We start from the raw sequence: 144179 nt of genomic DNA, 5'->3' as shown, positions 1-144179 counted from the left end.
AGATTATGCAATCCTAAATTGTATATTCCTTTATTAATATTACAATGTGAATTTGTGGTCAGACTTTTAGAAATGGCTTAGAGGCAATAGAATGGTCCAAATACAAAGTGTCTCTTGAAAAACATGCAGTTGTGATGCAGTTCATGAAGGCTGGGAAAATTTATTAAAACATGTCTTTTGTCTGCAGGGATATGATAAGGTAATGGTTCAGTTATCAGGTAATTGTACAGTAACATTGGCATACATTGCCACGTAATTACCATGTACTATTTTACATTAGCCCATGGCACCATTTTATTCTATTATTCAGTATGGGGAAACCTCATAAGTAAGAGCTTGGCCCTGAGCAAGCTTTGAGTTGTGATGGAGAACTTACTCTTCTCATGTTCTTTTGGTGTAAATAGGATTTCATTTCAATTAGCTATTGTATTATCAATATCTGTCACAATCAGAAGAACAATGCAGGCCTACAAAAGTCCTGCAGACCGTAAATTAAAAAACAGGATAGTAATAGTGACAAATTTAGCAACTGGGTGTCCCATTTAGCCAGGATGGTCAGACAATAGCGTAGATCCCTTTTGACAGGGTTAATGCTTGGATGAAACCACCAAAGGCCAGATGTAATACCTGCAACATGCCTGTGTACGTGCATTAATGTTTTGGTATCTTCTTCCAAATGCTCAGTCACATCCTTCTACCAAAACAATTGGCTCAGGCTCTTGGAATGTGCTTAAACTTGCATGCTATACCTAGTGTACATACTACATACATATACAAGCAAAAATCTTCCATTCTTACTGTTGTGTAGTGCTATGGAAGAGTTGAATGCAAAGAATAAAAATAAAATTCCACTTCAGCAGAAATGCATCCTAATTTACTATTTTCATAGCACCTGGGTCAGCTGTGTGCATTATATCACTCACAGGTAAAGGTCAATAATTTTACGATATCCAAAAATGATCTACCATGCTTGTCAAATACTGGATCAGTCCTTACACATCCTGATTGCTGTAATGTTTCTTAAATTACATTTTTCTGCAAACTGTTTAACAAAAGAGAAATAAATGTTCTAATCATTCATCTTTGTATGTTCTTTCAGGCATACCTAGTGGTATACCTGGCAGACCATCTGGTTTCTTTTTTAAGTGTGTCTGAAATATTTTCCTATTTCTTTGGTAAGCCTACAGAGTAGGGTTACTGGGCTCTGACAAATTTTTACACTTGAAAATCTATCCTTTCTATTGAATATCTTGTATTTTTCTAAGCCATTTGTGTACAGGTATGCTTGATATATTCATGTAAGACCTCTAACATATGTGGAAGTAAATAACCTTTGAATGCTAACTTTTATTTCAACATAGTCATTTTACTTTTCTACAGATCAATTAAACAACCTACGTGAGCAGGGACCTGGAAAGGATGCATTAGGTTATTTTTCATTTTTCTTTTACAGATTTCATGATACTGACAAGTCACCCTCATATGTTTTGCACAGTCTGTCTACAAAGTAATTATATAGTTGATTGCTTTTTTGTTTGTTTGTTTTTGTTGTTTTTTTTTTTTTTTTAAATGAAAGGATATGATGTTTGTTGTACATTCAGTTTGGTTCTAATACAATTCAAAATGTGAAACCACATAGACATACAGCTGATACCCCCACAGCCATACAAAGCTATGTACAACTACATACAATTGTGTGTAAAAAAACAGTGAATGTGTTTATTAATGGGACAATACCAGCATAATTTTTTGTCAAGAAGACTGACTACTAATTTTATAGTTGCAAAAAAATTGGCCTGAAATGATTTGGTTAAAATGCTGAACAGTTGAAATTATTTGGTTGATTTGCAATAGTGTTATTGTATATTCTCTGTATTTCTCAAAGTATAAAGGGGTACCTCCAACTGCTAATTAAAAAGCTTAGTTTTTCCATCTAATCATGTGGTTGTTACCTATATAGCATCTGTCACTTTCTTCCTTCTCCCAAATATTAACATAGACATCTTCACTATGCCTCTGTCATTTAAAAATCATAATTTCTAAATTTTGTAAAAGAAAACAAGTAGGCATCTAGTTATGGTATTTTTTAAACAGCCCAGTATGTCATAGAATATGCAAAACTTAGTCACCTGAAAAGCTTTTCCTTATGTTTCCGTAGTACCACCTATGCTCCAGCTTACACCCATTACCCCTTGTGCTGTTATTGGACATCACTGAGAAGAGTCTGGCTCCACCTTCCTGACACTCACCCTTTATATATTTGTAAACATCATTCTCCTCCAAACTGAAAAGACCCAGTTCCCTCAGCCTTTCCTCATAAGGTAGATGCTTAGTCATCAGTCATCTTTGTAGCTCTGTGCTGGACTTCTTCAAGCAGTTTCCTGTCCTTCTAGAACTGAAGGGCACATATAATTCTCCCAAGTGACTAGTCCCTTTTTCCACATATTACATTTCAAAATGCAGTTGCCCAGTGTTTGGAGAATATAAGCTCAAGCCTGTCCTTAGGAGGGTCTTGTTTGTTCTTGCAGCATCAAATAGCTGGATTGGCTAGCCAACATTTGCTTGTCAAAGGAAAAAAAATATACAGCAAAGATTTAAACACAGGCATAAGTACAGCCATAGAAAAGCAAAAAATTGAGTGAGGTCAACTCTAAGTACTGGTTATTTGTCACTACTTAATGGGATTTCAGCAGGCAATTTAAGATGCACTTGTATGTGTTTGGAATCATTGGAATGTAAATCCGTGGGACCTGTATATAACTTAAGAGTTTTGTGGGAGAGGATAGGCTGCTGAGTGAGACATCCATTACATGTTCTAACTTCCTGAACATGCTGAGTCTTAAATTTAGTCACAGAAAAATTTAAAGCACAATAATTATAAAGCACATCTCCTCCCCCTCTTTCTTTTAATTCCTTAACTTGTAGCAGAAGACTTAATCTGACAAAGAAAAATGATTTCATTGTTTTCTTGTAAGTGTTAGAGTAGATGATTGTTTATAGGTCATTTAAAAGACACTCTGACATTAACGGTTTTCCATTATGTAGTATTTTCTCTTTCAAGAAATCAGAACAAAGGCATGTAACTTAACTTTACATCAGTTGATTACTTCATTTTAAAACACAGGTTTAATCCTGAACAGATTGTGAAGTATCATATTATGCAAGGAGAGATGCTTAAGAGCTTTACGTAAATGAAATTAGTTTCAAAAGATCACATTTTATTGAGTATTAATAAAAAGGGATCATGTGAATTTCTAATTCTTTCAGAGAAGAACACTAATATACTTCTTTCTGGAGTCTGTAAAACCATATGCAGAGAGGTCTTCTTAGTTTTCTCTACCACTTTCAACAGTTAAGAGAATAAAATTATGGCAATTACCCAAACAGTATGACCTGATTCATCTCCTAAAATGGACTGCATTTATGAATTTACATGGTTTTGGGAAGCAACAGGAGTTAAAATCATTTTGGAACACATAAAATTCCAGCTATTAGTGATCTTCAGCTCTTCACTTTTTGCAGACAAACAGCTCATTTTTGTACGCCATGTGTTATGCACAAGCATGAATGTAGGAAAATATATATTTATGCAGCTGTAGAATAACAAGACACCAGCATCATTAACCAAAATAAATTCTTAAGCTATTTCTTCACTAAACATTTACCACTGTAAAGCAAAAGTGTTTTCCTGTAAAGATTTAGGTTGAGAAGAACTGAATGCTAGCAACAAAGTGACTGTGGACTAAGAGCAATGGCAACTAAGAGCAAAAGTATCTTTCCCCACTTAGGCTATTCTGGAAATATAACCACTGTGAATTAGATTTTTTTTTTCTTTTCTCTAAAACTGCAGAAAGAAAAAAAAAATCCTTAAATAACTGCTGTTAAAAACGATGGTGATCCTGGTAAAATCTTCCCAGTTGTGTCTTTTTTTATCTAAAGCAAGAGTTGTGTGCTATTTTGTGGGAAGGAAGGGAGGTGCACCCACACCCTGGTGTATAGCAGGCGCTTGGGAACACAGAAGAGATTCTACTTTGTTTTCCAGTCAGGAAGGGGAGGCAGAACTGCTTTGTCTCCTCACTGACCCATGGCAGTGTGTTTCTTCTCTGAGAGTCATGGAAGATAGTGTGTCTCTCATTTGTGATGGCCATATTCTTCCCTTTGTGTTCTTCCTGTCAAGGTAGAGGAAGAAAACATTGAAAGCGCAGAATTTGCATGGAATCTCTTACACATACAATGGCTCTTTTTCCCCTTATAGCACCTTAATTAATACCTTTCATAGACTGTATTCTTTCTGGAAATTCATTACTATGTAGTATTTTTACTTTAGAGTAAAATGTGTTTGTTGAACAAAGGCTCTTTCTCTTTTCTGTAAATTTATGATAGGGCAATTAGACTTCACCAGAAGCTTCTCTAATAATTACAAAGAGCAAAGAGAAAACCTTAATTAAATTTTAAAGATGAGAGCAATTGTGCTGATTAGGACAATAGTAGTCATTATACACCATTGCAAGACTTCATGTATATATTGTATGTTGCTAGTACCGTGAGGCATCTTTCAAAGTTTCTATTTATCTTAATTTGGTAATCTCTGCTGCTATTAATTGCAAGTCCCATTTACTCTCTTCACTTCACCACTACTATATATTTTGTTAAATGTTCCTCAAATAGCCACATTTATATGAATGACAACAATCAGTCTGTAATATACCTAATTTTTTTCTAATTAAGATTCTAGGAGATAGGAGACCTGAAGTAGATTAGACTATAGTTTTGAGTAAATTAAGTTCCAAAAATGTTGGCAGGGACTTTGTCTAAAAGTTTTGTTTGGTCTCTTTTAGGAAATGGAGCAGATATCTTGTAAGGTGAGCTGCAAGACTTGTAATTGGCCTCTTTCTGTGATTGTGATTGTCATTGTAATATCTTTGAGGCTAGCAGAAATAATTGTAGCATAGGGTCCTGTGTGGAGTCACATTTAAACACTTACAGATATGCCTCAGCCTACAGAGTTTTAGTGCAACAGCACATCTGGTGTATTGTTGAGTCCTACTAACTGGGCACCTGGGCCACATGAGTTAAACCTGAGGTGCTGCAAGAGAGATGCTGCAAGTCTAGATGCAGTCAATAGGAAAAGCTAAATGCAGGACTGTTTGGAAAGGTGCCCTGTAAGTTTGGTCTCTTCATACTCTTTCAGACAGATAGATACAGGCTTTCTGGAATACCAACAGCAGCCTCATAAATGAGAAACAGGATGAGTCATATCCCATGAGATACTAGGCTACTTTCCTCTGAGAAAGTTGTGTTCTTATATACGCAAGATCTGATATATAAGGTAAAAAAGGAGAAAAAACAAAGCAAGGATAATTCAAAAACGTCCAGTGACAGCACATCCTGTGGAGAAGTTTGTAACCTGAAGGTAACATCTCTCTGGAAGCACAACTACTGGGAAAAAAGAAAAAAAAAAAAAAAGAAAAGAAAAGAAAAAAAAAAAGTTAAATCTGGGACTTAAGCCTCTTCTATGAGGTCATGAACCTCTGATATTAGCTGTAACCTTGACCTACAGACTAACAAATAGAATACAGTGTCTCCTTTTATTACAAGTCTTTGTCTGATGCCTTGATATTCTGGGAGCCCAAGCACTTTGTGCAGTTACTTTGTTGTGCTCAGGTTTCCACTCAGGCACCAAAAACGCAGAGATTTATAAACTAAGCATTTAAATGTAAGACAGCAATGCATGTTGGTTATTTTCACACATCGGTGGAAAAAACTGAATCCAGGAAAACACCACAACGTTACAGGTGGCATGGGAAAATAAGTATGGAGTTCTGTAGGATACCCAGGGGGCAGTGAGTCTTAACTTATGCAACAATATCAGGGCAGAACACTATCTCCTTTGCCCTCCCTTTCCCTTATAGGCCTCCCATTTGCACTGACAGGTGGCTTGGACAGTATTTTCTGTGTACCCAAATAAAAATGATCACTGATAACCTCATTGTTGCTTTGTCTTAATTCACAGGGTGGGCAATGCCACAAGTTATGGCATCATGGCATCCACCCAGACAAAATGTTTGGTTCCTTCTCCTGCTGTGTCATCAGAATTTTAGTCAGTCTCAATGGCTTCCATCTTCACTGCAATTACCTTTGTGATGGGCACCCTGCAAACTGCTGCTTCCTGGCTTACATACAAGTGGTGTCCCTCTTGGGAATAAAGGCATATAATTTTGTATCAATGTGAGTGTATATTGCAAAGATTGAATTTGCTGATGAACATGTTCACTCTCTACAGTGGCTGAAGCCAAATAGCTCTTCAGGGCCAATGACTAGCTGCAGCTCTCAATGCCACATGTAGCATGCCATCCTCCCAAGGAAGGAAGTGTAAGTTAGCAGAAACATAAACAAATGGTTTGCAATGAACAAAGGGCTCAGCCTTTGTAATTTAGTATTTCAGATTTCAGTGACAGGGGTACAGAGGACCACTTGGGGGCTTTATTAAAGGATGTTTAAAGAAATAATGAACCGTGACAAAGTGACATGATCAATAGATTAGCTCCAGATTACATTTATTATAATTCTCACCTAATTGCTTGCTGGGGTCTGCTCATGGCCTTAATTGCATACTGGTATGTCACCTTTGAACTCTGCTCTGTTAATTTTAATTGTAAACAATGGACTGTCTTTCAAATATTTCCTCCAGTTTTTTTTCTGTTCTGTCACAACTGAACCTGTGCCTCCCTGATGTGTTATAAAAAGGAAATGTTTTCTCCCTGCTGTGCCTGAAGACCAACTCTAAGTCAAAATTCAAGAGTTTCCAATGGTTGAAACCTAACAGCAGCCCCAAAAGCACCACTACTATTCACAGTAAGAAAGCTGACTCCCGAAGTATGACAATTCTTTAGTCTGCCAGTATACCTGTGAGAACATGCTCATTCTGTATTCAAAATAATTCAGAATGCCATAGCTGATTCAACCGTACAACAAATGTTGCAGAAGCTGCATGTTACTTTTTTTTTAATTGCCTGCAGGTCTTAAAGAGCAATGTTGAACCAGTAAGTTCTTTCTGTCCACAGAGTAGCATTTACATTTATTCGTTCATATGTCATACAGAGCCATTAATCATTCTAGCAGCCTCTCTAGCTCATGGAAGATGTAGGGCAATGATAATGTTTTATGTGTGTAATTAATCCTGTGGCAGATGTGTAGTTTCCAAGACTACTGCCATTAGAGTATTGACAAGATTCAGAACAAATATTCAGGCACTGATTTAGTAATGATCTTAATATTATAATACCCGGCTAGTCATAAAACCAGAATATTTAGATCTTAGGTTTTACATAAGTGTTATTATTTGTAAAGGCTTCCAGAGAATTACTGAGGAGTTTTTATATTCCTAACGTTGCTGTTGAACAAACAGCACACAATTAACATAGCAGCTGGGTGTGCATAATTCCTCAATTCCCCTCCGCTCTGCGATAGTCACAATTTGTGAAGTGAGGAAGGTAATTTATAGAGAAAATAAAGGTTATCCAGGGAAAACAAATGATGCCAAACAATCTGCATCTACCTTTTAAGGTTTATTTTTAAAATTACATTCCCTTTACTCTTACTAAATTATATTCTTAGCCAGATTTTTTAGGTGAAGGGACAAAATCAATTGCATAAAACAGAGGAAGTAAAAATCCCCTTATTTTCTTTCACATAGGAACCTGTTTGTAATGCATAGGGGCCTTCAGTTGAGGATAGGAAGCACTACTACTTTTCCATGTTCTGTTGCTTTCTCCTCTACTGACTGTCACTATGTTAATCCTAACTCTGCTGGGAGACGGGTGCTCTGCTGGGCCCCACAAATTTCATAGAATCATAGAATTGGCTGGGTTGGAAGGGACCTCAGAGATCATCAAGTCCAACCCTTGAACCACCATCGCGGTTGCTAGACTATGGCACTGAGTGCCACATCCAGTCTCTTTTTAAATATCTCCAGAGACGGAGAATCCACTACTTCCCTGGGCAGCCCATTCCAATGCTGGATCACTCTCTCCGTAAAGAAATTCTTTCTAATATCTAACCTAAATTTCCCCTGGCACAACTTAAGACCATGCCCTCTTGTCTTGTTGAAAGTCATCTGGCAAAAGAGACCAACGTCCAGCCGGTTACAACCTCCTTTCAGGTAGTTGTAGACAGCGATGAGGTCTCCCCTGAGCCTCCTCTTCTCCAGGCTGAACAGCCCCAGCTCTCTCAGCCTCTCCTCATAGGGTCTGTGCTCGAGTCCCTTCACCAGCCTGGCTGCCCTCCTTTGCACCTGCTCCAGGACCTTGATATCCTTCCTGAACTAGGGGGCCCAGAACTGGACACAGTACTCGAGGTGTGGCCTCACCAGCGCTGAGTACAGGGGCAAAATCACTTCCTTGGACCTGCTGGTGACGCTGTTCCGGATACAGGCCAGGATGCCATTGGCTCTCTTGGCCACCTGGGCACACTGCTGGCTCATGTTCAGCTTCCTGTCAATCCAGACTCCCAGGTCCCTTTCTGCCTGGCTGCTCTCCAGCCACTCTGTCCCCAGCCTGGAGCTCCGCATGGGGTTGTTGTGGCCAAAGTGCAGGACCCGGCACTTGGCCGTGTTAAACCTCATCCCATTGGAATCAACCCAACTCTCCAGTCTGTCCAGGTCCCTCTGCAGAGCCCTCCTGCCTTCCAGTTGATCAACACTCCCCCCCAGCTTAGTGTCGTCTGCGAATTTGCTGATGATGGACTCAACCCCCTCATCTAGATCATCAATGAAGATATTGAACAGAACCGCGCCCAACACTGATCCCTGGGGGACACCACTAGTGACCGGCCGCCAACTGGATGCAGCCCCATTCAGCACCACTCTCTGGGCCTGGCCCTCCAGCCAGTTCTTAACCCAGCACAGGGTGCTCCTGTCCAAGCCACGGGCTGATAGTTTTTTCAGGAGGATGCTGTGGGAGACGGTGTCAAAGGCTTTGCTGAAGTCCAGGTAGACCACATCCACAGCCTTCCCCTCATCCACCAGTCGGGTCACCTGATCATAAAAGGAGATCAGGTTGGTCAGGCATGACCTGCCCTTCAAACCCGTGCTGGCTGGGTCTGATCCCTTGCCCATCCTGCAGCTGCTGTGTGATTGCACCGAAGATGATCTGTTCCATGACCCTGCCAGGCACTGAGGTCAGGCTGACAGGCCTGTAGTTTCCTGGGTCCTCTTTCCCGCCCTTTTTCCGGCCTTTTCAAGGCAACATATTATACAGATGTGATTTTTTTAGAGTATTTTAAAACAGTATATGATTCCTAAAATGCATAAATTTTGGACTGGTGGCAGAACCTCCTAATTTCAGGTCATATCACATATATGGAGATGATGTGTCTCGTTATGAGAAGAAAGTAGATAGTGAAAACCATTTTGATTCTCCAGGTTGGTGGGAATAATGAATGTATGAATCCACTAGTCCTCAGTATGGTGGCTCTCTGTCAGACTTTCTGCTCGGAAATAAATATGGACCAATGTGAGGTAGAATTTTCCTGCAATGGCTCCACAGTATGGTTATAAAACCGGTAAATAGCTATAAATCCTGTGTTCTCCATTTCAGCAGAGGTTTTGTTGGAACTGCTGCAGCGTGGAGGATAAAGTATTTGATTCCCAATTGGGAAGCAGTATTTGCTTCCCAGTTTTCTAGGCCAGATGAACAAAAAATAGATTAAGGGAATCAGCAACTTGTGTTCAGGAGATGACTTGGGAAATAGGATCATTCACTGGAGAAAGATTCCTGAAGCTCTTGTAGGTAATGAACAATGTCTCCCCTCAAGTTTCACCTGTGCACCATTGTGTATCTTTTTCAATCCTGAGACTGAAAACATCAAGATGTGTATAGGGCTTGGCAGATCAGCTGTCATATGCCACTTGAGGCAAAGATGAGTGAAAAGGAATTTCAACCTTGCTTTGATATACCTCTGTGTACTTCTTTCTGCAGTACAACCACTATTGACTTCTGACTCCATGCTTCTTGGCTTTTTTGTGGTCCTGGAAGACCCTGTCCATATTATGCTGTTGCCACTGGGACGTTTTCGTCTCCTGCTCAGTCTCAGTATCACTAACTCACAGGTAGAGACAGGGAAAGTGTATACACCTCTCCATTAGCCTCAATCTCATACATATTGACTATGCCAAAAAGAATGCATGTGACTGGTGACTGAGTGCTTTGAGTCTGCTTAGGAAATGCAGATTAGATAGGGTTTGTATTAATTTTAATCCTCTTTGCTACTGCTTTGTGTGAGGACATTTTTATCTATTTCCTTGTAACAGTCTCTAAGCTATTTCGCAGGGCAATGAACCAGATTGTCAGTAATATTCAGACTGTACTCAGGATGAAGGTGAGTAGTTCAGTAGTAGTAGTTCAGTAGAACTCAGTAGTTCTCTCAGAAGCAGGATGTTCATCTTGGAAACAGAGAATATATAGCCAGTTTCATCATCTGTGTTAGATGTGGTTATCTGCTCTTTGACTTTTACCTCACCTGATGCATTTACTGAGGAAGGATTTTCCCTTTTACACTTCCTTCTGCAAAAGCAGTAGTTACAACTTGCTATGTGATTTCCCATATGCTGAAGTAGAAAAAATGTTCTCATCAGCTAAATTATTATTACTGGAGAATTTAGTTTAGCAAAATATTATATGCATGGAAGTGTATGTACACTTTATTACTGTTTGATTACCTTTAATTCATACAAAAGGTGTTTGACTCTACATTTCCATTTTTGCACCCAATCCATAGCAATATATGAGTTCTGCATATAATATTGACTTGCTGTTAACAGCATAGTTAACTCAGGGGATTTTTTGTTTGTTCGTTTGGTTTTTTTTTTAATATTAAAATCCTGAAAGAAAAGATAATAAATATGTTGTCAGAAATGTTTGGAATGCCTTAATTCTGTGATTAATATCTGTGGATCTGTGAGTAGCTCCTTTCCTATTTGTTCCAATTAAAATACGAAAAAAAAAGCTACTCATTATATATAAAAAACACAATTCACAATTATTATGTACATTGCTCCTTTGTGGTTTTTGGGTTAGAATGAAGCTAGTTTATTACAGAAACAGTATCTAGCAAGGTTGAAGTTGGTGCTAGAATTTACGCTATAAAAGTAATTTTGTTTAAAAACAGATTATCTCCATATAAAGAAAGAAAAAGGACTGTAACAGGTCAACTAAAGAGTCAATCCAGTCCAGTAACTAGCAGGAGTTAGTAAAACCTGCTTCAGACTGGGATAACAGCACAGCATACACTATGGACCTACAGCATACCGTGGTTTCTGGCAGTCTTTGGATTAGAGACTCTGAGTTGGAAGCCACACCAAGAGCCTCATTTTCACTAGCCACTGAGTAGCCTAATTCAGTGAATTTGTCAAAACTCTTCTTGAATCCACTTAAACTTGATGGCTTCACCATATTCTGTAGCAAATAGTAGTATACTGTTATTTATATGTGGAATAGTGAAAGTTATTATTGTTTCTTTTAAAGTTATTGCCTGGGATTTCCATTGAGTGCTTCCTGCTCTCAGTTTTACAAGAAAGAATGGGGAATGTTTCTTTTCCTTTTGGTATTGCTTCTTATCTTACAGTTGTCTCTCCATCAAGTTTGTTTGGGATAACCCTTATCCTTCTGAACTTTAAAAGACAACTTAGTTTCACTGAAAATTATTCCATATGTCTTGAGCACTCCTGGTTTCCTTTCCTCTATTTTCCTGCAAAACATCCTCAGGTAAGGTGACCAGATCTATATTTATGAATAACGATTATGGGGTTTAAGTGTAGCCAAGGATTTATATAATAGCACAATGATATCATTTGCTCTCAGTTCTTCATTTGCTATTTTCCCTTTTGCCTGATTGATGGTTCATTACATTAAGGTCTGATTTCTTTTGTAAGTCTTGAGTTAATGCCGGCAACAAGGATACAGCAAGGGGAAAAAATTGCGTGAATGTTCACCTTCCCAATCCTTCAGAGACGCCTAATGGAGCATCTGAGAAACTAAGTTCCATCAGCTGCTGGCAGCACTCCCCACATGACAGTGTCAATAAAGTCTTTTTTTAGAAAAATCCACAAAGGGGTTGCAAGCCTGTAATCACAGGATAAATGGAAGCAAGTGGAAAGAGCCATAAGAGTGAAAACAAGGTGCAGAAACTAAGCACTACCCTTGATTGTTCAAGGCAGTTCAGCTTAGTAATTTGCTCCTGTTTTCCCTGTTGATTTGCTAAAAGCAGGTTTTATCGACAATTCAACCTAACAAATTCCTGAGACTTATGTCATGCAGAATGGACCTGACCAGTGAACTCTTAGGATTTTCTCCTGAGAAAAAGAATGAAAATAAACTGGTTTGCTTATCTATGTTTTTTATTTTGGTTTTATACCAGAATCTCTTACTAGTTGTACCAGTTCTTTAGCCAGGTTCTTGTTTCTGACACACTCAAATATATTTTATTGCAACCTTTTTTGCTTTCAACCAGTGCCTCTTCAAAATGTTCTAGACTTTTTTATTCCAGTTTCAATTTACCTTGTCAGAGCTACTATTACTGTCTATTTTTTTTTCCTGGATATTGGCTCTCTATTCTTTTTAGAAGGACAGCTTTTTAACTGCCTCTTTTTCAGTTTGTGAAAAAATATAAAATATAATATAAATGTAATTTCTTTTTACAAGGAGGAGGGTGAGTTTTGGTATTTGTTGTCTTAGTGTCACCCCTTCAATTTTTTCCCCTCAAGTTTAGGAATCAGGATACTGTAACATATTCCTCTTCTCCCTAGCCCAAACCTCTAATTCAGTTCTCTTAGTTTTAAGACTAATTCATGCTTTCACTTGACATGAAAGCATACAGGTAGCTAACTTCAAGACACAATCTGTAAAGGAAAAGGAGAAATTAAAAAGCCATATGAAAATCAAATTGCACTCAGGTAGAACCCTTTGACAAAGAGCCTAAATAAGAAAGTAGATAAATATAACAGTTTGAAGGCAGACTATTCATAATTTTGTGCTTAATTTTAGCACAGAAGGAATTTTAAAATGTAATAGTGTACTTGTTCATCACTTCAGCCAAAGAAATTGCTGACATTAGATTTTCTGTATTCCTCTAGCAAATTCAGGCATATCTTTATTTTAAGTAGTTTACTTCCATACACTGAAAACAGGGTTATACCCAATTACATGACATGGTTTATTTAGAACCTATCCTCAGATTTTTGACATACACCTTTTCCACTCCTATCAGTCATTTCCAACACAAAAGACAAATTGTTTAACTACTGACCAGATGTGCAGGTTTTCCCTTTACTAATCTGAGTTATGCTCAGTGTATGGGGTTACCCTAAGAACAATGCAATGCAGTATATTGTTTCCTTTTGGCAGTGTTTATATCTGTAAGAGAGAAACTCTGTCATTTTGCAAATGGACATAGTATCTGTTTGTGATCTCTCATTATCACATGATTAACTCATTTGTACTATCATTTGTACTATCACTTAGATATTTGAAACTTTGGAAATTGTTGGCTATTGCAGCATGTCAAGATATAATACACCTTGATGCATCCTATCTTCAAAGTGTGTTGTGCCAGAGAGAAATACCTAAGAAATTCCAGGCTGTTAAGCAGTTTTTAGATTTGCTTTTTGAAAATCCATGTCATGCAATAAACCATGCACCAAATAGACTGTGAGTAAAACTAGCTTCGTTATGCTTCTAAACTTCTGACATATCATTCCAAAATATGTGGAGCTAAGGCAAAATGAGTCTCCTGTTTTAGGAATATCTCCTGTTGCTGACCAAGTAGCAGTGGCAAAAGTAGTGCTGTCTCACAGATTTCATTTTAATCACTGTATTTTCCACAATTACTTAGAACAGATGCTTCTTGATTTATGCCAAAATGCACTTATTTCAAGCCAGTGATGTCCACATGAAACAGTTCCATCTAGTATACTGTGTGGTCCCATTTTTGGTTTTGTTTGTTTGTTTGTTTTTTGTTTGGTTTGGCTTGGTTTTGTATTTAGTTGTGGGGTTTTTGGGGGGTTTTTTTTGGCAGCAGCAGTAGCATATTAGGTAATTCTACTTCAACAACAAAAAATCTATTAAAACCTTATAAGAATGATAATCCACACAAAAAAAAAAATTATGGGAGGGACACAAGGGAGTACAGACTTTTTTTTTTATGGCAAAAACTGCTGTGGGATTAATGCCAGTGATACTCATAGTGTTACAACACAGAATAGCCTTTGCTCAGTTAATATGTACTGACCAATATTAATGTAGATTAATTTACAGGGATTTACTGTCTCTGTTTAAACCTGAACAAAGCCTACAGAAAATACCTTCAAATGTTTTATTTTTCTTCATCACACATCTTATTCTTTCAGCAAATGCCTGATTCCTTTTTGTTTAGAAAATAATTTTGTCCAGGAAAAAAAATCATTATGTAACAGTAATGAAAATAAGTCATCTGGGGGTTGAGCCAAAGCCCTTTGAAGTCAATGAGAGGTTGCCATTGTCATCAGTAGTTTTTGAATCAGATCCTCTAAGGTGCAGGTATAATAAAAGCTGATGATAGAGAAGTTTAAAGCTAAAAGGTATATAAACATGGATGAAAGGAGGAAAAATTGCTACACTCACTCTGCTTTATACCACTTGCAGTGAATCAATCAGGATATTTAACTACTTAATAAGAGCTTCTCTTTCTCATGATCTATTAAAAGACAGAGCAAATACATAGAATCATAGAATCATAGAATTAGCCGGGTTGGAAGGGACCTCAGAGATCATCGAGTCCAACCCTTGACCCACCGGAGCGGTTGCTAGACCATGGCACTGAGTGCCACATCCAGTCTTTTTTTAAATGTCTCCAGGGACGGAGAATCTACCACCTCTCCGGGCAGTCCATTCCATAGCCTAATCACCCTCTCCGTGAAGAAATTCTTCCTAAACCTCCCCTGGCACAACTTAAGACCATGCCCTCTTGTCTTGTTGAAGGTCGTCTGTGAAAAGAGTCCAGTTCCCACCTCGCTACAGCCTCCTTTCAGGTAGTTGTAGACAGCAATGAGGTCTCCCCTGAGCCTCCTCTTCTTCAGGCCGAACAGCCCCAGCTCTCTCAGCCTCTCCTCATAGGGCCTGTGCTCGAGTCCCTTCACCAGCCTGGTTGCCCTCCTTTGGACCTGTTCCAGGACCTCTACATCCTTCTTAAACTGAGGGGCCCAGAACTGGACACAGTACTCGAGGTGTGGCCTCACCAGCGCTGAGTACAGGGGAAGAATCACCTCCCTGGACCTGCTGGTGACGCTGTTTTTGATACAGGCCAGGATGCCATTGGCCTTCTTGGCCACCTGGGCACACTGCTGGCTCATGTTCAGTTTCTTGTCGATGCAGACTCCCAGGTCCCTTTCTGCCTGGCTGCTCTCCAGCCACTCTGTGCCCAGCCTGTAGCGCTGCATGGGTTTGTTGTGGCCAAAGTGCAGGATCCGGAGCTTGGCCTTGTTGAACCTCATCCCGTTGGAACTGGCCCAGCTCTCTAGTCTGTCCAGGTCCCTCTGCAGAGCCCTCCTGCCTTCGAGTTGGTCCACACTTCCTCCCAGCTTGGTGTCATCTGCGAATTTGCTGATGATGGACTCAATCCCTTCGTCTAGGTCGTCGATAAAGATATTGAACAGAACTGGGCCCAACACTGATCCCTAGTGTCCCTATTTTTCAGTGAAGGTAGGCTCTGAAATCAGGCTGTGTGATGTTCAAAACTGCTATGCCTACAGATGCTGTCATTGATTTCTGAGAAAGCAAAGGCTTAATTTAAAGACATATGAAATGTCTTCTGTCTTTCATTTGTGGGTCTTTTTCTTGATGATCTCTGTTTAGCCAAGAAATGTGATGCCAAAGAGCTATAATGTCATGACTGAAAAGATAACTTCAATGTCCCTCCAAATACTATTATGTTTTCCTGGCTAGGTCATTTCATCTTGAAAGATACTCCTTGAAGGATACATATGGGTTGTGTGCTTTTAATAGAAACATTTTTTCTAATTCTTCAGCCTGGTATTCTAGCTGTGCATTTTTCACCTGAAAGAAGCTGAAGTTTAAGCAAACAATAAAGAAAAGAAACTCCAGATAGCTACTATTTTTAATTATTCATACACATTCATGGCAATACATGCTGGTAGAAGGAATCTCATTAGTGTTATGACAACCTTTGTCAAGGTAATATTGAGACATTATTTTCTGAGCTAAGTGATTGTAATACAAGAACACTTTCTACAAGCTTGTCAGTATTCTCCTGAAATACATAGACAGTCCAGCTGGGAAGTTATATGACACCCTTTATCTTTAGGTCAGGTCAAATGCTGAGTCTATATGGACCTCTGAATTTATACTAAAAAATCCCACATGGGTAGTGTTAGTGTGGTCAAGTACATGCAGTTAACTTTGATTATTGGGTTCATTCAAATGTTCATAATTTTAATATTTGTGTCAATACAAAGTTTATGTTCAAGAATACTTTTCTTTTTATGCCTGAATTCTTTTCTGCTGAGCCCACAGATATGTAAGAGTTATGTCTTTCCTCATATTTTTCTAATAGTTATTTCAGAATTTTCAGATCTGAGTACAAAAAACAAAATACACTTATTTGTGTATAGTATGCTATGATCTGAGAAATTTGAGGTCAGAGGTTTTTTGAAATCTCACAATCAAGTCTTTACTTTCATAATTTATATCAAAGCAGGAAAAATTTGCACTAAGTAGAGCTGGTATTAGAAATACTGTGCCAGTCTGCTGTGGACGTGTATCTGAAATAAATGAAATGTTAAACTGGTTAAGATTTAGAGAGCGAAATTATTGACTGGTTTAGCATTGTGTGCAGGAGAACTGGGCATGCTTCCATCCCTTCATCTTTACTAAAATACAAAAAAAACATTTGATAGTGTAGTACTGAAGTATTTATTATTTCAAAATATTTTCAAAATATCCATTCTTTACTAACAACCAAGCTCTAAGACAAAGGGAATAGGGGTAATTCAATCCACCCTTTATTTCCAAGGATCCAGTTCCAGAGGAATTAGTTAATGTTCACTACATTTGTCAGTAAGGGTCAAGAAATGCCTGGTGATAAATTTGACACAAGTATAGGACTATCACTTCTTCTTGTATAATAATCACAGAGCCGCTATCTTTTGTAATAACACTTAATTGATTTATAGAGGGAACTCACATAAGTAGAGAGGAACATATATTAATGAGATTAAATACTTCTGCTAATGAAGAATCTTGGGCATTTTTCCAAAGATTTCATTAACATTCTCGGAGATTTTGCTCCATTCTAAAGGTGTAAAAGTGGGTTTGTTTTTTTTTTTCCTGACTGAGTTTTGGTTTCTTGCAAAGAACGTTCATCTAACTATAAAGCCAGTTAAATGGATTTTTTTTAATTTCTTGCAATTTTTCCTGGGATTCAGTTACCAAAACTATAAATTACAATGCATAATCATATTTTGGAAATACTAAATATTCTGACAGAAATTAATACTAATAAAAGTTAAATACTATATTGATTTATTTAAAATTAATAAACAGGATTTTTCATTCTATAACAAATACGTATGTGTTTACACATACCTATTTGCTGAAAATATGAATTGTCAGCAACATGTATAGGATACATTTTAAGGGTAAATTGAAATGAGCAGAAATCAAATCATATTTGGGCATTCTTTTCTCTCTTGTGGTATTATCTGCAAGGGCTTCAACAGATTAAAACTTTTTATTGTGCTAAAAGTCAACTTGGATCAACATCACAAGCTGAGCGCTGTGCTCAGTGTTCTTTTGAGATGCATGTTTAGCGATTTTTCGAATCTTTAAAGTTTTGCCATTGATGATAAAGGCTCCTTATTATTGGTTTGATTGGGTTTTATCACATGAATTGCTTTGGTTTTCTGAAGTTGGTGAAGTACATGACATAAGCTTACTGTAGTGGAACAAAGCAATCAGACGCCTCTGATTACCGAGAAGTGGGTGTGAGCTGGTATCAAATCCACCTGTGCCCAGTTAGGCCAGGCCCCCTATTGAGCATGTGCAAGACCAGGGGGCCAATAAAAGGTGAGGCTCACACCCACAGACTAGCTCAATGTTGGGCTAGTCACAAGAGAGGCTGGTAGCTCTTTGAGCCACGGTCCGATCTTGCTAGTTCCACTATGTGAGTGCTAGACTTAGTTGTGCTAGAGTACAACTCACAAGTCTATACTGCTACACCTAATTAAACCTTGAGGCATCAATCCCTACAGAAAGGTTCGTCTCACAACAGCTTACTATACTGAAGTTGTTGCATTGTCTGCTATTTGCCGCTTTTTTTCTGCTGTGCATGACTTCCTTCATGGGAGAAATATTATAGAGTTTTCATCATATCCTAGTACATTTCAGACACCTTAAGATGTAGGCAGTGTTCTGAACACCTAAGAGGTAAGACTATTCAGAACAGCAATAGGAATAGCAGCTGAACTAAAATTATTATAAGGTATTTCCATCATTCACATGACAGCTGCTAGATAAGAAATGGTCCAAGTGATAGAGGCAACTCTTTCCACCCCTGCAAATATTTAGCATCTTAACTACTAAGGAATTAGAGAGATGGTTCTTAGATTTCCTTGCTCTTGCATGAAAAACCAAGATCTTTTGGTGTCAAGTTTGAGGAAAAGATTGTTCTGCAGGCGGTAAAATTCTGTGTCTTGAGTCACCATAAATCTGTAATCTCAGGACAGTGAAATATTTTCCATGGCAGAGGCCAAGCGGCAGTATGAACTGAGAGCCCAGAGGCCACATGACTGCAATGAGAAGCATTCAGCAGCAAGCACATAAGGCTCTGACACTCTTCATGGCCCCCAACCTTCTGCCTGTTCTTCTGACCTACATGAAGGGAATGGGTTCAGCTTGGGTGTGCCTTGGCTCTTGAACCACTGACTTGCTAATGGAGAAGGGATGTGGAGAGGTCATCTGGGCTTTCTTCATGTTCAGAGGTGATTCTGTTAGATCACATTTCCCAGAGCTCCCATCAGTTAAGTTTTGACTCAGTTTCCTCAGCCTCTGTTGGCATGTTAAGTGCTCCTGCCCCCTGACAGCCTTGGTGTACCTCCTTTGAACTTGCTCCAGTGTGCTCAGTGTCAACATGGAAGCCTGTGGCTTTCTGGAGTGGCTGCTGGAAATCCGTTCAAAGCTACTTCAAATTATTCCATCTATGGTCAGTTTGTGAGCAGTGGAATCCCTCCTTCAGTACCTGATAGTACAGAGCCACTGCAGGAGATCCTCAGGTGCTGTCTGTCAGAGGCTGCCCTAACAAATTTCCTTCTCTTTCTCAAGGCAAAGGTGATAGTCTCAAAAAACTCATTCTGTAGCACATGTGTGGCCACCCACCTTGGTTTACAAAGTCAGTCAGTGTATCTGAAACACTGCTCATCTCCACAGGCTTCAGTGTTTGCTCGTTCTTTATTTGTCTGATGGATACTCCATTCCTCCTGGTCAACAACAGCAAAAGGGTGTGACTGGGAGCTTTGGGTTACATGATGAGCCAAATAGTTGTATTTAGTATAAGGTATGTGTGTGGTGTACATTGAGCTTTCCTTCATGTATTTCTGACATAAAGCTCCCAGGTGGGAACTTGAGGAAGGAAATTTGCAGTCAGAGTAATAATGAGAAGACATTTACTGTAATTCTGTAGTTCTGACAATTCCATTGTATTTAAAAGCAGACTAGAAATCTAGGATAATAAATTTCCTAGAACTTGTGTGAAAACTTTTCAGCTAGTTAGAGGACAGAAATATTCCCAGTGTCCCTGCAAAGGGACAGAGTGGCTCAGCCATAACAAGCTCTAACAAGCCACTGCATAACAAGCAGTGGCTATGCAAGGGGCTCCAGCTCAGCCTCTCCCTGTCTGCAGTTAGGTCACAAGGAGCACAGAGATGCAAAACAGGAGTGATGTTGCTGTGTTGGATAAAGCACGTTGTTCTGTAGAAAACCTGGTTTCATTTAATTTTCTGTTCATGGAAAACCACTTATTTTTAAACAGCAATAGCAACCCACCAGCAAACTCATGGTACTGACAATAATGTGGGACTTAATTACTCTTATTTATCTGAATGCCTTCCCCCCTAGCCCTTTCATTTTCCCCTTTTCCTACCAATTTACATTGATATTTTTTAGGGGCAGCACATGCTGAAGCAAATGTTCTTAACAAATGTGTAGGTCCCACAGCATGACACAGAAATTATGACTACTTTTTAGTACAATGTTTCTGATTGGGAGCCCAAATTAACACAGATGAGCAGGACAACTGGATTTGGTAGCTGATTTGGAGCTATCAAAACTGCCTCAGCTCTATAGATACGAAGTATCTCAAATTGAATAACCACTGGCAAGAGAGACCAACATGGTATCAGCAGAGGGGCAGATAGCAGGTGTTAGACCCCAGAATTTGCCACAGCTCTGGAAAAAAAAATGGAGACTAATTTCATGTTTGGTGGTAGGCCCCACCCAATTTTATTTTTTTTTTCCTGCAGGATTAGCTCCTCAGTCCAGAGGCATCTTGCACCCTCATGATCTCCTGTGCTGGCACCAAACTGAGAGACAGAAAAACAGAGAAAACTCAACCTTCTATGCCCTCACTGCTAGTGAAGACATTGCTGTAAGATAATAGCAAAGATAATAATTTCCACTATTTGACCATTTTACATAACCCAGAGGTCATCACCCTTATGAAATGTTTTGTAATTAGCAGGAATGTCTTCAAACAGCATAAGGGGGTTATGCAGACTACTACCAAATCAGAAGTACTTTTTCAAATAATCTCAAAACAGTTTTCACCCATTTCTTCTAAAGTTCAAGTACAATCCATTGAACCCAGTGTATCTTAGGGCTAAGGAGAGGTACCCCTTGCCATTTATTCCCCAACCTGGCTTTAGAAAAATCTTCCCATAGCACACAGAGCAGAGATATCACACCATGCTTGTTCAGCTTTCTGACAACACCAAAACAGTCCCAGACACCTGTTTTCCTGATCAGTACCTCCAAATAAGATGTAATGGACTATGATTTGGTCTCTGACATAAAAATACAGCGACAATGTATATAAATACATATACATACATTCATGTATATTCTTATTTCAGAGAAATAATTCTGCACCATGTACATTTTTTTGGCTCTTAAGGTGCACTATTGCTGTGCAAGCAAAACAGTGGATCTTCCATTTGCCAGTGACATTGCACAAAGTGCTTATAATTCAGTGTTAGCTTATCAGCCTTCCAATCTCCCACTCCAGGGAATGTGTCAACCATCAAACAGAGTGGAGGAGGTGTACTGAATCTTAATGACTTCTGTTTCATCAGGCTCACTTTCTTAAGGGCATTTAATCAATGAGGACAAGTAGTAGGCAGATTTTTAAATAAATGTGTCACTTTAGGTTAATCTACAGTATGGCTGAATGTATTTGTTTATGCAATTCCCAAATATGTTCTTCTGCTGCTCAGCTGAATTGATAATCTGTAAATCAAAACAAGTTACAAGTTGTTTTAAACTAGCCCTTGAGCAATAACTTCGTTTGACCTACTAGTACCCAAACCTTCCAGAAGTATCAGACACAAGGCTATTTAATGTCAGTGTATCATTTTCAGCAGAGTTTTAAATAAGCCCTTGGTTCAGTGAATTGAATTGGGTTTTGGTGATTGCCAGCTTATAGGAATATTTTTGTTGCTTCTTTTTATTTCATTGTGTCTTTTTTTGTTTGTTTTTTAATTATTCTTTTTTGAAGCAGTCTTTTGGGAAAAAGAAAAATTGAATGAGAAGACAAAACCATAAGCATTTGCAATATTTAAATATTGCCTTAATATTGCTTAGCATTGATCAGTTTACTAATGCAACCATATGATATGACCTATAAAACTTTTAAAACCCTATTTTCTTTTAAAACCTAAAATAGATAAAAGGGGTTGTATAGATATGCAGAGACACTTACTTGTGCTTGTGCAGGTGATAATTTTTCCTGGGCCTACAGGAAGGTTGAGAAGGGACTTTTTACAAGGGAGTATAGTCATAGGACAAGGGTAATGGCTTTAAGGTGGAAGAGGGTAGATTAAGGTTAGACATAAGAAAGGAATTGGATGATCTTTAAAGTCCCTTCCAACCCAAAACATTCCATGATTCTGTGATAAACAGCTACCCATGAGTTCTGGTTTACAACAGCAAGTCCTTCCTAATTAAAACTTGGAAACTCTTTATCCTTCTTCCTCACACATGAAAGAGAAATTATCAGAAATTTCACGAAGGAAAAAGGGTCGTGCATTAATGTACATTAATCATGTTTAGTCTATTGTAAAAAAACAACTAAATTAGCCCCTGTTAGAATTATACCAATAAATATTGGTGTTCAGAGAGAAGAAAACTGACAAGGTACTGGAAAAAATGGCTATCTGATCTGTAGTTGAGACCTTCATTGATGCTACATATGGGCAAAACTGCTTTGGTTTACACAGATATAAAGAAGATTACAATCAAGACTAACAGCTCGATTGAATGCTATTTGTGTTACTCAACTATGAGAACATATAAGGTCTGTGTAGTTAAAAACCCCTTGGAGACCAATGTTATTTTTACCTGTGCAATGACCACAGAGCTGGGCTGTAATAGTGTAGAAATTATTCTGTGCTATAATAAAAAACTTTTACCTACAGCCATTTATTGAGGTCTTCTCTGAAAAACTCTGCAGATCGAAACGTGACATTGAAAAGGACATCTGTGATTACAAGAGACCGCTTGTGTTATGTAATATAAATCACTTGAGTATGGGCATCCAACCTGAATGTGACTTTTCCAGTTTATATAAGAAGTAATTAGATCAGTGAGAGCACAGCACATGCAGAGTTGCAAAATAAAGTAAAATGCATCGACCAATCTTATACCGAAAACAGAAAATAGAACTGAGGAGGTGCAGTGATTTTCTTTATATTTTAAGAGTGATTTTCACATGACCTTAGCCTTCCACTCCATTTCCAAGCTATGCAGCAATGGCATTGTAAGTGCTCTTACAGACATAAAAAAATGGGTATATTCAAATATATATTCTTGTGCCAATTTGTCTCACAATTTCACTCTTTGCCATTAAAGAAAAATTAAATTTATTCTTGTGCATCCTACTGGTGATGGACAATTAGATCCTCTAGACTGCAAGCTGTTTTTCTTGCCTACCTTGCAGGAAGCTTTGAAGAAACCAAGTGAAAAATACCTCATTGCTTTAAGAAGTATGTTCATTGTGGATCTGAATGCCATGTAAGTCAAACCTTTCCATAAACTGTGCCTCCACCTCTTTAAATATATCTCCATGTTAGCTTTAACATCATTATATCCCATTGTGATGAAAATGGACTTTCTGTATCCTGTGATAATGAAAATAGCCACTTTATGCAGCTTCTGTCTGCAATTATCTAGGCTTTTCTCAGACTCTGGAGAAATCTAAGCTAATTGCTTTGGGACTTCAACTACATTTCCATAAATTCTTTGTTAATTTTTCATGAGAAACTGTTATTGCAGTTGGCCCTAAAGTTCCCATAGTATTCAATAATGTAAAGAAGTCATTATGAAAACATAACCAATTCACTAGTGCCTCCATCAAAGCTACACTCTTTTATCTACATGTATTCTCAGGTGAGACTGAATGACTCATCCAAACCCTTCAATGTCTCTTTTTTTTATATATATTTTGATACATGCATTTCTTCATCTGAGATTATTCAAAGCAAATCTGAAAGTGGTTCTATGTGGTGCATGACCTTGTCATTACAGGACATGAATTGAGTTTGCTTTATCTGACAGTTGGCTGTGAAATTGCTTTTATACCTACTCATCAAGCCAAAGACAAAGAATTCTGTTTTAAGTGACACTGTAGTAATAAAAATGAGGCACATTTCCAAGGGAACACTTCTCAACTTGTGATGCTGTATTTGATTTATTGATTATTTTGAACTTGAAGTCATGAATTCTGTAGACTAGAAACAACAATAAATTATTAATCTAGATTCACTGTAGTGTACTTTGTGCACATATTCAGTGATACAAGCACAGGCTCTACACTGATTGGTGTTGAGTATCTCAGATGGATAATTTCTTTCTTTTCTTACCCAACTGATGTACTTGTGTATTATGATGTCTGTATTTTATGTACTGTATTTACTGGTGATTCAGTAGGTTGATGCAGATTTTCCTCTGCAAAATTCTCTTAAAATCCAGTGACCACGAATGTTAACTGTTATGAATTAGATAATACACTAAATACAGTGTAGAGAAATCTGATTTTGTATGAGTGGTTCTGTAGCAACTGCATTTCTTTGCAGGGTCTTGAAATAAAAGCAATTCTGTGCAGCTGGCTACAGCTGGTCAAGCATTTTGTGAAAGGAATAGTACTCAAATTAGAAGCCAAGAACTGTCAAAAGCTTGGCTGAAGTTGCATTATTGACTGTGAAAATGTATGTCACTATCTTATACTGCAAGCTATAATGTAAAAGCTTTGACTGCATTTTGAGGATCAGCTTCTCAACACAAAAAAATTCGCAGCTTTGCATTCATTTTGGTGGTGCAGTGCCAATTTACATGTGCTACACCACCAGCCTCGATGAGGTTTGTACTTGAACAAAAATATCAGTGCAGGCCACCAAGATGCCACTTTAAAAGGCTCTGAACCATACAAGACCTCCTTGGCTCGCCAGGCCCCTGAAAAGCACTAGCAACAATGAGAGCACCTACCCCATTTTCAGAGCTTATTGTACATTACAGATTTTCACCAATTAGCTCTTTCTGTTTTGACCATAAAATACTGATGTCTTTGTAATCAGACACATAACACTTTCAGCTCTGAATCAGCTAATGTAATTTGCAATGCAAGACAGAACTCTTCAATGGTTTTCCCTTGAATGTTGCAACAGAAGAAAACACACCACTGAGGAACAAAAGATTAAAAGGATCAGCATGAAAAAATCATCCTGAATAAATAGGAAAAGTCAGTATTTTTCTAACTAGAGAATATTGCTTTGTGATATGATTTATAGAAAGCATAGGTTTTGCAGATATCTATACCAACTGTTATAGATTAGAAATTAATAATTTCATGACCCATCTTTCTCTAAAGTCCTCTAACATCTGGTTGCTGAAAAAGGCAAGGGATTTTAAGTCTCAGAAATCTCTAAGGTTAGACTCAGAAGCATGTTCACAAATCCCATTGCTTATCCTAAGCTTTTCTAAACCTCTTTTGTGTGGTAATGAAACAGAGGATTGTTGTATGATTGAATCTTTTATTCTTTTTCACGTAGGTGGTCTAAAATAAAAGATAACCAATACCACTTGAGATGTTTATCTTAATTTTAAATAAGAAAAAAAGCAAACATTTTAAATAAGTGAAATGTTAGCCATACTTTTTGCTTCCTCACCAGAAAGAGGCTTCAATCTTGTGTGTAGATTCAATTTTTTTCATGTTTGTTAGTGATTCGCCAGGCCTGCAGATTACATATTCAAGGCCTATACCTTTTCCATACTTCTCAGGAGCTGCAACACTTTATTCTGTAAAAAAGTGGCTGACATGAATGGGAATATTAGCAGCATATGGCACCACTCAGACATCTGAAGGGGAAGGTGCATTGTACTGGAGGGAGATTTACTCTGTTTTAGTTCTCATTGTGTGCCCTCCCAAGCAGCACATGTTCACAGCCTCTGAGTTGGCAGTTTTACTACCTTTTCAAGGATTTGCTACCAAGAATGCTAATGGTGAGACAAATTAAAAAAGCAGTATGGTGGATAGCAGGCTGGTATTTTTAATGCTGAGAGTCTTAATTACTGGGTTTTTCCTTACTACAGTGGAAGCACAAATAGTGAGTGGCATGAGGAAGCTAAGCACTCCAAAAGTGCTGGAGCACAATGTACCTCTACACGGTGCAAAACACTGGATGCATATTTTTTCCTCAAGAGGCACAGCCATGCTCTCCACATTGGTTTTCTCTGTACAGAACCTGGTTTACTTTGAAAGAGAGGGATCACTAAAAGGTCTTCCCTCATCCCCAAAGTTTACACCTGTTGGAAAACCAATGGTCTTAACAGTTGGTCTGATTTCCTTTTCACCATCTTCCCTCCAGCATCTGCTTTAACCAGCAAATCCAGCTGCATTTTTTCAGAGTAATCCAGGAAGGAAAAATGGATTCACTGGCAGAGGTGGAGGGGTCTCTCAATTCATTGGGAATGCAAAAGGCATCAAAGTGCAATTATGTTTTCCACTGTACTTGCCAAGTGTATCTAAACAGACAGGATTGGGATTGGGCTAAACAAGGTATTACCTGAGAGGAGTGGAACAAAGACTAGTAGAAGAGGTGATGTAGGACACAAAATGCTTGAAACTAAGAGATCCAAAATGGAAAGAAGATATAAACACTCATGTTTGCCTTAATGTGTAAGGCACAAGTATCTGCTCACATGGTATTGAGGAAGGAACCAAAGGAAAGAAATGAAAGAGGAGAGGAAAGGTGCAAATGCATGGAGTACTTCCAGGTCTTTCTGCCAAAGAGAACAGCAACAGCCAATGTTTCTTGCAAAAACACTGCTGCAGTAATGTAGGAAAACGTACTCTGAACTTCTGGGAACTAGTTGAGTGGTTTGTCTGTGCTTCCCTGAGCAATTCATTTTGCAGTTTTGTACGGGATAATTGCAACAGATTTTACAGCTAGTAGTCTCTTTACTGGTAAAGAAAATTTCATTTGGGATAAATTCAGTACAGCAGGCCAAATTTATTGTGTCTTGAATATATTCGTAAGTTCATACACAGGCTAAGTAATTCCTTCTTTTGTGTCTGGGTCTTAATGTTTTCTTTTACATGTCAGTTACTTTCTAACTCTTTGGCATCTTCTTTCTCTGATAATACCTGAATCATGATAGCAAACAAAGTGATTACACCAGCTAGTGAGCTAGCTTGATTCTTTACCCTTTTCTTTGCTTCATTGTCTGGTAGGTAAGTGAGAGAAAGACAGCTGCCTGAACTAAGAAGAAAGAACATAAGGGAAAGAAAAAAAAGAACATAAACAAGAGCAAACGCATACAGTAAAGTAGCCTTGGATTTTTCCAGAGCCCTTAGTGTTTAGTTTCAGTCTACCAGACAATAAAGAAGATTATTTAGGGAATATATGCACAAGGCATGCATAAAATTTTCTTTGAATCATTAGTTGGCTATGAGAATGATTCCTATAACAATAACTCTGTTTCTATTAGCTGAGTGTATGGAAAAATCCCTTGACATACATAAAATATAGTACTGATTTCCATACAAGTAAGTGTATACCCATACAAGATAGTGCTATTCAGCACTATCACAATCCAGCTAGCTCTGCTCTGAAGACAATTGTTCATTGTGGGAAGATAAAGTTCACATGCTTTCACAAGAAAACTAAAAAAACCAACCAATCAACCAAAAAAGAAAAAATAAATTAAAAAAAAAAAAGCCAAACAAACAACCCCCCTGCAAACTTCTGACTGTTAAAGCCCATTATATATTATGTTGTTCTTTACTTCAATGAAGGATCTCTTAGAAATGCTGTTACAATAACAATGAAAGCCACATTGCTTTACATGATGCCTCATTTGCTAATTCCCTGTGGCTAGTGCATTTCTTCCCCAAACTGAAAGAAATGATGTGTCATGTGTATCAGCTTGTTCTTCACTGCACACATTTCTCTTTGTGTTGACAAGATTTTTTTTCAGTACAAGAATGAAAGAATGGTAATTTACTTAAAGATACTGCACTATGTTAAACAGACAGTACTGTCATTATTTAGCAGCTATGGTAGACTGTGGATGCAGTCCTGTTGATTTTATTAAAGAGGCTGTCAGGATCTGTAATTCACACATCATTAACTGCTTCATTAAGACCACAGAAGCTCTGTGAGCCCTAAACTTGTAGAAGTTTGAAGACAACACAAGTAAATACTGGCTGAGACATGCAGAAATCTCTAGTGGCTTGTTCACTGTATAGTTAAAAACCAGTACTGTTTTTCAGAAAACACTTTTTTTTTCATAACTATAAGCATAAATGCATAAAACACTTTCACTTAGAATTGATATAAGTTAAAAGCATTATTTTGCAATGAGGTGTGCACTCTCACATTGTCAATCAAAGAGAAAAAAAGCAATAACATACCAAAATGTACAGTCATTTAAGTATTTTCATATGGTTTAGTTTTTTCTTTGCTGGAATGTGAAGCAGCCTGTGTGCTAAAACTATGGGAAACAGAATTCCAACAGATATGAGAAATGTGAATCATATTTGTTTAAGAATTTAGATTCAATGAAGCATTAATTATACTGAGAATTTTTTTTCATTTTCCTATTATTTTCCCCAGGTTCTTCCTGTTTCCATTCTACTATACCCAGGCCCTTGCATTTCCTTTCCCTTCCTCCCTTTTGGTGGACATCTCTTTCCCTTTCTCCCTGCTTCTTTTCTTAGAGCTACCAATTCAAACAAATGCATAGCTTAGATTTTGAGTTGCACTTTGGAGCCTGATAGGGATATGGAAACAAGCAAAAAGATTTGCACTTCCACCAATACTGCAGAGCTGGCTTTCAAGCCTCCTGGGTGGGATGCACGTGTAGCCCTTAGAGTACTGCCCAGCTCTTTCCCTCTCTTTTACCTTTTTGCCTTTATCCATTGCCCCCCTGTTGCATGGTTGCAACAGGGAATGGATCTATAGGCCAGGCACAGCTGGTATTGGCCCAACCAACACTGATTCCTCCTTCCACAGCAGAGCTCTTTAATACCAGAGCACTGCTCGTATTCTTCAACACATGGCATGTCCACTGACGGGGAAGGAGCTTTCCTTCTGTTGCCAGTGACCACAAATTTCCAGCCTGGCCCAACTTAGGAGCTGCAAGCACAGCCTGCTGGAACAGACCCACCCTCCTGGCGTCCAAGAGGGCTTTGGGCACTTTTCTTCATGACGTCCCTATGAAGGTCCTGCTACCTGCCCCAGAAGCTGCCAGCCTCCTTCCACAGCTCATTCACCCCAGCCCCTTGAGATACGCTGGGGGATCACCCCCTCAGACACTCCTGGCAACTACCCTGGCACAAGGCCACAAGGCTGGCACTCATCTGGAATATTTGGCTGCTCACCACCATTGATTTTCCAAGCAGAGGTTTTCCAGAAGGTCTGCAGCAGCATTTTTGGGGGCCAGTATCTTGTACTGGGGCTCCCCAAAAATAGTAGTCTGGCACCTCAAACCCATGTTTAGCCCAACCTACACATACTCTCTAATAGATAGGAAACCAAAATCTACTTCCTTTGCAAAAACCAAGCAGAAGTTATGCTCAGTGCTTTGAAGGGCTGGCAGCCCTGTTGGGCATAGCCTACTGCTAGCATTAGAATTAGGATCAAGAGAAGAGCAAGCCCAAATCTACAGTAAGAGTGGAGCTGCAAAGGGGCTGCCAAAAGAAACCAAAGGCTGCCTGGCAGTCACACTTTTCACAGGTTTTTATCATGGACTTTTTGAAGGCTGCTAAGTAAAACACATTACATTATATTATTTCAGTTCTTATCAGTCAAGGAGCGCTATGCAAAGCATAATTGATTGATGTTACCCCAACAGCCCATTTGAATTTTGCTAACTTAATTCCTTGAAGCTTTACTGACAACTTAAAAAGCACTGTTGTTGTGATAAAGTAAATTTCTAGGTAAATGTACTGTCAGCAAACATATTTTACCTTTCTTGGAGCCAGTATGTGAGTATTTGTATTGACATTTTTGTAGGGAATCAAGTAAAATCTTTATTTTCAGATTTTTTTTTTTTTCTCCTCAGAATTTACCTAGAGAGACACCCAGACAGATTTCTGCTCTTTCACAGTAGATTCTTTCAAGGTAAAGTCCCACGTCTCCAGAGGAAAGCAGTATTCTCTCTGAGATGTTGCTGTTTTTAAGAATGGTCTAACCACACACAGAAAAATAAAGATCTTTTACTAACAGTACAATGTAGACGACTGTTTCTGCTGAGCTAGAGTGGTTGCATAATGGTCTTCATTTCCAACATGTTTATCATTTATTGGGATATCTGGGCTGTAAAATTCTGGCTGGGGTTCAGATTATTCTTTCTATGTTTTGGTGTACCGGTGTTACTGAGAGAGAAGAACAGCTGTTGTTTTCCAGCCTTTGTCTTGAGTGCCATCCAAACTGTCAAACACTATAGGACAAAGCTGGCTTTTTTAAAAGGGAACTGAATGAGGAGATCCATGTTTTTTTCCTGTAATTATTGCTGGTGAGTATTTGTGCTCTCTACAGCAAAATGCTGGCTGTGTTGGGAGATGGTGAATTTGTACAAACCACAAGGGTGGTCACTGAGTAAACAATTAAAGGCCAAGATTTTTAACCATGACCTTACACTGACCTCAGCATTGAGATATAAACTTTTTTGTGAGAGGTAAAACATGAATGTCTTCCTGTTTGTCCAGAATAAATGGCCTGAGACGTGAGCAAATTCAGTGTGCCCAAGGCCATTCTCTAGCAATGTGACCAACCTACACAGAACAGCACACATCCTTTCCTTTAAATTAGTCTGGTGTTCAAAGCAACACAGCTGAATGCAAGCTTCCAACTTGGGAATAGTCATATCCCAGGCCCAGCAGGTGGCAAGGGCCAAAACTGGGCAGGGGCAGCCCTGGTATTGTGTCAGGATGGATGGGTGAGCCCAGCACTGCTTCCCCACTCTCCTTAGTTAATAGAATAGAAAATAGAAATTGTAGGGGGGATTCTTCTGGTGTTCCTCAACAGAATAGTAATAATAATAGGTGGGGAGATAAATCTACTCGTTTCATGTTAATTTTGCTTAGAAAACTTGAAGGAAATAGAAGCAATTGCTTCTTAAAGAAAGGTCAATGGCCACCACAGAAGTAGCTGAGCAAGTCAAGACGTACTCATACATTTTCCCAGTTCAGCTAGCATATTCCTTTCACAGTCTTATCCTTTCCCAGCAACCTGCATTTATTCTCAATCTGAATAAAAGATGAGAAAAAAACCAATGATCTCAAATATTCTTAGATGACCTGGTTGTGTGGAGGGTTGTTTGTGTCCAGATCCAGGATGTCAAGAGGCTTGTATCTATGGTTAATCAATGAGCACTAAATGCTACAGAAATTTAGCAAGGTTTAATTAATTAGTCCTGTAAGATACCTTTGGACAAGTAAACAGTAAAATATTTTTCCTAAGAGATCATCCATCTTTGCTAGAGCTGAAAAACCCAGCGATCTGTGAATATGCACTGTAAACAAAACCCCATGGAACTGAGCATGAGAAAATATCTGTGACATATAACTGGATAAAAACAAAACAAACAAACAAAAAAGACAGAAAATAACAACAAAAAACAAAGCCAAAAAAATCTCCAAACCAAAACAAGAAGAACAGAAGAGTTTTGCAATAAGTGCATAAAAAGCATAAAAAGCTGAAGGGGAATTTTTCTTATACATCCCATGTAGTTTCAGAGACCTGCAGACATAACAAAAAGATACTGTGAAAGCAGCAATTATATCTGTAACATTCTCATGTTCTCATGTACACTTCTCACTGTGATGGAGGGTAACCATCACTTAATATAATAAAGAAACTAAAGCCTGTGTTTAAGCCATGCAAAACTAAAAAATCCTTGTTAGGAGTATTCAGATATGACAATAATGGTTTTAATTTAAAAAAATATAATAATAAAAAAATTTAATAAGATTAAGTAGATACTGGATGTTGACTAGATCTCTGCTTGAAATGTTAGCCTCCAATTATAGCTTACTAAAGCTTTAAAAATGAGGTATAGATGATGAACTAGATGGCTAGTATTTTGAGTTACAATAACTTTTAGTAGGATCCTGTAGGACAGTCTTTAAGAACCAAATTCTTTTACTTCTTCATCTCTCCAAAATAGCCAGGAAGTAGTTACTTTTCCATCTATACTGTTGTAAGACTCTGACCAGATTCTTGTCAAAACTGACACCTTTCATTTGGTGAGTATGCTCCTTTGGACTCCCTTCACTCAGTCCACATCTTGAAGCGTGATGGCCAAAAGAGAGACAGGGCATGAAGCTAAGTTCTTCCTATATCTCTGTAGAGAGGCATCATTAGTTCATATGTTGCAGACTATGGTGGTTCATGTCCCAGCAGGATGTGTTGATGCTTTCACAATAGCATGACATTGTTGACATTGTTCATTTTGATCCATTATAAATCCCCACAGAGGGATTTGCAAAGTTTATTTTCCTTACCTTTGTATCAATTGTTGTATATCTTTTGCACTGCACTTTTCCAGATTATGAAGATTATTCGGCACTCCTGTCCCATCTTTTAATGCATTTCTGGCCTTTTTCAGTTTGGTGGGAAACATGTATCTTAAAATAATATATACTCTATTTCATTATGTAAGTTACTGGTTAATATACTGGATGACAAGTGGCCTCAGAGCAGCTGAATGGGAATCCCCTCTCAGTGCACATTCTTAAGTGTAACCAAGAAGTGTTATTCTCCAAACACCGTCTACCAGTCACATTTGTTCATAATTCACAATAGCTAAATTGCTAATTTGTATTTGGGAATGTTGTGTAATACAGAGTCAACGTAATACCAAAGTTAAGATATGTAACATCTGGTGTTATTCTTTTAATGTCTTATCAAGGAGGGAAACTCGTTTATTTTGTCTTGAATTGTTCTTGTTTTGTTGACAGTTACTCAGCTCCTTGTTCCACCTGATTATAAAGATTTTATCATTTGTTGCAGTATTATTCTCTGACCTTGTAGGCAAGTTACGCTCCTAGCCTCAGCTAACACCTCAGCTAACAAGCTGTCCTAACCCTAGCATCCAATTTTCTCCTCCCTGAAATCTGGTGGAATTATTTCTGCATTGTGACACACAAAACAAATCCAACAGGTCCAGCTATTTAGCAATCACTTTTTGCATATTACAAACACACTCTTTAAGAAAGATAATTTTAAGCCCACTATGGCAGTCATCAGTTTGAAGCCAATGATTTCAACCAGAAGCAGCTTACTCATTTCTGCTCTTACAGCAAGTTTTGTGTATAATCTCTGAAACAATCAGCAACCAAAGATAAAAGAAAAAAAAAAAAGACCAACAAGTACTTTCTCACATAAGGTCCTTAACCTTCTCACGTACGACTTACTGTTCAAACAGCTCCCCAGCAAAAAAAGTTAATACACATGCTAAATTTCAAGGTGGAGCTTGACTATAGTTTTAATTTCATTACTGCTTCAAATGGTGTTGTGGTACTCAGCAGAGACCAATGTAAGTTAAACTGTTAGCTAAGTAGGTATTAAACTATCTCACCAAAGCCTTAGAAAAACTGCAAGTTATAAAAATTCAATTTCTTATAAGATAATTTTGGCTGTGTGGAACCTGAGTCCCAAAGTAGTGTCATTTTCATATTTACCAGGTATTTCACATTTATTGTATCTCATGTCTGTATCCGGTAACTGGATAACTACTGGCTAACTATTTCTGGTAGTTATATAACTTTAACTTTGGTAAAACAGTACTTGAACTCCAGTTCAACCTGAAAAAAGACAGAAGACCTGCTATAACTGTGCAGCCCAAGTACTTTATAGAATACCCATCCAGCACCAGTGTGATATAGGAAATCAGATGATTAGTCAATGTATTCTCCACCATTTCTCTGAAAAAGAGCTTTCTGGCAAATGTATAATTGCCATTAATAGTTACAACAAACTGTTGTAATCACAAAGGCATATATAGATTAAATTTCTCAGAATGCTTGTGAAGGTTGAGATTAAAAACAATCACGATAAAAGTATTATCAGATACCACACACTGCTGTTTTTCTAGGATCTTGCCCAGATTTCTGGCCTATTTCTGGAGCCCTACAGTGTACATTAAATTTGAGCACACAGCTGGGATGTGTGTAATACAGAGAATACACATGTCAAGCAAAGCATTTCCCGAATGTGTCACTCTGCAAACTGAAGCCCTTACATGCAGGCAAGGCTGAATGGTGTAATGGCTTCTTCTTCTTGCAGGCTGGTAGCCTTACCTTTCAAATCCTTGTTTTATTTACAGGGAAAATGGCAGTGGCTTTAAAAGTGCCTTTCTGATCATGGAAGCAATGTGAGGGAACCTAAATCAAGGTGATGATGTTAACGGAAGTTGATAAAGTATCTGAGTAGACATTTTTATGTATTTATCAAGTAAAGCATGCATCTTAAATGTATTAGAAAATTTTCATCTCACACTGTTTTAAGTATGTAGCTTTAGTTTCCATTGAGATGCACTTTACATCTGTGAGGCTGTAGTATGCCTTGCAAATGGCTCCAGTATTTCACAGGCAAATTATGCTTATCACTTCCATATATCGTCACACTAGAAACTAGTTAAACACTAGAAAATTCAGTTTTAAAAAAAGTTAACTAATTTTGCATCCAAAACTGTTTTTTCATTAACAACTTTTTTTTTCAAGGGCTTTAATCCATTTTGAGATATTTCTCTTGTGTTTCCTTAGCAAGCTATGACACAGTTAGGCAGACATGAGGAAACCTCAGCCCTGTGAACACTTGCCCATGAGAGACATGTAATCCCTGGCAGCAGTGCTTAATCACATTCCTCAGTCAGGTGTCAAACAGAGCAAAGGCATAAACACACAAGCAGGTTTTGTTTAGAGGACCTCAAAAAACCAGCCAAGTGGCAAATTTGGACATCTGTGCTAGACTGAGGCTGTCCTGTTTTTTCAGTCTAATCTGTCAAGATAACCATTTCCCCATTCTCTTAAACAAACACAGACTTCCTTGTTTAAACACTGCAACAGTTCTAACAGAGCACAGGTTTTAATCATTCTCTACTAAGTACACTAGCAAGAGACTCAGAAAAGAAGCAAAACATCTTTAACACAAGCTGCTGACTTTGCTGTGCAAAAGAGCAAGGCATGTGACCCTTGGATTTCAGATGGACTGTAAACAGTGGTCTGGTAAGAAAAGTGAGACTTGAAAAGAGACTAACTCTTCTTTGGTCTCTTAATTAAAAGAGACCAAATTAAATTCAATTTCACTCTGAAAGAATAATTACAATAATTAAGCAGGGGGGGCACTTTTTCTACAGATTCCCTCTCCTACTCAAATTATATCAAGGTGGTAGCACTAGTAAAAGCTCTTCCATGAGCAATGTAATCATAAAATGTGACAAATGTTTAACAATAGTCTAAATGTAGGCACTGCTTTTGATGCCCAAATCTAGGAAGATATTCCTCTCACAGAGTCTATTAAATACAGAAAAACAAATCCAGTTAAAACCACTCATTTAATTTTTCCTAATATTGATTTATCTTTTTATTCTCTTCAGGCTTCATTCATCCTCCCCTCCTTATCTATTAGTTCTGATTCATTCCATCCACATCTGTACTATTTATCTCAAATTTTTTATTGTCCTGAATTTTGTTCTCTTTCGTATTTTTTTCTGTAACTATTTACTTTTTTTCTCTATGAAAGAAGCATTCATTTTCTTATGATCTTTCTCTTAATTTCTTTTGTCTATTTCTTTTAATTTAATTTTATTCTTGTTTCCTTGCTTTTCCCTAGTAGATTCCCCCTTTTTGCTATTGAATTCCTCCCTTTATCTCTTTCTCACTATGGTATTTCCCCACATCCTAACCTTCCACCTTTTCCTATCCAACATATGGAATCTCCTACCCTCTCATTCCTCATGGGGTCCTTCCTCCTGTCCTCCAAAGGATACATTTCCATGACAGAAATGCTACTTCTTCATTCTGCTCTGTCACCTCTTGCTTTACTTAAACTGCAGAACTCACCAAATCTTACCACATGCTTAGAAACAGCATTTGGATCTTGTGATTTCCCACACAAATGATCCCAATTATTTTCTATCTGCACTGGGAGTCTCCTTCTCCCTTGGAATAAAGGTCTTGGTCAGGTCACTGCAGAAGCTTCCTATCACAGTTTACTTGGTAGTTCATATCGATTTCCAAGATCTTCCTTTGAGCTTCCAAGAGTTCCTCTTATGTGACATTCTGGTAAAAAATGTTTCTCCTTGGAAATTATCATGAAGGAAAGCACTCACAAGGTCTGGAGAGGAATTTTTAAAACACTTTTTTCTTGCATAATACAGAAACCAGAGATGCATGCATGAACTAGAACACTTTTATGTCTCTCAGCTAGAGTCTATCCTCACCTCCTCAGTGATTCTGCAGGTTCAGTTTATGACTGAGGGAGTTATACTTACCTCTTCCTTATTACTCTCCCATTTTCCAAGGCCAGTTCATCAGTGAAGTACAGAGAGAGAGCAGGTAGATCTGGAGAATGTGTCCATCTTCTAGTAAACCTTCATTCACCCCTGTCAGCTTACTCACCACTTTGATACCCTTGTCAAGTGGCTCATTCTCAACTCTCAGAGAAAGACTAAGATAACTAACAAAGCCAGCTAACAAAATATCTCCTTTCACCCCTTACATTCAGGATAAAAATAATTAGGCACCTAGTTTTATAGCACAAGTGGGATGAAACAATCCAGAGAAAAGTGTCATGGACAGCGAGTGTGCTTTTGCAAAATTCGATGGAAATAAAACATCATGTTCTTGTACACTACAGCAGTAATATATAGACACTGGAAATAACATGTCATACACATGAAAATATTTCTTCTACCCAAAAGCTGCATTGATGTCCTCAGACCAATACTTCAGATTGAATAAAACAGTAACTATTAAGTGCTCAAGAGATACAGACACTCTTTTTCTTATTGCTGAGTAATGTCAACACCCAAACTAGCATTCAGAAAGAAGCTGCAGCCGAGGATCATAGGCAGCTCAGATCTACAAAGAGCCAGAAAAAATGCTTGGGAACTGGAAATAAAAGACTGCAAATTAATGTAGGAGGTATCCCAGGACCAGGGAAATACTTTTCATAGCCACATGAAGCAGAAGCAAAAAAAAAAAGCCCTCTGAACTGACTAATTGGGGAAAACCAAACCAAACCAAACCAAACCAAACCAAACCAACAAAACCAAAATGAAGGGGAGAAAAAAAAAAAAAAAAGGAAAAAAAAAGACATAGAAGCAAAACCTGGGCAGTGCCTATGACCCAGGTTCTGACTGTCTCCAGCATTCAGTTCCCCTCATACTATGCTCACCAATCCCGAACTGCAGTTTGCTATGGAAGGTTACTTAAGTGCCAAGTGCAGACCAGCTGGTCTGAGGGTTTTTATGTTCATGCAACATTATAATGCTTTTCATCCATTCTGATAAGGTGGCTAACAAATTCATGGAAGGATCATGAACTAGAGATTTAATGTTCAGATTTCCTTTAATATGTTTTTTCAAGTTGAGCCCTACAGGAGGGTCAGCTAAACAGTTTCATAATCCATCAAACACTTAAACATTCTGCTGTTATTATTCACCTGGAGAAATTTACAGCTTGGCTAAAAGGGCACAGTTCCAACATGAATCCAAATATTAGTGAAGGCTGAGGTTATAGAGCTAAAGGATTTTCTCACAAAGACAATATTTTCCTGATGATTTAAATGTCAGAAGTTTATGTAGGAAAATACCATCTCACACAGTGAAAAAAAAAAATGTGTTTTTTCATAGAACTAGATGCAAAGAGCATGAAGTAAGGAACCTGAAGAAAACAAGATGGATGCTGCAGGAGTCCAGTATTGGAATAGAAACATCAGAGGCACTGGAATGGAAGAAGTAACTGGAATGGAGAAATCTGAGAATGAGGAAATAGGGGTCTCAGTCGTGGTATATAAACCTTCTCTCCAGATTTCAGTTTGGTATCAAGGCTAGTGTAAAATTTGGCCTATTGTGGCACCCCAGAACCCTTCCAGTCAGTTCACAGTCTGTGCTTTTGCTTTTGGTTACTATGTCCCTGGAGTAGGAATTTCCCATTGCTAAATTTACATTGTGCAATTCTTTACGACCCGATCTTTCAGCCTGTCAATGTCTCTCAATAAAGAGGCTGTTCTTTCCTGTGTACTTGGAGCAGGTGCACTCAGTCCTGTCATCTGAATCAATTGTAATGATATTCAGTACCACTGATCCCAATATTAACCCCTAGGATCAATCCCTGTGACTGGCACAGTTTGGCTTTGAGCCATTAGCCACCAGCAGTAGGTTCAGTTTTCCAGACATCTTGTTGTCCATATGTCCAGTACATATCCTAATAGCTTGTGAGTGAGGATGCTGTGGAAGGCTATGTCAAACACCCTGTTAAAATCAAGGTAAGTGATGTCCTCATCTGTCTGCTCACCACTGAGCAAATTGTTCCATCACAGAAGGTGACCAGACTGGTCATTCACCATTTATCCTTAGTAAATCTGTGTTGGCTTTTCACAGTCACATTCTTGTCTAGCTTACAAGAGGACCAATATCACAGTTTTCCTAGGGACAGTAGTAAATCTTGTAACAGCCTGGAGCTATATCTACTGGCTTTGGTTTACTTGTGATTTCCTGTTACTCTTTTCAGTTTTAGACATCATGTGCTGGAAGAACACAAAGGACATGCCTCCAAAGTGTGTCTATCTGCACGACCTGGGGACAGGTCATGCAAAATGGCACAGTAGAGGTAGATTCTCCTGTAATTCATTTAGAAAATCTTTATTTCATTTGGGTCTCGGATATTATGTAGAATAGTTCAAGGAACAAATGGAAGAGCTATAGAGGAAAAAGAGAAAACTCTGAAGAATGGCTTCAGTACATGTGTCAGGGTAACCTCTCCCCTTTCCCAGTAATCCAATATGTGTTCAATACTGTGTTGCCCATGCACACAAGCATGCAGAATCTGGGCATGGTGATATCTTATGTGTGTATGAGGTTGGTACCGTCAACAATCAGACCTCAAAGAAGAACATTCACATAAACTTTGGGGACTTTATCTGTGATTAGCTAAGCTATGTGTGAGCGTTTGTTTAAGAACAAGGATGTTTTGACTTGCACCTCAAAATGTCTGTGGAGGAGATGAATGTCTTGTCTGAACACCCTAAAAACCTAGAAGATATGATGAATATTTGTCTGGCAAATTGAATAGAACAGATATCTGAAACCACTTCTTTCAAGGAAACACAAAGAGGTCCAAGGAAATAATAAAATCTTACTTTGAATGCTTTCTAAGAGAAGAAATAGGTTTTGTAAAATAATCTAATACTGAAGGAATAAAGTCATCATTAATACATTGCTTTTGTAGCATATCCCTGCCTTTACTTTTAAGCAAGATAATTTCATCTGTTACACTATACAGATAGCACATAAAGTCACAGAGAAATGAGAGTACTAGTTCGTCAACAGTGAGGCAGATTCAAGACCCATGTTGGCACAATCAATACAGTTTTATGAATACTTAGTTTATTAGTGTCATAAATAATTAATTCAATCCAGGTATACTCATTTAAAAAGAAATTTACTACACTGTCCAGCAATACAGCAACAAAACACCAGGAATACTCTTTGCTAAGAGGCATTCATTTAAATAATTATTGTTTATTAGATTTAAAATGACACTTCTGAACCTACATTTCAATTGCAGTATTGTTTGCACAAAAACTCACTACTATGTAAGGCAGAATGACGAAGCAGAGATATTATTTTAGATAATAAAGATTTTTAAATGTAACATACTGTGAGAGATTTCCCATCTAAAGTTGGTGGTAAATGAATGAATGAAACTTCAGAAACTTTAGAATGTCTTAAAAGTTGCTCAGTAATTAATGATGTGCTAGCATGGTTTTATAGAAAAGAACTAATTCAAAGGCAATTAGGAGTATTAGATGAAAATATTGCTTTAAGGACTTTTATTATTTAGAAGCTATTTTTTATTATTATTTTAAACTCAATAGCTTACACTGAGGCTCAGGCAGCTGTGGCAGCCTGCACCATACAGACTCTGGCTGAGACACATGCTCTCAAGCCAGTCAGTCCTTGACGCTCATAACAGCAATGCCAGAACAGCTCCATGCATTCAAGCTGTTCCATGGGTGTGCAAACATTTTTAACCCTGCACCTCCTTGCTATTGTAGCTAAGATATAAGGGAAGAATGCAGTGTCCTGGCTTTGTCTTGCACTTCAGTCCCACGGAGAGGCAAAGGTTAAGAATGAGGAAAATTAGGCAGACAGCCCTGTGTGGCCCAAAGAAAAACATGCTATTCTGCTGGAGCCAACTCCCCTTACATAAATGGGAGAAAGCTCTATGAATGAGATCATTTTGACTTCCTTTGCTCACATGCTAATGTGGGCTTTCTCTCCTTTAGTCAAAGCAGGTCAGCCGTGCAGCAAGGTTCAGGGACACATTGTGAGCTGTTTCCGAACCCCCAGTGTCTGCGCTGCCACTCGCCCCTGAAGGACACAGCTCGCCAGGGCTCTTCCTGCAAAGCAGCCTTCCTGCAAGGGTCCTGCCTCCCCAGGGCCCACAGCCCTGCTCCAGGAGAGGCCCCTGAAGCAAAGCCCTTAGCAGCCTGCATGCCCCAAGGAGTCAGGGAAAATGGGATGGATCCCCTTTCAGGGGATTATTAAAACTTGATTTGTGTGGCCCGGCCCTCATCGGTATCACGTTAAACTCTAATGGGCAGCAGCTCGCTAGCGTTTAGGAGTAGCCCTGATAACAGAAATAAGCTACCAGACAGACACTCTTTCTGCTCCTGTTTGCTCAGTGGATTTTTTTAATCCTTGGATTATTCTGCCTTCAAATTCTTTTATAGTTTGCTCACTGAATTATGTTCACTCCAGAGAAGTGAATCCAGTTTCTTCTGTTCCCACAGTAATCATCAATTCAAGCTGAAGTGAAAGGGTCAAATTTAGAGGCACATAAATGGTGGTGTAAATTTCTCATTAGCAAATCAAAGGAAATCTGTGAAATTCAGTGTCAGTGAAACATAGTCAGCCCAGCTTTAAGTGAAAACAAGTTCCATTAATTCCTGTGAGAATAACACGTTTTTACTCCGCTTGATCCACAGGGCCAAATTACCTCTACAGTCTTGACATCACTGTGATTTTGAATTAATTAGGGAGGTCAGCATCTGTGACATGGTGAATATAAATCTGTGCAATTCACCTGCTAAGAGGGGAACAGAGCTGAAGTAGCAAAAAAAGAATCAGAACAACAAAATAACTTGGCCACCATAACATTTTAATCATACCCCTGAAACTTGCTGGTAGTGTCAGCTTCTACCTTCTCAAAATGTGTACTACATTCACAGGTTTGTACATTCACTAGCCTTAAGCAGATGGCTGGGATGTGGGAGACAAAATTTTTAAAAGGAGGCTGCCATGCATAGACAGAAAATCCCACCCCTGCTGCCTCAAAGCCCACCATTTGCTGGCACTGTCCCAGAACAAGTTATGCTGCTGGGGGAAGGAACATGGCAGGACTTCTCTGGAATACATGCTAAATACATGCTGAAATGCACACTGTAAAATATTTTAAAACAAATCAGAGATAGTGATGAATGAGGAGAAACCAGCATATATCCCAAAACCTGTGAGATGTCCTTCAGCCAACTGAAGCCACCCAATAGGTCTCCATTAGTACATGTTGTCTGCACTCCTGCACTCCTTCTCAGTGGCTCATGGGGCCTTATGTGCCAGGGAGGGTGATTTGTCTCATTGCACTGGCACAACAAGAAGAAAGACCTGTCACAGATATCAGCCAGTGCTGGGCTGCACTCTGCACCTTAGGTCAACAGTGGCTCACCACTTCTCCACCCACAGTTGGTGCACATGCTGATGAGAATCCTTAATCTCCACTGGTTTATATTAAAAAATGGTCTTTAATTAGGCAGCTGCACTTGCAGAGAATTAACAAATTATTTAACTTGTGCTTTTGAATATATAACATGTATTTAACTTTTTAGAAATCTGTAATGTAGTTTTACATATATATATGTGCATGTATATATACTTATATATACATATTTATAGGAATACCTATAAAAATTTAAAAGTAGATTTATCTATAATATGTCATATATTAGAAGTTAAAAAGACAGAGGGAAAGAAATACACTTTACTGCAAAAGTATGTCTAACTGTTAGCTTTTTAATGACTCTCTATTCCAACAAAGGCACAAGTGAAGTGTAAGCAGTTTGGGGAAAAAATATATTTGATATTGGAAATATTTAATGAAAAAGATTCTATGTGGTCCCTTTATGTATAGTTGTGTTTTCCACACACATGCAATTAATACTAATACAGTTTCAAATGAGACTCGTGGACACTTAGTTCTGTGTACTTTCTTGCATAAGAGCCTTCAAACCTCCTATAGAAGCTAAAATGCATTTGTAAACAAGCAAGAACAAATGATAGCAGCTATCTGTCACCTGAAAACCACTGAACTGTATACCAAACACATGAAGACCTGTCCACTTCTCCTGCAATAGCTATCAGTGGATGTTCAGGCAGATCGTGTTGTTAGCACTGGGGGCTGAGCTGCTGTTGTGTATTTGTCTGCAAGAAAAGCTGGGCCTTGGCTTGTAGGCTGCAACACTCTTCCTCCTCTTACAATCACTAAACATGCTTTTTTGACATGGTAGAGAGTTGCAATAAATTTCAGAACTGTAGATTTGAGGACACACATCTAAATTTCTTGGCTCTGAATGTTTTACATTTCAGATCTGGATTGTGATCTAAGGCAGGCAGTAAATGTTGGATTTGCTGTGGTTAGAATCTCATGTGAGCTGCCAGTTGTGTTTTCTATCAAAATACCAGGCATTTTATGAAAGCAACTGTTCAGGAGAGAAGTTTTGCTGTTCCCCAGACTGGTTTCAGCTGACTTGCCTTTATCTACCTTGCACTGTACACACACATTGGGAAATGTAGTTCAGTGTGTTTTGTGGAGTGACTGAGAGATGAATCTGGGAGCCACCTGACTGAAAAGACTCATCTCACTCACTTTACTCATTAATAGGCTTATATATGTGAAACAGTGAAATTGCAGAGAAGTATGAGGTGTAGCATCTAACATGCTCTCAGGCAGAGTGACAAACACCCTGCACTGTGGTGAAGGCTCTCTCTGCACCCCTGATTTGAAGCCCCATCCTTTCTGCTGGGAACTACAGGAATGTCAAGAGCAACACACAGCTGTGTTACAGTTTAGAAAATAAGAGGTATAGGGGAAAGATGAGTAGGGAAAAAATTGTTTGTCATTCACTGCAAGAATTCTGGGTCACCATATAAAGGTAAGAAGGACTGCATCCAGGACACATAGAGGATCTCTGTGCTACAGACAATGCATGCAGGAAACTCCTTGGCAAAGGAGGAGACTGGATACAGAAACTTTGTACTGAATTCAAGATAAGAGTGAACAAGCACTTTGGAAAAAAATAACTAGCAAATTTTGCATATAAAAAACACAATAGACAATCCCCTGGCTAAAAATTGTCAGAAAATGAATGAGTATTAGCACAGTTACATTCCCTCCTCTTGCTCTATTCCAGGTATTTGCTTGTGGCCACCACTGATGACTGATGGAAAGTGTCTGAATTCATGTTCTTTGACCTTCCTTTGCCCAGAGCACAGAGAAGAGTGTTGAGTGAGTAGATCTCCATGCCATGCCTGAGTGCAGCTGGCTCACCTATGGCCATCAGCTTTCCTGCCTCCTGATCAATTTCCCAGGGCTATGAGTTCCTGGGAGGGCTGATGAACATGTGTCTTCCTAAGCAATGTAAGAAGGTCCAGAGACTACTACGTGCTTGGCCAAGAAGCTAAATTTCAGCAGACCTGAGATGGCAGGACTGGGAAAATGAGCTTCTGGTGCACTGGTGGCTTCTGCTACATGGCCTGAACCATCCTTCTGACAAGAGCAGCTGGATTTCCAAGAGCTCTTTGCAGGAATCTCAAACTGTGTTCCACAAGATAGCTGCCAGATGCTAGCTCCCCTTGATTGCAGTGCCATAGCACTTCTGAAAAATACATAAGACACCTATCTACATCTTTAGGTGCTTAAATCTCTCTAGCATGCTGATTCTGTGCCCTCCGGAACTTAAGAATAACTTTGCCTAATTGGACTCCTACTTGACCTCATGTGGTTTGAGGCCTGCTCCATCTGCACAGGCTGACAGGGCAAGAGAAAATATATTAATCAGAAGTGAAAAGCATTTAGTGCAGATGGAGTAGGATCCCTTGAGGTACATTTCTGATCCCGAAGTTATGAACAGGCACAGCAATTTTAAAATTAATTCTATGTTTTAAAGAATATAAAAAATAAAAAAATAAATATAAATCACACTATTTATAGCCCAACAAAATATAAATCACACTCTTATATGCCAGATTAAAGGGCAGCAGTCTCTAATTTTTCATTATTCTCTATTACAACAGTACCATAGTGGTAACTACTACTAATTAGGACATTGGTATGTGCGGGTTTTTTTCTTCAACATGACAAAAGAGAAAGACTGGAAGAAGGCGAATGACAGAGGCAGGTCTCTGTAAGTGCATTTATACAGCCCCAAGCTGAGCTGGGCAGAAGCTTTGGTGAGCAGGGTAAAATATTTTAAACTCCAAGCAAAATTGCTCAGAAAGGCAAAAGAGAGATCAGGGGGCAGGTCAGACAACAACACCATTATACTCACTATGTATGCACAAGTGCTGAAGATGTATGTGATCACCAGACATATGCATATTTATCTAAGTGTTCTGCTATTTTTTTCTCTCAGAGAGCAGTTTTGTTATCAGACATGGGCATTCTCATGTTTGGCACATTTGGGATTCATTCCCATGTCTTTGCTATTTTTTGTTTGTTTTTTCCATTGCAGTTTGAGGCACAGTAAGCACATTTTTTTTTGATCCTGATTAGGCAGAGAGATCTTCTTGTCCAATTCAAGAACGCATTTGTTCACATTTTCAAAACAGATGATTAGCTGTCCAGGCTTTGCCAAGACTGTGGGAGTTGCACAGCTATATCCTTGTGCTGGTCTTTGAAATTATTCTCTCTTGAAAACTAGTTGCAGCAGTTGACCTTCCCAGTTTCACATCCATCCACAGTTACTGAGCAAACGTGCAATGCACCACCTACCATGGCAGTTATCCAGTGGCTGGTATTTGCAAAACTGCACAAAAAATGTTGTTTTGTTCTGTTGTGGGTTTTTTTTGTTTGTTTGTTTTTTGGTTTTTTTTTTGTCTTAGTACACTGCTTGAAACACAAAAGTGGGTAAATTGATAATATTGTTATCCCAGATCTGATCATGCCCATCTGACCTCAGCCGTAGCTCAGAGCCTTAGTGTGTTGCCACCCACAGCTGCCCTCCTAACCTTGTTTTCGGTTTGGTTTTCTTTTTGAAATGTCATGCCCATGAGAGAAGGAGCCAGACAGATAATGCATCTGTGTCTCCAGCTTTCCTCTTTGGGGTTGGTGCAGCCCAGGCCAGGCAGGGTAAAGCTCTGAGCCATGCTGCAGTGCCTGATCCCAACACAATGGGCACACTCAGCCATGGGGCAGGCAGGGCACACATTGTAACAGCATCCTAAAGCCTTGGAGCTAGAACTGTCACATTTCTTCCCCCAGTGTCCTGAGGACACAGGTTGTGAGGGGCAGGAAATACAGAGGAAACTCCTGTTTCTCTCCCCACCTGGGCAGAGGCAGTCTGCAGAGCATTTGAAGGGCTCCTTTGGAGTACAATAATTATTAGGAGAATGTCTACTGGATTGCTTCAAATGGAAATAGAATATCTTCAGCAACACTACAAAAGTAATTTGCTTAGCAGTAAAAATAAGACTGTACCAAAACCTTGGTTTCAGAAACTTTGTGTTCAGCTTTTGTGGCTGCAACTAACTCTGCTCAAGTAAGGATGTACTCTCCTCCCAGCTATTTATTTAGCTGAAACACATAAAATTCATTTTAGTGCAACTAGGTTTGGGTACTTCCTTTCTCTGTTCCAAGAGAAGCATTATTCTACATGAAGAAATGGCTTGTGTCCAAACCCAAACAGGTTAGCAAAATAACTGGTGCCAATGGGCAACAGGAGCACACTCCCCATAGAGAACAGCTCATGCATTTGAGTGGCTAAAGTAGAGAAAATATGAATCTGACTTTATGTGTCCAACTTGGAAAAGTATTGAGCTATGTTCCCCAACTGAGTCCTCTCATGCCCTAATTCAATTCATATCAACGTATCTGTCCATCAGACTGGTATATCCTAGATCTGGATGTTTGTTGTAAACCAATCCACAGAAAAAATGCCTACTGTAACCTCAGAATAGTTATCTGTGCTCAGCACTGTGGTGCAGGTATCTTCTTTGCCTGATATTTCCTAACACTAAATGTACATGTGTGTGAAAGGGAAAAAAGATCCCCAGCAGCTGCACCAGCCGCATTTGAACATTAGATTATTCACTTTCCCAACTAATCAATAATTGTTATAATTAAAATTGATAGCTGCAAATAACATGACCGAGTGCTGCTGCCAGAATACTGATTGTGTATTTGGCTCAGAAAGATAGGCAGTAGTGTGGAACACTTATTTTCCAATTTGCTTTTAGCTGTGTGCAAATTGCTTCAGCTGTATCCAGCTGATTTAGACCTTGCCTGGAGGTACACTAGATTAATTGGGAGCCACACATTCATTGCTTACAGAATGGACTCTGTAATTGGTGAAATTTGTTAGTGCCAGTTATAAAATAACTATATAGTTCTAATTTTTAGGTGTCCTTTCATTACTCTTTCAGGGAAGGGGAAAAACAATTAGAACCTTTCAGATTATCAAGATTGCTTTTAAGACTTTATGTAAAACTGCCAGTGTGACTACACTCAATATTTTATGCAAGCGAACATTAGTGTGAACAAAGTATTGATTTTTTTTTTCAAAACTGAAAAGCTCTTCAGCATAAAAAAGGATTTCTTTTTGTTTTAGTTCTTTTTGTGACTGTACGTTAGATAATGAATCCATTAAGCTGCTACTACTCAGAGCTTTAAAAAATAATCTTGTTCTTTTCTTCTATCTTAACTAACTAGTTATTAAACAGTAAAAAAATTCCTCAATGCTTGTTGGCACCCAAAAGCATTTTTAAAAGTCTATGGCTATAGCTTTTCTTAAATCCAGACTCCTTTTTTGCCAATGTATGCATAAAAAGGACATATAAAGCCTACAGCTAAATACATAGACAGAATGGGCTTCTTCCAAAATACACATGTTTGTGTCTGTTGATAGATTTAGGAGACAAGACCCTAGGCTTATTTCATGTTCACTTGTCCATAAGCCTACACTAAAAATGAACAAATTAAAAGCTAGTTAATTTTCCTTTCAACAGTAATGATTCTGGAAATGTTCTTCATCTTACTTGTGGTGCAGAAAATGGTGCAAGAGACTGGAGTAATCTCACAGAGAGGGTCCATGCCTCGCCCTGAATATGCCCATATCTGATGGGAGAAAAAGTGTTGTTATACCCATTGACACCTTCAAGGTTTTTAACTACTCAACTGGCCAGCTGTTGATTCAAAGTTGAATTCCTGGAAGCTTCTTTTTCCCTTTAAAAAAAATTTAAAAACTCCCAACCAACTAACAAAAATAAAACCTACAAACAACAAAGCATAAAAACATATATGTGGCATTTAATACAAAAGTCTAATATCAATTTTGATCTTAGGAACATATGAAGTACTGCATCCTGAAGATTCATCTGAGACTTCATCTAAACTGCATGCTGAAGTCCTAATGTCTAAAAATATAAAAAAATATCCAGTAAAGACAAAATAATCATTTCCTATAATTGAAATATCTTTACAGAGAAGAATTCTCAAGATAGCTCAACCAAATGCATATCAGCCAATTAATTATGAGATATGGGCCCTTAGTATTAGCAGGCAGTAAGCTAATACTTAGGAGCCTGAGCGAATGGAAGAATGTACTTAATGGCAACAGTGAAAGAGAACAGGAGCAAAGCTTTCAACTCACTACCATGAGAAGAAGTGTAAATGGAGACAAACACTTCTGGTTTGCCACATATGGTCTCCTTGCTAGTAGTTTTCTACTCTAATAAATTTCTCTATAAAACTGGGACTCCTCATTACCTGTGTCTTCACATGGCAGACAGAAAAGACTGCTTCTTGGTGTACAGCAGCTGGAAGCAAGTGAAATTATGTTCCTTTGGGGGTAGTGGCACTACATGTGTGTAATCAGACAGGTGTAGTGCCTTCTACAGACAAAGCTTTTAAGGCCATGCTTGACCTTTAAGACTGCCTCATACTTATCCTGTCTCATCTTCTTCTAGAAAATGCTCAGTCATAATAATGTAACTCTCAGTGCTCTTTGAATTGTAAGCACTCTGTCTTTTGATGCTGCAGATCTGTGCCACTGAAGAAAGCAGAGCACACAGAGAGAGGGCAGCTCATAAACCATAGCAGCATGTGAGCTGGTGGCGAACTTCCAGACAGTCAGATGTGCTCTGAGGGCATTTGCTCCACATTAGCTGCTCAAAGATCTGCCTTCCAGGGACAGAGCTTCCTTTACTAGGAGTGATTGCAGTCCCCAGTTTGGAGACTCCCCTGTGCTTGCTCAGTGACTTACATGACAGCACTTTCCATTTTGCTGACCTTGCTGAACCCATGACTCTCCAAATCCCTGTATTTCAGTACAGAGCTCACTACTAGAATCTTTAGAGCAGATTCAGATTTTTTCAGCCAGGCCGCTCAAACCCTCCTGTCCTCTCTATTCATCAGGGTGAGTTTTAATCACTCTCCTCTTTTTGTATAAAACTCAAATGATTTGCCAGGCCCATGCACTGACACATACATACTGCTCTTCTTTAACAAAGCACAGTTTTAGTGTATCCACAGTTTAAGAGAATTAACCCTTTTACAAGCAGGACAGCTTTTAAAAGCTTGTGACCTTGTGTCAGGTGCAAAGATAAAATTCCAAAGCTGAGCAGTCATTAGTACCCTGAAGAGCTATTTTATTGACAGTGGGCAACAAAAGAACCCTTTAGGTAAATTAATATCAAATCAAACCTACAGCATTTATGTGCAACCCTCTAACAAAGGGGGGAGTGAGGACATGAGCATCTGAGAGAGACTTAGATGTGCACATACTCAAGGAAGCAGTAAAGAGCTGTATTGAAAAGCAATTACTGCTCTGCCTCGAGGGATAAAATCCATATCTGAGTGGCAGAAGCAGAGCCCACTTAAGCCTTATGAGAGGTTGCTCTAGCATTAAAAACCAGAGGACCTTGTCTTGCTGTTTTTATTGTTTTCTTTCTGCAGCGGTTTCTTCTGCACCTTGGTTCTTTGGAGAAGTATCTCCAAAAGTAAGGAGAAACTTTTGACAGATAAAAAGGGAAAATGGTCTGCTGGTTTCAACAAAGCCTAAAGCCATTTACAGAGGCTGAGGATTTGGCAAATTCTCTATTATGGGAAGCCAGTTTCTTTCCAATTAGGAAGATCATGGATTAGCATGGCAGATACTTGTGGCAAGGCTTTGTATTAAATTGCTCTGTTCCAGTGTATGGGCATGGGAAGACATACTGTGTGTGTCACTGACATTTTAATGACCTTTTCTGTCTGGAGCTCTTCTTAAAAATCAGTGGCTTGATAAGGCTCTGCAAACGCTTGCAATCGACTTAGTGACAGAGCAGGGGGAAGGTGTGTTGTGTAAGCAATGGAAATGCAGAAAATTCAGCTGTCCCTGAGGTCTGCCTAGGCCTTGATACCCTCTCTCCTGAGGAACACAGATCCCCAAAGGAAGCAGAGTCATGTTTCTTAAGCAGCCATCACAGCTGACCACTGCTGCACAAGAAGGGAGCTTAAGAAGTAAAAACCTGTTCTGTGTAAGAAGGTATCTAGTTTGAGCGCCGGCATTAAGGGCCATTTCCTCTTAAAGCTAAACGCAAATCTTGCCTCTTTCAGTCACTCATATTGGATGGGAAGAGGCAAAAACTTCCGCTTTCCCCTCAAGCTATATCGAGTGTCACTTGAACCCTCAAATACAAGTTTACCCTACTGAGGAAGGAGGTGAGAAAAAAGAGTTTTTTTGTTTGGTTTTGGTTTGCTTTTGCTGTTGTTTTTTGTGTTTGCTGTTCTTTTTTTTCATAGCAGCCTCTTAACTATGCAGGAGTTCTTCAGTCGGCTAGCAAGTCCCATTCCACTGACCCCAGCCTGGGAGCAAGGCAACTGGGGTACAGCCCCAGCCTAGGACACCTGGCAGCCCTGTGCCAGGGATAGACAGGATGAAATGAGATATGAGATGAGATGAGATGAGATGAGATGAGATGAGATGAGATGAGATGAGATGAGATGAGATGAGTCCTGGGTTCCTGAACAGAGGGTTGGGGGAAGCTCCACGGGGGGCTGGGCTGGGCCTGCAATTCTTGGTAGTGCCCTCAGGGCCCTGAAAACAATTAAGGGAAGTGTAGTCATAAAGGAAGTGTAGTAATTTACTCTACCTGTCAAGATGTATGCTTCAAAATTAGTCTCCGGTATTAAGGGCTTAAGGGTTTAAACAGGCTTTCAGCGAATTTTGCTTCCTGATTTAGGGCTTTTTTTTTTTTTTTTTTTTTATCAGGCACTGCTGCACCTTTCACCTTTGTTAAGAAATCCTGTGGGCATTATGCTTAAAGCAGTCAGTAAACTCTATTCTATCATCAGCAAACGCAAATGAGCAAAATTTTCTCATTAAAATACACCACTATACAATCCAAAATGACTGGAGAATGCTGCTGAAGCAACTATGAGGCTACTGGACTAAACTGCAGGTACCAGCTTGGTCTGCAGGCTGCTCTCAAAATCCCCAGAGCAACTGTCTATAATTTTATAGTGAAGCATAACAATTCTCTGCATGATAAATATTGTCATGCTGCAAGTTATAATAAGCTTTGATAAATCCCAAAGTTTGCTAATTATCAGATTAGACAAGAAATTTTAGAGTTGCTACTGAGGTTTAAAGTATGATTTAGTATATTCTGCACAAAAATTACTAGCAGCCAGTGTGAGTATTTTAAGGGTGTCTACCTTCCTACCACTGCAATACATGTAACTTCAGCTGGTGTCTCCTCTCCTGAATGAAAACCTCTTGCATTTCTTGGTAAAACTAAGATTCCCTCCCACCATCTCACAGAAAGGGTTGAACCTCCAAGAACTTTGGAAATATGGATCTACGAAAAATCTACATCATGGAGAACTGTATTTCACAATAATGCTACAGAGTATTAAGAACAGAAAGATAGGTAAAGGGCTAAAACCAAGATAAAGAAAACAGATCTCTTTCTATAGTGTTCCATTAAGTAACAACTGTATGTCTCCAGTCTGCCTGAGACAAGGAGATACAGCTTCACACTACCTATGTGGACTTGGTATCATTACTAATTTTTGAGATATGGTTTCAAATTTCATTTAACATGGATTTTGTGAGTTATCTTAAGCTCCTTGTTAATAATGGTTTTCATGGTACCTTGTGGTGTCATCTACAGGAGGCTGTAGCTATTATTCAAAGGCAACTATAAATACAAACAATGTTGTATGATTTTGAAGTGGGGCATGTTCTCTATCCGAAATGCTTTAGGCTGAAGAGAGACAAGGTACATTAACATGGAGTAAGATGCAAGAAAAACACACAGGTCAAAAGAGGGAATATGAAAAAAGGAAAGAGAACTAATCAAGGGCTGAGATCACAAATGTGAGCAGAAGGTTTTTTGCTGTTTTAATGATATCAAATGGATACAAGAGGGCATAGTAAGCGGGAGAGAGGGGAGAGGAGGGAAGAAAAGAAGAGTGAGACACAGTGGCAAGCAAACAGCAAGAGTGAGATGCTGAGGCAAAGACGATAAATTTGGTAGTTGTGATAAAGATATTTACAAGACTGTGACTCCAGAAGGAAATAAATTCCCAGCTTGACTTTCACTGGTTTCCTGAGAAAAGCCAAGGTGTAGAGTTGCAGAAGAGCACTGTGATGTTCTTTATGCCAGTTTTTGTCCTATCAACAACCACAGGTGTGTTTCAGGATGGATTCAGGCGTTCTCTGACTTTATGTCCTTTAGAGGTCACTTGTCCTGCCAGCACTTGTCAGAGTGAAAAGTGAGACTAATGACCCAATGGTTAAGCCCAACCAATGTACCCTTCAGAAGCAAGTTTGGCATGGTAAGGCAAAGAATTTCCTTCATGAGTTCTCATGTTTTTCCGAAGACAATCAGAGAATATAAAATGAAGAGGTGTTACCATTTTCACCAGCTCTAGTCTAGCCTTGGTAACCAGATTAGTCAGTTAAACCACTGTCCTACTTCAGCCTATAGAGCAACACAATGGCTTAAAGAACTCTGAACTTTCTCTGTTCACATCCATTTTTTTTCCCAGTGAACACCACAGGCCGTAGCTTTCTGGTTGTTTTTCTGGGGGGGTCTGTATGATGGCCTCTCATTGATAGACCTTTCATTTCTCGAGCTGTATTCCACAGACAAGACAGAAACACAAAGAAGTGCAATGCAGAAGCCCTGCTTCACCTTTGCAAGACATCCAGCAAAACCTGGATCAAAGATAGGAGCAGGGTCACTGATTGCTGCAGCTAGAAGAGCAGGATGGCAGAGGTGTCAGTTGGAGGTAACAAAAAGTACAGACCGTTCCCATGGAAAAGGGTGCAATTGTATGGGTGTGATACTGCTTCAGCTTCCCCTTTCCAGTGATCTGCCTCTGCAGCTCTTAGCTCTCAGGTTTGTAAACTGTCCTTTAGTTTGCTCATCCTTTGGATGCTCATTGTCTGGTGCAATGACCACAGCAGCTGCATGTCAGTGCTCAGACCTGTGGGTGGGTACTCTGACAAAGGGAAGTGTTGAATCAGGGAGCCATGCTTAACTGTTGCACAGCCTTTAAGGAGGTCATCATGACAAGTGTTAAACCAAAAGGAAAGATACAAGCACGATAATAATTCTAAGTGGAGGAAGACAATAAATGGCAATGGATGCAAGTCTCTCTTACAGGCTTTGAGGACATAATAAAGCTATAACATTAATTATCATTTTAACCATTGCTTACCCTATATCAATAAGAGTAATTTATTCCAGCTATTTATGACACTCAGTCCTAAGCACACTAAATCAAAATCAGCAATAGAGTGAATTTATAAGATCTGTTTTGCTGCAGAAGCAAATTAATGGTCTCAGCTGAAAAAAAAAATCAATGATACATTTCAATACAAAAGTCATCCGAGCCTTTACTATAGAAGTAATAAGGCATTTTATTATTTCAAGAGCCCTGCATTCACAATATCCCCTTTAGAAAGAAAACACCCCTTCCTTCCCATTTTTATGAGGCTAATTTGTAGTACGTCACCACTGTGAGACTTCTGAATGTGTTCAGAACAAGACAGTAAGAGTAAGCCACAGATGAATGATGTGTAGTAAAAATCAATAAACCTTATAACTAGTCACTAGAGGAACTGATTTTATGCCTATAAAAATAAAACAATTATAGCAATATTAATGGCAGATTCATCATAGTAATATAAAAAGTCCAAGTGTGCTTGTCTGTTGGGAATCTTTAATTCAGCCTTCTGTATTAAGAATTCACAAGGTAGGAGAAATGGAACCGACTTCAAGAACAAGCTTTAACTTGCAGTAATTCACCCTGTCAAAAAAAACCCAAACCAAAACAACAAACACAAACCCAAGAAAAACAGTAAAACTTAAAAAAACAGTGCTGACAATCAATATAGGGGGGATATACAGGAAAGGACAGAAGTTTAAGCCTCAAAAACTTGACCACTAAATTTGATTCTTTTTCATGTAATGATTAGTGATTTCATATTACTGCGTACTGTGTTAACTGCAGTGTAACAAAGCAGGTGGTATTGCCACATAAGATATTTGTTTTGTGGTAATGCAGGTTAAGCACAGTAAGTGCCTTTTTTTTTTTCTGACTTTTTTTTTTTACTTTTTTTTTTTTTTTTTTTACTTTTTTTCTTTTTTTTATTCAACAGGTCCTCTGTTTTTAGGCATCTATTCATTGGGAGGAGGGCAACACAGATATAATAGAAAAAAACTGCCAATAATTTATAGCACACAGAGCTGCTCTAAAACAGGTATTAGAGATTTAAGTTCCACTAATACCATCCCAGGTGTTTCGATGGGCCTTTTTCAAGCCTATCAGGTTCAACTGAAAGAGGTCCACTGCTATCTGCCTTGGGCCCTGCATCACCCACTGGGAAAGGAGAAGACCACAGGCCCAGGGAGGAGGCATGGGATGGTTGAAGGTGCACAGCAGTAACCGAGTCCCAGGGAGAACCTCTAGGGACACACAGCTGTGTGGCAGCTGCAGCCTCTGCTATCTGCCCATGACACATCTTTCAAAGTGGCCCATAGACACCAAGAAAGTACAAATCCAACTTCTTCATTCTGATTGCCGAATTTTTTAAGGCAGGTATAAAAATGAAAGCATTTGATATACATTTTACATAAAATAAACTAGATTACAGCATAAACAAGTAAACAGGCAATGGCATTAAAGTCTCTCTTCTAAAACTGGGTAATTGTAAACATTAAAAAAAAGACTGCAGGACTATTCAAGTAATAGAACAATCACAAATGTCTTCTGGTATGCAGGCTATTAGGTTATCTGCCATTCAAGATTATCAAAAAAAGACATTTCATTATTCACAGATGCTCAATATCTCCATTTAAAATCTATACATTATATACAACACAGTTTTTGTGGTACTAGAATCCCCATGCCTTCCAAAGGTATATTTTGCACAATACACAATTACAATGAAACAGTGAATACAGTAACATTTTACACTGATGCATCTTAATAGGAGTCACCAAATAGACATCTACATTGTACCAAAGTGTCATCACAGTTAGCCTCTCTGAGAGCTTGTGGGAAATATCAGAAGGGTATGCAAGGTTCAGGCACACTGATACATAACATTATTTATTTACAATTGGAAAGAAAAGTAAAGAAAAAAAAGGAAGGAAAAGATAAAAGAAACAAACATCCTTTTGTGGTTAACGCTTTCTAAACATGACAAATACATATCTCCTTTTACTGGGTGGTTCGCAACTTAGCAGCAGACCCTGTGTGCGAGCCTTGGTACTGATACAAAAAAAGTAAAGAATATATATATTTTTATATATATATGTATATATATATATATACGCATATATATATATATAAAAACAGAAGTCTAATTACAGCAACATTTGTTACTCTGTGATAAAATCTGCAATTTACAAAAATGAAATGACTGGTTTTTGCCTGCCATTAAGGCATTTCAAATTAACACCATGGAACTGATGTCTGTAATAAAGCGCTTCCTCATGTGATCCAGTCACATGACAATGTATATCTCCAATATCTCCAAATTCATCATTCTCTGAAAAGAGAAAGAAGAATGTTTTAGTATGCAGTAACCCTTCCTCCTAGGTTTTTTGGGTTTTTTTCCCATACACCATGAAATAAATTCCCTTCCCTGCCAAGAACAACATACTAATAAGTAACCTGTGCTGCGATTTCTCTTCTGGCATGTGAACACCCTAGCATCCATCAGCTCTTTAAGGGTTACAAACATTTCTCACTCAAATAATTCCAGCTAAGAGCCTTACATTGTCACCTGTTTTCAGAGTCAGCTCTCAGAAAGACATAACTATGGAATGTTACAGTACTATATTATACATTGAACTCTGAGGCTTAGCATGGCAGCGATGAAAGAAACCCTAATCTTAAGGGTGCTTTGGGCTTTTCACTTGAGATGGCATCATTCTAATACAGAACCCTCTTTCCTCTTGAAGAGTAGGCAGACTTGCAGAATAGATAAAATCTTAGGTGTTCCTGCTAGTACATGGATCTAACTGAATATGAGCTTTAAGCCTGCTTTATAAAAAATATGGATCTTAAACTATATTTTACAATCACTTGGTTTCATCTTAAAATCAATCCTTAAAATATAAGTCCATGGAAAATCTCAGAGGACAGACTACTCATCCCTTCTTAAAGATGTAGGTTACAGTTAAAGGACCCAACTATGGACAAAATGTCACCTTAAGTGAAACTATAAATAACCCTAGGTTTTTTTCTTCACCCTTAAAAACTGTGTCATGCAAGGAACTGCAGACCATCAGGCTATAAAATCTATGATTTGCTTTCTCCTCTTTATAGTAAAATACGTAATTTGAGATTTACTGGCTATTTACCTTCTTTGTGCAGGAAACATACCAGATGCAGATGCCTGTGCAGCCACCTGCTGAGTGGCAACAAGGGCAGCAGAGGTCAAACCTGAGAGAAAGAAGAAACAAAGGCATACTGATGTACTTCTGGTTTTAATGAAATTTTTTCTCACAGAAATGTTACAAAGCATCACTAAGGCAAACAGACAAAAAGCCCCAACATCAGAAAATGCTAGGGTTTTATTGTATTTCTTTCCAAGTACTGTACTGCATGGTGCTAAGTGGTTTGTACAAGTTCCTGAGTAGGAAGCCTAATAGAAATAATAGGTACCAGGAAACAACAAGAATCAAAAGTCACAGTGAATTACAGAGGCGATATGCCAGCTGCTCAGACTACAATACTTTCATAATAACTAATAATTTTTACAGTTTTCCTATTGAACAAACATAATGCATCCCAAAAGGCATATATAATCACCGAATCAAACCGAGAAAAGTCAAGACTTTTACACAGGAAAAATAATTACCAAGTCACCAAATTAACGTAATGAATTAATGTCATTTAGCCACCAATTGTGATAGCGAGTACTTTGCTGCATGGGAAGAAATCTCCTTTTAATTCACCTGGAGTCCAGGGTTAGAGTAAAACAGTCAAAGACTGGTATAAAATGTAGGGACAATGAATCGTATCTTACTGTGCTGTTTTTTCCCCAACTGCAACTTTGTGTATAGCATTTGCCAACATACAAAGAGGCCCTTTACAGATGGTTAAATTATAACAAGCTGAAACCCTTGTGACTGCAATGACTTGTATGTAAAATATGTTCAGTATAAAAAGCTTTTGTCTTAGCTATACTTCTTCCATTGCTTACACAACCCTAATTATACAAAAAGAAAGTAGCTTTGTTTGGGTTTTTTACTGCTTTTCTGATAGTTAATGTCAGTTTGTAGTAGTAATAAAAACATTCAAATGAATGTCCACCTGGTCCATCTTTAACAACTCTCTAACACCCAGTTTTGGAAACAAACCTAGTATATCTCAGGCATGAAGCTGAGATTCATGGTTAGTCCAAGCTGTAAATAGTCAAGACTTCTTCCTACATATAAAGCACTTGATTTCACAAGATTTAACAACTCTTCAAAATGCTTCATGAAGGCATGAATTCTAATGTCAAGGTAATAAGCTAATGCCCCTGTTGGAAATCTCCTGCTCACCTTGAAATGGGTCGTACTGTCCAGGTATAAGTGGGTACCCCATTCCAACATGTGTGTGATGGTGTGTATGGAGATGCCTCTGGCTAAAAGGAGAGTGACGATCTCGTTCCCTTTCCGCTTCCCGTTCACGCTCAGCTGCTGATTTTTCCACAGGCTAGTAACAGAAAGTGGGACAAAACTGGTGTGAGAAGGAACAAAACACACTTAATATTACCTAGCAACAGCCTTTTGAGTACAAATTACGAAGCTTACGCTTTCTGAGGAGAAAGTACCTCTGCTGGACTGTCTGCACTTGATTCTAACCTAAAGCCTGTTTATCTGGTGAGTGGAATATTTACCAAATCACACAGATTTTGAGGCAACATACTACAGCTTGAAGCCACCATGATGACTTCTAGTTTTAGGCTCCCTTAAGCTTGGCTGACTTGTCAATGCCTGAACAACCTAGCTGAGCTGCTGAAAGCTGACTTAAGTGAATCCTCAGTCCTCTTTAATGCACTCTGGAGATCAAGCCTGCCTGAATAGCAAGAAAGCCCCAGAAGAAAGAGAATTAGAGTCAGTGACTTGCTCACAATTATAACTAGCACCAGCTTACCAGAAAGTAAAATGACATTATTTGCTTCAATGTGGAAATCTTCAGAAAACTGGGCTAGTAATACGCTGTATGGAATATGTGACTTCTTGCCAGATACAGAAAGGGGATATTACCAATCCCACAGCTCTACTTGCTATTTCATTATCTGTTTCCACAAGCAGGGGTTCACTATTTAACTGCAATAAACTGTGCATATCTGAACCTGTGCTTCTAAATGAGTTCATTCATTTAAGACAGGAAGACTTTGAGTGAAGAACTGTGTTATATGTGTCATTTCCAGTTTATGACATGGAAGCACCCTGACTATAAATTGCTTCTATTTTAGGCAGTGCTAGGAAGAAAAAACATGCAACTGGAGCTTGATGCCAGACTGTGTGCTTCTTACAATTATGTCCTCTACCCCTCCCCACATGTACCACTTTTCACTAAGAACAGATAAGGCCTTACAGCAGGAGACTTGCTGCGATACTGGTTGGCATGCTGCTGGAGCAAATCCAGTGCTTTGGACTCAGTGGTTGATTTCGTATTGATGCTTGGGCTGGTATTGACCTTCTCTGCCTCTTCTCTCCCTGACATCTTCCCATAAACTGGATAATGAAATCCTGGAGAGAGGTAGGCCCCTGCAGGTAAACAATAAATATCATATCAAGTTAGTGTTTTTAACTTTGGCTATACCAAGGTAGGAGGAGGGGATGCCAGCATAGAAGATAACTCAAAAATAGATCACATGATTATCAATTGGCAACTTTGCTCTTCCATTTTTTCACCTAATTTACCCTGATGAATGGTGGTTATAAAGAAGGTTGAACTGATAGCCATTTCAGACATTTATGGGTTCTCTTTAAGTGAAAGGAATAGTAACCATAATGGCTCTGACAGTAACTGCTTAGACTATTTTTATAGGCAATAAACTATCTGTCAGTCTAACAGCAATAGCAGATTGTCAAGGGTTTAGAAAACCGTAGCTGGGAACTGTGACAGTTCATAAAAGGAACATCTTGTATTAAATCAGTTTCATCTACAGAAATTTTCCTAGTGAAAGCATGAGCAAAACAAATGTCACCCATGAAGCTTCTAAGTTACCCTAGCTACTAACAGAAATATTAAAATGCAGCCTTTACTGCACTTTGAGGATGTAATTATTAACTGACATGCAAGGCAAGTTTCAGAATACATACCAGGATAGCTGTGCATTAGGACAGGAGAGACTGCACGATAGGCTGGATGGTTGGGATCATACATCTGTGGATAAGGATAAGCATGCAAGTACTGGATGTATGACTGATGCTGACTCATTGGTGAGGAAACTGCTACTCTAGCACCCCGAGAGTCCTTCCAATTGACAGGAGTCTTTCGATCATCGTTTTTTATCTTGCTCTCATCCACTGATTGAGAATCAGAACGCTTGACCTCTTTAGGCTCCTCTTTAATGCTTGCTAATGAGACAGGAAGGTTAGGCAGGGAACTTTCCTTGTTAGGTGTTTTTCTAGGGCTGTCTTCTTTTAACTTTTTCTCACGATCGAGTTCTTCTGATTTTTGCTGATCAAGGTATTTTGGCTGATAGACATAATGATGCCATGTTCGTGAATCTGGATCCTAAGAGGAAGGAATAAAAAAATTGCTCTGAACTTAGATGCTGAATTAAAATTGTTATTGGTATTTCCCATACTCTGGTTAATGTATTTTTAATAGCTGTTTTAATAGCATATCCCTGTGATACAGAGGAGAGGTTTGCTTGCTATGGAGTGCCTTAAACACAAAGTCAAACCAATATTCCCATGAAGGAGCAAGAGACTATTACCAAAATTTAATTCAATTGCTTCATCTTGTATATTCCTTCATGCTTTAAACTAGTTTAATCATGAAATAATATGCATGTGTAAAGGTTCTGAGACCATGCTACTCATAAAACATTTTAATTAAAGCCCACAGAGAGGTTTTTCACTAGAGAGCAAAAAGTATCCATGAACCACAAAATTAAAGCTGGTTAACGGTATGCCAGGGACTATAGATTACCTGGAACAATGAACCTGAAAAACTGATCTATCTGGAAAGATCTAGCTCATGCTGCCTCTGATATTACAAACATCCAGGAATCACTGGAAGACAGACATTAAAGACGATTTCTTCAGCTGTCAGTCTTATTTCAAGTTTGTTAAATTACACACAGATATGTACTTACAGGATCAGGACCACACTGTGTAAATGACCTGCTACAGGATAAACACATTTTTGCGTAATATGTTATGTAGACCAGTTTATAAATACATTATGAAATTACATAGGTGACTTCTTTACAAGGCTACACCAAATCAGTACCACACAGTAAGAGGAAGATTTTTTTCATAATACACAATACACAAGAGCTAACTGTAAATGTGGTCTCCAATTGCTATACATTTATGGCACATGCAACAGAAATATAAGCACACAACTAGACACTTGGACAGTTTGGTTCAAATACTCATTTGAATCAGAAGAAATCTTCTTCTACTCAGGGCTGTACCATGACACTTCCTTTAGAGCTCCCTAATTCCCACTTGCCTGACCCCACTGCATCTTGAAAGACAGACCGTAAGGGTGAAGTCTGGGATGTACCATACAGCAGAACATGAAAGCACCAAGCATTGAGGCTCAGTTCAGAGCAGAGAGACAGTTGCATTGCCTCAAATGAAGCCAATGTGACATCTAGGAAGGTCAGCATGAAGCCACTGGATGAAATTCTGGTTCCACTGAAGTCAGTGGTAAAACTATCACTGACTTCAATGGAGAGAGGATTTCATCCATTGTGTAGGTCTGTAGGGGCCTGAGGTTGGTTGAGGAGAGAAGGGGAACTTAACTGCTTCAAAAAGGTCACCTTGGGTTAAGATAAAGAGCTGAGCTTCAAGCCAACTCTTCAAAGAACCAGCTCACCCATCTTTAGTAAATGCCAACTGTCATTTAACAAAAAAAGAAACACTTCAAACCATGTTTCAAATCTACTTTAAGTCCTCTCACAATGAAAGCTGCTTATTTTGCTTGAAATTTTTCATTTCTGAGCTAAGCAAATTGCTTGGAATTTACATCTAAAAGAGAAATCTATTTTATTCATGCATGTAATTTAAAATAGTCTATCCAGGTCTTAAGCCTGGGTTCTGTCATTGCCTTACTACATTTTTTTTCTTTCTTTTTTTTTTTTTTTCAAACAGCTCAACTGTAAGGTCTAGTGGTCTGTTCACAGACTACAGTACTATCCAGCATAAGAAAAGCATGGTGGATGCAAAGATAGAAGAGCATAGCCCAATCAAGAGCAAAAATCTCAGATGACTTAAGGATAAATCAACACACATGTATTCCATTTCCTGTGATCTCACCTGTTTAAATCTTGTCATTGGATCTACTCCTGTTTGCTTCATGGAGTCCATAACAGATTTCATTTCCACAGCCTCCTTTATGAGCTGGTGGTTTTCCATTTGTTTGGCTTTGAAACTGTCAGACTGAAGCTGCTGCTGGTGATTGGAAAGGATCTGAGATTTGCCTGTTTCCTCTCCTTTGTTAGGGACTGATGACGTTATTTTAGCATTATTTTTGCTAGACTCTGGAGTTGAAGGGGCCTTTGAAATAGTGGCAGATGGAATATTCTTCTGCTTGTTGTCATCCTTCCCTATCTCCTTCAAGGAAGGGTCATTTTTCCATTCACAGTCCCTCCCAGTTTGTGCCATTTTCTGTTCTGCTAATCTCTGGTCCTCATAGTATTTTTCATACTGCTGCCTGTAAGCTGGGTTAGAGGCCATTAAGGACTTTTGGTCCATATAGAGCCCATAGGCATACTGTCCATAATAAAGTGACTGAGCAAGTGCAGGGTGTCTTTGCGTTATTACTGACTGATGTTGTGGCTGCAGATTAGAGGAAGTGCTTTCACTTTTCTTGGCATCTGGCAGTTCCACCTTCTCTTTCTTTTCAGCCTCTTCCTCAGCCTCTTTTTTGATCTTCAGTCCCTGTGGGGTGCTGCTGTTCCCAGCTGCTGGGGCACTGACCTGTCCAGAGTGCATGTAGCTTGGGGAATAATAAGGATCGTAGCCATGGTAATAGGGAGAATGGGACTCTTTTGCTTGGGCCGATTGTGCTGTGGTTGAAGAATGTCCTTTTACAACACCATCCTTATTAGAAATAATATCCGATGGAGAGCTGGCCTTTGACCTCATGCCCTCTGACCTGCTGTCAGAGCCACCATCATCAGCCGCATCAGAAATATCCGAGTAAGCAGGGCTGTTGGTTTTAGTGGCTGTGCTATCTGCACCGTTTTGTGTCAACATGTGCAGTGGCGCCATGGCAGATTGTCCATTCACCAAAGTGCTGCATTCCATCCTGGAGGCACTCCCTATGGAAGGGCTGGGTGCATTGTCTGTGAATGTGTAAACCTTATCAGCTTCGGCCTTAATACTTGCCATCCTGCTCTCTTGAGACTCTGACAGTCCATTAGCTAGCACTTCATTCTTGTTGAGATGGTCCTTTAAAAAATGTCCAGATAAGTCTTTCCCAGACCCTTTTGAGTCCTCCAGCTTTCCCAGCTTAGAATCCATCTTGGGGCTTCCTGTCTCTTTGCTTTCTTTGTCCTTCAGCTTTCGCTTCTCCTTTTTCTTTTTGTCTTTGAGTGATGTGAGAGCTGGGTTTACAGTGCTTGGCTCTCCCATAATTGTGGGCTTTGGTTGAATAGGTTTTAGTGGAGGGCTCTTTGGTGTAGCCTGAACAATAGTAGTTGTTAGAGAGGGAAGTCCTGGTATTGTCCCAGTAGTGGTGGTTGTAAAGGCTGTAGTAGGTATCGCTATTAATTGGGGAGGAGTCGGTGCTGGAGCTGGGGCAATGGGCCTGGCTGTTTTCAGTTTGGACAGGTTTTTATCCACTTTGCAGCTGTTTGATTTCTTGCCTTTATCACTCAAACTCTTCTTGTCAATTAACCCTTCAGCTTCCAGTTTTGGCATTTCGGTTTGCAAACTGCCATCAGCTACTGAACAACTCTCTAATGTGGCTGCCATATTTGAAATTACTGGAAGGCTGTTCAATTCGCTGCTCAGACCCTTCTTTTTGCCAGAATTCTTGCCAGTTTTGGAACTGATAGCTAAACCAGGGCCATTGCTGGTCAGTTCCCTTTTTCCTTTGGGGGTTCCTGGGGTAGTGATAGAGGATGGAGATGTTGGTGCTTTCAGTGGATCAAAGCCTGGCAAATTTGTGCTTGGCTCACTGCATTCAAGTGCTACGTTACTCAGTGCCTCCTCACAGTCTGAGATTTTGTCTTCACTGTCAGGCTCAAACTCCAGTTTGTTTTCTGGGTCTAAATGTGCATGAGCCTGATGGTATCGTAGTCCATTAATGTGCTTGTACTTTTTGTTGCAGTTAGGGTGAGGACAGTCAATCAGCACTGGAGAAGAGCAGCCTTGGTCCAAAAAAGTAGTCTCAGGTTTCCCCTGTGGGGTGGTGGGAGTGCTTCTAGAGTTACTACGAACACGTTTTCCAGATTTGTTGTCCTCCGAACTGGAGTTCAAATCTAGTTCCATTTGTGGTTTAGCTTTCCTCTTGTTTGTGGAAGAGGGACTAGCTTTGACTTCATCCATGGCACAGTTTGGGGGTGTCCTGCGCCCACTTGTGTTAAGGCTGCCCCTCCTCCCCTTCCCATTGGCACCACCTCGATTCTTATTCTGAAGTCCTCTGGACTCTGCAAAACTTGCATCACTCCCAGGTACAGCTGCAGCTGCAGCAGACCTTGCTCGCTTTCCCCTGCCCCGTCCTCCACGCATTTCCAGGTCACTTGTTGGCGATTCACAAAATCTATATAAGCAAAAGCAGATTTCATCAGCAGGAGCTGTGAAATTAATAAATACCAAAACAATACCACTTCCCATAACAGAACCTTCATCCATGTTGAAGGAAAGATGTCCTTCTTCCAAATGAGACAGTTAGTCCCAAAGGAAAAGGCATTAAAAAGGGCCAAAAATGGTAACTAGAAGACCAACTAATTACAATAAAAGAGAAAATAGAATTTCCAAACTTACAGAAACTTATGTTTGAAGTAACTTTCCTGCAACTGTATTTCCCCTTCCCTCTCAAAAACATAAAACAAGAAGAAATTCTATGATTCTATGATTCTATGAAATAAAAGCTTCCCCCCACCTCATTTCAGCCGGAAACAGCAAATTACTGATGTTAGTGGTACATGTTTTCAGTTATAACCAGTTGGTTTTTATTAATCTTTGTACAGTCTCCTGACAGAGATTGAGGGTGAAAATACAGTAGAGCAAAACCAGACTTGGAATGATTGCCTACCTAGGAGGGGCCCAGTCGTGCTTTGTGCAGTCCAGCAGTGTTCCCACATAAGTCTTATTCCTCCATGTAACGTTTACCACTAGGACACCTGCCAGTGAGAGAAAAGCAAAGTATTAGCACAGTGAGGACAACAACTGGAGTAGGCTTTTTGTTTTGCTCTTTTTTCATATTTTTTCTCTCCTTCCCCACAAAGTGAGAGCTTTATTCTCACTTGCTTTCAAACACTGTGGTCTATGCTTCCTCTTTTCTGGTTTCAGTGACCTCAAGCTAAAACCCACATGAGAGACAGCAAATGACAAAGAGTGTGTGCGCGCCTGTGCATGCGAGCAAGAGAGAGCATGTGCCTGTGTGACTGTGTGTGTAATCAAGATACAGCTGACAGAAGGAAATGGGTTTTGCCATGTCCTGCTGTAAAGCAGCAACACTCACCTCTTAATTTTGCTATTATTGCACATAATTGCTTTCACTTGGCAGCCAGCCAGCACAAACCAAGCACCAGCTACAGTGTTTAAATCCGTAGGTGACTGAGAACAATCTGCTTTGCTTGGAACAATATGATAATGATGCTTCTATTTATTTGAAAGTGCATATGACCAAACACACAAACATAGGTATGCATTGCAAGTTTCATTAAGTAGATATAGATGGAAATGTATATTATTAGTCCTGCTTTCTCTTCAGTGGAAAGTGAAAGATTAGACATTAAGTTGAAACCACACTGAAAAACTAAGAGGAATCACAATATAAGTACATAGAAAGACGTATCCTTTCAAAAATGTACTGCAATTTAACTGTTTTTCCATTTAAGACATATTAAATGTAAATTTGTCTGCCCACCTAAAGCAGACATTTAATTTTGGTTTATTCAACTTGTTCCTGTAATACATGCACATGGTAAGGATTTCCTAACAATAAATAAATGTGGGGGATGTCACTCAAATGTTTTTGGGTTGCCCTTAAACCCTTCCTCACATAATTTATCATCATGTTTATGGACTAGCCAGCATAATGACCTCTTTAATTCATTAAGTTACACAGATGAAGACGAGGGAGTAATACTGAGCCAGCCATCTCCTCTTATCAGAACGCACACTGAAATAATAATCTACCTAGCAAGGAAAGACATGATGCAGAATGCTTCCGATTTATGAGAGGTGCGAAGACTCTAAATCGCAGCTGCCAGACTTGTGGCTTGGTTTTCCTCCACACTTTCCTTGTTCTAGCTGTAGCGATTCTGAAACGGACATAATAATGGCAACGTGCCAGAATATTTCCAGCAGTCTTCTTGCTTTGTTTTACCAGAGCCATTTCTGATTTTGCACTAAAACAATCCATCTCTTCTGCACCAAGGTAAACATGCAACCAGCCACTTATTTCCTTGGGGGCCTTTTAACAGCTGGGAAGTATTTGAAGAGTTGTTAGCAGAGGTATTGGGGAAGAAGGGACTTCCTTGAAAATTCTCTGCAGCAGATTTGAAAAATTTTCCCCGTATGGTTTTAAGTTGCTGTTATGATAAGATGACTAGAATGTACTATGGGGGGACTTTGCCTGAAGGACGAAAACCAAACCTAGCCAGGGTCAGAGCCAGGACCTGAACACCCACAAAGATTAAGGTGAAATTGCTATGCAGAATTTTCACGACCTGTGCAAAACTGGCAGCCTGAAAACCAAGCAGCACGTTGCTGCTCGCACCCTTCGCGCAGTCCCGGGTAAGGTCGGGTGGCAGGGATGGGCCCTGCTCCCCGCTTCCCGCTCCCGAGCCTCGCCGCCATTGGCCCACGCCAGACACCGGCTCTGGCTCCGTGGCACCCGCCACCGCCAGCCCATTGGTGGCCGAGGCCTGGGGGGGGTGGGGAGGCGCCTGCGGGCCGCCAGCTGTGGGCAGATGCAGCAGCGCCCTCTGCCCTCCCCCAGGCCTGAGGGCACCCGTGAGGGGTGAGGTCGGCAATGGCGAGCGGGTCCTGCAGCCAATGGGCCCCCCCATCCCCTCTTTGGGAGGACAACAGGCACTTTCACAGCACCTCTCCCACTGGCGCCAAAGCAAAGGGGAGTGTGCGGGCCCTGGAACAGGCAGGTGCCATGTCATTTTCCTCCAGTGGCGAGATTGTGCCACACCTGGAAACCCCTATGTCTGCTCACGCGGCTGGGTGAAAAAGGTGGAGAAAATGTCAGTAGATCCACAGGAGATACTCATCAATGGAAACGGGGTTATCATAACAAGCAGCTCTGAGCTACGTTCCCATCTGCCATTAGAACGCTGAAGAGAGACACTGAAAAGGTGTTTCTCTGGTAACCTGGCTGCCTTTCTTCCACCTTTGTAGTTCATCACCTGTGACTCCATTATGCTCTGACTGAAAACCACGGGTATTTTTCATCGCTATGATCTACAATTTCATGCAGCCTATCTCCCTGCAGCAGCACAATTGCTCCCTCTTGTCCATTCAACCAGCTTTTGCCCAGTCCCCTAGAAATACAAAGCAATGAGGGCTTTCTGGCTTCACACAGAGCTTTAGGGGAGAATTAACTCTGCCAGTCATTTTCCCCCAGCTACTTCACCTTTATTCTTTTGTTAAAATGTAATTCTTAAATTTTGTGGTGTGGTTGGTGATTCTTTAGGTGATTTTTTTTTTATTATTATGTATTCCCTGAATAAGCCTCTGTCTTCTTCAGTATTTGTAGCCTTTACTATCTCTACATGTTTTATTTATTCATTCGTATGTATTACAGACCTAGTGATAGTTTGTTGCCTATTAGCAGAAAAGAGGGCAAAGTAGAAGGTGTGGAGTAGGCATAATAATAAAAATCCCTGAAATCAATACACATTTCAGTAATTCTTAGAAGGCATTCAACTGACCTTCCTGCATAAGAAAGTCAATACTTCAAAAGCAAACACAAGTAAGTTCCTCCCTTAAAGTCAGTTACACTTAGCATCTCATTAAGCTTGTTAGTCTTAGCAAAGGCTTCAGCATGTAAGTAGGCGGGAAGATTAATCTCCATGCTGCGTTAGAACAACTGTGGCAAGGAATAAATTTCCTTTCTCTAATGAACAGCACATTACTCTGTCACAGGTAAAATTCCAGAGCACTAGCAGTAAAACTAGCTCATTTAAGCTTCTAAGATTACCATAGAAATGGGTCAAGAGAATGTAACTAACATTGGTAGTAGGACTGACCCCTAAGAAAATGTACAGCTGGAGGCTTATTGCACCACAACACTAAAAACAGAAACAGAGATGAGAAAAATACATTGTCCATACTATATACCAGATGCCCTGCTAAGGAGAAAGGATTATTCATGCTACTATAACCAAGTCAGTATGTACTGACCAAGTTTCTTTGACCCAGAATACTTGTCCTGGCAGGGAGCTCCTGCTCAAAACAAGAACCTCTGATGGGACTTCCCAGCACTGTCCCAGAGGCAATATACAAATACTACTACAGCAGCCTTCAGTTCGCCTTCAAGTATTGCACCTGAGTACACTGGACAGGGGCCATACAGGCAATAACCCTTCTTGTTAGTTGTTCCACCACCTCTATTGAGTATGTGTTTGCTGGCTCTCTATACATTGTCTCCTTTTTACAAATTAAGTAACATGCCACATAGAGGATCAAACCTCACTGGGGCTGTGTAAGTAATAAGAAATTCTTGTAAAGAGACTTCATTAGACTACAGCTTAGCCTACACATCATGTAACAATCAGTTATTTAGCATTGCTTGAACAAGAAAGAAAATGTGAGGACAATTTGAGCAACCCTCACACAGGTTTCACACAATCTGAATATGTATTTTCATATTAGAAAGAAGCTCAAGAGGCTAAACTGTGTAAGGTTTATTAGTGAAGAATGGAGGAAAAAATCAGGTGCTTGTAATGCAGCATACCTATGGGTACTGGTACTTTTAAATATTCCAGTTCAGGAAACCTGGCCAAATACCTAATCCTGTTCTTGTGACGTTGTTCAAATAATAGTGAATATAGTTAGATTATATGCAAATATTTCTTCCACCAAGTAAGGGTACCAGCTCAAGAGTTTCACCAATTAGTAGAGCACAGTACACAAGATTTGGATGTAACACGAACAAACATCCCAAAACAAGGATTTACATTTCTTGATTTGATTTGGTATATCACTCCATTTGCAAACTACTTAACTGTTCATAGTTATATATGAAATTAGCAATATCCTCCACAGTCTTCAATGTCAAATATCCTAAATTGAAGTAGACAAGAACAAGAAAATTTAAATTTCAAAAAAAGCTACTATGCATGCTTTTTATCATTAAGGAGTAGACACAATAAGTGGTGAAAGTGTGTGTAGGAATTAGCAAGTGGTGTCTAACACAAGAAAATGGAGTCATGTTACCTGAAAGTTTTAGTTTTTCTACACTAGTAGTACTATTTCAGCCAAAATCCATTATTAGCCAAGGCAGGAACATAAACTTCAATGTATGGCAAAGGTGCACAGAGGATGTTACCTAGTGCCCACCACTCCTTTAACATCAAAGGGAACTTCATTAGCCTGTTAGGAGCAAGAAAAGCTTGAGTACCTTGGGGTTTTTTTCTTCACAGTGCATGTACCATTATGACTTTTTTTCTTTTCTCATCACATTTCATAAGCACAATATTTATGGCAAAAAATTAATCAACAGACAGGAAAAACAAACACATGCCTAGAATCACAAAATAATTTTATGTTAGCAGGTCTAATAGGTATAATAATATGTGCAAAGTAACTGTGACAATCTGTACTTGGATTTTATTATGGAATGAAAGGTCACATGTCATAACAGTGAGTTGTAATAAAATCCTTCTCAGAAATCTACAGAAAGGACTTTTTATGAGTTCTCTAGATGTGAGGGATCTGTTTTGTTTTCTTTCCTCTCCCTTCTTTTTATTGACTGCATAACAAAGACCAGGGCTGAAATTGTCTACTAGCTATTAACTAAATTTATATAAACATGTCATCACAAATTGGAAATGGACTATCTAAATTTGTGATTCAGTATTTGGGAAAAAGAAAAGTTTTTTCAAGTCTGCTTAACAAATGCACATGTACTGTTTTAATGTAAAAACATCACAATTGTAAGGCATCTTTAGTACCAAGTCAGTGTACCATTCATGTTGACTATTAATACACAGAACTTCCAGCAACCACATCAATCTTGAAAGGATCTACTCAAATCTAATACACTCTTGCAGATGGTCCTTCATCTAAACAACGAAAGACTGAAAGACTTAGTCTAAACCACATACAAATCCCTTTGCTTTCTTGACATTGTTTTCTGCAACGAATATAAGCCAATGATTGTTATGCTTTGTATTCAAAACTTTGAAAATGAGATCACATGCCTAGGTATTCAAATTATCACATTAATCTCTTAAATGCAGGCCCTAGTTTTTTTAAGTACTGGCTTTGGTAAACAAATAAATTTAATTTGCAATATAAGTAGACATTACTCAATTAATCAGACTGGAAAGTCTGACTTAATCTTTTACAATATAGGCTGCTTTTGTGTTCAGATCACAGCAACTGGCACAAAATTCTGGTTTAGTCCAAGCTGATTATTCTCCCAGAAAACTCAAAAGACCAGTTATCTTAATGGGTGAATGGTATTCTCTCACTATTGTAAAATGAGCAGTTCCCTCTGTTCTTAGCAGAGATCTGTCCAAAACATCAGTAAAATTGTGGAGAAAGCAATCTGTGCAAAGTCTTTCTGAATACTTCCGTAGCTAATTTGTTGAAGAATATTTAATGAACTTCCTTTTCAAACACCAAAAGTCATTTATGTTTAAAAAGTCACAAAAGTCACTTATGTGTAGTCCTGTACTGTCCTAAATGTAAATACAATACTAATTACTCAAAATTCCCCTTCAGTTAACATTTCTGCCTACTGTCTTTACTGTTCTGAGTAGCACTTTAAAATTATTTTGAGGAAGTCCTATGAAGGTACACTATGCTTCATAGTATTTTTTATGAGAGTACATCTTAAAAAGCCTAATATTAGTGCCTTGTAGCAATAATCCTGTGGCATAGCAGCTCTTCCAGGTTGAAATGGAATTCTCAGAATTGATCAACACTTGATCTAACATTACAGCAAAATCAATTTCTCTTATCTTTATGATGAGTGAATCCACAAATTTGTTTGCAACCCAAATTCCATTTGCCTTTTGTCCCAGACATGCCTGGGGGAGCCAAACCATGGCATGTCTGTCTTCAATGAGTGCACTGCCACCACATTTGATTCTGCATTTGTTGTAATGAATTTTTTAGTCCCACATATTTGACAGTTCTAACAGTAACTAAATTACACAAACTGCAAAAAAGATGCAAGATTAAAATCAATAATCTTAGAATTATCTCCATCTTTTTCATTGCAACTAGTTTAGTAAGAGCAGTATAACTCATTTGCCTCACAACATCCACCACTTCATCAATCCCATATCCACATATACACCTGCAATTCGTCCAGACATAAAAAACACAGAACAATGTTTATACTTGCAATGCAAATAGCTTATTTCTCCAATTGCTTCCATCAAGAAAGAAAATAATCTAAAATTAACACTAAACATTGTATGTATGAAGTCAGATCTTCTACACTGAATACTACTCTGGTAGCAATACAATTTATTTACTGCTCTAATCACACTATGTCTAGCATAGCACAAGAACTTAACTACATCTACAGCAGATGCACATAGAGCAGACATCAAAAGCAGCAAGCCTGAGAGTTTAATGACTGTAACGTAGCCTGGAAATGCAAAACTGGTGGGTTTCCTTTTCCTTTTCCCTTTCCTTTTCCTTTACTCTTTCCTTTTCCTTTTTCTTTCTCCTTCTCTTTCTCTTTTTCTTCTCTTTTTCTTTCCCTTTTGTTTCCTTTTTCTTTTTCTTCCATTTTCTTTTTTCTTTCTCTTTTTCTTTTACTTTCCTTTCTCTTTTTCTTTCATTTTCTCTTTCTTTTTCTTTTTCTTCTTTTTCTTTTTCTTTTCTCTCTTCTCTCTTCTCTCTTCTCTCTTCTCTCTTCTCTCTTCTCTCTTCTCTCTTCTCTCTTCTCTCTTCTCTCTTCTCTCTCTCTTTTGTTTTTCTATTCTGGGTTTTTATTTGGTTGTGTGAAGTTTTTGTGTTTTGTTTTGTTTTTTAAGTACTGAATGTTTGAAAAGTCACTTTAACCACATCCTGTTATCAAACCATCTGGAGCACAGATCTGCAATTAGTCCTTCTGGACACTGGACTGGATAGCAATGAAGCTGAGAAGACTGGATAGCATTAAGAAGTATAATGAAATACTGCTGGTACAGTCATAAACCTTTGAGATATTTAGCTCTGGTGTGAATTTAGTGCTTTATGAAAACACAGTAAGTTTCAAGGTTAAATCCTGAGAGGCTAAAATCTGCTATATTAGACAATACTGCCTTGCTGGTGGCTAAAGCAGGTTGGCATTACTCTACCCACTACAGCAGATTCTTCGACAGCATAGTGAACCTAGTGACTTTCAGGAAGTTCTTAGTAATGTCAACCCAAATTTCTCAAATAATTTATTCAAATGCCATGCACTTTCTTACTTCATTATGAAGTCATCAGTACAAATAGATTTAGACTAGCAACGACCACCCTAGTTTGAAGAAGCTGTACTACACCTTTAATGACATACACACAATTCATGTATTCTCTGGACCTGTATTACATATTTGCACTTGCACTCAGAAAAGAAGGAAAAATTATACAGTAAGGTGAACTTCTAGAAGCCACAGAGTTAGGCCATTGAAAACTTTTCTACCCCAGCTAGGAATAACTGTAATATATTTTCCTAATCTAGAGGTTTATCCCATAACACAGAGAAGAATAAACACTGAAATAACTGAAGAAGGCCTGTTTCCCCATGAGCCCATGTGTTTAATAACAAAAGAACACACAGCCACTTCCATCTCTGTCATGTCTCTTGCAGCCTTTGTTCTGAAGCCTGATGAGCTTTATTGATTTGGGAAAATCATTGAACTTCTTGGAAAACTAGACTCTTGCTTATTCACCACCATCTATTTCTCTCTCATGAAGACAGCTGGTCAATATTCAGTTGAACAGTCAGGTAAAAGAAGCTCTGGTTTATTTTCTCTTTCTTGCATCCCTAGTAACATTATTCTTTTCCAGCTTTAGTATAAAACAAAACAGCATATTGTAAAGACTTGTTGCTGAGGGTGAACTGAAATGGAATTGAAATGCCTTTGCACAGAACTATGACTGAAATGCTAAAGGCATATTGGCTCTGGAAAACAGCAGCATCTAATCCAAGTTATCTTGTATATTTTATCAGTTATACTATCTTTTATAGTTATGATACCATTGCGAATGTTTTTCAGTGTTTATTTCTTCTAAAGACAGTCTGCCTAAGAAATAACCATTCAGTAAGTTCTAAATGCAAATGGAGAGATGAAGGAAAAACAAACGGTCCTAATCAAATAGAAGACTAAACATTTCATTCATTAAAAGAGCAGTAAATCTCAATGAAAACTGGGGAACACCCCTGAAAATACATCAGATTGGGTCCCTAATGGCTTGTATGTTATCCACAACTGAACAGTTCTGCTAAAATACAAGCTACTCAAAATGACGATTCTGAAAACTATGAAATAATTTTAAAAAATTGATTTACTGTGAAATAAAATGCAGTTACTAGGGTGACAGCAACATAATTTCCCCACATCAGATTTTTTTCAAAGTGATTAGATTTTGGCAGATATAGGAAAACTTCTGGATAAATTGCTGTTACACCTCTTGAATGTCAGACCACATGTTAGCAGTGTTTACAGGATAATGTGCAGTTAATGTTATAAACTAACCATAGGTTTCTGACTTCTAGAGTACAACTGAAGATTTGTTCTTGCACAAACCTTACCATTTCTTTGGCCAGAGTAACTGAACCACTTCATTATTCTCCTGAAGCTTAAAAGTAAAACTGTAGTATTATTTTATTTCAGCTGACACTAAAAATGCAGGTTGACAATCCTTTAGCATTTGTGTGCTCTGAAGAAAACCAAATTCATTTCAGAAATAAAATATTTTGTGTGTAGATTTCTCTTTTACTTAAGTAATTGTGATTCACCTGACAATGAAAAATGTCACATAGTCTCAATTTTAGAAGAAGGAAGTGCTGTTCTATAAAACCCTGAATTTCCCACTCACTTCTCAGGGAGTGTGATTTCAGCTTCTATACTGCTTCCCTGTAGAACACAGTCTTCTGCCGTCTGCTAATGTAAAAGAAAAGCCTCATGATACACTGCCTTTGCTTGTACTCTAGGACCATATGTCACCTGAGATAAGCAACAGAACATAGGGCTTTTCAACTCATCTGTCACACTTGCTTCCTGCAGTTTATATTAATTACAAGATCTCTTAAGCTAGCTACATCTCTCCCAAGCTCTTTCACCTTTTAAAGCAAGTAAATAGCAAAACAAGACTGTAGGGAAAAGCACAATTCTTTATATACAAGAGGCAAGACCAACAAGGGAAAACCTAAACCATTTTTTCTCACCCTGACAAGTACTCAAGAATTCCTTTAATAATTATCAGCCTCATTTCTGTTGTTCGTCAGAGACACCAGACCACAGAAATACTGTTTTCACCAGTAGGCTTGAGAAACAGCTGCAGAACTAGGGAAGCTGGTGTAAGTTTATATGTGTGTATCTGTCAAGTAATAAATAAATAAATCCACAACCCAACAGCCTTGTGGGGAGTTCACACATTTGTACTTTCCTTCCTAATGTGACTAGCAGGACAGTTCAACAGAAGTCTGTGATCCTGTCTTGGTTTAAGAGAACCAGGATGGAAAAAACCAAACCTGCCTGGGACATTCCAGCAGCTGCCAGCCCACTGATGGGGCAGCTACAATGGGGAGCAGCTGAGCCTATGGGGAGGAGAGAATGGGTCAGGTCACCCAAATGGACCAATCACAGTATCCCTTCTTATGGTGATCAATATAAAATGGTTCCCAAGAGAGCCCTCTGGTGGCTTCTCTTAGTAGTGTGCTGCCTAGGATGGGGCACTGCTCCTGCTCCTGCTCCTGCTCCTGCTCCTGCTCCTGCTCCTGCTCCTGCTCCTGCTCCTGCTCCTGCTCCTGCTCCTGCTCCTGCTCCTGCTCCTGCGCCTCTCACCAAAGAACATAATTCATCGAGATAGGTTCTCAGGTAGAACCAACTTGTTTTCTCTAAGGCTGTTGCAGAGTGTCACTGGGACCCTGGATTTGGGCACCCACATCTGCTGCCAAGTCCAGTGTGGGACTTTTCTGGTTGGGAAATAATTACCAACCGAGGAGGGCAAGTTCCACATTTGCATATTTTATGTATATTTGTAATTCACTATCACTATGACTTTTTTAATCTATCCTAGGTTTTTTTCCCAACCTTAAAAGTCTCTCTCCCTTATTCCCTTCTTAGTTTTCCCCTGGGAGGGCGCTTGGGTAGTAACAGAGAGCATCTGTCACCTAGTTACTGTCTAAAACTGTGACAGTTCCAGCGCTGAACTCTGCTACTGTATGAACAATTCATTTGGAGAGTAAAAAACAAGCAAATAAGAGATGACAAAATGTGCTTATAAACCTTCAGGTAGCTTTGGAGATTAGTTCCCCAGTGTTCTACATAAAGAGCTGTCAGGTGCAAACACTGGTGCAACTATTTATCAAACAGCAAAGCAGTTAATGAAACATAAAGGGACGGAAGACCAAAGACATAATTTGTGGGAAAGAAACACCATGGATAAAGAAACAATTCCAAGCCCAAACCATGAAAATGCTTCCAAATCTGTAGGCTGCTGATACCAGAATCGCAGTTGGGCCAGGCAGACAATTCTGCTCAACCTCAAAGAACTGCTGTTGATCCATGTACCTCACTGGGATTGAGAAGCAGAGCCTCTTATAAATTATGATGCTTTATTTAAAGTCAAAGCATTTATTTGCTTTTGTGCCAACTTTGGATCCTTTTCATCTCTAGCTACCAGGCCCAAGAGAAAACACATTCCTGTAGCTCTGCTGGCAGCCAGCTGTGGCCTCAGTAAATCATAAAGCCTTCTAACAAGTCATTCCGTACAAAGGCCAACTGCAGTTACTAGACATGGTAACTTCTCTATTACTCCACACATTGGAATTTAAAATAGAAATTTAAAGCAGTGGCTGAAAACATGACATCTATGAAGAGCATTTTACATCTCTCTCTAAGACACCATTGTCCTCAGCCTGGGAAAAGGGCAAGTACACACCTGAGACACACACCTCCAAGACAGAGAGGAGGGGAAAAAAGACACATTTGGGATTTCTTTTGCAGAACTTTATCTGGATTTCTTACTACAGCTTTTGGGAGACAAGTACCTCTTCTTCTTTCATTTAGTTTGTGGGGCTTGCAAGGATACTTCATTTATGTTGGTGGAGGTAAACTCAATAGATCAGACAACAGTAACAAACTACCATGAACCTTCACAGTAAAATACGTAGAGCTAAAAATGGTCTATAGGCAAGCATGGGATGTACATTAGAGTCTCATTAGTTACAACTCATTAGTTGTAATGGCAAATGAGCAGTTCTGTCTCTTCTGTCTCTTTCCAACCCATGCACCAAAAAGGATCAATTAAGTATAATATAGTGAGGTGCGGTATTCTCCTTCTTCCTCTGTCTATGAAAAGGAGATCAAGAACCTTGCCCACCTCTGACTCTCCTTATACAATTGCTTCGGTTTAGGATTTGGAATATCCTTAGTGTTAAGCCTTTTGTTGCTATAATTAACAGATACAAAGGAAAAATATGCTTAAAACTCCACCTTTTAGATTTGCAACCCACAAAACAAATACAAATTGCCAAGGCTAAATGCCTTGCAATTTTTTACAGCTGCTATCCCACAAGCTAGTTACTTTCCTTTAAAACTGGTAGGCAGTGCTGTCCTTCCTATTATAAAATTCTTGCATTTCAGTGGGAAAAAAGATGCTAAGAACAGTTACAAGTATTTCAGTAACACACCTAATTTACCAGTTCTGCTTTGTAAACAAAACTAATGAACTATGACTAATAGTCTTCTCCCTAAGCAGAAGAAAGGTAAATGGGCTTTTGTTGGCACTTACTGAAGCAAAGTACTCAGTTTGCTGGGACGGAACAAAAGCAAGAGACTTATCAACTAACCAACTTCACTAGGTGTCAAAGTTCTGCTTAGCAGTTCACCTGTTCAGTCTGTTTTAAACTGCCTCCCAAGTAGGTAAACCAGTAAAACATCTAGTTAACCAATTGGCTTTTTCTAGCTGTTCACCAATAATACTGCAATGCAAAGGTAAGATACCAGCAAACTGATTTCCTGCTAGCAATCAGTACAGTTTCTTCTGGGCTTCTCTTGCCAGCGACTGCTTGGACAATTTTTCTGTAAGTGTATTTTTTGCAGGTTGTCCCAATTTCTTGCTTATGAATAACAGCCTGGGTAGCCTTCCCTGGGCTGCTATGATCAACACTACTACTTCAGCTTGGCTTTCTGATGCACTAGAGCTGATCAACCTTTGATCCTCATATGTTCAAAACCAAAATTATTAGTTTTAAAAATAAACCAATGCTGGGGACAAACCACTGTTGCATAAGTGGCTAAGTAAATAATAGCTAAGTAAAATCTAGGAATATTAATATAATCAGTTAAAAATCTTTACATTTCTTTTGACAATTAAATTTCCCTCAAAGGATCATTGTAGGCACTGCCCTTCCTCATTAAAATACAGCCAATATGATGACAGAAACACATTTCAGTATGAGGAAACTTTTTTTCCCATGTCACTAAAATTAAAAAAAAAAAAAAAAGTGGCTGGACTTTCAGACATGACTTAATTCTTTCCTTGGTCAGACAAACAACATCAAGATAAAACTTGCTTTGCTTCACAATTTACACACAAATTTCTGTAGAAATTATTGACTGCACTTTGGCCTCATCTGAAACATTGGCCCCTGAGGCTGATAAGTTCTGACCCCGGATGGCACATCCAGCCCTCTCACAAGAGGCATGAACGTTATTGCTTTCCAGTGAGGGCTGCAGCCAGAGAGCCAATCAATCAAGCTCCCTGACAGCTTTTACAGCCTCCTCACATTAGGCCTAACTCAAACTCCATGGCACCTATTGTTCACATTATTCTTTTTTCCTCTGCTCTGATGAAGTTAGGGCAAGTCCAAGGCTTCAGTGAGAAAGAAAGACAGGATATTATGAGCATCTCAAAGTTTATTGACTCAGATGTACAGCCAGGGCCCAAAAGCCTTTCCCTGAAAGTAACACATTGCTAATTGCTCAGTCAGTAACAAAGATCAGCCCTTGACACGTACTTGTACGAAAGAAAAATGTAACATTCAGACAGTCAGACTTATCTTTGCATACCAAGAAAGATTTCTTAAGATGCTTCTATGCACAGCAAGGATAACATTTCAGTCTCACAGAGTTGTCATACAAATGTTGGTATGTCTATAACATAACTTGTATATTAGAAAACCAGTGACCAAAACAGATTTGATCAAAAATATCCCTTGTGGAATCATGCTATGCCAAATGTGGACAAACAGAAATGTTCTTTAGTCACCCTGCAGTACTTCAAGATCAGTATCACATTGTGTTAAAAATGGAAACACACTTTCAGAACTAGTCATATCTTTGTTTTTCCCTAGGGTTCTCCTGAAGTCTAAAAAGCAATTAAGTGGAACTCCTCCATTTTGAGAAGATTCACCCTTAATTATTCCTATTATTTTTAAACAGATGTATATCACTTCAGTTGCATGCCTTAATTTTATTACCACTACCAGGTCATTTACAGAGTTATAATATGTCGTCACCAAATAAGCAGAGACCTTTTTTTTTTTTTTTATAGGAATTTCAACACTGTGTAACATGACTAAATTTTACAGCCAGCAAAGTCTTCTATGTCATCTTTCGTGTAAATCAAAGTTAAAACTGGAGCAAAAAGAAACCAAAGGAAAGCAGGTTTTTAGGGATTTTGATAGGAATGGAATTTGTGATCAACTAGCAGAAACCAACTGCAGTAACTCAAGATACCAGTATGTGTGGACATTGAGGAAACAGAAGGAAGAGAGGTTTGGTTTTGGGGCTTTTTCTGTTTTGTTTTTTTTTAAATTAGGTGTAGCACTGGATGATTCTGCCATTTTAAGTTCATCTTTTGGGAAAGGATAATCTCATTTTAAATTGTGGAATAGAACTGGATAGCCATAAGGTCATATCCATTTACTCTCAAACCTGAGTATCAGTACTGAGACAGTTAGAGGTACTTTCCTTGCCATACCTATTTGATAGTGCAGCGGCTTCACAACTGGGCTGAATGGGTAAGAGCTTCAGAGAGCTTTCTGGGAAGGTGCTTGCTGAAAGAACAGAAGCTTCTTTCTGCTAAATCCCCTGATACAGCAGCTTGCCTTTTCAGCTGTCATTCAGTCCAATGTAGCTTTTCATACAATACCAGAGGAGATCAAGTGCAGAAAAAAAGCGGGTTTCAAATGAAGATTCTCCTCCCTCCCTGGCTTTCAGTTGAAAACATATTTGCACCGTGACAAATGAGAACTCATAATTTGTTGTCCATCAAACACCTTTTTTTCAGATTGTACTGCACATGAAGTTTCACAGTTATGTTAGGTGGACACCTGGATAAACAGCAGTAAGCACTTGTAATGCTGGAGTAACATAATAGAAATTAAAAATACAAGAGAACTTCCATTTTCTTTATGTAGCTACTTTGGATCAGTCATAGTATCAGTAACTCAAATTTTTATCCTTGCGAAAATTCTCTTATTTAATTTCTTTAAAATAGTATCAATGTGTATAACATATTTTTTTTTTGTCCCTAGAGGGACAGAGAATGTGCCCCAAAAAACTGTCAAAACGCTTGTGTGAGAAGGTGAACACTGAAGCACTCTGGACTTTACACTTGCACTGTTTGAGGGTTCCTGTTTATAGTGCTTTCAATTACCTCTCACTCACAGGCACTGCATTCAGCTTGAGCATTTTTTTTAAGGGAAATAAATATAATGCTATTCTTGTCAACTTACAAAGCTGAGTACTGATCCTATATTTAACCTAAATGCTGTTTTCATGGGTGTTATGTAGGATGAATGATATCTGATTTTGAAAAAATACAGTGATTTTGCTGAGCTTTCCAAAATCAACACCCATTTTAGTTGAACAAAACAAGAAGCTGCTGAAGCACATTTGTTTCTCTCATGATGTATATTCACAAAGTACAGCCCATAACCTACCTCCTCACAGCAGCTGCAGACAGCTAGCCTCACCCACAGATCCTTGCAATTTAATGAACAGTCATACCCAACAAATCTTTTACCAACAGGATGATAGTAGTTATTCTTCTAGACTCCAGGCCCAAAAGAGAAATTTGTCATTGCTTAAATAAATTCTACAGATGTAATAGAAAAAGGCCATAAAGAAAACAGGGCTTTTATAAAACAAAATCGACAGAGCAGAAAGCTGTTCCTCTAAACTGCGCGCAAGCGCACTGGGCTTGGGCGTACCGAAGGGAAATAGACAATGAAAGTTAGGAAGCATGAAATGACAGCCTTCTTTGCTTTTCAGGGAATGTAAATTTTATTCACAGAACGTAAATCTCAAAGTCATGGTTTTCAATCTGCATGCATGATCACTCGAAATTGATTTCAAGGAGATTTGGAAGTATTTAACTCGTTGCTCAGAGATGCAAATCCCATCTTGTACAATCATTATTGTAAAAATAGAGGGGGAAAATGGGTGACATTTCAAGAGCTCTGCCTATACATTTTCATTTTTCAGATAGTCACAGCTCATAAGCTTCCATTTCAAACATAGACCTGTCTGTACGGAAGCACCCAAATAAAGGTGTGTATATTCCATGTGTTTTAGGACAGCTTAAAGCTCTTAATGAATAAGATATGTGTTTAAATGAAAGACATTCTTGAATATGTTTGCCACAATGTAACACACCCGTGCTTATGTTCCTCCCTAAATTAGCAGAAAAACATGGTTCAAATGCTTCAGTAAACACAGCAGCAGTCCTAATGTGGGTGCACTGCTGCAAAGCTTTTGGAAACGCTTGAAAACATTTCTTGACTTTGGTATGTCTGCTGCTTCTCACAGGGGTTTTCTTTCAATTTCATACCTCTTTCTTGATACTTATCACAAAACAAATCAGGTAGAAAAGCTTCTGTTGTTAAATTAAGAAATCCCAAGCCACAGATTCTTAAGTGTTGTGTGCCAAGTTAATACGTGATAGTATTAAAAAATATCTCAAGTACAGCCTTTTCTAACAGAAAACAAATCTGTTCTTGAGCACAGATGAGCTTCCTCTGTGTCAATAAACACAAACTTACACTGTCTAAAACACAGAGGAAACTGGTTAATTTCTATGTCAATAAAATTTATGAAGCAATAAAAACCTTGTAGTACAAGCTGTGTGGTTTGTTTCACTTCCCTGTCACATTATTAATGAAGAAAATTCTTCCCTTCATTCTGCTACACCAACTCACACTAGAAGGGCACAGTACACTGCTCAAAATCCCTGAGAGCCAAATTCTAGATTTCTACTCCCCTTATGCAATTTCTTTTATATAAAGTTTGGCAAGGAACATTTTAATTTCCCATCTTTGCGATGACTGTGTCCGTGAAACCAGCCACCACTACATACTGGGTTGTGCTTAGTGATACAGTGTACAGACAGAGGGGAATGAAAGAAAGAAATAGCATGTCTGAACTAGGGTGTCACCAGGTCGTATGGGTATAACCCCTCATCTGCTATTTATGATCCTGAAACTGTCAGCGAATTTTAATTTCTGAAGTCCCTGAAAAGAAGCAAAAGGGAAGGATGGGGAAATGTACCAAATGTCTGAAAATATATGCCTGAAGCAGCATATATGCAGACTTTCTGCATAACATTTATTCAGCCTAAGTATAAATCATCACTTTATGTTTTACTCTTATTTACGTTCTCTCTGACCACAAGAAGAGAGCTCCTTCTGACAGGTCACTAAAGCAAGGCTTCTGGGAATGTTTCATTCTTTCTCTTCAAATCCTCCAAGGCATTAATTTCCTGACCTCTCTCCTAATATAAAACTCCAGCTCGCTCCTTACATGATCATTTTTGTCAGAACAACTTCCACTCAGACAGCAGCTAATCCACTACAGCTAATAGTTTCTGTCAGGAAGGAAGGAAGTGAAATGATGCCATCATTAAGGACCTCCCCTTCCATGAAATACAAGTGTGATGTATCAAATTCATATAAAATGTAGCTCCCTCAATCCAAATATGGGACTGTTGTTCCTTGTAGCCAATGGATTTTTTTTGTTATACCCTTGGAGATTTTGAGTTCACAGGGATAGAGAGTCATCCTCCTGCAGACTGGGCAGTAAGTGTATAGAAAGAACCAGTTCCTTGTTCTTAGTCCTTCAGACTATTTGTGTAGTTTTTATGATGTTTTCCATTCATATTACCTGCCTTATAAAGAAAGAGGAGTCTTGGTGCTTTAGGAGAAGTTATCACCTGAAGATAGCAATCCGAAACTGCAAGAAATTAGCCAAAACAAAACTGTGATTTTCTCTCGCTTATATTTTCTGTGCAATATTCACAGATTAAGGCTGCTTAGAGGGAAGGATAGAGTAAAATCACACATAATCAGGGCTCTTCTTCAAGAAAGTAAGGCAGGACCAACAAAGGGTTACAGTGGAAAAGGTCAGACCTCCATATGTCTCCACCCATGGGTTCCTGTTGATTGACCAACTCCTGGACCAACAGATAACCAAATGCAGTAAGTACAAACGCCACAAGAAAAAGACTGTAACACTTTGGGAAGGTGTGAAAGGAATGACAGTTGGCTGCCTTTCTCAAATCTTTGGCAGAAGCTTCTCTCTTAGCCCAGATGGCAGTCAAGGCTGTGGCACCTTTTTCTCATGGTTTTGCAACGTTCAGATGTTCTCCCAATGGTCTTTGGGTATTTCAATCAACTAGTTTCTTAGATTACACAGGCTGGCTTTCTTTCTCCTGGACCCTCCTCTGGGACAGGTACAGAAAAGAGTACTAGAGATCAAGAGAAGACCATAAATTTGTTTTAACTGTTAAGGAACACAAGGACATGGACATCTTTCTGACTCTCTTGGGAACTGAACAAAAGTAGAACTTTTTTCCATTGTTAAGGGGATGTTTTCTCCTTCTCCTGCAAATGTCACTTTGAGAAAGAAATGTTAATATTACCCAAAACTCCACAACAAATACCAGTGGAGATTTGAGGGCTGCACATTTAATAATAGGAACTTACATATTCTTTTTAACAGAGATCTGAAAACACCTGAAAGTATCTATTGAAAAAAGACAGTAAACCATTAAAAAAATACAGTAAATTAGGTTTTTATTGAATATTCACGAAAAACATTTGTAGAGACTATGCCTTTTTGCCTTTACCATATTACTGACAGACTAGATCTACTTAGCATCTTACAAGAAGCTTTCTTTTTCTTTGCTGAGTCCCATGAACTACGCACAAACAGAAACAACCTCTTTTTAGCAGGAAACCTTTTGGGAATAGGCAGATAAAAAGGCTGCTTAGTGAACTGATTCCAAGGAAAAAGGCTTGAGGATACAGGATAGCTACACTAAAGGAAACCCATATCAAGTTCTTGTGGTTTCATTCAAGCAGAGAGGACTGGAAAACAGGTACAAGGCTGCCACCTTCACCCTTTAAATTGAAGGTTTTGAAAACTGAAGGAACTCTATTGAAAAACCTCTCAAAGAGTCCTGTTGCCCAGCAGACCCATTTTAGCTTTCCTTAAATTTTGCAAACTCATTTTATCTTTTGCTTCTCTCCTTTCCAAAGGCCCTTTTCTCCTACCTTGATACACAAACTCAAAATTGACTAAAGAGTTCATAAAGACTATTAATATACAATTACACTGACTGGATCCTGAAGATATAAGCACAGTCATCAAATAATCAGTATTTCCAAACCAGTGACGAATTTAGTGACCATTCCTTTCAAGAAGTTTCTGGATTTTCTGAAATTAAGATCTTGTATTATCTTCAGTCACCTACAGACTAGTGCAAAGACATGACTGGATTTCAAATGACAAATGAAAAAATCTGGTAAACTTGAAAAACTGGGAAGGGGAAGTAAAACATCCTTAAAACAGAAGACTGATTACTTCGGTATCTAGCCTTTAAGGTAGAAGTTATTCCATGCAAGATTACAGCCACTGAGTTTATTTAAAGTACTTTAAAATTTCACGTATCACCACCCATCTTTTACAAAAGTTAAAAGTTGGTTTTGTCTCTGACATGTGTGTTCAGGATTCAACATACCACTTCTAGTACATTTGGAAGTTGAAAAGGAACCTGTAGACATTCATGTATATGAGGCTATACCTGACAGGAGACCATGAGGAACTTTCAGAGAGTAGAAAAGTGTTTTCTTCTCTCCAAAGGATTTCCCACCTAAATAATTAACAGTCCATTAGCAGTCAAGGCAGAATGCTTCCAAAAGGCCTTGAGTCAATATTGGTCTTTTTGAAAGACACTGCTCACAGACCCTTCCGAATTGCTCTGGATTTCAATTACCCACAATGATGCTGCAGATATCAAGGATGAACTGGTGTCTAGATAAAACTGCTTTAAACTTATTTTTCTGATCCTGCCAAATCTCGCCTGTCCTGTCCACACAATGCAGCAGGCACAATCAGAAGTTAGCTCCTGGCTGAAGACCTACTTTTTCAAGGCCTTCTTGATGGAAGATCAGTAAACTATGTACATGAAATACTTCTTTAGAAGTATGGGATTTTGTTTTGTTGTCCATGAGGAAACATTCTCTTTCTTTTAGAGATTCTAGACAGAGAGAAATGTAATATATGTGCAAACCAGTTGTTCAATGATTAGATAATCAAATGCATAAAGACTATTCATTGAAAAACTATACTGCTGACCAATTGAGAAATTCTTGTTAGATCTTTAGACTTCACAAAACTTCAGGAGTGCAAGGGATGACTGCAGAAAGAACCCAAATGAATGATGAATCAAAGAGAACATTGTTGGTAAAGCTCACTATTACTCTTTTTTTTCTCACAGATAAGTCAGTTACAGGGAAAATAACACAGAACTAGGAAATTTTAAAATACAATTACTAATTGGTGGTAGGAAATAATAATGAAAGAATGAGAAAGATGAAGGGACTAGGAGTGAATTTTTGTCTCCTTATGTCTGGCTGCCAACCATCTTATGGATGCCATAAATAAAATACACCTTTGAGTGATTTTGAGTATTATTACTTGAGTGTAAATATCTTTGAGACCTAGAAGAGGTATTTTTTGTCTTCTCTCCAAGCAAAACTCCACATACAACCAATACAACCTCAAAGTAACAACCAAGCAAAAAATGATAATACATATTTACTGCTGGAGAAGTACTGTATTGAAAATAGTTTGAAAAACTGAAGGAGAAAAGCAGTATAACTTTATTACTCTCCAAGCTAAAACCAACAGCTGTCCTCACAGAAGATTAGTGTTATTTATGTGCCTCACCCAGATTGAATGGTATTCTTGGATCTCAAAATGCTGTACTATGTTTGTAACACTGCCTTCCCTCATTCCTCACAAGACAGCTTTAAAAGATTATGTTACTGAAAAGCAAAGGTTACTGGAGAAGCATCCTTCAAAATTATAAAATATTTACTACCTAGATATAGGTATGAATATAAAAGCTTAGGTAAAGCACAGGACTAACTTTTTAGCAAAGAGTAGCTGCATGCTCCTCTTCTTTTTACTTCAGCTGTGTAGATTCAACAGTTGGTCTCTTCATTACTAAGATGTCCATAAGAGAGCTATTCTCTGTTCCATATTTGGTTCCCATAAGCCCTTGATTAATAGCTGTCTGCTATAATTTATATATAGCTCTGGTTTAGGCACCACAATTTCCTTTTTACTGCTATTCAAAAATATTTCACTAATGCTGTTCAACTAATTTTAAATCTAAGGAAAATAAAGAAGGTGACATTGTGTCCTAATTTCCCTGTAAGACCATGTGGGAGAAGTTAAAAACCATCAAGATCTGTTATGAATGATCCTGCTATTAGAAATACTGAACTATAAAGTCCCATCAATTCCAATTACATCTGAAGCTTTCATCAGTGTTGATCCTGAGAAATGTTTGCATAGATTTTCTTCTAACAGAAGATTCTGCAAGCTGCTAGACAACCTACTCCACAGCCTCATTATCCCTGCTGTTGAAAATATCTCACTCTAATCTCTCTTGCCACAACTTAAAATAATTATTTCCTGTCCTTTCTTCCACGGTCACAAAAAACAGGCCAACTTGTGATAAGATTTCATCTGACTATCCATCCTCCCCAAACCAATCAACCCAAAACAAACCAAAAAAGCCTAACCAAAAAATGCTAAGTCACTGAATTTATTTCAGTACTGTAATGTATTTTCTAACTTACAGTAACCCTCTTCAAACAAGACTTGGGTTTAAATAGAGCTGAGGACAAACTCTAAATTTATTGCATCCTGTGATAAGAAACATAATGCTATTTACTTGTCTATTCCCACCAAACCTCTATTTCTTGCATAAACACACTGTGGCTGACCCAAACTTGCTGTCATAAACACCTTGCACTACAGCAGCAGTTAAGTATTATGTATTTTCAAAACACATTTCAAGGAATGGGTGTGGAGAGTAGGGTTTTTTAAGGACCAAAGCATTGCTTTTTTTGCACTGCTTGTAATAGAAACCTCTTGTGAGGTCTTCTAAAATAACAATTCAGAAAAAAACAAATGCTGTAGCCACTGAATCAGCCTCTATAAACCTTTTTTTGTTTCTTTTTTTTTCTCCTCTCCAAAAAGGCAGCTTTTAATGAATCCATTTTAAATGTTTCTCACCCTCTTCCTCAATTATTCTGATATAAAAACTTTCCCTCCGAATCCTTTCTTTTCTGAAATTTGGTAACCATAGTTTCTGCATCCTGCTGAGCCTTGATATGTAGTGCTATATTCTACCTGCTATTAAGCTGCTAATAGTAGTGCTTCTGTTGCAATTTATGAGAAATGCCAGTTGAAGGCAGAGAGTATTGTACACACTATATTTTCCCAGCTGGATATCTCTGTGAACAGAAAGCAAAACCATGAATACACATGCACCATTTGTTTGGGGGAGAGGAGGAAAGAGACTGCAGGAAAAAAAGGCTGCAGGTTACATCTGATGTTGGGTGGTCTAAAGCCAGTAGAAAAGGAATATGTGAACAGGAAGGTACCTCTAACATTATTAGAAAACACCAGAGGTTCTTAATGCAGTCCTTGGTGCCAGATGCAAAGACCCATCTGTAGATTCCTCAAATGCCTCTTTCCCATATATATACTATAAACTATAAATATAAACTAAATTGTTGCACTTTGAAAACTGTCACATTCATCTGTTTGTCATTCTAGCCTAGGCCTGCAAGTTCTTCTTTACTGCTTAGCAGGAAGACAAGGCAATACTGAATATAGCTTAGACACTAGCAGTAATTACACCTTGGGGTCTTTCCCATTTTTTCCTTTCCTACCCCCCTCTCTCCCTTACCCCTTCAGAAGAATTAAAACCAAGTCATCATAGAGAGCGTCTCATGCTCTACAGTGCTCTTCAGCAGCAGTTTACTTACTTCAGTAGCAGTAAGACAATATAGCAATAAATTTGTTAATGAAACTGTTTAACCTTGACTGGTTAATGACAGCAGTTTCCATGTTTCTTCATCACACCGACAGCTGAAGGTAATAATAGTAATAGACTTTACACGAGAGGAATTGAAGTCCAATTGAGCAAGGAGTGAATAGCAATAAAAGCAAAATGTTGGTTCTGTCTCCAAAAAATATTGTGGGACCGTAACGTTTTCTGCACGAGGAAGTATTGCAGATTACAGTGGAAACTATTCACCAAAGGTTTCTAGTCTTCCAGCACTGTCTTCCCAGAGACCAGAGTTCTGTGGTCACAGCCTTCTCTCCAGAGAGTACTCTATTGAACCAAGAAGTCTGTAGGCAAACAGTTTAACAAATCCCATAATTTACGTCTACTTGACAGTCCACACTATACAGAAACATTCACCTGTCAGTGAGGAACTACTCCAGATGTAAAAGTCACCAGTAAAGAAGAGGCAAATTACTATAGTAAGCAAAATCATTCATTACAGAACACATGCTGTTCAAATAGCATATGTGCCTTCCCGAAAGTTATCAACTCTTGTCACTAGTAACTAGCTTCCAAATTTGCAATTAATCTTTGTCATTCCCCAAATCACCTCCTCCATTAGAAGCAGGGAACAGAAAATAATGAAATCCTAAACCTACTAAAGTTAAAATGCCCCCAGTCAAACTGAGGATAGAGCCAATTACCATTTAAATAACAACATGAAACTCTTTGAAGGAAAGGCCTTTTGATCTTGAAGACTCAAATGCTGAACAGTGAGAATCCAAGTTCTTTAAATTTCCAGAAGAAAAGCTACAAAAACAAAACAAAACAAAAAAACCAAAACCAAACAAAAACCCACAAAACAAACAAAAAAACCAAACAAAAACAAAACAAAACAAAACAAAACAAAAAGACGCAAGCTGTCAGTCCTGTGCTTAAAGCTCTAGTGTTTTTTACTGTTAAACAAAGGTTTCCTCAAGTGTAATTAGTGGCAATGTCATCATCAATGCCACAGTTAATAAATGCTGAAGTAACTCTTTTCTTGCAAGTCATTCTGGCATTCTGGTGTGGAATTGCAGAGCATAGTGAAGTGAAGACGAGAAAGACCAAGGGTGAAACATTAGTATTTTTATTCTTTCCCCATGTGGAAAATCACATTTAAGATTTCCAGCTCTGAATTATCTCAAACTTAGTTGTTAATAAAGATTTTGCAGATGTGAATACCTTGTTAAATTCAAATATATAAAAGTGTAAGGTCAAATGGCATTAAAAAATCTTGTTTGGTAGAATTATGAACCCTGTGCATTTTGAGTGTCAAAGGTAGACACTAAAATTGTACTGAACTGCACTTCAAATTTGTGTCATTTTTAAATCCTTTTTCTGGAGAGTTGTGAAGGAATGATGCTTTGAAAAGTGCTTTAGCCTGTGACAGCCTGTGGAGTTTGCTGATGTCACACATCCTAATTGACACAACACAGGGTCTGCATGGCACATTGCTGCAACATTTGTTTTACAAGTGCACATTTCACAGGAAACCAACAATTAATTTCCCAAAGACTTTCAGGCATACATTTCCAAAAAGGGAAAAATAAAACTGTTTCATATCCACACAAATCAAAATTTACAGAATTTTGGCAGCCATCCAGCAAAACTACTCCAGGTCTGCTTTTCCATCTGCTTAGTCTGTTAACTAAAAGAAAATAAAATCAAATTGCTCCTTCTGCAACCAATTCTCAGAAGCACTCCTTTAAAAAAAAAACAAACTTCTACAACACAATTTTAATAACGCAGAATTTCTTATGACAATTAATAAAACCCCTAGCACTGCAATGTGGACACAATAGCTCAGAAATAGATATTGGGAAAGAACATTCCCCTTCTCCAGCATTGAAAAGGTGTTATGCCAAGCCATTATGGCTGATCAAAAAACAGACTCCTCTTGATCCTTCTAGCAAACTAAGCCCTACAATAGGTAAACTCGGTCAAGTCAACATTTGTAGTGGGTGAGGATATCCTGCCCTGTACATCTAGCCCAGCCCTTTGCTTGAGACTATAGCCAATGAAGAATGAAGGGTAGAAACAAATACATGTCAGATCCTTGGCCACCTGCAATCAATGCACTTAGGAAAACTAAAATAGTTGTGGTTTATGGAGGTTTGTGAGCTTGCTGGCACTAGGGAACACACACAATCCCTGCTGTTGCCTTACACACAGATCAACTGGCTGAGCAGCTGAGGTCAGTAACGCCTTCAGCTATTTGTCTGCTGGAGCCTTGACAAGTGATTCTTGGTTTATGGCTGTGTACCATGTCAAAATAACTACTTTTTCTTTTTTAATCTATAAATTAAAAACCCACAGTGAAGACTTGCTCAGCTTTTGTCTGTATAGCATTTCAATGGTATACACTAATTATTATACTATAGGTTTCTACTTCACAGATGAAAAAATAATTTGACTGGGAGCACTTTCAACAGTTACCCATAAATCAGCCTACTCTTAAAGAGTTCAGCTCAAGAGTTATTGTGTCTATTGTGCATCTTAAGGTTCAAAGAAAGATTATTCATGCATTCATTCATTGCCAAGAATGTATCCCAGCAATGAAATTTACCCTTCAAAGCTGACCCAAGCTTAACCACTGGATTGACTACATAATTTAATTGCTCAATGATATGCTATATCCCTTCCCTGAAGATGGTATTTTTGGTGAACTGAGGTTTATACCAGTGGTATGTTAATGGCACATACTCCAAAAGTGTAACCAGCTGCTGGCCACAAACACTGCCAAACTGAATAAAAGGAATACAAACAAATCTTTTGGTGCACAGTTAAGTTTTTTTAAGCATTTTAAAATTGTAGGGTTACAAAATTACTTTTGTGAAAGAAAGAGGCACAAAATAGATTAAAGCAAAGCTGTTATTTAGAGAGCCTCTAATAACTGAACAACACTGCCAGTGTAAGAACATTAATTCTGTCACCTCCTTTTCATACCCAACGACTGATTTTCCTTTCTGCACAAAAGTCTTTCTGTGACTAGATGTAACCATGAAAAGAAGGGTGAGTGTCCTCCTTACATACTAGAAGGCAGAAGAGTCCTGGAGTAACTTCTCCTTGCCTGTTAGGAGAGGCTATCTGGTGCAGTTACTTCAGTCAACATTCCAGCCTTTCCTAGCTACACTGATGGAATGCAGCTAGACTGAAGATTAAGAAGAAGGGAAACAATTACATTGTATGTTTCTGCCAAGGATGCAAAGACTAAATCTTGAAGCTGAAAACAAATTAGCAGCTTTGCCTACATCAAGTTGTCTGTCCAAGTGGAGGTTTCTTTTCACAACAGCATTTCTAACTGTGTTCCTTGAAGATAAGGCTTTGGGGATAAAAAAATAAATAAACATATTCTCCAAGTTATTTCCTGTCACTTGCTTGTCTAGACCAACAAAACCATCTGTAACCCTTTCACCACCCACTACCTTGCAGCAAAACCAAGCATAGACTTACTCTCTCCCCTAAGGAGTCCCATTCCCCCCTTTATTTTTACTTATTTCATGTGCCACTTGCTTGGGCAGAATCAAGATAAGAAATAGCATTAGCCTTCTGGTTCAAGTTTCATAAAAAGGCACCATCAGCTGGTAAATCTGGACCTCTGTGCTACCTTTATTCCTCATCTGAGGGGAGAAACTGCTTGTCAGTTCTTGGAGAAAAACTTCCAGGTTATTATGAAATAAGAGACTAAAATGCTACAGAACTTCATCCCCACTATCAAGAGGGATGATTTTGGGTCCATTTCAGGTCTGCTGGCATCTGCAGCTTCCCTGCTTGGCAAGAGGACATATCTCAGTATAAAGCATAGTGGTCAAGCCTGTCAGAACCTCAAATGCTGGAGAAAGGAAAATTTAAAGAAACCAGACTGCAGAGCTTTATGGGACACACACACACATATACACACACAACCTAGATATAGATGACAACTGTCCAATAGGATGTGAAGGTTTGTTGTTTCCAAGAAACCTAGATTGTGAGAAATTACATGCAGTTCAATGAATGCTGGATCAGCAGGCACAGGAAGCACAGTGATCTCTCAGGCTTACACCAGAAGGTGTTAGGACAGCCTCACTGCCGTTTTCTCTTCCACCAGAACTATATTTGACCCTTTCCCAGCTATATTTGTTTCTAACAAGGCCTGACTAGCCAGCTTAATGGGAAACAAACCAAATGTCACTATATTTCAAAACAAGATCATTTGCTCCCATCTCCAGTACCGTCCACGCCGGAGGAACTGGGGCTTCGCTGGGTTTGAAAGAGTGAAGTTGAGAAAGCTCAGAAATCAGCTACTGTCAAATAACTAAACCATAGTGCTACTGCAGAGTCAAACAGGTCTGACATGTGAAAATACTGAATTCTTAATTTTTGTAAGACTACTATAGAAAACATCTTTCCTTCATACAACAGAAAAAGTGGAGAACTTTTTCAAGGCCATATTGACTGTGCTGAAGTATCATCCTCTCAGAATTTTGAAAATGGATTTGATTTTCATTATGTACCAAACAGTAATGAAACAGCAGTTCCCACTGACCTTATAAATAAATCACCAAGATTTATTTAGGGGTTGTATCATCTCTAAATACAGGTTTCTAGCTGGGAATTGTTGAAACCCAGGAACAATATGTTTGGTGTTTGGGTTTTTTGTTGTTTTGTTTTGTTTGGGTTGGGTTTTTTTGTTTGGTTAAGGGGAGGTTGTTTTTTGTGGAGGTTTTCTTTGTTTTTTTTCAATTGCTGCTTCTAACTAGCAGTAGTTCTTTCCTTACTCTGCAACTAAATGCAGTCTACCAATAGCCACGGGTTCTTCTGCATAAAACTGGCTTGGATATAGACAAACTTGTTCTGGCTTCACTGTCACCAGCAGTGGTTTGAGCAAAATTTCTCAAGAAGTAAACATTAATTCATTGCAAAACTTTCTCAGAAAACACAGAACCTACATTCATAACTTTCAGGATTTTAATAAAATCGTTGCCAAAAACCTAAAAACCAACCTTCTTAAAAAAAAACTGTAACACACTGAAAGTCATTATCTGAAAGTTGTCATCAGTTTATCTCTTCCCTAAGGAAAACAGCTCCTTTACTGAAACATGAGACTTTCTAAAGTCTCCTAACTAGAGTGGGTCACATAGCCTCAGGCTTTAAAAGACTCACAAAAGGCAGCTCTATATGAATGCAAGGTTAAAAAGTACAGATTCAGTCACTGTAAGGGAAAATAAACAGGCAGTAAAATGTAATTACTTATTTCAGCCTACTTAAATGAAGATGTTCTAAGTGACCGGGGGAAAAAGCCATTTATCTCTAGATTAACTGAAGATTGATCTGCAGCTATCTCTGTTTGAAACCCATTTTCCACAACAGTCTTCCTCCCTGTTAGGGACAAGATACAGAACTGCCATCTCCTGACAACTAATTTCTGTTTCACTTTATTAATGGAGGTCTTTATACCATTGAATAAGTCACTGGAGAAAAAGTTAATGGCCTGATCTGCCTGTTAATGTTCATGCAGAAACAACAACAAAACTCAAGCAAAACAAAATCACTAAAATACATTGACATAACTTCCCAAGTAAGGGAACACTATGCAAAAATCTTAAAGAATGCTCAAACCAAAAAACCAAAACAAAATAACCCACAAAACAAAACAAACAAAAAAAAACCCCATGAAACAAAACAAAGGCCAACCCAACAAAAAGACAAAAAAATCCTCAAAAAGACAGACATAAAGTAAAGTGGTCTAATTCTGGCCTTTTGTCTTCTATCCCAGTTGGTTTTGGCTTTTTTGTTCCCCCTAAATCTCATGGCATTGGGGATATCAAATTGACGAACTTCAAGGGTGGTTTCTGTTGCAACACTAGCCTTAATGTATCTAGACCTAGTTTTTCAGTTTAAATAAAAAAAAGCTATTTGCCTTGAGCTTTTCTTTTTTGATAGTCTTTTTCTTCACCCTCAACCTCTACCTTTCCTATATCCCTGTTTTAGAACAAAAATATAAGATGTAATCTTTAAGTAACACTGAAGGCTAGAGAACTCTTCAGCGCTCAAAATTTTTGAGATCTTCCTACTGCTTTTTGGACTTCTTGTTACAAAGAGTTCCAAGCTAGTAAGTAGTTAGTACCTCATCAGTAATAACTGGAAAGAATTATGAATATGCCCTCAGGGTGACAAAGTGTAACTTTCCACTGTTCTGAAAACTCAAAAGCCAGCCATTGATCCTACACAGGCATGTTAGTCCCAATGTCAAAAGCAGCTTTTTGCTACATAGTCTAAAATGCAGGAAGAGAAGAAAAAATATTTTATTAAATTGATATTAATCTGCACCGGTTAAAACATACAGTCCACCGACTAAAAGACCTCCCATTTACAGAATTCTCATTGCAGAAGACTAGCAATATTTGGAAGTGCTGCAAAACTGGAAGATTACAGCTTTTCCTAACTAGTTAAACTTTGTATAAAATTAGAGTGACTGTGAGAACATCTCTAAATAAGCATTTTTATCCCTGAGCCACACCAGTTAAAGACCAGTGCTTCCATTCCTTATTCCAGTGGTATTTATTCAGTAAGAAAACACTTGCACGCACACATACTTTCTTCATTAGCAGACATCTCTCCCCCCTGCGATCTACAAATCCAAACACCACATGTTGCAAGTATTTTGCACAGGAATGATCTGACTTCTAAGCAATTTGCTGCTATTGAGATTCTGCTTTTGAGCAGTTAATGCTCAAAACTGTGGCTGCTCTTACAGAACTCCTCCAGTGTTCATAATCTCATTGCTTGAGCCAGCTCAGTTTCACATTCAAATAGCTCTAAGCAAACGTTTCCAATCTCAGTTATCCTCCTCCCTTTTCCTATGCACCCTCCCTGCCCTCATATGCTTGTTTGTAAAAGGGGTAATTTTCTATGTATGCACAAGCAGCACTGCTTGTCTTCCTCTGCAGCAGTCTGGCAATACACAACTTTTTAAGCACTGTCTGGAATGTGTTAAGACTTCATTCTCTGCTTTGGGTTATGCCAAGAGAGAAACACTCAGTCTTCTTACTAAACTGTAAAATGTGGTATTTGTCAGGTCCTTTTAAATAAGTTGGCCATTTCTACCCTGGCTAAATAAGTAACTTTGGATATTTTTGGTCACTAATTGCAACTGTACTGTGGCTATGCTCTGCTTAGCATTACATCTGTATCCTTAAGAGGGAAGCAACAAGGTAAGCACTAGGCAGTAAACAAATCATGCATTCCTCCATGCAACAGAGATGTATAGCATCTCTACACAAAGTTTTAGGACTAGTACCAGTTAAACCCTGTGGTGTGTATACATTTAAGGAAGAGTGCTGACACTTAAATACCAAATTTAACCTCATCTTTTCACAAGTTTCCTGAATGCTTTTCTTCCAGTGGCAGTGTGCGCTCCTCAAAAATCTTCTGAAGCAACGATTTTATAAGAAGTGGAAGGGGTGATGAGCTGCTTTGACTTCTTCACTGCATTAAGAAAGCCTGGAAATTAGCAGTCATTTCCCTTCGACTTCATTTTGTCCATTGTTTTTTGTTGGTTTTTTTAGAGTTTCACAAACCTATGATGCTTTAACACATAGACAACTTTTTTTTAAATTTCAACCTTAAAAAACTTTGAAGATTAAAACTGAAATTACTGTCTAAATGAATGACTAATTAAAGATGCCTGGAAAATGCAGTGCTGTGTAAAAGAATCAGAATTAAACTCAAGGAGGTCAAAATACCTCCCATCAGACATTCAGTGCTGCCAGTAGGGAATATCCATAACCTATTTTGCATTTCTCCTTCACTGAGAATTGTTATACTGACATGATTTATCTCCTATTTGCTGTGAACAAAGCCTGCAAATGTTTGGTTATTGTAGCTCAGCTCATTCATAGTTAACTCAAAGCCACATCAGCTCACCCAGGTACAACGTAAGAGCCAGTCAAAATCATTTATAACTATTCTAGGAGGCTTCTGTGGATACACAGGGGTCTGTCTCTAAAATTACTATTTGTTTCATTTATTTTAGATAGAAAAAGTATCGAATAGACTACAAGTTGTTGCTTAATTGGGAAATTGAAGGCTTTGTGTGACATTTTCTTATGTTCAATCAAGAGAACTGGAGTTGTTTAGTCTGGAGATGAGGCTAAAGAGGAGACATTGCCCCCTACAACTACCTGAAAAGAGATTGTAGCAAGGTGGGTGTTGGTGTCACAAGCTGCAAGGGGTAAGACAAGAGGAAATGTCCTCAAGTTGTGCCAGGGGAGTTTTAGATTGGATATTAGGAAAAATTTCTTCACATAAAGGGTTGTCAGGCATTGGGACAGGCTGTCCAGGGAAGTGGTGGTGTCACCACCCCTGTAAATATTTTAAATACCCTGGAGGCATTAAAAAGACATGTAGAAGTGGTGCTTAGGGAGATGGTTTTGGGGTGGACTTGGCAGTGCACTAAGGTAACAGTTGGACTTGATGCTATTCCAACCTACATTATTCTATGATTCAGTCAAAATCAGTTCCCTTTTTGATTCTCTCAGCACAAAAATTTTGTATTATAGCAGTAAAATTTGGGAACATTAAACTACTGCCACAGTGGCTTTGACCAGAGTCCATCTAGCCCACTCCTTGTCTCCAACACTGGTCAGCACTGTCTGTTTCAATCAAATACACAAGACACACTATGGAAGCCAGTTCCAGGACAGTATTAGTCCCTAAACAAGTGCATACACTGATAGATCAAGCAAACTGTTGAAATCAAAAAGGCCCCTCAGACCCAACAAACCTCAGTGTACCTACAGATAAATTCCTCTCAAAAGTCCAAAACCTGTAATGTTAAACTCTTAGAACATTTATTTGATAGTCTGTGTAGATCTCAAAGTGTTATCTCCCAAACTCCTTTTGTGAAGTAGATAGAGCTTCCATAAGCCAAAAACATTTTTATGCAGGGCTGTGGCTTCCCATTAGCAGATATTGTCCATTTCTCTGCTACAAGTTTCTACATAGCAAGTACTAGATATCAGTCCAAGTTCATTAGATAATACCATGAGATAGCTGAGGTTTGTAACAAATTGCCTACCTCCAGCTTCCTCAAATCCATTGATTTACTGATCCTGTTAACACAGACAGTAGGAAGAGCAAAAATTAAACATAGTATATTCAAATATAAACATGTATATAGGCTTTTTCTTAACAAATGACTTTTTTATCCTAGCTGAAATTCATATACGTCAGCAGATGATTCAACATGTCAGCAGAAAATTGTTGGATTTTAGGTGTTCTGCTCAAGTAGCTAGCCAAACCCAAAACTGCTTTTCTGTAACATGGGCACAGCAAAGCCTGATTTTTGAGTAGTTGATATCTTTATGCTTCTCTCCTATAAAAATGCTGTCTTTCAATAGGGAACTGAGTACAGTGGTCAACAATACCAAGCCACTGCTTCTATATTCAGCAAGTCAATGGTCTACCTTACACAGAAAAGACAGAACATAAATGCACCCAGTCTGAAAGCTTACCTGTTTTTTACAACTGTATCACTTGATTTAATAAAGGATATTACCTCTCTATAAATGTTGCCTGGGCTCAAACCAACAGTGTGATTTAATCGTGTTTATCTGAATTCCTATGAATTACTATAATGTTCTTTGATGTAACAGATTTTTTAATCTCTAATTTCTGCATTTGTTTACTTATGTATATGGCATAGCTTTCAACATTACAAGTTTCATTGTTTCATCATGCTTTTGCATTTGTGAAAGTAGGAAAATGTGGCTGTTAAACCACAGAAGTTGTGAAAGGGAATCAAAGGCAGACTACTTCTCATTCTTGTATTTCTATAAACACGTACACACCCTAAGTTACACATACATGTACAAACACATATATAACCAAAGACATTTAAAACAAACTGTTCTTTTTAAATAGTTTTTGAAAAAACTAACACCACATAATGAGACAGGGAGGAATTAATTTTTAGCTCTGTGCAATAGATATGTTTTCAAAACAGTATCTATGCATATTAGTTGCAAACATGTCAGGCTGGGAAACTCATACACAGCAAGTACCAGCATGCCTCTTTGTCATCTAAGTGTTCTCCTTTCTACTAAAAATTTCTGCAAAGTAGCATCAGATGCTAGATGCTAGGCTAAATTACAAATCCCCTGAAGGTGATCGCATCAGATTTCCAGGATTTCTATTTCTTATATTTGTCAAGTAGTCCTAAGTTATAAAAAAATCTACATGCTGACCTTGACAAGAGGACAGATTTAAAAACACAACTCATTTCCCCATTATCTGTTACAACAAGAAGTTGCACCCAAACTGCACAAAAAGGAGGAATGTCAGTGCAGGAATGCAAAGCACTCCAAACCTGCAAGTAGACAGCTTGTTTTGTCAGCAAGGTGATGGATGGCTGTATCCTACACAGTTTTCAGGCAAAGAAGAAGTCATCAGAATCAGTTACTTCAAGATTTAAAGACATACTCCACTACTAGGACATGACTCAGGACAACTGCATGTCAGAACTAAACAAAAAAAGCAAGCTTTAAGCAATTTAGAATGATGGTTGGTGGTTACCCTTTTTTCTGGATCATTTTTATTTCCTCCAGGCAGTAAGAAACAATTACTTCGCTCTTCAAAACTGTTTTCTCAAAAGATAATTACACAATTTAGAAAGTACCTGATTCTAGATAAACCTTATTTCTCAGTTTAGAAGTACAGACTTTTAGCAGCTGTTTCCCAGAGTATCAAAAAGAGCCAATCAACCAACCCCCCAAAAAATACACTCCAATAACACTACACCAAGCTGCTACTACTACTGAATGATAGTTTCTGGTGTCACATATCTGCATCAGATGCCAACTTTCAGGTTGACTTGCCCATAACCATTTCTCATTCCACTACTAAAAAGCAGCCTCAACTAGTTCCTTCAATATTATTTTCTCCAGGCATTAGCAGCACTTTGTATACATTACCAAGTCATATCCAAACGAGGTCATTATGCAGATGAAAATGCCTACAGCATACATACATAGCAAATAACCACTACATAGTTTTGCAGTGCAACTGAGAAATGCCCATGTGATAATCAGCAGTCTCAGTCAATTATCTGAGTAACCAGCTATGTTTAGTTAAAAAGTCCAATAATAAAATGTGACAGATTTCAGATGCCAGCTTCCCTCTAAATGTCTTAAGATTGAAACCCTCTGGAAAAAGGGTCTAATTTATTAAATCTGCTGATCAACTCAACTGAACAGATTGGCATGGAATAAATGAGCAGAGCTATAGTAATAAAGCTTTCTTTGATCTGCCACAGTTTTGTCCAGTGCTGCTTTTCTCCCCTCCTTTGAAGTTATTATCTTAAAAATATGGCTAATAAAACCAAACATCATTCTTTTTATGACCTTGAAGAGTAAATACAACAGAATGTGACAACTTGTTTAACATTCCTAAAAGACTGGCTATTTCAGATATTGAAAACCTTCAAAACATGAATTCTCACATATACACCTTCTCTTCTGAAATGCATATATTATGTTTCATAATGAGTTATACATAAACTATCCAATTTCCTTATTCTTTACTCACTCTACTGTTCTTATTTAAATAACTGCTATCAGCACATCCTTTCTGTACTTGCATTCCCACAGCTAGTTGATGTAGCATATAAAGGCTGCCTGGCAACAGATGTGGTTCATAGTTCCCATATGCCATAGAGAATGCAGACATCCTACAAGCCTAATCTGAGGACCTAACAGCTCATCTAGAGTGGCTAAATCAAATGCCATATAATTCAAACATTTCAAAATATAAGTCAAAGTCAATTTTTCATACCTTAGCTTCTTAGAATTGACTTACGTTAAAAGGCTACTGCATAGGTAGACAGCTAGATAGATGTCAGTTTGAATGTGTGTTTTTATTAGGTTTTGGAAAGCAGCATAGGGAGTGCATATGAAAGAAACATGGGCATCACAAAGGCAATTCATATTTCAGTTGGTCATTATGAATATCAAGATGGTTTTAGATGCCACCAATTACAAAAAATTCAGTGAAAGTACTCCAGATTTACAGTGATTTAATAAATGTCATGTTCTGGCCTAATTAAAGTAAAAAGCACAAGTGCACAAAATTAGTACCTTATAATCTTCCTTCTGTTAAAGATATATAGAAAACCCATCTGCACCCTGTTTTATCAAATTTGGCAGAAATGGCTTAATGCAAGCTGCTACATAGCTGCTTTCACAAACATGTCAGGAAATTTGAAAACAGCTAAATGTATATATATATGTGTGCCCCAAATGTCAAAACTAAATTAAAACGCAAAAATTATGATTAGGAACTGTTTTTTTCATCATACAGTGTTGATTGTGAACACTGGTAGAAACAGAATAAAATTTATGTAAAACACAAAGATCACAGTACAAAGCATACAACATGAAATAATGTAAGTTATCTTCAGTCTCTTCATCTACACCTTAGCTAGAGTATTTCAGAATCACATTTATCTATTACTGTAGTCACTCATAGGCATAGTGTTACCAAACAGTATTTGTAAAGCTGTGAAAACAGGCACATTCAAAACCTCTTCAACTCAAACATGGCAGTTTTGAATGCCTGATTAGTTTCAGAAAATTGTTTTTAGACTAACTGAGGAATGGTTATGGGAGTTAATTACTGTTAGCTAACAAGAATTTTTAAACCAATAAAGTGCTGCAAAACTGGTACACGGAATGTCGCCCCAACCAGAATGCATTTTTTTTTAATACTTCATTTCTGGTGCCAAAACTTTAACAAGGCAGGCTTCTTTAATTCAGTGCAGGTCACAAGTTTAGTTTATTCAGCAAGAATAACACTATTAACAGCTACTGCTCTTTCATGTCAACACAGTTAACGCCCACACATTCCAGCTCTGGTTACTACAGGCCAGTTAAGGAAGATCGGAGCCGCTAAAGTCATCTCTGCTGGGATATTTTAAAACATAATTTATACTGTGCTTTAAAAACAATCTAAAAGGATCAATCTAACTTATGAATTTGTTGTAGACATATACAGAGAAAAAGATGGATGGATGAAAGCATATAAAAGCAAGTAAATCTGACTCTCTATTGATTTTTGAGAGGACAGTGTAGAGCACTTTGGTAAGGTCTTATATATCATAGCAAAGGACCATTATGGGTATGAAGGATGTTGGGATTTATCATGAAGCAATGCACTGCTGCATTCTTTCATTATATCCTTTTGTAAATAATCTTGTTTTCACTGCTGAGGGAGGTAGATCACTAAAAATTAAATAATCCTCAAAGCAAGTGTAAGAACAATCACAGGAAGACCCTCAAGCAACTGTAACTGGAGAGATCCGCTATCACTAAACCAAAAATTGCAGCATTTTAGTGCATACACATAGTAACTTTAGTATTAACAGGAGAAAGCTTGGATTTTAATAATGAACTTTTGAAAACCAAAATGAAAAAAAATCTTCAGATCAGAGAGGGATCTCCTTCTCCTTACTTTGTTCCAAATCATAGCAAATCCACATTTAATATTCCCCAAAGCTGGGGGGATTCTACTCGGCTAAATGCCTTCAAAGGTTATTAAAGAAATCACTCGGGTTTAGATAGCACTTGTGGCATGCTTCTCTTTGAGAAAGAAGGCTTTCCTCTTAAAGCATGTTTCAAATAACCAAAATGCAAACAATAATCACATGAAATTGAATTTCTGTAGTCTCTTGGGGCTTCTATTGTTACATAATTGTGGCAGGTTTGATCATAGTGTCTGAATTCCAAAATACTCAACTTCTTAAGTTTTCATATAAACAATTCATATGTCCACTACAATCATATATAACCCCCTTGTTATGTACATTTAAATAGTACATTTTTGCTATCCTACTAGCTATTTCTTTATGTGTTTTTCTCCATATAGCAGTAGGAACAATTCTGTTGTTAACTGGGGTTACATAGCAGGTAACATGGAAAATACATCTGCTTAGATAATAAAAAAACTGCCATTTGTTTTTAAAAGACAAAAATCACTAGCTGAGCTATACAGCTGTAACTGCCATCGTATATAATGGGGTCCCAACAGACTAGCAAGTCATTAGTTCACACCCAGGCAGATACAGCAAACTCTCCTCCTGTTAACATATCTCAAAGACAAACCTATTGGAAAAAAATAATTTACCTTCTTCGGTTTCATGCCACACAATTCCTTCCAAGTTCACGCTGGTCCCAGGCTCACAGGGTCCAAGGCATTCGGGTTCTGTTACTACTCCAACCTCGCAAGTATTTACACCCACTGAACGAGTCCGTACCAAAAGCTGCTCGACTGGTGCTGCAATATTGGATGAAGATGGGGAAAAGTAGGAAGGCAGAATCTGAGGTGTGATACTGCTGGAAATCGGAGGTGGAGGTGCAGGCACTGTAAACAGGGGATCAACCTGTAAACAACAGACAAACTTACTATAATAGTGCTGTGAGATTGAAAAAAAAAAAAAAAAATATATATATATATATATAAATTAAAAAAGAAAGAATAAAAGGAGCAGTTTGCTGATCTGAGAGTGCATTTGTGTATGCAGGGATTTGATTTATCATGGGTAATTCCAATCTTATGAGTTTGATTTTTTTGACATCAGCCCAAATGCTGCACATGAAAAATTAAGCACAAAAATACCTATCATGCCAAACAAGGCAAATTGCTAAGTTTCTACAACACTATTCCCTGTGGTCACAGATTGCTCACATGAAATAATAATAAATTTTGAAAACAAGGGTTAAGGCCATTTTTTCTTTAGTGCTGACAGAGACTGATTTGTGGATGCAAATTAATTTTGCAAACTGAGAAAATTATATTCTATTTAAAGAAAAACATCTATAAAGATAGTACAGAGATATAAATATAAATGCCACTTTTTCACATACATCATAGAAAAATTAGCACTTGGAACAATTCTAATGTCCATACGGCATCAAATATGATCTCGTCATCCAATAATTTAAAATACATTAAGAACATCCACCTAACAGTTTACAGACAACATTCACATCTTTCCACTTCAAGTAACAGGAGAGTATTTTTACTAGAATATATCTAGACCATCTTATTTCTCATGGTTTCCAATATGAGTATTTGGAATAAATCAACTTGCCAGACAACCAGTCAGTACACAGACAATTCACACAGAGACAGTATCTACAAATGAACTTTTACATGTGACTTCAAATATACCCACGAGCAGATTTTCTGTATACAGATTAGGCCTGAGGGTTGTAAGAATTTTAGTGGCCATAAGTATGTCACATAGATGATACCTAAGTGAGGATATGAGTGTGCCCACTCAAAGAGCTAAACCACCTAAAATTCATGTTTATTTGGCCCGCTGCACCATGTATATGACACCAAGAAATAATTCTTCAATTCAATGGTTTTTAAAAAAGGACTACTTTTGAAGAGCTGATCAAACATCTTTATGATGTTTTTAATTTTGGATCCTGTAAGAACACTCAACAGAAAAAACATGATCTACTGTACATTGCCATTTAGGCTTCATTCAAATGTATCTTATGTAGATCAAAGTTAATTTTTCTTTCCTTTGAAGGCAAGTTGGCAAATGGGTATACAAATACAAGAAAGGATGGAGGAGTATTATCCTTGTATTATGTGTCCTTTGCTTCTCGTATCATCAAAGTTGGACACTTTTCATAACAATAAAATAGAAATCTAAAAATAATAAAAAAAACTCTTTTAAAATTGTAAGAAGTGGCTTTTGTAACAATTTTGCTTTGAGCATCATTCATACATACATACATGAGAGCATTTTAAATCATGCATGCAAGCCTTATGTGTCACAAATATTAAATAAAAATGTTTTGTATCATCTTTGTATGAGCAGCTCAGATTCTCATCTCAATTACATTAGAACTAGAGAGGAGAGCCTATCATGACATTTTTCTCCAACCTCTCTCTTTTTGGGGGAAAGTTCTTTTTATTTATGACTACATTAACTTTCAGCCTTCAGATCAGAGATAAAGAAATGGGAGCTTTTTATTTAAAAAAAAACAAAACAAACAAGGCAAAATGAAGCAAACAGGAGTATAAACCTGTTTATACAGGGAAAATTCTACTGAATAAACTGCAGAGTTAAAACATGGGAAAGAATGCTTTGCAGAGCAGACTTACACACAGCACATCAAGTATCAACAGATCCCCGACAGCAGCTGTTACTTACATTACTTTCTATATCTAATAGTCTAATATGAAGCATAACATAAAGCCATAGACATGTATGCCTAGTATGGGGTGACACTGATTCTATGCTACAGAGATTCTGGCTGTCTGATGCCAAGTGGAGGCAGAGTTGGATGGCACAGAGTTCTACTCCCTGGCGCTGGCTACATAATGAGGCTCTGTCAATGAAATGGGGTCAGTGTGTACCCCAGGCATAATTTAGAGGGGTTCCTAATGTTCTTGATGGTTCAAGACAGAAGAGAGCCAGGACCAATAACTAGCAGGTAAATGGAGCCCAGCGCTTAAGAAAAAACTAAGCCACATCTCTCTATAAAAGCAAGAAATGTTGATGAATGACCTGGTTGATAGTTTACATGGTTTTCTGTAAAGCTATGCAAAACCTCCTGCTATCTTCATTCAACAACATTCTTCGACAAAACACACTTACCACAAAGCCAGAGAAAGCACATAGTGTTTGCTGTTATCATTTTAAACTAGACAATGTTTTGAATTAATGTAGACTAAATTCGTATATGTGTCTTCTATTTTCCAAGCATTACAAACAGTGAGGGCAGAGTTAAAGAAAGCACAGATCTGGCAGTGTAACCAGGAAGGTCTCTGTAACAAATATTTGTACTCAGTTCTGGTTTATTTAGACCTGATAATAAAGAAACAGACAACACAAGGCCAAAAAGTGGCTACTGTAATACAAGGGGCTGTTGCCCTGTGAATTATAACACTAAGTCTTTGGTAAAGAATGAAGTGGACATTTTCTGTCCCTGGGGTTTCATGTTAATATGACCTTACTCACAAGAAAAAATATGCTGAGCTTAAATATTGCTCCAGTTTGCTGTGTTCTAAAATTATCCCATCTTGTCTGATAATCATAAGGTCAGCACAGTGAAGTGGTGGTTCTCAGCAATCATTGTGGTGCCAGAATTGTTTTCATTAATTCTCCAAAGGGCAGCGATGAAAGCTATTACAGGCAAAGAGAGAGGCAGGAAGGCTGCCATCTCCAGTGGAAAAAAGGCACATAAGACTAACATCTGGTGGTGGCAGTCTGTCAGACTGAGGAAAGTTAATGTCAAGAACAGATGCTCTGCAGTTTCTCACTGTTATTTTTGCATGATTATTCCCAGGTGTTGGTGTATACTGAGCAGTAGCCTTGCTGTTTATCACACAAGAGATTCCAATATGAGAATGAAAATCTAATCTGAGGAAGGTTATTTACATAAATGCCCTCTTTGTATACATAATCAAAGGACTCCAAAAAAGAGAGAAACATTCAAGCAATGTTTTCTTCATTCACCTAAATCCAAGAGCCTTTGAGAGCTGATTAGTGACAAAGTCTACAAAACTGGAGTGTTACTTATTGCAGTTTTCCACTGCCAAGTGACTGTATCAGAGTGCTAGGCTCTTCTTAGTAGGAGTCTCACAGAACATTAAGAATGTCTGCCAAGCAATGTAGAGTCAGTGCTCCATGGAGTGTTCCTCTATCTGAACATGCCAAAAAAAAAAAAAAAAAAAAAAAATTTTGGTGGCTGTACAACATCAATCAGTATGAGGAGAAAGGTATGGGAGATAGGAAATACCCTACTAGAAATAGGCATGATTTTCTAATAAGCAGGGTTCTCCTTCTGTTACTCAGTCACTTCACATGCTGGAATTAAGGTCTGCTTATCAAAACTCATCTCCCTGATGTAGCATAAGCATCTAAAATTGTATCTGAAAATTACCATTTGGTGTCCTTTTTGCACAATTTCCTCATAACCAGGACAGATTCCAGTGGGTAATGCTGAGCTCAAAGAATAACATACACAGATTCAAGGGGACTTCCCAGATCTGAGAATGGACAACATCAGGCTATTGCAGTCAGCCATATCGTATTCATATTTCCGCAGGAATGGGAGAATTTTAAGTCTTTATGGGACAAAGTCTTTCATGTGCTCCCATGGAAAATTCACCTGTATGAAAGAAGAGCAAGATACCAGGAACACCTGTGGCCCTGCTTGAGATGGTACTGATCTGATAAGTGGGTAAGATCTGATAAGTGGGTAAGACTAACCCACTGTAAGTGGGTTTAGACTAATATTCAACATAAAATCACTTTTCAGAGATTTAAATGCGTAACTTCTTATAATATTACCAAGTGAAAGTATTCTGCTATCAATGTATTTCATTCATTTCAACTTAAAAAATTTTCACAGGGTGTGTATCTTAAGTGTGAAATGTTTCTGTCATAAATCACAAAATGCAAACTAGAAAATAGCTGCCATGCAGCGAGGCCACCAATGTGACACATCCAAGTGTGCTGTTGCAGGTGTTAACTAGGAATGTATGCACAGTTCAACCACATTAGTTAAGGTACATCTTTGAAGATATATCTCAAAGATTACATTGTCTACAGACCTAAGAGCAAATGAGGTCACACTGTACAGCAGTGTCACCCATGAGGTGATTTTGAAATGTACACACTAAAAAGCCATTTAATCCATCTACCAATATACAACTGTTTTTCTCCAGAGAAGCAGGTTTACAGCTCAGGATAAGCCCTTTCAGGAAAGCATTGCTTCTTAAATAGAAAAAAATAAATCTACTTTGAGCATTCCCAGTGGTAATGTCTGCACTGGTACAAAGAATGTGGAAAAAAGATCCAAATGCTATTATAGATTATACCTAAAAAAAAAATTCTGACCCTTTACAAAACGAAGACTTCCTTTAAAAAGACACCAACATAAAGACAGAAAGGGGAATGTCCAACCTTAAAATGACGTTGCCAAGTTCTTTTGAGTTATGATTTAATACTTCATAGAAACACTATGTCTGAAATTAAAAACAGGGATTCCGCCCTATATGGAAGTTTTCATAGAATTATAGAATCACTGAATGGCAAGGGTTGGAACTGACCTATAGACATCAGCTAGTCCAAAGCCCCTGCAAAAGCAGAATCACCTAGAGTAGATGATGTGGGAACGCATCCAGACAGGTTCTGAATGTCTTCAGAGACCAAGTCCCCGCAGCCTCTCTGGGCAGCCTTGTTCCAGTGCTCTGTTGCTCTCAGAATAAATAATTTTTTCCTTAAGTTTTGGGTGAACTGGTGTTCAAGTTTTTTACTCTTGCTTCTTCTCTGCTCACTGGACACGACAGAGAAGAGGCTGGTCCCATCCTCCTGATATCGACCGTTTAGATATTTATAAGGATTGATGAGATTCCCCCCTCAGTCTCCTCTTTTCCAGGCTAAAAAGATTCAGTTCTCTCAGCCTTCTTTCATATGGTAGATGCTCCAGTCCCCTAATTATCCTAGCAGCTCTGCACTGGACTTCCTTTAGTACTTCCTTGTCCTTCATGAACTGGACAGCCCAGAATGGAATGCAGTATTCCAGATGTGGCAAAGCAAAGGGAGGCAATAACTTGACTCACTGGCCACAGTCTTCCGAATGCACCCCAGAATGCCTTCTTGGCCACCAGGTCAGATGGCTGGCTCATGGTGAGCCTCTTTTCCATCAGGACTCCCAGGTCTTTTTCCCCAGAGCTGCTCTCCAGCAGGTCTGCCCATAACCCATACTGATACATGGGGCTATTCTTCCCCATATATGGTGCTTGTTGAATTTCATTACACTTCTCCCCACCAAACTCTCCCTTGTTCAGGTCACACTGAATGGCAGCATGGCCTTCCAGTGTGTCAGCTATTACTCCCAGTTTTGTGACATAAAAGTTTTACTTTCTCCAAATTGCTTTGTGGAAGGGAGATTACATTCTTCTATATAACATATGCTTGCCCCTACCTTAGTTTCTAAAGCAACAGTGACCCAAGAAGACCTCATGCTAGTCTCATTCACACCATCATAAATCAGAAGTAATTCTAATTAAATCAGTGAAGCAACTTCGAAAGAAAACAGGTGTGGGAGAATGCATCATGGGAAAACTGTGTGTCTGGGAGTGTGTCAGCATTTCTACTCATCTCTGATTCTGAACCTCCTTGTGCTACAAACCTTGACCCACAAGAACTTACACATTTAAAACCTAAACATATTTCTTCATATTCTGCCATGTAAGATAAATTACCCTTATGAAGAATTTCCATTTAATAGGAAAAATCTCAATTTAATTTCAATTCAGTACTTCTTGCATCTAAATTCACATGAGGCTGCTCAGAAGCATTTTGACACCTAATGGTTTGTTTTCTTAAATGAAGTAGTATTAATTTTGAGATGAGAAGGATTTAATTATACCTTTGAAAAGGCAGTCATTACCTAAAGGTATTTTATTTATTAAAATCCATGTTTATTATCTAATAAAGGCAATTTTGGCAAACAAATGTTCTGTATCAAATTGCTGGAAGAAAAGGTCAGTGCCATGAAGGATATGCTAGAAAATAAGAAATACTCCAAGACATGGATGTAGGAAAGAATTTTGACAGGACAGGCTATCTAGTCCAAACCCCACATATATAGGAAAAAAACCAAACCCACAGATACAGGAAAAAAAAACCAAACCACAGATACAGGAAAGTCAAAGGTACTAAGGAAGTTATTTATTTTGATCAACTACTTAATTCAGAGTCACAAGACCTTGAACATAAAAGGACAAAAGAGATTCAAAATGCCTAAATTTCATCCAAATTTTTAACTTAAGAATCTATGCTCAAGAATTCTAATTTAAAAATACACCTATGCTTTACAAATATTGTAGTATTGACAATAAACCTGACATGTAATTGTTTTTAAATGAATAACACTAGTAGAAACTACTTGAAGTTTCCAAATATTTCCTACTCTTCACATAAACTTACCCACTCCAATTAATTGAGCTGTTGGAGAGAATGAAAAAAAAAAAGGAAAGGAAGAAGACATACTAGCAGAAAGTGATAGGTTTTTTCCCCAGTAAAACAGTGAAACACACGTAGAATAACTGCAATATTCTGAATATTTGTTATTGAGGAAAAAAAATCACTTAAAATTCCTACTGTGCTACTAATCTTTTACTACAAGAGACAACAAAAAAATTCACCCTTGTATTCAAGATCATCTGTGGCACTCCCATCAGCTACTGAACCAGCACACACAGTTGCAAACTCACAGTTCTTTGTCAGTTACATATTTTTTCTATATGAAGACTCGCAGGCCTTGTCAGACATTATGTGACATCTACAGCACCTCTATGGAAACAATAATGTTAATAATTTTTAGGACAGCATTAGTATACAATGAAGAACATGGTGAAAATACAAAGTTGGCAAAGTAAATTCCTTGTCCTGTCCTGTGTCTTCTATTCTAGATCAGATGCTTGGGATTTCCCAAAGCCATTCACCCATTTTACTGTGGGAAAGATTAGCATTTGACAGCTGCCAGAAATATCCTTCTGCCAAGGGCTGCATCTGTGAAAAGCTGTATGTCAACTCTAATTTTTGGCAGAGTTCTGGGAGGATGCCCAGATTACCACCTGTAAATTTCCAGTAAGGACATTTCTCCTCTTTCAGCCCAAGAAAATCGTATTCATTGAGGTAATTTTGTCCACAGGTCCATAGAACATTTTTCTCTATTGAAACTTAATTTCTCCTGGTCAGCTTTTCCATCTGCACTTTAAGCTTTAATAGAGAATAAACAAGGACTGAAATTTATTCAAGGTATCTATCCAATCTAGAGAGATACACTGTATTCTGCAGTCAAGCAAGTGAATTTTTCTGAAGAGTCTAGAAAGGAATTTCTGTCAACTGGTCAGATTTAGACAGAACATGCATAAAATGCTCCCCAGTGTCACTGGTGTCACACGACTGAATATAGTAAAAATTAAGGCATTATATTCGTGTGATGGTAAGGGTTAGGTACTGTGTTATCAAGATCTGTGATTTTAAGATGACAGTCATCTCTTTTTCTTCCCACATTTCTGCTACGCTCAACCTTACAGGATTCTGAGACTGAAATAAGGCAAGTTATTTGTTCATGGAAAACCCACAGCATTTCTGTTAAATGGTTTCCTGAAGTTACCAATGCTTATTTGTAACAGTGGTTAAACTCTGACCCATGAGACCCATGAAGCTACATAGCTTCCTCTATGACATATCAAGACATCAAGACATCAGCAAGATTTTCCTGCTCCTAACTGTATATAGGAAATAATGGATAATTTCATTGCACCATGAAAAAATGCATTTAACTGTTACATTTCAAGTTTTCTTTCTCAATGTCCAACCAAATTCTGCCACAAAGCTATAACCCTGCAGCAGAAGTCCTCCATTACCAAAAAATGTTTTCAGTTAGTCAATGATGTGACAGCTGTCTGGTGGAATAGCTGCCTTATCACCCTGCAGGGACAGAGAGAATCAATATAACTTTGTGAGTTTTTCTAGGAATCCACAACATATATGCTAGTGGCAAACAAAACTCAGAAGAAGAAAGGATTATTTGCACCTCTTCAGCTTTCTGTGTATTAATGGCCTATCCAGTAGGATTTGTTGCCTTTTACCCATTTGCCAGCTATTCTACCTTGTAAGTGCAAATTTGTGTACATTATGATTCAGGCTTTGCTTCCTCAGCTCAATAGTTTTTTCTTGAGAACAATCAACTAGACTATTAATTTATCTTCAAAATTCTTGCCAGCACCAGAATCCTCAGAAACAGAACTGAGCTCCCTTGATGGTCTATATGTAGAAAAACTTTTAGTTGCCTAACTAGATTCTTATGGATTAGCATGTTCTAAAAATTCATCATTTGACTTCATGGCCCTATATTTATCAGTGTCTACAGATACCTACATTTTTTATTTATCCAACCCTTAGGCCTCTTAGGCAAGACAGGTGGATCTTTGGTTGATTCTTTTATTATGGTCATAGGTCTCCTACTTGGGCTTTTCAGAAGGGTGTGGGATCCCGTATTAGTTTTTCTTTGTATTTCTTAGACCAACTTAATAACATTAGCTACAAATTGTATGATACTGTGTCCAAATTTTGTATCAAGAACAAGACAGTATTACTACTTTTAACAATGGGACATACACATTCATTAGAAAGTCACTAAAGGTAACACTTCTAAAATGACCTTTCAGCTTTGCTTTTCACTGGATAGTTCAACTGAAAAAACAGTTGAAGCATTATTATATGGTCATCCCTGCAAGTTCCTGTTGTTGAGGGAATAAGTTATTAATAAAAACAAAATTTTTATTCTCAAGCACAGTTTGAGGTATTTACAGCAACTGGTATCTACAGTAGTTCCACTGAAGCACAAATATGGGCAGAATTTGGACTGTAATGTTTTTGTTTTACCAGAGAGAAAAATAATTAGCATTTCAAATAACTTCTTAAGAGCTCTAAAAAAATTCTAAAACCAATACATGTACAGTGAAGATTTTTTAAGAGGAAACTAATCCTTGTGAGGAAGAAACCACTAGTACCTATTCCTTCCAGTTCTTTTTTCCTTCTTTCTAAAATGAACATTGTACTGACACAAAGTGTCTGGTAATCCTATACAATGACACTGAAGTATTAAGCTTTCAATATCAAGGAAAACAGAAGAACTGGAGTCAGCAGGAAATACCTTTCCAAATTTAGTTACCTACTTTCCTCAGCTCTGAGGCAATTCAGTTTGGCAGAGAGAAGAAACCTAGGTTTCCTTTTCAATCTCTTTCATGAGAACATCTACACTATACTATCAGCACCAAATCATCCAATTACTACTGAACAGAGAGGGAAATCTTGTCCTTTTTGCGGCTCAGGAGCAGGCTGCTTTGAGATCTCTGTTCTCATGTCCCTGTCTGAAAGACATTCTCAGTACCTTGGGATCCTCATTAGCATGCTCTTCAAGCACCCACACACAGACAAAAATTTACATTTGCAGAGCTTCAGTAAGGGTATATAATTCCGGTTTTGCTGAGAAATTATCAAGCCATGAAAGGGACCTGATTTCACCCAGAAAATCCCATAAACCATTGTTGAAACACCTTGTGTTTCAGTACATCAATCTAACGTTTAACTTCCTCCTTTTTCATGCTGTCTGATAGGCTATTTTTATAGTGTAAAAATGTGATGAACACCTGCTTCTACTGAAGTTTCCTTTCTGTTCAAACAAAGCAAATGGAATCAGCAGTCCCAATATTACACTCTTCATGTGTTATATTCTGCAGTCACTTGCACTTTGTTGTCTGCTCTGCCCTAATTGTACATAACTGTTCTATTCTACCCACTGCATGACGAGCTTGTAAAAAACACACACCGAAAAAAAATTTTCACACTTACTAGAAATTAAAATATTTTTGCTCAACTGAAATGAAAAATAAACCTAATCAAAGCTGTCATGAAATCACAGAATTATTCTGGCAGTTCCATCAAACTACATAGACATGTAGAGATCCTTTGTAGAAATGAAGCTGCAGTTGATTATCAAGTGTGATTTATAGGCAACACTGATTTATCTGGGAGATAACACTGCTGTCTAGTCATTAGTAATCAGACAACAGCCATGTGAACACATCAATTATGGGCCACTGCCAAAAGCCCTTGAGATCCCAGAGATTAACAGCCAATCCTCTGTTGTACAAGCTCACATTAAAAGGAATATTAATAAGAGGAGGGGCAATGTGAAAGCTTGTCAGAGTAATTCATGCACTAAAACACAGCATTCTTCCCATTGCTCTGCCTTGAACTGGTCCATGAAAAAAGCTGGCATCAGCTACAAAGCACGAAGCTGCCAATTTCTCAGAAAATGTTTTCCATTAACATACTGGGAAGTTGTGAGACTGCGAAAGCTCTGTGTTGTGTATAAAGGCAAAAACTTTTATACATTACTTTCCTGAACACATCAACTATACAACCTCAATCATTATTCAGGTATTTGGAGGGAACAGTTATTCCGCTGTTTAAATGTAAACATGTCCTATTGAGATATATCTCAAACTTGTTGCTGGCATTTCAAATGCAGCAATACTAACTGGATAGTCTTTAAGGTTGCTCCAGTCATCAATTACCCTGTCTGGACTCTAGTCAAGGGTCTAAAAACAGGGAGATGTCTTCAAGAATGACTGCAAACAACTTGCCTTCAATTCTATTTTAAATCAAGATGTGCAGTCTGGAAAAGAAAATTTAGTTTACATGAACTTTCCAGAACTCTCTCTATCTAGGCTAAGGTACTGCCAACAATTAGTCTCTGAGCAGAGAAGGCAAGGAGCAGGAACCTTTTAGACTTGTCTCTGCTTCCCCAGACTGAGTAGTGTGAAAATTACACCTTTAGGCACAACTCCAGAATACATACTCTTCTTCAGATCAGACAGTTCTTAAAGTTTCCACTTTGGTGTGGTCTCCCAGATACTTATTCTCTTGTTTTCACCTGGAATATTACGTGTAGATACTGGAGGATGGCACACTGTTAGTCAATTGCATCCAGGGTAAGAGGGTCAAAACCACACATGGAAGGACACACAGGCAAGAAGTGCTTCAAGCAGCAGACTCACACTGTAGAAGTGCCCCTTTAGTAAAGAGCTAGAGCAATGATATGTCAGTTGCAGATTGTTTGCTTGTATAACCATGGCAATATTAGCTTTCACAGTTCCAATGCTTCAGGGACACCTGTAATGGCAATTTTAACTACAAATACAGCCTTCTATCAGCCCTTCTGTTCCTACAGCTGAACAGGGGGACAACTCATACCTGGCCAAAAAACACCCCACAATTTGTCTCACACTTCTGGTGGGATTGATCTTGACATGGCAGACATCCAGCATCCATGGGCAAGTGTGACTGTGACAGCTCAGTTTGAAATGGGTTTCTGCAGAGCTGAAACTACAGGCTAAGTGTATGCTTTGCACCAAAGGGTCCAGACAACTCTCACACAAGCATTCTGCCAGCACAGCCACAGAGATGGCAACTGCTGGCAAAGACACACAACATCTTAAACTTGTGCTGATGCTTGACAGCTCAGTACTGTGTGTGAGAGTCCTTTGCTTACTCAGCTTTGCACTTCATTTTCCCATAGCAAAACCAATACCTGGAACACACCAGGTCTTTAGAGATCTACCACTTGGCAGCTTAACAGCTGACATGACTTTAGAAATACTTTTCATCTTATGCTAGACATATTTTAGGAGACATAATCTGTTCTAAAACAACCGTTTCTCTCTGATAGATACCAAAAAAGGCTATGTTCCTCTTACATGTCTAAAAAGAGCCACCCTAAAACATCCTGAGTTTTTAATTTCAGTGTATTCTCTCCTCCTGTCATTCTATGAGAACTTGTGATTTTGCAATTCAATTGCTAAAAAGCTAACCTGGAAAAATATTTATCTGGCAGATGTTATCCAAAGCAGTAACTTCATAAGCATGTCATAAAACAGGAAAGTGATACAGCCATTCTGCAGATGATGAGAACATTTGTTGCTGAGAAGGGAGAAGGAGAGAGAGAGAGAGAGAGAGAGAGAAGATAAAAACCAACCAACCAAACAGAATTTTGGATTGAAAAGATGTTAAAGTTATTGTGAGGCCATGTTTTTGTTCATCTGGCTGGGACAGGAAATTTGTCTTCCAAATGTTCTCTAGCATTGTTTTCATTGTACTTTATGCGCCAAGTGACATGAGTTAAGTTTGACAGAAGTAGCCTCCCAGAATCTAGCAAATTAAACAGGAAGTGTGTTTATCTATTTTCAGACTGTACACAAAACAGGGTCAAGTTCTCTAAATTTCCAATTCAAGACATCATTTTCAGAAAGATTGTGCAGTGTATACAAAAAAAACTGGGACTTTTCAGATGTCTCATACCAGGCAATTAAGAGATCTCGTAAATTATACCTGAAAATTTTTATTTAAGAACATAATCAACTAACACAGTGTCTGGATCAATGGGATCCTATTAGAAAAGTGGAGAATTCATCTGACTCCAATGACTCTTAAGACTGGCTGTTACTGTGCCTCCTAATTCATTACTAATAAATGCAGGATAAAACAATGAGTGAAAATAAACTATTCCATAAAAGAATAGGGCTGGAATTAAATTAAATAGCCCATATTTGGTGGCAATTCTGTACAAATGCTCCACAGGTTCCAAATGGCACAGTTCTAAAGGAAGTGTCAAAATCTTACAGTTATGAATGCAGTAAAACAGGGAATGCATTAGAATACAGTAACTGGATGACAGGCATAATACAGAGGTCCTGATGATGCACAGCAGCAGCATCTTTATTCCAAGCAACAACAGTTACTTTTCAATTTAGTATTAGAAAGGTTTTCAGCACAAAGCATGTAAGGGTCTAAACACTTACTTGCTTTAAGACAGTGTTAATGACTTAACTAATCACACAATTTTATAGTTCTGCAATGTACTGTGCTGTAAAAATTACACCAGTGTTTACTATACCTCTGCTACTTTTCCTTTCCTTCTTATTGAATTGACTCTAAAATGGGTTAAAGTGGATACTGTACTACAATAAAACAAAAAGAGAACTGGCTGACAGCAGTTCTCAAGTAATTTAGTTCAAAGCCTATACGCAAACACAGTAGTTCAAAATACTAGTCTCACTTTCTGAAATTAATAGCATACTTATTTCTCAATTTTGAGGCAGTACTCCATCTGAAAATGTAGGAAATGGAACAAGTGCATTACAGGGACACTGGCAGATTGAAAATGAAGCTACCTGGCTTGCATTAACACTAGCATTTTAAGTAACTGTAAAAGATAGAAGGAAATACAAACAACAAGAAAATTTTGACTTCCGGAATTTCACTCCTTTTGGACACTAAAACCAACTTAGTCAGTTGTCCCTTCTCTATCTGAAATACAAAATCAGTTTGTATTCTGGCAAAATTACATGTTTTTTCAAAGTCCCTTTGATGTCAACAATGTTTACGTGACAGGCCCTGATACTGTACTGTTAAAACTGCATTGAGAACAAAGCTTCCTTTGTCACTGGCGAATCAATATGACTAATGGCCAAGAGAAAAAGACTGGATCAAAGATACCTGAAGTTGCACTGCTTTTGTGTTGAAGATAGAGAAAGTAGAAAAGGCACATAGAGAGGCACAAAAACATTGTAAAAACATATGGAGACATCAGAGATACAGTTGGCGAATCACTGAATAGAAGCAGAGAACTTCATATACATCCTTACCTTTGAGCACAGTTTTTCTATAGAGAAAAAATGGCAAGAATTATCAAATAAACACAAGGTTCTTTGATCTCAATAGGCATGAGACCAAAATTCTTAGTTCTTATACAGCAAGGAAATATATTGGGTTAGGTTGGGTATCTACTGAAAACTGACCACTTCCTTTCAATACTGTTTAAAATTAAACAAGAAGTGCCATGTGTTTTATTATAATTAGCGTGACAGAACTTCAATTCTGACTATTTGTTTACTGCTCCTTAGAAAGAAAATGGTATCTGTTGAACAATATGCCTCAAACAAGTGAATATTATGTCACATTCCCAAATCATGCTGAAGAGACCTAAGATAATGTAGGAATGGTTGCAGTCAGTCCTTATGGCAGAGCACAGCTAATCTGCACGCCAGAATGCAAACTTACTTTGTGGTTCTAGGAATATGAGATCACAGATGTATTTCTTTTAGTCTGAATTTAGGCCACTTGAGGTCTGAAAAAGCCACTTATAACAGACCTACTCTGTACAGAAATATATTGGCACTTTTCAGTAACTCTGTGATCTTGCCATATCAATTTCACTAACTATAAGGGGTAGCTCCCTTCCCCTTCCTTCCCTCTGGTTATTGTGAAGCTTACAGCAAAACTGTGTACTATATTTAATTAGAACTTAGAACCCAGAACTGATGCCAGATTTTCAAAATAGCTCACAAATCAAAAGAAGAGGCCAGATGTTCAAAAGAACAAAGCACACTGGGTGTATGGGTTTCCCTCAGATTTTCATAATGGCAAAAGTAGGTGCTAGACTGCCCAAAAATCTTACCATAGTTGAAGGTGTTAACCACATTAAAAATTCACCCTTTAGAAATTAACTTGCAATGCCTGTAAGTGCTTTGAGATCTTCAGAGGAAGAGCGGAATAACTATGTATTGAAATATTTAAACCTAATTCTTCTTTTCATTCACATAAAATGAATCTAGAATTGGTCTTCCATCTGTTTGGGGGCAAGGAAGAGACTGTTTCTTGGCTTGCTTTTTCCGTAGCATCACACAGAAAGCTTTCTGCTTTTTTTGCATGTGTTTGCTCTAAGCAAAATGAAGAAAGACGACTAAAACTGGAGTAGGATAGGATGCCAGTGAATAACTGACAAATTAAGCTATGCTTCCTTCTCCCCCACACAAGCCTTCAGTTTAGTCCAATACATCACACAAGCACAAGGGAGGAGGATGTATTAGCTTTTTCTGCTACACTCACATTTGCATGAAAAGGAGCAGTCAAATGAAAATTAAGCACTTAAACAGCTTTTTTAAAAAAAGAACTGTTTCAGAATACTGTACTTCAATAAAACATTCATTGTTATTCAGTGCTTGGCAAATGACATTGCCATCACATACTAGTAAAAGAAACATGAGGAATAAATGCTATCTGAAAAAGAGGCTTGTACTTACGCAGCGCTAATGACCATCCAAAAGAGCAATTCTGCATGGTTACATCCTCTTTGAGATTCACAGCTGCAGCCTCACAAGAGCATCCATACATCATAATCTGCAGCCATTTTAGGCTACCCTTGTGCTTTCGAGAGCAATATGGGCAGTAAGGAACTGCTTATCTGTAAAGTTACCATCGGAACCAAGTTTATTCAGCGGTGGTGACTGAGGAGGAAGAAATATCCAAAGTTTAATACTTACAGCACCTTTGGTTGACTGTAACAGCATCGACAGAGGGAGAAGTGACCTCCACACTTAGTTTTCATTAGAGAAAAAATATCCTCGTTATTACATTTTGATTTCTAATTCACTGTAATGGTGGCAAGGAGTAGCAAACAAGACAAACTTTTAAAAGGTCAAATAACTGTATTTTGAGATTGTAACACTCATGTTTTAATTAACATGAGGAATATGCTTATTGAACAACATGCTGACCCTATAAACAGCACTAATTAGCTGGTATACAGAAACTTTTCAAAACATTAACATCTTAGGAACAAACACTATTTCACTGTACTTTGAAACTGCTTGACAATCAAAGGCAACGTTAATATCCATTAAATTAGTCACAGATTTTGTGGGCAAACCAAAGATAGCCTCCACTTTCTCGATGCACAGATTTACAGCTGCACCTACCACAACAAAACAGTTTCTCCATGATGCACACTTCTCCAAGCTCAGTTATATGGAAGCACAGTGCGTATCTGTGGCTTATTTATACAACTCTTTGGATCTGTTATTAGGTTTAACAAAGTAAAACTGTCTGGAAACTCTTCTGTCATTCCTCTGCTTGCCTACTCATACGTTAAAAATCTTTGTCTCTTTCTACAACTCCAAGCTCAATTCTCAGGCCAAGTCTTTCAAACTGCCCCTCCACAGCCCTATAAAAGGCATCCATTCACCATCACAATAACTCAAATAATATCTGAATGTACAGATTTGGAAGCAGATTTTCTAGAAGACAAAAATGGGGCTGGTGCCAGTTTAAGCCATCTAGAGGTCATCCAGAGGTTAACTGTAGGCAGGAAAGATGGTGCTTTGCTTTCAGCCCTCAGGACTGTAATAGCCAATACCCAGCTCTTGCGCCTTTCAGGCTTTTCTTGCTGAAACTAAAGCAGCTTGACATCAAGTTACTACAAACATGCATTTATATGAAAATGCTGGCATACTGATGAAAAATTAAACCTTTGGTAATTAGTTGCTGCCATATGTAGGTTTCTCTGCATCATGAAACAAATAGGAATGAGTTAATCCAAATTAATTTATTTATATTGCTTATTGGGAAGCTACATTTCAGCGTCACCCATAGCACTTGTAATATCTGGCTAGGGACACAAACAGATGACGAAGCCAAGATTTGTGAATCACTGTGTCACAACCTCAAATGGGCAACACAAAGACCCAATGAATTGACTCTCCTTCCTTCACAGAAGACTTACCCTCTCTTGCTTCACCTTCCTTTCCAAAGAAGATATTTCTTCATCATGAGACAGCTGTAGAAAGCTAGCATGATGCGCATTAAATGTACATCAGCACCTCGCTCCCTAAACAGCACAGATTTATACATAAGCACACAATATATCAAGTTGTAACCCTTGGATGAGGAATCATATGGTTACCTGTTTCCATAAGCTACCATTAACCATTTTACCAGGTGCACAGGGCCATCAATGCACCAGTGAAAGACTCTCTAATGACTGTTTGGCACTCAACAGTGCCATAAAGATAAGGTTGTTCCTATCTTGCAGCAGCTGTAAAAACATGCATTCCGGACTCTGGGTGCCAGTGCAGAAACAGGAAAAAAACAAAAACAACAAGCAAAAAACCCCAACACATTACAAAACAAAAAACAAAACAAACAAAAAACAAACAAAAACCCCAAACCCACACACACAAAACAAGCATAAAGTAATAAAAACCAAAAAAGGCAAAAACCCCAATCAAAAAAACAAAAACACAAACAAAAAAACAAACTTCATGACCAAAAGACAGATATTGCTCATTCCCCTTCTCCCACAACAGCTTTCTGTGAAGAAGTAAGCATGAATTTTCAGCTTATAAAAGATATCTTCATCCTTATGCAGTGACTCAGTTCTGGCTCCTATCATGCCTAAAGACGCTGCCCTTCTTGCAGTCAGTGACATTCTTCCTAGCAACATCCAAAGCACCAGGCTACTAGATAGCCAGATGAGGTTTCAAATGTTGCTGAAGAGAAGGTCTCAATGAAGACTTCCAAGACAGGACAGCAAAAGAGACAAGGATTTCAGCATCCAGCTTTCTACAGGCAACATCCCTTCACGTTAATGAAAGCTTTTCAAAAAGGGAAGCCCTGACAGAGTTGTTCCAGATACGCAGCTTACCCTGGAGAGTTCTGTACATTTTTGTGGTTTCACGACACATTTTCCTATTAATTTGGAAATACTTTTCTCCCCTTAGTAACCAGTTGGTAAGTCCAGAGATAGAACATGGGAATGACAGAGTACAGCAGAAAACCCAGCTCTGACTACATATACAATTTGTCTAATGAACAGGAGAGTCTTCTGGAAGACTTTTTTTTTCTCCCTATATTCCACCTCTTCTACTAACACTGAATACGATGCAAGATGAGAAAAGATGAAAAAGGCATTACAATGTGAGTTCAAAATGCAAGTAATCACTAATCATGCGAAAATGAGAAAGAATTAAACATACAGTGAGGTTGGCCTTGGCGAGGAAAGCAGGTAAAATAACAACAAAAAGACTTTCAGTGCTCATTTCTCTTGATTTAAACTTTTATTTTTAAATAGATTGCTCTGATTAACCACAACATTGCAAATGTCAGTCTAAATGCCCCATAAACTCAACACATTTAGGCTGGAATTATACAGCTTGTTAGAGATGCAGCTGAGCTAAACTAAAACAAGGGTATCAAACCCTGCTACCTACTCCCAGCCCTCCACCTCCACCACTGTGGAGCTCACTGCTTTTCCCTCCCCATAGCCCATGTAACCCTTTCATCCCAGCCAAATTGGACATTGGGTTAGGAAAAGCACTCGTTATCACCTACACCTTTTTTGTTTTGTTTTGTTTTGTTTTGTTTTTTGGCAGAAGCAGGGTGGGCCCACTTTGTAGAAAATAAGGAGGGAAAATGAGAAAGTGCTATTGATACTTGACGAGTACAGATAGTACCCTTGGTGGATACCATTAGAACCCCACATGAGATTACAACTTGAGTTTCATTTTCAGAAACCTAACAAAACTGTTCCACAAATACCTGCAGCACAGGGCACACTCTCACAGTCAGCTGCCAGTCTTGTCCTGGCACTGCTCCATTCACACTGGTTTCACAGACACAGCTTCACTACACATCCAGATGCAGAGACTACAACACATCCAAGACATTTGCAGACACTTTTTTGTAAGAGACCTGAGCAAAATGTTTTGTGGGAGAACTGAGGAAAAAACGTGACCTTTTGTGTCTGGAAATTAAGAAAACAAGATTTACCACAGCCTACTTCTCACTGGCAAACCCATAAAGCTACTAAATAATTTCTGTAGCACTCTCAGAGTAGTGGTCTTGGTATTACTGTCTCCACCAAGTGCCTGACTTAAAGCAAACGAAAGAAATTGTGTTTCCCTGTTCAAAAGACTTGCCATGATGCTTTGCTCTCACACCTCAAACCAATGAACACAGTCATTCCACTCTAAAGTGGGCTACAAAATTATATTTAAATCAAGTCATAGTTTAAAAGGAGAGTCAATTAATCTCAAAGTAGCTAGTATTTCCTCCCTGGTCTCTCAGAGAATGCTTTACAAATTTAGTAATGAGTAAAACAAATTAGCCAAATTACCTGGAAAACCTGGTATACCAACTTTCAGCTTACAGATCAGATGACCTTCAATAAGTCAAAATACTCAAAGTAAATGGAACAACAAAAGTGTCACACACATAGTCTGTGGAGCTGGGTTTTATTTGCAGAAGTAAGCAAACATTGTAACTCCTTTGTGCAACAGAGGCAAGCTCACACCAAAAATACCCCTGGGCCATACAAATGCAGACCAAATAAGATAGAGAAAAATGTACTCTGACCTCTGTATTTTAACTTAGCAAAGGTTTGCCTCCTGCAAGATCCTGAAATTTTGTTAGTGCATGTTAAACCACTCACTTTTCACGCAGTTCTGGAAGCATCACTGTTCTGGAAGCATTACAAAACTGGGGTTTTTTTGAAAAAAATTATAAACATAGGTTTAAGAAAAAGAAACTTATATGCCCATAAATACCATACAGAGCTATTTTTTATCTTACTGAGTTAAAATCATGTCAGCAACTTCTTTTTTCTAAGAATTTTACCAACTCCTAGGTGTCTCATACAACAATAACATAATAAATCAAACTAAGCCTTTATCAAATTCCCCAAAATCGTAAGTTTAAATAACTTCTGGATCTTAAATTGTATATTTAGCACATATAAATTTTCTTTAGAATTTACTGAGACTGAGGGCAATATTGCTTAATTATTGTTTTTCATTCTACCAAGGAGACAAATAAGTTCATTAAGTCTACCAAGCACACAGATACGGTACTACTTATAAAGAAAACCCATAGCTTTCTATTACATACTTCCCTACAGTGATTACAACTGGAAGACTTAGTCTGGAGAGAGTTTGTCTAGAGATAGCTAAGATTTGCATACCTGCAAAAAACAGAATCATTTTGTGTTGAGAATTTACGAAAATTCACCTGTTCTTTCAATAGTGTAATTTTTAACCTGCAGTGTGAAGACTATCCATGTATCTATTAAAAGCAGTAACAACAATAAAATTATATACTTTTAAGTCAACATGGAAAAAAATTACCATACAGAGGCTATACCTTAAAATTTTATGTTGCCAATTTCCTGTTACAAACTGGTTTTCTAGCTTTGACAGTCATGTTATAGAAGTTTTAAAGTACAATGTGAACAAAATCACAATAACAGAACATAATGTAAAGTAAGGTTCTTTAAGGGTCACTTATAACACTGCTTTCAATCACTTAAAATACGATGTAATGCTCATTTTGCCAAATAGATATCAGATAACAGACTGGTTTAATGTTCCAAGGGAAACAGTCATTTCATTGCCTAAGGAGAAAATAAAGGGGCATAAGGATACAGAATTAAGCATATAATTAGGCTGCAGATTGGAGACCCAGTTCTCACATAGCTTTCAAGGCAGCTTTCTCTTTGCAGAGACAGAGTTAATTTTGCCACTCACTTCAAAGCAAAGTGATCCTGAGTCTAAGTGCAGTGGATGAAGTGGTCTGTTACCCAGGCTCTTCTACAGAGTAAGCTACACACTTTTCACCATGTACTATTTCTCATTTCTCATTCTCTGGGTAAGCAAATATAGTGGAAACTAAAGAAAAAAACACTACTAAGTAGATCAGAGTTTGAGAAAGCAGTACAACTCCTTTATGTTTGTTTATAAATAAGCAGAGTGACATTTTTATGCTGCCAGTGAATTTCAATTAAACAATGTAACAAGAAACAACATAGGGTTGCTAAGCACTTAGAGGCCAGAAGTCCATTATTTTTTTCCCTGTCCCTTTACAGAAACTATATAATACAAAGTACACTAAAAAACTTTCCTAATTCTATACTGGATTTCAAATATGAGCTGACAAATTTTTTTCCTGCATCTTTTGTGTTTCATTTACATAAACTTGCCATCAGAAAAACAAAACCAAACAAAAATAAACAAACAAAAACACACAAAAAACCCACAAAAAAAAAAAAAAAAAAAAAAAACCAAAGAAACCCCAACATACTCGCTGTCCATTTCACTATACTTAAAGGGAGTAAAATCAAAAGCATACTTTAAATAGAGTATTTATAGCTAGTTTTACATAGATGAAACATTCTTCAGAAGGTTCATAATCTGATGAAATGAAAGCCAATTTTCACACCAAAAATTGTGATGCATTTTCCACCAAGGAAGGCTTTGCCTACCAAGCGACTGGAAGACAGCATAAATACTGGATAAACTAGAAGACAGTATAAATAAAATATTTTCTTTTTCATATCATTTCTTTTCACTGTAATTTACTTTTTACCTATTTCATGGCAGTGATGGTGGGTAAAATACAGGAAAGTCACAGAAAATTCTATTCAAAATGTAGTTTTGAAATGTTACAGATTACTGGAAAAAGAAGAGCTTCGAATGAAGAAGCTTAAACAACCTTTACTGTAGAGGTTACTCCACTTCTACTATATTGCTTTCTTGACTTTGATCTTTAAACCAATGACTCATGAAAATGGTATCTTTAATTTACAGGCCACCACTAAGTGGGTCTTTAAAATATGTTGTACAATAAAACAGGAACCACAAGCACTTCCTAACCATTTGAACTGTCAACTAATTAATTACAATACTGAAACAAAGGCTCATTAAAAAACAAACAAAAATCAAAATAATAATAACAAAAATAAAAAATAATTTTATTTTTTTTTTAATAGAAAAAACAAGAACACTTGGTTTTAAAGAGGAGTGGGAAGAAAAAGACTGAGGGAAAAAAAAGGGGGCAAAAGGTCTTGTGAGCAAGCTAAACTTGCATTTCAGGGAAATGCATTATGTTTGCTCACATTGCAGAGGCATTTCTCCCCCACCCCATTCAGAGGGAAAACAAAACAGGGCAGCTCCTCTTGCTACCGACTGGTGCCCCTTAGATGGAATCAGCTCCACTTGTCAGGTTCCTGTCAGTGCATAACGTACACCAACACTTCCCTTCTCCCACCCTTTTGTTCCTACTTAATATGTGCACTTCGCTGAGCAGTCTTTGCTGTTAAACAATTCATTTTTTCCTTGCCCCTTTTGCTTTAGGGTGAGGCAAAAATAGGACTTAGTCACAAAGCATAAAGCTCATTTCCTGTACCTTAGTGCCTCATCCTTTGACCTCCTTGTCCATATGATTTGGCTACCAGATAGGTCTTAATCTGTAAACAAATGATTTGCTCTACAATTAAACCATTCAGATGTTTTTCTTCTTTTTTTCTTTCCCTCCCCTCCCCACCTTTGGCTGCTGTCCAATGCGGAGGCTCATACGTTCTTCTATTATTTAGTGCTGGTGAAAAGGCAGTAAGCTCATTTGGAGTTTATAAAACTATAAGCTATCAACAAAAGCATTTAATGCTTCTCTGAAGTACTGCGGCTTTTGCCTGAAAAATTATTAATATCTGGTTACTCATGCGCATACATACATGTGGATGTGTTGGGGTGGTTTTTCATGGTCTGGACTGGCTAAACACTCTGGATGTCTTCCAGTCAATGATTGTAAGACACAAAAACATACATTCCACTGCAGTTTTAATTGTCCGTGTACTTTTTTTCTCAACAGATGACAATCAGAGGAACTGCAATTCCTCATGGCTCTGCAGAGCTGAACGTCAAAGATACTGATGTTGTATGAGGGGCAAAAAAAAGTGCTGCTACAACATTTCACAATGTCTGCAAATATTACTTTCTTTTAAAATTATGTTGTGAATCACTGGAGTCTAGTACAGTAAACAAAACCTTTAGAGAAATAAATAACATTAGGTTTTGCCTCTCTGCAGTTGAATAGTCATTCATGACCCACGACAAAACAAAATAACACCAGGGTCATTTTCCTTTCTCTCTATTTTTACATTTTTGTTCTTTTGTTCTCAGGGTCTATGGAACTGAAACACAAGCATATGTATGTTCTCCTTCCTGCAGATATTTATACATATAACATGAGACTAGCAGGCTTCCAATTTGGGAAGGTAAAGACAATGAAATATTTTTTTTTAATGTGTCTATAAATAATTTAATTACCGTAAATGAAAAGCTAAATTTACAGGTGTAAATCTCATTTAGATATGACAGGTACTTAGCAATATCAACTTCAGCAATATCCTTTCAATGAAATTCTGCAAGCCTATTTAAAATCTATTAGGACTGCTGACATCAATCTGCCAAGCTGCAGAGTGCTAAGCCCCACGAAAGATTTACACCTATAAATTTAGCAACTGGTATATTTGAATTAAATACACTGTGTTTCCACATACAGGCAACTACAGACATAAGGCATTGAAGTGGACAAGCAATAAAGCAGAACTGTCATGCAGCTTTGAATTCCAGTTTTCCCTGATCAACCGAAGCCCGAAGTTCCACTCGATTTAGATTCCAGTCTTCTATAGGGTGTTTAAGTCTAGATTGTCATACTGTCCAGTAAAAATTTCAATTCTTCCCCCAATAAATATAATGGGAAAGGTTATATTCCTACAGCAACTGCTCATGACAATACAAACACTACAGGACAACCCTCAAAAACTTAATTTATTTAGTTTATTTTAAAGGTACACCCATGTCCTAGTGTAAATGTTTTACACAGCAATAAAGACACATACAAAAGGCACACAGATTTTAATTTTTAATTTTAAGACTCACCAAGACCAAATGGGTCTGATTCCCATCTCCATCTACATGACAACTTATGGAGTTGCAAATAATAGATGGCACGCAGACAGGTGGCAGATGAGTCTGTCTGTTCTGAAAAACTACTTTGAGTTAAAAAAAAAAACAAAACAAACAAAAAACCACAAGTTTGCACTGGGTCTGCAGAGTAATGTCTCGTATGCTGAATATGCACAGCAATCACAACAAAATTTTACCCATAATTATATATATTGTTCATTTTTCAAATTAATCCATATGCTGTGTATCTTCAATAATTAACGAGAATATGAAAAGGTTTTGCAAAAATTAACCAGTAAGAGGTATTTAAAAACTGTCATAAATATTACAGTTTGTGGAAAAATGTAAATGTTGGAATTAGTTTGAAAATAGTTGGCAGCTTTTCCTCCAAGAGTAAATCTGAAGGCTCAAAAATAAATATTCAAAAGCATTAATTTGTTTCTAGATTTGTGCGTGCAAGTAAAACAGCAGCCATAATGTGGAAATATGAGTCACATTTTGCAACTAATTGGAAGCAGATTAGAATTCTGCCTCAGGGGAACATTGTCAAACTAGAAGCTGGAGCAAATGAAGAAAGAGGTGAAAGCATCGTGAAGAGCTGACAGATTTACAGTGCTCAAGGCAATAAACGGGTAGGAGATGAAAATGAATGTGCTTCACTGTACTGCATGCATTTTTCAGTCATATCTCAGCAATAACAGCATACAGCCATGAAACCATTATTTTCAGAAAGACTGTGAAGGAAAGCATAAGAATGAAAAAAACACTACTCAGGTACTGTGCAAAAGATATATATCATACAGTGGTTCACGTTGTTACAAGAATAATCAAATTGGTCATACTGGGCCCTGTTTTGTAACCTGGATTCATCTCAAGTTAAGGATTACACAGACATAATGCAATGAACTACTTATTTGAGTTGAGAAAGGGCTGTAAGCCCTTGCTCACTGTGAGCAAGAGTCAAAGCATTAAGTTCTTAAGAGAAAAAAAAAATTAAAACCACAAAAAAAGCTAAGAAAAACGCAGAACCCTGCAGACAGATAAATCAGGCACAGTAAGAAAAAAAATCCCTTTTAGAGGATGATTAGGAAAGGTTGGAGAGGAATATAAAAATGAAAATAAAGTGTAGAGATTAATGTACCAATGCTGTAATAGAAACAACTGCTAGCTTTCTCCTTCAATGTTTGGCATCTGGTGAAGCATCACAGGAACTATTGTTAAAGGATCTGGACATGAAATGTAAATATAGACTATTATCCAGAACTCATATATATCCAGAACTCATATACGGTTTATAAAACAGTAGCAGCACTTTTTTTTCAGATACGTAAATCTACATATATATACACACACACATATAGGAACATATATGCATCCCAATGTATAAAACTGTATACAATCCTATCCTTAAACAGCAACTAGTAATCCTATCATGTGACACTGCACTTTACCACTGGTTGAAGTAAGAACATATCAGTTTCTCAGTAACACTAAGTGTGGAACAACCACCTTCATTATTCACAAACTAAGCAGTATTTTTCCTTCAAACTACACAACTCCAGTGCAAACCAATATACACTGATTGATTTAAGACCCAGGGCAAATATTAACCAGTAACACTTTATGTCAAGTATGTTCCATACATTCAGAAGTACTCCTGAAATATCAAAACCTTATTGTCAGTGCAAGCTAACTAAACAACTCCCTGAACATTTACTAAATCGGATTTAAAACTCTCAACAGGAAAACAAAGTTCAACTGAGTAACGAGGTCCAGTTCTAATCGTATTTGCTTCTAAGATTTTTTTTTTACAGAGATACAGATCTAGTTTCATTTCCCTTCTTCAAAAAGGAAGAATTGGCAAGAACACGAATGCAACTACTGCCATTACTCCACCACTGTAAGACTATAATAAAGCACAGATTTGAGAGTACTATCCATGTAGTGTGGTGAACCACACACAAATAAACAGTTCTCCACGAAGAATGAAATCCTGCAGACCAAACCCATCCAATTCAAACATTATTGTTGCTTTTAACATAAGCCATACACAAAAATCAGCCAAGGAGGTGACAGGAAATCCAAAAATAATTTGGTCTGGCCCTAGACACTATGAGATGAGAAAGGTGATTACAAGTTGCTTTTCATTCTTCTTACTGGTTGACCGAAGCAGTAAAAACAGTAAAATTTGTACTTATGTAAGACACCTATGGCACTACTCCTGTGACAAGAGTTATTTTTAACACCATACAGCACAGCACCACTGAAATTCATCAATAAAGGTGCCATTGGAGTAGTGGAATTTATGCTGGTAGGGGTAGGAGATGGACTTAACAAAACCCTTGAATTAATTCAATGGCTAACGCAAAATGGCTAATCAAACTGTCTAGGGCACATATTTAAAGAGGCCAGATGTGCCTCAAAATTTCCTGGGTAACTGATCCTGAATTAGGCACTTTCTATTATCAGGATGAAGAAAGCAAGCTGTATGAGTTTACTAAAGTGTGACCTACTGGAGCTTGGTCTTCTGTTGCTAATTGAAGCATGAAAAAAGAGCCAGTTTCTGAGGGCGAAGTACAAACATATACTTTTTATATTCTACTGCCACATGATAAAAAACAGAATCAAGCTGACTCGTAGAAACTTGACTGGCAACCAAAGACTAAGCTATTATTTCAATCTGTTATGGGAAAGCAATAAAATTGCTACCAGGTCTCCTCATGTTACTCCTCAATAAAAAGAAGCCATCAGGGAAATAAGAGGAAAAGAAAACACATCAAAACCTCTGAAGTTCCTTTAAGTAAAAATACACTTCTGTGGCGTAATGCCATCTGCTTCCTGGTTAACATGACAAGACAAATCAACAACTAGAATACCAGTGTTCTGAAAACATCAAGTAACCACAACCAATAGATTTATTTTGTTCTTTTGACTGCAAAAACTGCATTCACACGCCACTATTGGCATATGATTCAAACATCCCCACAAGGGCATTTTTCTTACACTATTATTTGGTGGAGATTCTCAGGAGACAGAAACACCTCAGTAAAGCTGGATTTATGCCCAGGAGTAAGATTAAAATAGTGGGAGAGGGAGATGGAAGAAGGGAGCCAAATGTTCAGCATTAATATTTTTCTGGAGATCACTAAGCTAGAATTGTTGAGAAAGACTTACTACAAAGTACAAATAAATCAACAGAGCACATCTTCTATTCAAAATTATTGAACCAAAGAGCTTCACATTTCATTCCCAATAGCTTTGATCAGTGAAACTTACAGGTGGATGCTAGAAAACTTTTTCTCTTAATTCTGAGGTTTAGAAGTATTTGCTACGTACTATAAACTTCTGTCACTAAAATGCAACTTTTTTACTTACAGTGTTGGCATAAGATTTCAGAAAATGTAATCAATACCATAGCTGCCCTGAAGCTGGAAAGCCTACATTTACAGTCATCAGTCCTACTTCACTACATGGTCACTCAAGTTGTTTAGCCAACCAGTCATATATATAAGCATATATATTATGTATGTGTAAGTATGTGCACGTAAACACAGCAGAGGAACACACATAGCCTGCAGGAAATTGTACTTTTGATTCAAGAATGTAATAATAATTTGTAAATTGTGATTTAAAATCTCATTTTAAGAAAAACCCTCAAGACCTGCGATGAAAACTGGTAATTATCTTTAGTCCAATGATCACATTTCAAACAAATTTTTAAGCAAATTTTAAAAATTATAGCTCGCATTATTATTCCCTTTGATGAAGCCTAGTGCACCATGGACTGGGCAGAAAAACCCTGGTGCAAAAAGGGAAAAAGGAAAAAGGATCACAACATACAGAAGAAAAAAAAAAGAAAAAAGAAAGAAAGCAAAAAGACATATAAATGAGCTCAACTGAATTTTAAAAAGCTATTTATTTTTTATAGTTATGTCACCATCAGAAATTTTCATGGAACACCATTATGCTCTTTCATACAACAAAGAATGCTGTGTGCAGACCAAAATTTAAAAAAATATATTAATACATTTTCAGTGATTATTGAGAAATAAAAATAACCCCTTAGCCCCCTGACATGTCAGCGCACTAACACAAATACTAGTTTTTAGCAAAACTACTGCCAGCCCTTCAGCTCAAGTCACTGCATCCACAGATCTACAGCTGTGACCCTATCTGAGGACTTACAGGAGCCTATATTTCTGTTTTAAGAAATAAAGCACAGGTAAGAAGACAGATGATGTTTCTAGCCTCTTAGGAAATGCTGTAACTCATCACTATGCACATCAGAACATTAAGTACAATATAAATTTGGTCCAATTGTAAGTGCATTATGTAAAGAATAAACTAGCTTTTGGATCATCTCTATAAATATCTTAGAGCAAAGCAGACCCTAAAATTTGGTTATATTCGGCAAGGCCAATTGTAAACAGAATAAATCTGAACTCATAGCTGACATGCCATTCAAAAAGTCACTACTCTATCCAAGATATATAGAACATGTGGCAATGACACAAAGATGCCTAATTAGCTGATAATTTTATCTAATTAAGAGGTTAGCTAGTTAGTCTAACCTTTTTTCAAAAGTGGGTAACCGTAATCCAAATTATCCAAAAAAATAGACATTAAGAATAGTGTTCCTAATAGCAGGAATGTTAGTACTTCCAAGACCATATTCCTCATGATGCTTGTAAAATCTGTTCAGACATACCAATAACACCATGCAAGATTTTAATTTTTTCTCACTACTTTATCCCACATAAGTAAAAAGAATGCTTAAAAAGGTATTACAACTAAGATCATAGCTTCAGAGGTAAACAAATACACAGAGCCTGTCAAGATACTGCTGACACACTGGGCATTTTGAAGGAAATTCTCCTTCTAAACATATATGGCCTACATCCCTCAACTGCATTTCATTATACTCACTCTCCAGGTAAGTCTCCTCTTTTACTGTTTCATTGACTGTGTTTGCTGACCTTCAATACCATGTGTGATTCTTCAACACATGTAATCTCAGCAGCTTCAAAAGGGAGAAAAAGATGCCAGGATAGAATATCATGCACATTTTGGGGCTATCTCAAGACAGCTGCTCTCCTACCTGTCCAATATATTTTAACAAGTGGATTCATGAAGTCTAGCCAACAGAATATAAACAAGTGTTCTGAGATCCAGTTCCTGACCAGGGAGAGGACAGCAAATTTAGAAAGTGCCCAGGGAGTACTGGGAGAGCGATCCATCAGGCCAGCAGGTGCAGAACATGCTGGTGGGTTTTCTGGAATATGTGGGAAAGCTGCATGAGGGAGAAACAGAAGCAGATCTGCACAGTTTCAAATTTTAGATTTATAAAGGATACCATGATGTTTCGTCCACTGGCTCTTGACAGCCTTTTACCTAAGGGAATATCATTTTAAGGTTGTGGATTGTTAGGTTTTTTTGAATACACCTGTTTTACAATGCAAGCAAGCACAGGACAAGGCAAGCTCTCACTGAAGTAACAGCATTTAGCCTACTTCTACAAATGCAAATTGCATGGATAACACAGATCAAATAAAAGGGAACCTGCATTCAACATGCAAAGGATGTGTTCAATTAACAGAAAGCAGGCCACAGAATCTCTCAAAGGTCAGTAACTATGTAGCCTACAGATGATACCTTCCAAATACTAAATCATTTATTTCTTCTTAGGAACAAAGAAAACCCAATCAAACAAACAAAAAACCACAGTGAGTTTTACCATGCAAAGAAAAACTGCACATCTCATATTTATGATTTACGCTTCTGTCGATAAAATAGCTTTCCAATTACCAAGGCCCTGGCAGGAGAAGCTGGAATGCATTATGTGTTAATGATCACAACCAGGGGTCCAAGCTTTACTTCTTTGTCAGAGCTGTAGCAGATCCTCCCCGCAGCTTCACCATTAACATGTCTGTTTCCTGTCAGACCACTCAGAGATAATGTCATTTATCTCAGGGCGGCACAAGACCAGTCATTAGCTTGAGTAAAAGACCTCAAACAAAGGCCGGATGGCGTTTCATCCAGGACTTGCAGGCTGCAGCCAAGAATCTCACTGCATAACAGTTCCGAACTTAAGTTATCTTTAAAAGAGTAATTTTGCCCCTATCAGCAATTCTAGAACACTTCTCTGAAGAGCAGAAAAGTCTCACCATGGAAAATTTTAGTCAATGGTTTTATCATATGCAATTAGGTGACTGATAAGAGCATGCTAAAGTTATCCTTTGAGAGGTTTCCCCCCACTTCCCTTTACCTCATAGGGAAAAATTGTCAGAATAATTCACGTTCTACCTAAATAGTAAGACCTTTGAAGAACTGACCCTTATTGTGTTTGCCTGCAGGAGGTGATTCACTATTATAAATTCTTCAATGGCTGAGCTCCTGGAAACCTCTTTAAATGAAAGGGGCACTGGTTAACTATATGTATGAACATATGTTTTCACAGTCTCTCCTGTATTATTGCATTTCAGAAAGCTTCTATAAAGTGCCATGTGAACTTTTTAAAATAATTATTATAATAATAATAAAAAAGAGAGATGAAAAAATATGAGCAAATCTCAGCTATTCAATTCCTGGTTTCATGCTGGAAACGAGGAACAGATGGTACTTTCCATGTTACTTGAATCTGGTTATTGAACACCTCTATGGTTATGAGAGATTTTGCTTAGCACTTTTAACATTTCATTTATTGGACCATAAAATGCTACTTTGGAAAAACAAGTCTTTATATAGCTATAATTAAAACAGTCTTGCAGGAAAGCCCTTCAACATGGAGAACATGGTTAACCTCATGACATCTGGACAATCAATCCTTTCCTTTTTACTAGGTATTTATGAAGTTATTAAAATTGTAAAATTACCAATGCCCAAAGTGAAATATTTTTTCAGTAGTTCCAAGTAAGGTTATCAGCTTCAGCTTTTACAACTGTTCTAGACCTGCCTTCATTGTGCTACACTAACTCTGGTTTTGCATGGGAATTCAATAGCAGATCTGGTCATACATATTGGCAGAGGTCAGTAGGTTCACACGGAAAGCTTTCCCCAGCCAAAGGGCATCACCTCTTCACCCAGCTCAAAAAGCACCGTCACATTACTAGACAGCGCTATAGAGCTTTAAGAACCTTGAGCTGTGGTTATTGTTAGACACCCACAGTTATCAATGTTTTTAACAACTAAATCCCTTATGTAGCTTTCAAAACAGTTTGCTGTCAAACAACAATAGACTTTGTTCTTTAATTACAGCAAGTGACCTCCCTGCCCTTTTATTTCACAGTGAATAAACTACACCCATGGCCAGCAAGAGAAGTACATGAAAAGCATATCTCCATAACATCATTAATCAAAGCATGTACTTAAATGATTCACGTCAATAGATAAATGCACACAGAATGTCCTGATCTAGTGTAAAACACCCTCAGTCCTTCTTAAGAAAAAAAAATGTTGAAGATAAAATAAACAGTACCAGCCAACATGTTAATTTGCTGAAGACAACTTTCAGTTGTAAAGTACAGGCTTAATGAGAAGCAGTAAGCTAACACAAGAGACAAATTCAGTCCTGTGGTATCACTGGACTGATTCATTGAAAAACTCCAACCAGACACCTCTGATAATATTTTCTGTATTATCTTGTGATTGTTTGAATCCCCAGAAATCTCTCTGCAACACACACGAAACAAATTCTTCTGATAGCATGAGCACTTTTCAATGCAATAGCTGTTAAAAATACAAAAAAGCTGAGCTGAAACAGATGAGTAGTTCACATGCTGACAGTCAGTAAAAAACCAGTGTGGATAAGAAATGGAAAATGGAGACAGGTTTTAACACCAAAAATTTTAGGAGTGGTTAGCCTACCTGTCAAAGCTACTTACACAGACATGTCACTGGTGGCTTAACCACAAAATGGGCTGCATGAATATAGCTCAAACATCTTAGAATTACAGCATATTTTGACTTTATCCACATATTAGGGGAGTGGCAACTTTTACAACATACTTGCGGTTTCTGCATAAAAGAGCTTGCAGAACACAGTCATTGATTTAATTAGGCTTTATAGGATCCAATTTATCATGTTTTACATGACTTTCTGCAGCAACGAAACAGAATAAATAGACCAAAAATAGACACTGAAGCATGCTGTGAAAGCTAAACAGTGACTACAACTCCCAGGAATCTGCTCCAAGCTTTTCACAAATAGTAAACAAATGCAGTTATTATAGTCCACACCACATACAAAAGCCTTCAGATTCTGAATAAGCAGGCATTAGTATGTAAGAGAAAACATCCAAATTCATGAGACGTATCTTTCACAAGGTTGAGATAATTCGTAATTGATTTTAACATGCAGGCTTGAAAAGCATATATCTACACACACAAGGTGCACTGTTCAAGTACAGCATATGTTCTAGTGGATAAACAGTCAAAGCACAAACACTTAAGGAATCTAAAATCCTTTAAAAAATCTTCCTAAAGATTATTAAACATTTGGGAAAAAAGCCAGAACAACAAACATAAACCATTTAAGTGTCACTAATAGTGCCACAGGCTGGGCTTAAGGTTGCAACCATTGTCAGCAACGAGGTTTATTACCATTGCGTGTCCAGAAGGGAATATTTTTTGGGAAGATAAACACTAAGGAATGTTATTTAAGAGAACGAGCAAGCACACCATTGTGCCAGACAATGGCCAACATCGTGCGATTCTAACGTGCGAAGCCTGCATGAAAGTCGCTGTGTGCCAACAGCAGCGGCTGTTACTAGAAATGCAAGCTCCAAATCTCCTCCCGGAGCAAAAGCTACAAGGCAGAGTGTACCACTGGCTGTGAACCGCTCCATACATGTTTGATCTGAATTTGCATGCCATCCCATTTACAGCGCACGTTAAGATTACCCGCATGTATATGGATTCTTCATACAATTTCCTGTGTGACTAGAAAGTGAAAAGAATACAAAAATGGGATAAACCACACCACCCTCTAATCTCTGTTGCCATGACAACAGCCTTTGAGATACTGAAATGTTCAGATTGCCAGCTAAACAAAATTGTTGAATGTGAACATTTGGCTGAGAGATTAAAAGGCTAAGGGGGTTGCAAAAGGGCAGTACCTCCCACATTCCAGGCAGCCACTGAATCCAATCAAATGGCTCTGACTCTTTAACCACAGCCATTGTGAAGACCGGATTACGGCAATTTATCGAGATAGTTAAAACAGATTAGAGAACTGCAATTTGAAGAGTATTGGCAACAGAAGTAAGTGTCTACTGTACTAAGTTAATAAAGAGAACATGAGATTTTTAGGACATCTTTCCGACGTGAACAGAACTTTCATAAATCAAAGTGCAAACACACATGAATTACAGCAATCTGGTTTTCTCATCTGCATGTAGAAAAGGTCACAAGGCTCATTCAAATTCATATGTAAATATGCTATCTTAAAAGCAATAATGTGCATACAACATGAAATCTAATTTTTTCCTTGCCTTCAACTGAAGCCCTTGAAATTATCTTCCAGTGTTAACAAATACCTGATGTCACGAACATCCAAATCTAATCTCCCACTCGACTTAAATATTAAAAAAAAATCATGACCAAAACAAAAAACAAAAACCAAAGCCAAAAGCAAAAGACAGTAACAGACCGTAAAAATACATAATTTTTCCCTGAGACCTTCAGCCCTTCCAGACACTTGCAGACTATATAGGTTAACACCGACCCGAAAGTTTTCCCATTGCTGAACATTCACCCAGGGAAGTTGTAAAACCAGGTAATTTAAGACTAACAGCTGACAATAAAGTCACAATCTAACACCCTGAGATTGTTCACTGGGGCAGTGAGAGAGGTTGGTTTGCTTTGCTTTATTTTTCAGGCAGACTAGGTTATCCCTGTTTAGCAACATGTAGAATTAATTGGACTCTTAATCCTGGGCCAACGTTCACCCCCGGGTCCACCAGAAGATGCCTTCTGCCCTTTGAGCATTACAATTCCCGCCGACACCAGAACCTTCGTGAACGAGCGGTTAACAAAAGCCAAGCTCTCCCTCCACCCTTCCCAAAGAAGAGCCATGGCCATCAATTCTTACAGAAAGCATCCCTTGTAACATAATAGAAAGGAAGAAAAACACACACCCCCATCGGATTTCTTTCACACATTTCAACCACTCAACAAACGAGTAGTTCACATCCAAGAGCCAACGGGGCTCAGATAGGAAAGCTCCCCCCAGACAGGAAACAAACTGCTCTCCTCTGTTCCGAAAACCGCTTTGCACACACGCATCTCGGCACAAGGTGCATTCCCCTCCTCCCAGCCTCCTCCTTCCAGGAGGACGAGAGGCACCGCCTGCTTGATGGCTACTTCTTCCCTGCCCTCCACTCCGGCTCCTGGGGCTTCTGGGCTGCTGTACCACAGGAGCCTCCAGAACCAGAACCATAACGATCCTGTGTCTCAACGAGGCACAGCAGCAGAGCTTGGGTCTCTCACAATGCCTTCAGTTTCCCCCCCGACCGCCGCCACCACCACCCCCAAGCACAATCTCAACTCCAGACTGCGGCTCAAAGGAGAAGGGAGAGGAGTTCCTGTAGACTTTGGGAGATAAATGGTTGCAAATGCCCGCCAGTGCTGTGGTAAAGCATCAGCACGTAAGAAACCTGCTGCTCCTGGAGCCTGCGCTACGCACCCCCCAGGCAAACACACAGACCTCCAGCCTGCAAACACATGCCATCACACTGGCACCAACACTACTGCTCTCGGCTAAAACGGGGGACAGCTCAGGCAGGGTCATCATCTCGGGGTTTCTTGTGGGCGAGTGCTATCAGAAGAAACAAGCAAAATGGAAACGTCCTCCAGGTCTGTGGGGAGGTTAAATCGTAAGGAAGAACAGCACAATCGAGACATGGTGTCTTCTGTCTAGGGAAGGCGTATAAGGGTTGCCTTTTTTTAAGAAGAGGAATAACAGCTGCATACCACAAATACACAGAAGAGAGAAGCACGGGAGCCAAACACACAGCTGTGGCACATTTGTTACAGACATAGGGAGACACAGAAGAGAGGAGGCAGAGAGGAGCTTTGTCCTACCTTTTCTGTTTTCAACTTCTTGATTCGCCTGTGGCTCTCCTCCTCCTCCTCTTCCTTCTTTACCAAAATAGAGTTCCCCATTAACCCTGAATCCGGGGTACTTTTGCTCACTTCCCCCATGGCAGATGAGGTGCAGTGGAACGGGCTGCTGCTTCCACCACTGCCTCCCTTGGCCCCGAAGCCATAGAGGTGCCCAGGGGGAGCCTGGCTGCTGCCACCCCCACTGCCATTGGGGTGGCCCTGCTGTAGGTCATGCTGCTTGTCCTTTCTGGATTTCCCCGCATCCTTATCCCGCTTGGAGCCTCTGCTGCCCGGGGCTTTACCTGGTTTCTCCTCTTTGTTTTTCCCACAAGAGGCAATGGTGGTGTTGCTGGTGTTGTTATTATTGCCATTTGGGTTACTGCTCATGCTTTGACCCAGTGCTGAATTCATGCCAGTTGCCTCTCCAGGGCGCCCTTGGACTTCCTGCCTCTTGCCAGCACTGCTGATCTCAGGAATTCCATACAAGGCAGCAGAAGGCAGAGATTTATTAGCATCCTTAGAAGTTTTACTCCTTTTCACTTTTGATTTGCTAGTCTCTTTGTGCGAGGAATTCCCCTGGGGAGCAGAGGGCTGAACAGAAGCAAATTTTAGGCCATCAGCTAAGGCTGAGGTAGCATTAGCCCCACCGGAGGCCAGACGCCCACAATCCTTGGAGCTGGTGTTGCTGTTGCTGGTGGTATTAGTAGAATTATTCATCTCAAATTTCTGTCTGTCCTTCTCCAAATCAGCATCCAAATCAATTATTAAATTCCCAACACCAATTTCCCAATCATCACCACTGTCATAAGTGTCAACTGCGTTTGGATCCACACCTTTTCCTGCAGTGGAAGTGTTCAATGACATCCTGAAGATGAGATCTCTAGAGTAAAAATCTGATGAACTTTCCTTTGGAGATGTGAGGACATTCGTTTATCTCCGTTGGGCTCTCTTTAAGTTCAATGCTTCTTGTCTTCCTCCCCTAGGTGTGTCTAGGCTCACAACGTGCAGTCCAAGTCCACCTTGCCCTGCGAGGAAGGGAAAAGTTTAATAATTCTCGTCTGGTTGCTTCTAGAATATAGTAAGACTAATAACAAGGGGGCAAGGTTGGAGAAGCAAAATCATTCACTATTGCCATGGGTTTTTTTTAAGTTTGTTAAACCAGAGGCAATGGCCATGATGCTTTTGTAGTGAGCATCTTTCATCTAGCTGTACACCAACATCCATAAGCCCTCTCAAAAATCATGTCAACAAAAAATAAACAAAAAAAATTAAAGAAAAAATTAAGTACATTATTTAAATACATAAAGCTCAGGAAATACACTGTTAGAAGTGGTGCCTAGCTGTTGGAGCACATGTTGTAATCTAACCCCCTGGACCACCACCTAGGCACGAAAGGGATAAAAGACACAGATTCACTCTTCACTGCATTCCATGGGTTTTGTGGCTTTAAACCAGACTCTGAAAGTTTGGTGATGCTCCTATGTTATCTCTTACCCCCTCTCCACTTAATCTCTTGAGGGGGAGAGAGCAGTAAGTGGGAAACCTGATTTTCATTGCCACAATACAGGCTCTGTTAAAAACCAACAACCTACAAGCACAAATGTTCACTGGAAAATATTAAACTCCATAGCTAAAAAAAAAAAATTTAAAAAAAGATATTTTTTAAGAAAAACATTCTCAATAACATTTCTAAAAGCAGTTCTAATGCACTCCGAGGTCACACAATTGTTAGGTCTGTTAAATACAGTATTACTGACTGTACAGGAAACTGATTAAGACATACACTTTAAGTGATCTGCACCAAGGTGGCCTCAGTGACCACAAATGAGTGTGTGTTTGACAAAGCTTAGTTAAAACGATTTTTAAAGGGATCTCTCCCTTTTACAGATGACTGTCGAAATATTTATACATATATAAGCATAATGCTTACCTTTAATCCTTTATCATTTTTAATTAAACCAGCAAATCAAAATGCTGTTCCAAATCGTCTCAGCAAAAACTCTGTGCCTCATTTTACTTAAAGAGCAAGTGATCAAGAAGTAGAAAGCAAGTATCATCTCAGCCAGTATAAATCTGTCAGTAACATATCTCCCCTACTTTGGCACACGGATCTGAAGTCCTTTTTTTAGTTTTCTGCCTCCTTGCTTAAAGAAAAAAAAAAAAAAAAAAGAAATGCTGAGCCTCACAACTTTATCAGTTGGTAGATAATATTTCACATTCAGACTGAAGCATCAAGGACCAGATTTTTGTTTGTTTGGTTTTCCTGAATAAGCACCGAGAGGTAATAATCACCACAGTAATTAAAAAAAAAAAAATTTAAAAAAATGTTTCTCCAACTTAACACTCCGTCTTCAGCCGCGGACCTGGGAACCTTCCTGATCAGTAAGTAATGATCCCATGAAACAAACCTACAGGCGCCCGGGTGTTAGAAGACAGAATGTGCTAACATCGGGATAAATTAGTGAAAGGGAGGAAGGAAAAAAAGAAGAAGAAAGGACTGAAAATCTGGGCTGGATTCCGCCTGTTAGTTGGGAAGTGGCATTTTTTTCGCCCGTCCTGACAGATCTGATTTCTTGAAGTAACTTGAGGGGAAACGCGGGGGGGGTGGGGAGAGGCGGGAGGGGAGGAGGGGGGGGCCAAGGAAGAGGAGGAGGAGCGGGAGGGGGGAATCACTGATCTGATAAACCGGTTATCAAAACATTTTGTGGGAGTGGAGGAAGGACAGCGTGCTCTCGAAGTATATTTTCCCAGGGATGTGATTGCGGGGAGGGGGGTGTCCGTCCTCGTCTACCGCCCCCCCCCTCCCCCGTCTCAAATCTGCGCTTTTAAAAAAAAGCAATTGCAAAAAAAAATTTTAAAAAGCACAGGCACAGATCAGTCTCAATTGCTGTGTCGGGGGAAAAAAAAATAGAAAAGAAAAACCCGGGAGCTTGAGCTAATCAGTCATGCGGTAAGTAATTCAGTCATTAGAGTCCGAGGAGATAACGCAGGCGACCTTTTTTTCGGGACAGATCGCTCCCACCTCATTGTCTCGGCAAACCTCACCGTCTACTGCTGTACCCTGTCCTGTCTTGTCCTCCCCTCGCCCTCCCGCCTTCCCCTCTCCCCAAGTCAGACGGTCTCGGAGCTTTAGCTTAGTATTTTTAATTAGCCGCCGATGGGAAGCTAAAAGCCGTAATGAATTGCCGGTGGCGGGGGGGGAAGGGGGAAAGGGGGGAGAGGGGGGAGGAGGGGCGCTCGCGCCGGCATCCGCCAACCCCCGAGGCGCGGCGGTTCCGTTACAGTTCAGGCCGCCCGCGTCACGTGAGGCTACCGGGCTCCATTGGCTGCCGTGAGAACAAAAATGGGTGACTAGCGCATCCAGCGAGTGCCGGGCGGCTCTTTAGCACACACAAAAACATACCACGACAAGACAGACAGACAAGCAGAGGCCGTCAGGTCCGTCTGTCGCCCCGGCCGCTCACCGCCACCCCCGCGGGTGCCGCGGCGAAGCCGGTGCTCTGAGAAACACCTCAACCCCCCAGCACCTCCCGGCGGTCCGGCGCCGGGGGGGCCATTACCTCGGGACTTCCCCCTCCCCTCGCCTCTGGACGGCGAGCGGCAGCCTCCTCGGAGACTCGAGGTGGGAGGGATACGGCTAAGGCACCGGCGAGTGATCCCACCCCCCCCCAGGCTCCAGCCTCGCGTTCTTGGCGTCTCCCTGTGACAGGAGAAATGCCTCCCGTGCCGCCGGGACCTGTCGGTACCCCATCACTCCTCCTAACGAGCGCCTCGCTCTCGGAGCCGAGGGGGAGGGGGAGGTCTGTAATTGTGTCACTTTTATTTTTCCCCCTTGGTTAGTTAAAACCCAAAAAAGGCACTATGCTTTAACGCCCCCCGAGTGCACCGTCAAGTATGATTTGTGGGACTACACTGCTTTCACCCTCCTATTTCCCTCAACTCATCCTGCTTGTGGATTTTTTTTTCGTTTCTTTTTAAAACCCAAAAACCCCTAAGTTATCTCAACTACCAAAACTCTTTTTAACACTCCCATTTGCAGAGTTTATAAAAAAAAAAAAAATCCCCTCTAAGTGCTATAGACACACCACGCAACCGTACTTACGGTCTGTATTGGATCGAGTTGACCTTTTCCTTCTAAATGCATTGAGTGTGTTTTTGTTGCAGCCGCTTTTTATTTTAGGAAAAAAAATCTAATGTCTTCAACAGATTTATTGTGTTTGCAAGAAGACAGCACCAGATAGCATGAACCTTCCCTTCTTTCTAGAAACAAAATTAAAACAAAAAATAAAACTGAGGGGAGAAAGAAAAGAAAAAAAAAAAAAAAGCCAGCATCTATCTCTGTCCCCCTGCACGCTGACACACAGACAGACAGACCCCGGGGACACGGGCGCTACCCCCGCGGCTGCCGAGGCGGGGGAGTGGGAGCCCGCTCCGGCGCGGTACCTGAGAGGGACTTTTCTTTGTTCACAATGCCCTTTGCCTCCTGGCCAATCGGAAGCCAGCTTTTATGAAACCGAGCTCTCTGATTGGCCCGCTGCTCCTCCTGCCTGCCGGCTAGGGCGAGAGACAAACACGCACACACACACACACACACACACACACACACACACACACACACACACACACACACACACACACACACACACACACACACACACACACACACACACACACACACTGTACGTACAGGCACAGACCGCGCACAGGCACACTCACATCAGGCACTCACACATACACACACGCACTCACATCCCCTCCCTCTGCAGCCCCCAGCCCACGCCGAGTGCTACAGTCGACAGCCTCCTGCTGCAGCCAGATAAAAATCGTGTTTCCCATTTCAATTATCCTATATAACATTTAGGGCTTAGGGAAACAAAAAACCCCACAAAAACAAAAAAACAAAACAAACAAAAAAAACACACAAGAAAAAGGGAGGAAGGAGGGGAAAAAATAGAAAACCAAGGTGGAGCATAGCTCTGCCAAGACTCACACACTGGGAGGAAGGCTCCCTCATTTCGTTTTAATTTAATTTCAGGGCAGTTTTCGAAGAGATGATGAATGATTTTTCTGTGCCGGTTTCAAAGAGGCAATTTAGAATCTCACTCATAAGTTTTAAATGCCCCCTCATTCAAAATTATAACAGCTTGAAGCCAGTGAGAGAGGACTGCTGATACACATGTGCGATTATTTTCGAGCTTAGTGGAGGAGAAAAGCAAACTGTTGAGGGGGGGGCTGAAGGGAGGTTCAGGGCAGGGCAGCACCCCCGCCTCTGCTCGGGGGGACATCGAGACGCTGCTACGCTTTCTGACTAGCCCCATACACTCTTACCCTCACGTATTTTATTCCAGGTTCATATTTACAATATGGCTTAAATTAGGCAGGTCGCGGTTTAATTTTGTTTTGGTTTTTTTTTTTCCTTCTCCTCCGTCGTCCGTCCCCCCCCCCCCCCCCTTTTTCGGAAGGAGGGGGAGCAGAAAATAACCCTTTTGTTTCCAGGCTGCTGATTTAGTGCTGCACGCACTGAACTGTGAATGCCAGCGACCGTATAACTACCACGTGAACATCCTTTCACAGGAATTAGTAACACAAATCTTCCCTATCGGGCTTTGTGTAGCTCGAAAATATCCCCCTTAATCATTCCTTTTGTTTAGGTTGGGAGCCATTATGCTACACCACTGCGTTAAATTGCGTTTAACCCTTCGCAGACGGCAGTGGCGGGTGGGGGCGGGGAAGGTCCGCGGGCACCGGGAGGCAGCGGTGGGGGGTGGGATGGAGGGAGCTGCCTCTCTCCCTTAGGTACCTCCGGACCCGGGAGGGGGTCGGACCCTGTCCTTTCTCGTGCCCTTAAGCACAGTTTACACAAGTACACACAGTTTTTTTGGGGGGGTTGGGTTTTTTGTTGTTCTTTTTTCCCCCCTTGATCTCACTGAGAATTATCTTTTGGTGAAAATCGATATGGGATGTTTTTCTTGCCAAATGCACGCGTTGCCCAAGTCAAGGTTTCCGGCGAGAAGTCAAAGCGTGGCATTTACGATGTCCTGCACACCCGTTACAGGGTGACAAAATACCTCTTTGGATTTCATCCAGCTGAGCAAATTACGGGCGTTAGCGTTCCTGCGTTACACGCTTCCCATCAAAGGGGTGATTAGCAAAACTTACTAAACCTACTCGCGGCGGGGGCACCGGGGAAGGTGACGCAAGATGGGGGAGGGGAGGCTGGTAAAAGCTGGCCGTGGCACCCGGCTGTACCTTGGCCACTAGGTCAGCGTGACCGGGGCTCTTCTGGGGCGCCCGGTTCCCTATCGCCCCTCTGGCCCCGCGCCAAGGCTGGGGGCATCACCAGCACACGCTCCCTCCACAGGCCTGGAAGCCTTCCGGAGAAACCCTGCTCCGCTGGTCCTGGTGTAAAAACACTTCTCCTTCAGGGACTGATAATGAAGAGTTTATTAGCAGAGATAAGTTCATTGACAAGGAGGCCCTTGATCACTGTAAATTTTTAAGTGATTACAAAGAAAAAAGAAAACAACAAATGAAACCCAACGAAATGGCACGGCATGTGGGTAACGCAGACAAGAAGCTGTGTTGTGAACGTCTCCCTGCCCTCCTGCTCTGTCAGCTCCGGGACAATGCCACGCAGGGGCTGCGAGGGGCTGCTTCCCAGCAGGTGGGCAGGCGAGATGGCCGGGGGCATTGCTATACGTACCGGGGATGGCCGGGACATCGGCACTTCGTGAAGTGTGTAGAGTGTATAATTCTACAAGGTACTAAAAAAAACAGCCTAGCCGGGGTAACTTTGGGTGATTTCACTCAGTCGTTAGCGAAAATTTTAAGATCAGCAACACCAAGCTTAATTTTTTTTTTAGTCTGCTTAGTCGCGGATCACTGCTCCTGTTTCTTTACAGTATGTATTTTTCAGATTTAGGTAATGGCCCCGATTTTTCAATATCGACCTCTGTTTAGACATGTTTCACTTTGGGCTGCTTCTCTCTGCAAAATTACAGTAATTTTCACATTATTATACACTGACTCGGAGACAGTTTGTATTTAGCATTGGGTGGGGGAAGGGGCATTATGGGAAGTGATCTGCTACGGTCAGCACATAATTTCAGCCCAAAGAAAATTGCTTCTGAATAGATGGTCTGTTAACTAGCCAAGGAACAGTCACTGGGAGAGATTGCAGAAATGCCTCTGCTTTATCTGCGTTAAACCATCATTTTAATTCCTGAAAGCAACAGTCCATGGAAGACCCGTTTCTGCAACCACAGCTGCCAATTGATGGGTAAAATATACTCAAAAACCTCTTTAGATCAAGAGTATCAGAGGGGAGCCTCCCCTGTAACCCCCTTTCCCTCCTGGCTTTTATATATGACCAAACAGGGAAGGAGCCAGCCCGGCATACTGCATGTTATCTATTTCTGTGTCAGAAATTACAGCGAAAGCACTTCCAGGCCCATGGGTGCATCTGCAAGCGTCAATTCCCATGAGTGGCTGCAAAAAGACCATTTAACAGTGTCTTGTTAGGTTGGAAATATCCCCACTTCAAGAAGTTTGGAGAGCCCACTGCCTGATTTACTGGCTTCTTGGCCTTAATTTCTGCCCACTCGCCAAATGAGATTACAACTTTTGAGTTTGTGTACATTTTACAAGACAGACAGAAGGCCAATAAATTACTGGTTTGTCTCAAGTAGGAAATACGGGTTTAATTAATGCAGCTGCAAACCACTAATAATCCCAAAGAGATCCCCATACCCCCCCCCCCTCCTTTTTTTTTTTTTTTTTTTTTTTAAACGCCAGAGATATGCTACAAAAGAATTACAGGCAAATGCCTATTTTTAGCGTAAAGAATGTGAGGCTCTTATCTTACACTCCTGG

At 38.8% G+C, this 144179-nt stretch overlaps 1 protein-coding gene across 1 annotated transcript; it reads right to left on the bottom strand.

The window, feature by feature from the left end:
* Positions 1-56176: 56176 nt before the first annotated feature.
* Positions 56177-137326, bottom strand: ZNF608 (zinc finger protein 608). Its single transcript, XM_008492547.2, has 8 exons — positions 136287-137326; positions 101145-101400; positions 64264-64351; positions 61317-63768; positions 59142-59559; positions 58411-58583; positions 57369-57522; positions 56177-56262 (listed from the first exon to the last, which is right to left on the bottom strand). Exons 1-8 carry the CDS (start codon positions 137169-137171, stop codon positions 56177-56179), a joined length of 4512 nt encoding a protein of 1503 aa, XP_008490769.1. The 5' UTR covers positions 137172-137326.
* Positions 137327-144179: the final 6853 nt, after the last annotated feature.

Source organism: Calypte anna, chromosome Z (assembly GCF_003957555.1).
Source record: "Calypte anna isolate BGI_N300 chromosome Z, bCalAnn1_v1.p, whole genome shotgun sequence".
NCBI classification, from domain to species: Eukaryota; Metazoa; Chordata; class Aves; order Apodiformes; family Trochilidae; genus Calypte; species Calypte anna.
This window is presented reverse-complemented; position numbering and strand designations above follow the sequence as displayed.

Excerpts from the sequence above, each read along its gene's own strand:
- ZNF608 (XM_008492547.2), bottom strand. The coding sequence starts at position 137,171 with ATGTCATTGAACACTTCCACTGCAGGAAAAGGTGTGGATCCAAACGCA. Across the intron at positions 59,560-61,316 it reads CAATGACAAGATTTAAACAG|GATCCAGATTCACGAACATG; the intron begins GTGAGATCACAG and ends CCTTCCTCTTAG. Across the intron at positions 56,263-57,368 it reads ACAGTACGACCCATTTCAAG|GTTTGACCTCTGCTGCCCTT; the intron begins GTGAGCAGGAGA and ends TCTTTCTCTCAG.